This window comes from Rhinolophus ferrumequinum, chromosome 26, assembly GCF_004115265.2.
Source record: "Rhinolophus ferrumequinum isolate MPI-CBG mRhiFer1 chromosome 26, mRhiFer1_v1.p, whole genome shotgun sequence".
Classification (NCBI taxonomy): domain Eukaryota; kingdom Metazoa; phylum Chordata; class Mammalia; order Chiroptera; family Rhinolophidae; genus Rhinolophus; species Rhinolophus ferrumequinum.
Window position 1 is genome coordinate 29251050 of NC_046309.1, and position 144179 is coordinate 29395228.

At 38.6% G+C, this 144179-nt stretch overlaps 1 pseudogene; it reads right to left on the reverse strand.

Annotated features, from left to right (window-relative positions):
* Positions 1–7983: 7983 nt before the first annotated feature.
* LOC117018088 (diacylglycerol kinase delta-like) lies at positions 7984–80643 on the reverse strand (annotated as a pseudogene).
* Between the last annotated feature and the right edge of the window lie 63536 nt (positions 80644–144179).

Here is a 144179-nt window from a genome sequence, read left to right on the forward strand (position 1 = left end):
AATCAGTGAAAGAAAATAAAGCTAAATCATTAAATAATATATCTCTTTCTCACAGATAAGGCCTATTTTAAAATCAACATTCTGATGAAATAATAATAATAATAACAACGACAATAACCACCTCCATTTAGCAAATATGACGAAATGGAAAAATACATGTTTAAAGTTTTATTTTTTTTTCCATCTTAAGATGCTACATAATTAAACAGGATTGGTTCTGTCTTTTTAGCATAAAAATGTTTGTAGTCAAATTCTCAATCACTACTCCTAACATTGCCCTTCTCTTCCCCAACCCAAAGCTGGTTTCTCTCTCTCCTAATCATTCTACAGCCTGATTCACTCTTCATGATTCCAAAGTAAGGCCAAAAGGTCAGAGCTAACTAAACCTGGGGTTTAAGTACTTTGGAAGTATGAGTGATGGTGAGGCGTTCTTGAAAAATGATATGTGCTTTCTGTTACATCAGCCTTTCCCTGATTCTTCTCCATCTCCATTAAAAGAATAATCTACAGTTGATTGTTGCTACTGAGAATGTTCCTGTCTATGATAGATGTAATTTATTTACACAGAAAAACCTTTCCTTATCACTGTTCTCCAACATTTGAATAAAGCATGCCTTCCACTATATTGTAGAATTAAGGGGCCAGCACAACTCTCATCATCAATCAGCATTGATTACCACATGTTAATTTAAGGTACAAATTCATTGTAATCTGTGACAATAAGAAAATGTGATATGAAATACATTAAATACATTAAACATTCATTAAATATCTCTGAATCACAGTTCAGTTTCACTAAGTGAACCAATAGTAATTAGCTTGGTCCCCTTTAAGAAAGCAAAGCAGCGACTGATTTCAACATGCTGGTAAGTCAGCCCCTATGTGCCTTTTACTCATGACTAGCACATCTCATGTCACCACAGTAAAATTCGTTTTGGTGTGTAAGGCTGTCCATGAAACTGACGGCTTGATCCAAGTTGAAGACATGGGAAAGAAACCTCTGACGTTAATGAAAGGTGTGTTGGATTCCTCTGTGGAAGTGGTCACACTGCCCTTCACGACGGACTTTATTTCCCAAAGGCCATCAACAACAACAAAAGGAAGAATACCCTGGTAATCCAGTAACATGTACCAAGGCTTTCAAATGGTTAAATTGTCTTTACAATATTCCATTGTGGTATTATTCACAGTTCCCTTTGTCGTTTAATAAAGATCATTCACCACCCCCTGATCAAATAATTTATTGCACATTTTAAACTGTCTCAAAGATTATGGTGTGTGTGTGTGTGTGTGTCAATATCTGAGGGATAATTTTAAGGCAAGACCTGTGAGATGTCATCAAACATTGTCTTTTTAAATATGGTTAAGGTAAATTTAAATCTCAAGATATGATATAATAGATTCATTAATCCAATGTTCCATTCTTTGTATGCAGCTTCTGTAAAGCAATTTTCTTTATGATTACCTCAGACTAAGGAGCTGTGCCCAAAGCAGAAGCTGAGTTATTACTGTGCACTGTCTTCTTCATATGAAGCTGTTATGGACTGAATTATAAAAAGAGGAAGAGACACCAGAGATTGATCTCTCTCGCTCCACGTGAACACAAAGGACAAGCCGTGTGAGCACACAGCAAGGAGGTGGCCATCTACAGGCTAGGAAGACAGCCCTCAGCAGAGAAATTTGCTGGCACCTTGACCTTGGACTTCCAGCCTCCAGAACTGTTAGAAAATAAATGTCTGCTGTTTAAGCTGCTCAGTTTGTGGAATTTTGTTATGGCAGCGTTGGCTTATCTTCTTTTAATTGTTCTCCTCATAGCCTCTAAATTTCACATTCAACCTCACTTTCATCCATGTCTTAACTTCAGTGTCCTCCCAGGTTGAAAGATTCAGATTTAGACATTGTTGGTCTTTCTGTTTTTCATGCAGTTGTAGAAGTTTTTATGGATTTCTACAAAATAGGATTTATTAGTTTCTGCTAACCATTCAAACACATCTAGTTTCTGGATTCACGTCTTTTGGTTTTGCCTCTATTCATGCTGCTTCCATCGTTATTAGAAGTGTCAGTGGGAGCAGACATAGATTGGACCCTAAATGTGTTACTTTTCTTATTGGAATCTTAGTTGGAAGGCTGTACTATCACAGGTGTATCAACCTCCGCCTCCCGCCCTTCTGTGTTAATATGGTGCTAAATTTTCACTTTGAAATTTGCATTTGATCTGTCAGATTGCCAAGTTTTAGGGTGATGATGACACATTTGATGAAGGGACCTAGGAATTTGAGCTTGTGCTGCGGTTTGATGCTCAGGATACATGCCATCTTCACCGTGTTCATCAAAAGCAGAGGCATCACTGAAGGGAGATTCCTAGAGGTCACCTTTAGTAATAATAATAATAAAAAAATAATAAATTACATTATTTTTATTATTATTATTACATTATATTTATAATGACTATTATTATTATTATAAAAAGCCTATCTTGATGGGTCATTTATGAGGAAGGAGCTTCATATTCATCTTGCATCAGTATATTTGATTTTAATTTCTTATTAATTTCTATAAATTTTCAGTTCATTTTTTTCTGTGTTTCTTGGTATATAATTATACCATTTGCAAATAAGGATAATTTTGTATTTCCTTTCTAATAATTATACCTCTTATTTCAGTGTCATATTTATGGCTTTCATTAGTGCTTTCAGAACAATTAGATAACAATAATAGGAATTTTTGTTTTCCACTTGATTTTAACTGGATACTATTAAGAATGAAGTCAGCCATTTATTTGAGATGAATATTATTACAGAAACAACATACAAAGTGTGACAATTACGTTCATGAACTTGTTGCAATGATGTTGCTAACCCTTTTTGATATCAGAGGGATTGATTAGTCATTATGAATTTGTGCCAACTAGACAAACAGTTAACCAAGTTTACTATTTGGAAGTGCTGAAAAGGCTGCATGAAAAAGTTAGACGACCTGAACTTTTCATTGACAATTCATGGCTCTTGCAATGACAATGCACCAGCTCACATGGCACTGTCTGTGAGGGAGGTTTTAGCCAGTAAACAAATAACTGTATTAGAACACCCTCCCTACTCACCTGACCTGGCCCCCAATGACTTCTTTCTTTACCTGAAGATAAAGGAAATATTGAAAGGAAGACATTTTGATGACATGCAGGACATCAATGGTAATCATCTGACAGCTCTGATGGCCATTCCAGAAAGAGTTCCAAAATTGCTTTGAAGGGTGGACTAAGCACTGGCATCAGTGCATAGCTTCCCAAGGGGAGTACTTTGAAGGTGATCGCAGTGATATTCAGCAAAGAGGTATGTAGCACTTTTTCTAGGATTAGTTCGTAAACTTAATTGTCAGACCTGTATGAATTAAATTTTATATGAGTTCAAAAAGATACTTTTTAAATGAGTGTAAATTTTTTCTGGAAAATAAATGTCAATTTATTGAAATTACCAAATTGTTTTTTCTTTACTGACTTATGGCTAGGAAGTTATATACTAATTGTTTTCCTGATATTGAACAAATTTTGTATAATGCACATGGATTTTGACTACAAAAATGGGTAAACCAGACCACCCTCGGAGAAATGTTAAATCACTAAACATGTTGTACACATATCTGTCCTATAAAAGATTCATATTCAACTATGGTTCAGCAGGTTTCTATTTCGACTGAAGAGAACAAATCCTAACTCTTCCCACTGCTACAGTGAACAGCAAACAGACTGATAATGATACAGAAAAAAGGAAACATAGACATAGGACAGAGCACGCAGATTAGCAAAGGCATTTGGCAAAGTGCATTAAGGAGGGGCTTTAGAAACCAATTGATAAAAACTTGTCAACTGGAAGCAAACTTTGAGCAACTGTGTTAACAAGTCATTAAAATACTCTGAAAATAGTGGTAAGGACTCTGCAACAAAGAAACACATTGATCTGTGTCCCTTCCTTTTGTGCCCATAGCATTCTTGGTTTGTCGCCATTTATTATTCAGTTGTGCTTCTAGTATTGGAAAGGAAATAACAGAACAATAGAACTTTATGAGCTGCTGTTACAAGAAGTAATTCAATGGCATTAAACAAGTGCCCTGATACAGTGCGGCGGGAGAAAACTTGTCTCCAGCCAAAACTCCAGCAAGTAAATGACTATTCTTGCCCAGAAGAGATCCATTTAACATTCTCTGTATTAAAAACATAACAGATATACTCATAGACAGAAATAACTGCTATTATGGCCAAAATGAAACAGGCAGAGACGTTCAATGGAAGGTGACTTACCATACGGTTATCGGAGGTTCCCATACGGAGCTGGCACCCTGTAGAATGTAGTGAAGGCCAATCCCGTAAGAAAAATTGATAAAGGTTTGGAAAGGGGTATACTGTAGTAAAAAAAGAAAAAAAAATTGCTGGGAATTAACATCAGGGAACTGAATCTTGGTCAAGATATTTCTATGTACCCATGAGCAGTTACACAAAATCTGAGACTATTTTTCTTCATCTGTAAAATGAAGATAATAATATACACCTTGATAAGATATCAGAACTAGATGAAATGTTTACATGTAGCACAGAGCCATACATGGTAAGTATACGATAAACGATGGCTTATTACTTTATTATTGAAGCAAACCTTGAGAAATATAACAGAGACTTAAAAATACACTTAGAAATGAAGACCCTGACACAGAGAAGTGAGTTTTTAGGACTGAACACTGTGGGGCAAAAACAATGTTGGAACACAGAAAAATATGAATAAAACTTGGGGGAAAAGGATCTCAGTATGTGTGGTGGTAGGGAGGGAAGGCTCTCCCCAAAGCTCTATAAGCAATTTGTTTGTGTTTTATTAAATTTATTGGTGTGACATTTGTTAATATTACATAAGTTTCAAGTGTACAATTCTGTAATACATCATCTGTATATTGCATTGTGTGTTCACCACCCAAAGTCTAGTCTCCCTCCATCACCATATATTTGACCCTCTTTACCCTCTTCAACCTGTTTCATCCTCCTCCCCTTCTGGTAACCACCTTTCTTTTTGTTGTCTGTGTCTATAGTTTGTGTGTTTATTTGTTTTGTTTGTCCATTTGTTGCTTTCTGTTTTATGAGTGAAATAATATGTTTTTTTCCTTTTCTGTCATACTTATGTTGTTTAGTATGATACTCTCAAGATCTATCATGTTGTCACAAATGGCAGTATTTCATCTTTTCTTATGGCTGAGTAATATTTCATTGTATGTATGAACCATAACTTCTTTATCCAATCATCTATCGAAGGAAACTTAGATTGTTTGCATGAATTGGCTACTGTGTATAATGCTGTGATATACATAGGGATACATACATCTTTACGGATAAACGTTTTCAAATTTTGGGGGTAGATAGCCAGAAAAGGGATTGCTAGGTTATATGGTAATTCTACTCTTAATTTTTTGAGGAACCTCCATACTGTTTTCCATAGTGGTGGAACCAATTATACTCCCACCAGCAGTGTATAAGGGTTCCTTTTTTCCCACAACCTCTTCAACAGTTGTTATTATGTCTTGTTGGTAATAGCCATTCTAAAATGTGTGCGGGGATATCTCATTGTGGTTTTGATTTGCATTTCCCCTATAGCTAGTGAAGTTGAACATCTTTTCACGTATCTGTTGGTCATATTTATGTTTTCTTGGGAGAAGTATCTGTTCAGGTACTCTGCTCATTATTTAATATGCTTGTTTGATTTTTGTTGTTGTTGAGTCGTCAGAGTTCTTTATATATTTTGGAAATTAGCCCCTTATCAGAGGTATTATTTATAAACATATTTTCCCATTCAGTTTGTTGCCTTTTTGTCTTGTTGATGGTTTCTTTTGCTGTGCAGGAGCTTTTTAGTTTGATATAGTCCCATTCATTTATTTTTGCTTTTACCCCCCTCCCTTGCCTTTGGGGGTCAAGTTCATAAAATCTTCTTTGAACCCAATATCCGTAAGTTTAGTACCTATGTTTTCAACTATGTATTTTATTGTTTCAGGTCTTATATTAAGTCTTTAATCTATATTGAGTTAATTTTAGTGTATGGTGTCAAATAGCAATCTATTTTTTGCATGTGGTTTTCCAAGTTTCTTGGCATCATTTAATGAAGAGGCTTTTTTTCTCTATTGCATGTGTTTCGCTCCTTTGTCAAAAGTTAGTTGTCCTTATACATGTAGGTTTATTTCTGGGCTCTCAAGTCTGTTCATTGGTCTGTGTGAATGTTTGTCTGTCAATACCATACTATTTTGATTATTGTAGCTTGGTGGTATATTTTGAAGTCAGGGAGTATGATACCTCCACTTTGTTCTTTTTCTTCAGGATTCCTTTGGCTATTTGGGGTCTTTTATGGTTACATACAAATCTGATGATTTTTTTGTTCTATTTCTTTAAAACATTCCATTGGGATTTTGATGGGGATTGTATTAAATCTGTATATTGCTTTTGGTAATATGGCCATTTTAACTATGTTGATTCTTCCAATCCATGAACATGGAATATTTTTCCATTTCTTTGTGTCTTCTTCAATTTCTTTTAATAATGTCTTGTAGTTTTTAGTGTATAGGTCCTTCACTTCGTTTGTTAAGTTTGTTCTTAGGTATTCTATTCTTTTTGTTGAAATTGCAGATGGGATTTTTTTCCTTCATTTCTCTTTCTGAAATTTCATTGTTAGTATACAGGAATGCAACAGATTTTTGTTCATTGATTTAGCCTCCTGAAACTTACTGTATTTGTTTGTTTCTAATAGTTTTTTTTGGTGGAATCTTTAGGGTTCTCTCTATATAGAAGAACCATATCATCTGCAGAGTGAGAATTTTAATTCTTCATTACCAGTTTGGATGCCTCTTTTTTCTTTCTCTTACCTAGTTGCTCTGTCTAGGACTTCCATTGCTATGTTGAATAACAGGGGTAAGAGTGGGCATTCTTGTCTTGTTACTGAACTTAAAGGAAAAAATTTCAGTTTTTTACTTCCCTTGCACCTCTAAAATGAACCCCACCTGAGTGTGATGTATTATATTTTTAGTGTATTGTTGTATTTGGCTTGCCAGTATTTTGTTGAGGATTTTTGCATCATCTTCACTTAGAGGTATTTGTTTGTAATTCCCTTTTTGTGTATGTATTGTCCTTGCCAGGATTTTTGTTTTGTTTTGATTTTTGATTAAAAAAAAAATAAAAAATAAGAAAGCAGGCTTGTTTTACTTCTACACAGAACAACTTGTTTACAACCCCAGATATGGACTATGTACAGAGCAATACAGGAGGCATTTGCTTCCATGGTGGGCACTGTATAAATTAAGATCATAAATATGAGGGTAAGACCCACCTGAGGACACAAAACCATTTTCTCCAAAACTCTCCAGGGTGGCTTCCTTTCTCCCTGCACAGCGACAGGACAGTAAGACCCCTGTGACCCCAGATAAACAGCACCAGTCACACAGCAGGGGTCCTGGGCCAGCAGAGGAGTAGCCCCACGTGCAGCAACAAAGATTCACAACAAATGAGGACCTGGCCCTTCACCGACAGTTTCATGTGACACTCAGGTTTACTCATTTCACTTGTAACTTATTGGGATTAGAAAAATGGCTTTTATGTAAACAGTGTTGCTTTAATCGCTGACAACATATTAATTTTAAACACCACGCTTGACCCAAACCTAAGCTTTCCCAAGGGGAGGGTGCTGAGGGTATGAAGTGCCCTCCTCCTTCACCCTAGTTCTAGCTTGCCCTGTCCAGGAGCCCCTGAGAGCCCCAGGTGTCCCCTGCATCAATCAACAAGGCAGGCCCTGTTCTGAAACCGCTGGCATGGGTCCCCATGATCTCTACTTTGAATTCGAGTGACTTCTGGTACTAGATTCCCTCTCCACCTTCACGGGCAGAAAAGGTGACCAGAGCTGCCTGGTGTCACCTCCCATGGGGACGCTGAGGGCACTGACAGAACACGGGGCTCTTCCCCCGCAAACCCTAACACCACCATGCCACACGCAGGCACAGGAGTGGGCTCAGCCCTCCGCTTCGGGGTGTGGGTCCCCGGTACATGCAGGAACTGGTCATAGAAACCAGTTCATAGAAACCCCTTTCCAGGGTGGACGGTAGCCCTGTGAGGTGCGGCTGACTCTGGAGGGGAGAAGCGGGCAGAGTCGGGGACAGTGAGTCCAAGGCAGTGAGGAAGAAGGGGCCATTGATACCTCCAGAGACCTGGAACCTGGCAGTGCCAGGCGACAAGCCACCCGCAGTGTCAGAGGCTCTCAGGACGGCCCGACTGCCCATCCAGGGCTGCTCTGCCGGGTGGCAGCTTGTTCTCCCACAGAAATACCAAACTCGCCTTTCCCGGGGAGGCCACCAGCCATCCGGCGCTCCTCGCCCCAGGCAGCGCTCCAACGCCTGCGGTGTCCAGGGACAGATGGGACTGTGACCCCACGCCCGCACCTTGGAAGAGACCTGAGGCACATGGGGAGGGAGCTCGTCAGCCCAAGAACGTGACTACCTGTTCATAGGCTTAAGGAGGAATGAGGTTTTCTTTCTCTTCATGTCAAATTAAAATGAACAGAACTGAAAATGCTCCCGTGCCGCTTTCAAACCAGAAAAGGTGGACCTTTTTGAAAGAACTTATTAATAAACGGGACATCAGCAGTGGGGCCTCGGGCTGCTGTAAAGAAGCACCTAGTGACAGGTGGGCACAGAACTTTCCAGTGTGGGCCACCGTGTGCCCGGCCCGACCTCGCTCCTGTGAGCCTGCCCAGCAGGCATCTGAACGTCCGGGAGATGGTGTCACACAGACAGGACCCCACAGGACAATAATGTGTGGCCCAGATATGCCGCTTCTGCTGCGATGCCCCGTGCGCAAGAGGCCAGCGAAAGCTGAGAGGTGGTGGCACGGTTTGCCCCACGCGATGCCAGGTTGGAAAGGTGCGTTTCCAAAGGTAGCTGTGTTGGTGTGTTCATGACCCCGAGGAGGCCCGGATGTGTGTCTGAGAGGATTTCTGTTGCGTACAAAGGGAGTAGAACCATGAGAAGGAACACAAGCTGCACCGCGTGTCTCCCCACCCCCACCCAGCCTCAGTCGTGGGAGCAGAGGACACAGGCCCAGAGGGTGGAGGCTCAGCCCCCTGATGTCACACAGGATCCTTGCCATGTGGCCCACCTTGGTCACTCCAAAGTCCTTGAGGTCCCTCCACTCCAGGTACAGGAGCTCAAAGCCCCGGATGTCGTGCCCTGTGAAGATGTCACAGGGACTGAGGTGCTCCCGCCAGGTTGCAATCACCTCTGTCCCTCCAGAGGTGAACCGGGGCTCCCAGGCTACTGTGAGCTTCTCTGTTCATGTTGCTTCTCTCCTTCTTAAACTTGGTCACCAGGCGGAATTTCCCGCTGAGGCTGCATTTGGAAAGATCCAACATTACATTCTCTTCATCACTGTGCCATGAGCTGGCACAGCCAGGGGGAGTCCGCAGCTTCCTAAGCTGTTGGCCCATCTCAGCAAGAGCAGCTGCGCGAGCTGCTCCCTCTGACGGATCCAACTGCCCGGCCATCTTCCCGGCCGGCAGCAGCTCCGCTGGCTGGCCCGGGCTTGATGTTACTCACCATTTCCTGGAAAAAGCTGCAGTTCAGCCCCACTGTGCTGTGCACTCAGTCTGTGGACTTGGAGCAGACGTGAACAGGCGTGGGCGAATTCCTGCTCCACGTCTCGTGGCACTCCCAGACGCCGTGGGCGTGAGCTCCCGCTGCCTGTGCAAACTGGTCTCCTTCTGGGACAGGTCTCCGGGTGCAGAGAGAAAGACGGCGAGAGACGAGTGCACACTTCTGTGTGTCTTCCCAGGACGTCAGGGTGTCCTCACATGCCCGGTCCCTCGTGAGCATCTGTGCCCGGCTCTTGTGGATAATCTGATGGGACCCTGGCTGGATCCACGCCTCTCCGTCCAGATGCGCCCTCCTCCCCCAGGATGGAAATCTTCACTGAGTGACACTGGGCAATGCTGTGATGCTGCAGCTTAATGGCCTGAGAGACAGCCGTCTGCATAGTGCCAAACACAGTGACCTGGACTAAGAGCTCATAATCGAACGCCGGCACTGCGAAAATGTCATTTTCCTTGGTGCCCTCCCATGCAAGTGGGTCCCTCTGGCCTAGCTGGGGATGTTGAGGACAGCAGTTCCCTGGAGACTGGGCAGTGGGATTGGCTGCTCATCACACCCAGCAGGACGTTTTGCTCCAGGTCTTTGTAGGTTCTATGCAGCAACTGGTTCTGAAAACCAGAGACCACATCATGTTCTTGGTTCCATCCGGCACTTACTTCTCTGGGTGCTCATCAGCTAGTTGTTGAAGCCCAGGGATGTCTTCGCATCCAGGCGAAACAGCTGTTCATGACACACTCCTCTGTGTAATACCCTAGGTTTTCTAGTTCCGAGTTAAAGGGATCAGCCCTAATTAATAGGCCACTGATGGCTGAACCCCAGGCAAGGAACAAGATACCCAGCCCAAACATTCGTGAACAAGATCTTGTGTTCAGCGATGGCAGACCAACCCAGTTTCCTGACGGGGGAGGAAAAGAGGCACAACTGTCCAGTGACAAACTTCCTTTGCTTATCAGCTTTTCGTATGGGGATTTGGACACTTCACAGAGGCTTCTGCACTTGGCAACCCTACAGCTGTCGCTGTGGCACGTTCTGTCGTCCAACTTCAGGTCTGTGGGGACAGAGCCCCAGAAAGCAGTTTCCAGGCTCTCGGCCTCACATAGAAAGGTGCTGGCTCAGATCGTAGATGGTCATCAGCTGTGACTAGTTGGCCATCGGCTGTTACCAGTTAGCCATTAGCCACTGATATAACTGCTGTGGCAAAGCTAGCAAGGTGTGTGGCATGGTAGTGTGGCGTCCTGGCGTGGCGTGGCGTGGCGTGGCGTGGCGGAGTGACATCCTGGCATCCTGGCGTGGCGTGGTGTGGCGTGGCGGAGTGTGGATTATGGATTGCAGAGAGGCGGATTGCAGCTGGCAAGTGAGGTTGGTTGGCAGAGACAAGTGGACTACGAGTTACGGATGGTGTGGCTCCTGCCTCCTGTGTCTCCAACCCAGCTGCCAGTGAAATTCTAGTGGTATGACTCCCCTATCTGTGTCTCTGTGGGTGTTCCTTTTTGGCCTTACCATATCCTGCGTTCCTATGTGGGAAGCGGGACCAGAGACCCTACATGACATCCCTCATGACAGGTCTTTTTTCTGCTCCAACTCATAGAGACCTAGGACAATCTTCTGTTCGTGGGTCAGAGCATTCTGGTTACCGACATCTTTTTCTGTATTTTCTATGATCTGACAAATTGCCTTCTTCCAGCTCTTGGCTCTTGGCATGAGTTGTTCCCAAGACTGGAATATCTGCAGCTGGGCTGGACACACTGACCCCGCTGTGAGGTCCACCATGGAGCCACAGTAGCTGCCCGCTTGGTCTCTACCTTCTACCTCCTTGGCACTAGTGGACGGTGGGGTTGACAGAGAGGACGAGACCTGGGGCTCATCATCCAAGGTCCTGAGGAAAGAATCCAGCTTCTCTTTCAGGACAGCTCTGGTTGGGAAACAAATGGCAGGGAATTGGAGTGCCTCTGCACCCTGACACCCTCCACCTAGGTGCCCAGGGAACAGACCTTCTTGGCCATGACCTCTGACTTCCCGAGCTCTGTCATCTCCTCGTAGTTCGTCCTCATTCCAGCCATGAAGTCCTTCACCATCATGTGGTGCACTTTCACCAATGAGATCACCCCCGAGCGCTGGTCGGAAGTCAGTATTTGAGGAAGATGGGCTGCGCCTGAGTCTTCCTGGCAGGGAAATTGCTGTACCTCGGAATCCTCGTTGAAGTCCTCAGTGAGGACAGTGCAAGAGGACGCCTGCCGGGGGAGTTTGGGCTTATAGACGATGACGCTCCACCTGTCCAGCATCTTGGTTCTGGCTCTTTCCAGCCTCTCCAGGATCTGCAGGAGCTGGGTGTCGATGTCACAGGCTGAGCCCCAGCCTCACACGTGAGCCAGGTTGTTCCCTGTGCCGAGGGGCGACACTCCCAGCTGACACTGTTTGTGAAGACTGAGGGTGTCAATTCCAGGCCCAGCCAACACTGCCATCACCGCCACAGAGCAGAATCCAGAATGTGTCAAACTGCTAGAACAAGTGTCAGCCGAGGGGCAGGTCCTCGGCTTGTGGGGTCAAAGGCTTGGGCAGGGCTCTGCAGCTGTTAGAAACTTCTGAGGAGTTTCACGCCCTGGTTGTCACCACTCTTTGAATTGACAAAGACCAACTAGGGTCTTGTGCAGGGTGGAGGACATGTGACCTTCCAGAAGCCATCGGAATCGAAGCTGTTGAAGCCCATGCTGCAGGCGCAGCCCGCTGCCCCCAGGCTTGTCACACACAGTGCACTATGCGCTCACCAGCAGGCTTCCTTCCAGCCACTAGTGAGGCATAGCGATCCAGTCCTCTGCCTTGATGCTGTCCTTCTGGACCGAGGTCAGTGTGGTCTACCTGCAGTTATTGGTTGTGCGCACAGCGCACCACTTGTGGGCCTTAACTCGGACAGTCAGTGGGACGTGACCCCAGACAGAGCCTCCCAACACACGTTGCAGTAGGTCGCCTCCTGTGGGAACCGGCTATCCATGGTGCATCCCTGGGAAGTGGTCCGTGCTGCACTGGCTGGGCACAAAATGCTCCCTGTTCTGGACAGTCGTCCGAGCTTCAATCCAATCTTCCATTCCTTTTCTGTTATCAGACATAAAATGAGTTTCTTACACGAGCGTAGGAACTGTGGTGGACGTGTTTGGTGCTGTATCAGCCAGGATGGTATCTGTCAGTTGCACCTCATCAAATATGATGAACCTTGCAGTCTCTGCATTGTGTAGCGTTAGTCATTGAAGCTTGAAATATCTTCTCTTGGATCATGGAATGAATTGTTTTGTTTGGTCAGCATCCCCTCTTTGATGATGGTCTTCTGGCAGATCTGGCCTGACATGGACACCTGCGGATAAGCTTCTACCAGGAGCCAGGGAGCTGGACTCGGCCTGAGCGCCCTGTCTGCAGACTCCTCTGAGGAGGGGGCGGAGGTCGCTGTGGTAGACACCGCAGAGGGGCGCCCGCTACCGCTGCTGCCACCACCACTGTGCTGCTGGGCCAGCAGCCCTTGTCAGGTTTTGGTATCAGGGTAATGTTGGCTTCATAAAATGAGTTAGTAAGTATAGCCTCTTCTTCAACTTTTTAGAAGAGTTTGAGAAGGATAGGTATTAACTCATCTTACAATGTTTGGCAGAATTCACTAGAGAAACCATCTGGTCTTGGACTTTTACTGTTTTGGGAGATTTTGATGACTTTCAATTTCTTTACTGTTGATAGGCCTATTTAGATTTTCCAATTATTCATGATTAAGTCTAGGAAGGTTATATATTTCTAACAATTTGTCCATTTCTTCTAGGTTAGTGAATTCGGTGGCATATAGCCTTTCATAGTATTCTTGTCTAGTCCTTTGTATTTTTGTGGTGTTCATTTCTGATTTTGTTCATTTGGGCTTTTTTTCTTTTTTTTTTTCCTTAGTGAGTATAACTAGAGGTTTGTCAATTTTATTAATCTTTTCAAAGAATCAGTTCTTTGTTGCATTAATTTTTTTCTCTTGTCTTTTTTTCTCTATTTCGTTTAATTCTACTCTGATTTTTATTGTTTCCTCCCTTCTACTGACTTTGGGCTTTACTTTTTTTTTTCCCCCTAGTTCTTTAAGGTGAAATATTAGGTTGTTTATTTGAGATTTTTCTGGAGGTAGGCCTGTAATGCTATACACTTTCCTCTTATTATCGCTTTTGCTGCATCCCCAAAATTTTGATGTATCATATTGTTATTTTCATTTGTCTCTATGTATCTTCTTTGCAACGTTTTAAATTAAAAACTTTTTTTTCAGTTTTGGGTGTACAAAACAACATTTACACCCCTCACAAAGTGATAACCCAACCAAGTCTACTACCCATCTGATATTGTACACTTATTACAATACCATTAACTATATTCCCTATACATCATCCTATGACTATACACAAATACACACACAAATATATATATATATATATATATATATATATATATATATATATATATATATATATATATATATATATAAAATGTTTCAGGTGTACAACACAGTGGTTAGGCATTTATATAATCTATGAAGTGATCCCTCCATTAGACTAACACCCTAAATAGTCTTTAAAATATTATTGACTATACTCCCCATACTGTATTTCACATCCCCATGACTATTTTGTGACTACCAATTTGTATTTCCTAATCCCTTTACCTTTCTCATTCTGCCCCCACAACCCCACTCCTATCTAGCAACCATCAGTTTGTTCTCTGTATCTCTGTGTCTATTTCTGTTTTGTTTGTTCATTTAATCTGCTCTTTAGATTCCACATGTAAGTGAGATCATATGGTATTTATCTTTTTTAGTCTGCCTTATTTCACTTAGCATAATATCCTCTAGGTCCATCCATGTTGTTGCAAATGGTAAGATTTCACTCTTTTTTATGGCAGAGTTACACTCCATTGTATATATGTACCACAATTTCTTTATCCAATCATCCATTGATGGCATTTTTGTTGTTTCCATATCTTGGCTATTGTGAATGGTGCTGCAATAAACATAGCGGTGCATATATTTTTTCAAATTAGTGTTTTGGTTTTATTTTGATAATTAACCAGGAGTGGAATTGCTGGGTCATAAGTTAGTTCTAGTTTTAATTTTTTGAGGAATGTCCATACTGTTTTCCATAGTGGCTGTACCAATTTGCAATCCCACCAACATAGCACCAGGGTTCCCTTTTCTCTACATCCTTGCCAACACTTGTGTTTTACTGATTTATTCATGATAGCCATTCCCACACGTGTGAGGTGATATCTCATTGTTATTTTCATTTGCATTTCTCTGATGATTAGTGATTTTGAGCATCTTTTCATATGTCCATTGGCCATCTGTGTCCTCTTTGAAGAAATATCTATTCAAGTCCTCTACCCACTTTTTAAATTGGATTGTTTGGTTTTTTGGTGTTGAGTTGTAAGAGTTTTTTAAAAATAAATTTTGGATATTAAACCCTTGTCAGATGTACCATTGGCAAATATCTTTCCTTTCAGTAGGATGTCTTTTTGTTTTGTTTATTGTTTCCTTTGTTATGAAAAAACCATTTTAGTTTAATGTGGTCCCATTTTATTTTTTCTTTTGTTTCCTTTGACCAAGTAGATACCCTTAATACTAAGGGTAATGTCTGAGAGTTTACTTCCTATATTTTCTTCTAGGAGTTTTATAGTTTCAGGTCTTACCTTTGTATTTAAGTCTTTAATCCATTTTCAGTTTATTCTTGTATATAGCATAAGTAGGTGGTCCAGTTTCATATTTTTGCATGTATCTGTCCAGTTTTCCCAGCACTATTTATTAAATAGACTGTCTTTACCCAATTTAAATTCTTGCTTCCTTTGTCATAAATGACCATATGTGGACCATAAATGACCATAGATTAAATGACCATATATGCGTGGATTTATTTCTGGGTTTTCTATTCTGTTTCATTGATCTATGTTTCTTTTTTTATGCCAATATCATGCTGTTTTTATTACTATAGCCTTGTAGCATAATTTGATATCAGGTAGCATGATACCTCCAGCTTTGTTCTTCTTTCTCAAGATTGCAATGACTATTGGGGTCTTTTATGGTTTCATATAAATTACAGGCTTATTTATTCTAGTTCTCTGAAAAATGCCATTGGTATTTCGATAGGGATTGCTTTGAATCTATAGATTGTTTTGGGTAGTATGGACATTTTAAATATATAAATTCTTCCTATCCATGAGCATGTTATATGTTTCTATTTATTTATATCTTATTTAATTTCTGTCTTCAATGTCATATAATTTTCTGAGTATAGGTTTTTACTTTCTTGGTTAAATTTATTTCTAAGTATTTTAATTTTTTTGACGCAATTATAAATGTGGTTGTTTTCTTAATTTCTCTTTCTGATAGACTGTTATTTGTGTATAAAATGCAACCAATTTCTGAACATAAATGTTGTATCCTGTTACTTTACTAAATTCATTTATCAGTTCTAATAGTTGTTTGCTGGAATCTTTGGGGTTCTCTCTGTATAGTATCATGTCATCTGTCAATAATAACAATTTTACTTCTTCCTTTTCCATTTGGATGACTTTTATTTCTTTTTCTTCTCTGATTGCCATGGCTAGCGCTTCCAGTACTATGCTGAATAAAAGTGGTGAAAGTGGGCAAACTTGTCTTGCCTGGGATGCAGTAGGCATAGCGTTTACCTAACCTGCTATCTTGAACCATCTCTCTATGTGTCTTTTGATCTCTTATTTCCTTTTTCACCCAGTCATTGTTTAGTAGCATTTGTTTAATCTCCACATATTGTGTTTTTTCCCATGCTTTCTTTTTGCAGTTGATTTCCAACACCCTTTTCTGGTATCTCTATGTCTCCATTTTTTCTTTTCCCTTTGTGTTTCTGTCTGTTATTTTTAGTTTTGTGGTATTCTATGACTTTCTTCCTATGTTTTCTTTCTTTTTTATGTTATGTGTCTCTGTTCTAGATTTTTGTTTAGTGGTTAGTATTAGGTTTGTGAAATTTTAAAATCCGTATGTACAATAGTCCTTTTTCTTCTGGTTGCATCTTATCTCCATTCACCTGTGCAAGTGCAGACCTTTCCGCTCTCCCTTTTTATGTTTTTGTTGTCACAAATTATCCCATTTTGTGCTGTGAATTCATTTCCGAAATTGCAGTAGCTATTGTCTTTTTTCTTTAAATGGCTTTACCTCCTTTCACCTTTGTGTTATATTTAACTGTTTAATATCCTATTCCTAAGCAAGACTTACGATTTCTTGCTTCTTTCTGTCTGTTAGTTATCTTACTCACAGTTTTTAAAATAATCTTATGTCTTTGTTTCACATAGAAAAACACCCTTCATGTCTTGTGGTGGGGAATTCTCTCAGCATGTGTATGTCCTGAGAAACCTTTATTTATCCTTCATATCTAAAAGATAACATTGCTGGATATGTTATTTTTGACTGGTGGTTTCTCCCTTTGAATGGTTTGAATATTTGATTCCACTCTCTCCTAGTTTTGGCCCTTCTGCTGAATAATTTGATGACAATCTAGTAAGATTTCCTTTGTAGGTTATTGTGTGCCTTTCCCTGGCTTCCTTGAGAATTTGCTCTTTGTCATTAATTTTTGACAGCTTTAATATAAAGTGCTTTGGAGAAGGTCTTTTTGGATTGAGATAATTAGGTGTTCTGTTAGCTTCTTGGGGCAAGGATCCAGTTTTTCCCTAGTTTTGGGAAGTTTTTGTTGATTATTTGTTTGAATAGGCTCTCTGTTCCTTTCTCCCTGTCTTCTTCTCTAGTATATCCAATATTCTTATATTGCTCTTACTAATGGACTCAGATTGTTCTTGTAGGGTTCTTTAATACTTTTTTACTCTTAATTCTCTCTCTTCTTCTACCTGAGTTATTTCTAGATTTCCATGCTTAAAGCCACTAATTATTTTCTCTATCTGATCTGCTCTATCTCCTTACCTCTCTAGTTCATTCTTCATCTCCTTTATTGAGTTTTTCAGCTCCAGAATTTCTGTTTGGTTCTTTGTAGTTTAAATCTCTTTGGTGCAGTACTTCTTTTGTTTGTTGATTTTATTTTTGAGCTTGTTCAACTTCTTTTTTGAGCTTTCTTGTATCTCATTAAGTTTTTTAAGAACTGCAGTCTTGAATTCTCTGACATTTAAATCAGTCTTACATGTCTTTAAGTTTACTTTCTGAAAATTTTCCATTTTCTTTCTGTGCTCCCTCATTGTGCTTGATGGATTATTTCTATGCCTGGGCATTTGTGGGAATAAAATTATTTTTAAAAGTATTTGACTCTTCACTATTTAGCAGATTGAAAAGTAGAGGTCTTTCTTTTGTTTTCTAGTTGGTGGTGATGAAGTGCAAGTTTTTATTTTCTCTTACTTGCTGTGGGGACAGAGCCCCAGAGAGCAGTTTCCAAGCTCTCAGCCTCATATAGAAAAGTGCTGGCCCAGGTAGTAGATGGTCATCAGCTGTGACTAGTTGGCCATCAACCGTTGTGGTTAGCCATTAGCCACTGATATAACTGCCATGACTAAGCTAGCAAGGTAGTGTGGTGGTGTAGTTGTGGTATGGTGGAGTGTAGATTATGGATTGCAGAGAGAATTGCAGTTAGCAAGTGAGATTGGTTGGCAGAGAGAAGTGGATGGCGGTTTGCGGATTGTGAGGCTCCTGCCTCCTATGTCTCCAACCCAGCCACCAGTGAGACTACAGTGGCATGACTCTCTGGGTGTTCCATTTTGGCTTCACCATATCCTGCATTCTTATCTGGGGAGTGGGACTAGAGACGCCACCTGACAACCCGTGTGACACTTGCACTACTGATTCTTCCAGGATCTCTGTGGGGTCGTATCATCTGGACCATATTCCCCAAGGGGGTGGGCATCCCCTTTATGACCAAATCACCTTGGTCTAGGGCATCACCTCTGCAGTGGGTTGTGGCTGGCTCTGGGTTTCCTGGGCTGTGTGTTCCCAGCACAGCCTTCTAGTATCCAGAAGCTGCTGGCAGAACCACTCTGAGTTAATCCAGCTATTTCAAACAGTCTCCACTGCCATGGGTAGGGGAGGGGTGATGGGGATTAGGTTTGCATGTCTGCAGCTCTGTTCTTTCTAGTGGGTTTAGCCAGAATATGTATAAACCACTCAGGCTAGGAAATTTTTAAAACTCTTTTGTGATCTGCTGAGTGAGGATTTTACTGATGAATGGGCCACAGTAGGATGGGGTGGGTGGGTTCCCATGTCTGTGGAATCCTTCATCCTGTGATGGTGGGTTGTGGAACACTGCTACTTGTTGCACTGCTTCTCTCCCCCGACCCTAGGCTCAGCCAGTTTGGCCGGCACCGAGACCCAATTGCTGTCACTGCTATTCCAGTTTGCCCAGTGATGGATGCACCCTCACCCTTCACTGCTGTTGCATCTGCTGGAGCCCTTGTAAGTGTCAAGACTGCAGCTGCAGCTATTGTCTCTCTCTTTCCCCATCCAACTCCTCTAATCTCCCCTTTTATATGCCCACCTTCAGATGTCTCAACTGTGCAGATCTTTCAGATGTGTTTGTGTGTTGAACAGGGAATAACTGTTAAATTATAGCTATCCATCTTATTGTAACTTTAACAGTAGAGACCTGGAGGTCCACTCACATCACCATGTTGCTTACATCATCTCTCCTGTATCAGCAGTTAGTTGAAATTTTTTCCTTGAGGAGAATGCAAAATTTATATCCAGGTAACACAGTATATAATTTACAGGTATTTGAATTTATGTTCTAGGTAAGGTATAGCAGTATATGCATTATTTCATTTTGAAATATGAATTCACCATTCTCAATGTTAAGTAACCACTTACAGAGATAAGCTCAAAATAGACCCCGGAAGTTCTGTAGTTCAGCAGGAGCAGTCAGTAGTACCTTTTATAGAAATAGGCTTTAACAACACTTATTTTTGCCTGGCCAGAATATGCATCTTAAACTTTTCACATTGTATTTTACATGTTTGTTTCAGTGCTGGTGACTCTCATTTGACTGTAAGTTCCTTGAAAACAGATAGTTTTGTTCACCTTTATGTTTCTTAGTACTAAACATGACATACAGAGCTGACATATGTATTCTGTAGGACTTTGATATTTTTTAGAGTTAATACTCCATATCATTTGAAACATGTCAAATTTTAGTAGCCACATTATAGCTGATTAAAAAATATTTTTGGCCACCGTGAATAAAGCTCCAATGAACATTGGAGCACATATATTTATACAGATAAATGTTTTCAGATTTCTTGTGTAGATACCCAGGACAGGGATTTCTGGGTCATATGGTAATTCTGTTCTTAATTTTTTGAGGAACCTCCACACTGCCTTCCATAGTGGCTGCTCCAATCTGCATTCCCACCAACAGTGTATGAGGGTTCTTTTTTCTCCACAGCTTCTCCAACTCTTGTTATTATTTGTCTTGTTGATGATAGCCATTCTGACTGGTATGAGGTGATAGCTAATTGTGGTTTTTATTTGCATTTCTCTGATGATTAATGATGTTGAGCCTTTTTTCATGTGTCTGTTGGCCATTTGTATGTCCTCTTTGGAGAAATGTCTATTAAGGTCCTCTGCCCTTTTTTGAAATTGGATTCTTTGTTTTCTTTGTTGTTGACTTGTATGAGTTCCTTATATATTTTGGATATTAGGTCAAGATATGGAAACAACTAAACTGTCCTTTGATAAATGATTGGGTAAAGAAGATGTGGTATATATACACAATGGAATACTATTCTGCCATAAGAAAACATGACAACATTGATGGATCTTGAGATTATTATGTTAGGCAAAATAAGTAAGACAGAAAAAGTCAAGAGCCATATGATTTCACTGATATGTGTTTTTTACAGTGATATGTTTTTTTGAAAACAACAAAAGAACAAGACAAACAAATGAAGAAACAAAAACTCATAGACACAGATAATAGTTTAGTGGTTACCAGAGGATAAGGGGGGAGGGAGGTGATAGATGAGGGTAAAAGAGATCAAGTATATGGTGATGGAAAGAAAACTGACTCTGGGTAGTGAACACACAATATGATATATAGATGATGTATTACAGAATTGTGCACCTGAAATATATGTAACTTTACTAAAAATTGTCACCCCAAAAAACTTTAAAAACTATATTTTTATAATAAAATTTTAAATATATTCATAATACTATTTGTGAAATCTGTCCATGAGGCAAGCAATTTATGATTGGCTCTAATTTCTCCAGAGTCTCAGCCTCATATTGCACATCCAGGAATTCTTGCAAAGTGAAAGAATCTAAATTACACATTCTTTTCAATGGTCAAGAAATTTAAAAAAAAATTTTAATTACAGTTGACATACAATATTATATAGTTTCAGGTGTACAACATAGTGATTAGACACTTATAGAACTTATGAGGTGATCACCCTGTTGAATAAAGTAACTATCTGACATCATACATAGTTATTAGTGTATTATTGACTATATTCCTTATGCTATACCCTACATCCCCAAGACTATTTTGTAACTACCAAATTGTATTTTTTAAATCCCTTTCCCTTTTCACCTGTCCCCTCAACTCACCTCCCAACTGGCAACCCTCAAAATATTCTCTGTATCTATGAGTCTCTTCTACTTTGCTGGTTCATTTATCTTATTCTTTAGATTCCACATATAAGTGGAATCATATAACATTTGTCTTTCTCTGTCTGACTTACACCACTTAGCATAATACCCTCTAGGTCCATTCATGTTGTTGCAGATGGGAACATTTCATTCTTTTTGATGGCTGAGTAATATTCCGTTGTATATATGTACCACCTCTTCTTTATCCATTCATCCATTGATGGACACCCATGTCACCTCCATATCTTCACTGTTGTTAATAATGCTACAATGAACATATAAATGCCCATGTCCTTCTGAAGTAGGGTTTTGGGTTTCTTCAGATAAATTCCCAGAAGTGGGATTACTGGGTCCTTCTTTGTCTCTTCTTGTAACTTTTGTTTTAAAGTCTATTTTGTCTACAAGTATTGCTAACCCAGCTTTTTGTTTTTCTTTGTTTTCATTTTCATGAAATACCTTTTTCCATCCTTTACTTTCAGTTCGTGTGTGTCTTTCAAATTGAGTCTTTTGTTGGGAGTATACATAAGGGTTTTGTTTTCTTATCCATTTAGTCACCCTATCTTTGGATTTACATTTATAGTAATTGTTGATAGATATGTAGTTAGTGCCATTTTATTATTCATATTTTTTATTTATTTATTTATTTTTTCTCTTGAAGAAACCCCTCTAACATTCCTTGTAACATTGGGTTGGTGGTAATGAACTCCTTTAATTTTCTTTTTCTTTTTCTTTTTCTTTTTTTTTTTTTGGTCTGGGAAGCTGTTTATATCTCTTGATTCCAAATGATAGCTTTTCTATGTAGAGTAATCTTGGTTGTAAATTCTAACTTTCCATCACTTTGAATATTTCATGCCAATTCCTTCTGGCCTGCAAATTTTCTCTTGAGAAATCGGCTGACAGTCTTATGGGAGCTCCCTTGTGGGTAACTAATTGCTTTTCTCTTGATGCTTCTAAGATTCTCTCTTTGTCTTTACACTTTGGCATTTTATTTTATTTTTTTTAATATTTTTATTAAAAACGTATAGCTACATACAACATTATATCAGTTTAAGGTGTATACCATAGTTGTCGAAAATTTATATACCTAAAAAAGTGATCACCCTAAGTCTAGCAACAATCTGACACCGTACCACACTATCACAATATTACTGTCTATATATCCTATGCTGTATATTACATCCCCATGACTTATTTGTTTTATATCTGGAAATTTGGACTTCTTATTCCTCTTCAGCTCCCCCATCTTTTTTTAATTTTTCAATTACAGTTAATATCTATATTATTTTGTATTAATTTCAGGTGTACAGCATAGTAGTTAGACATTTGTGTAATTTAAGAAGTGATCCCCCTGATTAGTCTCATACTCACATGGAACTATACATAGCTATCACCATATTATTGACTGTATTTCCTGTGCTTTACATCTCCATGACTATTTTGTAACTACCAATTTGTACTTCTTAATCCCTTCACCTTTTTCAATCTGTCCCTCTATCCCCCTCCCATATATAACCCGATAAATCTAGTACCCATCTGATTCCGTACATAGTTATTATAATATTATTGATTATATTCCTTGTGCTATACCCTACATCCCCATGACTACTTTGCAACAACCAATTTGTACTTCTTAATCCCTTTCCATTTTTTACCCACCCCCTCAAATTCCCTCCCATCTGGCCACCATCAACATGTTCTCTGTATCTATGAGTGTGCTTCTGTTTTGTTTCTTTGTTCTTTGTATTCCACATATAAGTGAAATCACATTGTATTTTTCTCTGACATACTCCACACAGCACAATACCCTCCAGGTCCATCCATGCCACTACAGATAACAAGAACCCATTCCCTTCCTTGGCTGAGCAATATTCCATTGTATATGTGTATCACATCTTCTTTACCCACTCATCCATCAATGGACATCCAGACTGCCTCCACATCTTGGCCATTGTAAACAATGTTACAATGAACATATGGATATACTCATTCCCTCAAAGTAGCATTTTGGGTTTCTTTAGATAAAAACCCAAAAGTGGGGTTACTGAGTCCTTCTTTGTCTCTTTGTTTTAGTGTATTCATTTTAACTGGTATAAGTATTGCTACCACAGATTTTTTTGTTGTTTTTAGTTTCCATTTTTATGAAATATCTTTTTCCATCCTTTTACATTCTATCTGTGTGTGTCTTTCAATATGAAGTGTCTCTTATAGGCAGCATATGTAAAGGTCTTAGTTGCTTATCCATTCAACCCTCCTATGTCTTTTGAGTAGAACATTTAATCCATTTACCTTGAAAGTAATTATTGATAGATATGTAGTTATTGCCTTTTTATTATTCATATTATTTATTTCCTTATTTATTTAGTCTTTAAAAAGTCCCTCTAACATTCCTTGTGTTACTGGTTTGGGGGTGATAAACTCCTTTAGCTTTGCTTGTTTGTTTGTTTTGTCTGTGAAGCTCTTTATCTGTGCTTCAATTCTAAACGATAGCTTTGCTGGGTAGAGTAATCTTGGTTGTAGATTCTTGCTTTTCATCACTTTGAATATTTTGTGTCAATCCCTTCTGGCCTGCAAAATTTCTGTAGAGAAATCAGCTGTAATCTCATGAGACCCCCCTATAAGTTCCTAGTTGCCTTTCTCTTGCTACTTTTCAGATTCTCTCCTTGTCTTTAACCTTTGCCATTTTAATTATGATATGCCTTGGTGTAGGCCTATAATATGTCTTGGTGTAGGCCTCTTTAGGTTCATCTTGTTTGGGACTTTCTGTGCTTTTGGGCTTGTATGTCTATTTCCTTCACCATATTAGAAAAGTTTTCAGTCATTATTTCTTCAAATAGTCCTCAATCCCTTCCTTTCTCTCTTCTCCTTTTGGTATACTTATGATGTGAATGTTGATATACAAGTGGAGTTCACCAGCCATGTCCACAACCTATGTGTTGCTGTGCGAAATGTTTACCCCACAGAGCAAGATTTTCCCAGAGGGCTCTACTGCCTGTTGAGACCACCCTTTGTGTGTGCCACTTGTGGGTCTAATTGGTTGTGCTCTGCTCTGGTCTGAAGCCAACCTTTAAATACATGGGTTCTGGGGCCTCTTGGGAAGTGCTCCAGTGCAGTCCCAGGTCAGCCATGGCCTGTGACCACCCAGGGAGTACCTGGTAGGAGGTACAAAGTGATCCACAGTTGGTCACTTTGGATTCTCTTTAGTTTTTTTCTGTGCCTGTGCTGTATCTGGAGGCACACAGGAGAAGCCTTGTTGAGAACTGAGAATGGCTGTCACCAATACCGTGTCTGGAGTTAGCCCTAGGTTCCTGCCAGCTCTCATAAGGTTCAGCTGATGATAACGCCTTGTGCAGTACAGAGTTCCGTGTGGTGGGGTATCAGTGAATCACCTGGGTGGAGTGATTGGAGCTCACCAGACCAATCAGATACAGATTTGCCCATGGGCATGTGGGAGGGCTCGAAAGATGGCACCTGCCTGCCAGCTGTAGGGCAGGAAAACCCCAGACATGGAAATTGACAACTACCAGTATCTTCCAGCCCTTGCTTCATTGCCACACATGTAGGTCTGTCCCCTGTGTGTCTCTGACACTCCCCCAAGTCACTGTCCCTCTGCCAAGCCCAGGATGAGTGCCTATGAGTGAGTGTGTGGGTCATTTAACAGGATGTCTTAGTTTCCTGCAACCTTCCATCCCATCCAGATGGTTGGAATCCCCACTTTTTTTTTACACAGCCAGATGTCATGGGGGCTTCACTTCCTGTCACCAGAAGTCTGGGCTGAGGAGCCTGGTGTGGACCTGGGGTCCTTTGCTCTTCTGTGAGGAACTTCTGTGCTGAGATATCCCTGCCAACTTTCATTCGCCACATGTAGGTTTGGGGCCGACTGCTTTCATGTCCACCCCTCCTACCAGCCTCAATGTGGCTTCTTCTTTATATCTTTAGTTATAAAACTTCTGTTCAGCTAGACATCAGATGGTTCTCCAGGTTGATTATTCTATAATTCAGTTGTAATTTTAATGTGTTAATGGGATGAGGCAAGCACAGCATTTATTTACTCTGCCATCTTGGATCGTTATCTAAGCTTTTGTATTTTAATTATTATGTGTCTTTGTGTGGACCTGTTTGGGTTTATCTTGTTTGGGACTCTGTGCTTACTGGTCTTGTATATTTATTTCCTTCACCAGATTAGGGAAGTTTTCTGTCATTATTTCCTCAAATAGATTTCAATTCCTTGCTCTCTCTTATCTTTCTGGTACCACTATAATGAGAATGTTGGTACACTTGATGTTGTCCCAGAGGCCCCTTCAACTGTCTTCATGTTTTTGGATTCTCTTTAGTTTTTTTCTATTCTAATTGGGTGTTTTCTTCTACCTTATCTTCTAAATCACTGATTCACTCTTCTGCTTCATCTAATCTACTGCTAAATTCCTCTAATGTATTCTTCATATCAGTTAACCTTTACTGACTGGTTGTTGTTTTTTTCATTTTTTCTATCTCCATTTTTATGTTTCCTGTCTCTTTGTTGAAGTTCTGCCTGACACCATTGAGAATTATTAAAATCAGTGTTTTGAACTGAGCATCTGGTAGGTTGCTTGTCTCCATTTTGTTTAATACTTTTTCTGGGTCTTTGATCTGTTCTTTCATTTTTGACATGTTTCTTTGTCTCCCCATTTTGGCTTCCTCCATGTGTTTGTTTCTATGTTTTAGGTAGAGCTATTATATCTCCCAGTCTTAGCAGAGTGTCCTTGTTATAAGGTGTGCTGTGGGGCCAAGTGGCACAGTCTCCCTGGTCACCTGAGCTACATGCTCCAGATTTGATCCTTGTGTGTGTTCTCTGCTGTTGTAGTTTAGCCTGTGTTGCAGTTTACATATCAGTGGAGAGGGATTACCATCAGTTTGACTGATTATGAGGATGGGCTGTCACTACAGTGAAGGAGCTGTTGTGGAGGGGCTGACCCTACAGAGCAGGATTCGCTTTAGCAGAGCTCTGGTGCCTGCCCAGTCTGCTCTTTGGGTGTGTCATTCCTGGAGGTGACCAGCTTCGTCTGAAGCTGACCACTTGGTGGCCAGCCCCTGGGCCTCCTGGGAGCAGCCCTACCACAGGCCATTTCAGCCAAAGCCTTCACCTTGCCTGGGGCCACCTAGAAAAGACACAAAGCAATCTACAGATTGCTGCCACCTGCTCTCAGCTTGGAAGTGCCTCAAGTGCTTAAGCTGCAAGTGGAGGCTGGGCTTGACGCTGCCCAGCAAGAGGTATGAGGCATGTTGAGGCCAGATGCTGCTTGTTTGGGGTTTCTGAACCTTTGAGAGCTTTTAGGAAAGTCCACAGCATGAGCGAAGACAGGCTGCTTGTATGGAAAAGCTTGGAAGTGGCTTGGATGGGCCGAAAATTTGGGTGGGGCAGGGTCTCAGGGAATCACCAGAGCAGGACAGAGAAAAAGTGTTAGCCAGGTTGATGGAGACTCAGATATGTCGCTGGCCTAATTCTGCATGCTCAGAGAGGAAAGGGCTCAACAAGGAATAATGACTTCTGCCAGCACTTCTCTTTGGAAGGAAGCTGTACCTCCAGACCTCACCCTGCAGCCAGATAATTCAGTTCCTCTTCATATGTCCCTGGTGCCTTTCAAACTGCTGTCCCAGCCCTGGAGCTCAGAGAGAGTGAGTCTGTCCACAAGTAAGTCAATGCATGACCCTTTTAAGAGGAACGTCTGAGACTCCACCATCCTTCCATCTCAGTAATCCACTACCTCCACTTTTTTTCACAGCCAGAAGTAGTAGGGACTTTTCTTCCTGCTGTTGGAAACCTGGGCAGGGGAGCCTGGTGTGGGGCTAGGACCCCTCACTCCTCTTGGGGGACTTCCATACCTGAGATTTCCCTCCCAATTTTTAAATGCCATCTATGGGTGTGGAACCAGCCTGTTCCACATCTCTGCCCCTCCTACTAGTCTTGCCATGGCTTCTTCTGTATGTCCATAGTTATAGTATTTCTGTTCAGCTAAACTTCAGGCAATTGTCAATTATGTTTATTCTGTAGTTTAGCTGTAATTTTGATGTGGGTATGAGAAAAGTCAAGCACAGTCTTTACCTATTCCTCTATGTTGACCAGACATCCCTCAACGTTCATGAAATTTTAATGTGCATGGACCTTAACAATTAATGAGGTTGCAGCAATGTTAATTTTTGTAGATTTTGTTAATTTGGGGGGGGTAATTTTTTCTTTATATTTTAGAACCAAAATGTATATTTTTTCCAGTTCTTAAGACCTTTGAAGAACTAGAAGTCCTAACTAAGCTCTAGGCATATGGCTACACCATGGATTTACCAGTCTTGATGGCACATAGTATATGGTCAATTAATGTTTCTGGATTAGGTTGGTAATTTGAGATCACACATATGTCACTTGGTATGAACCAAAGCAGTAGCATCATTTATGGGCAGCTTTATTTTAATGGTGATGCCACTAAGCCATTTTACACGTAGCAGTGCCTGACTATGTTGGTCATAATGTTGACAAGTTGAAAAAGAGGCATTTCTACAACTGGTGGTGTTAAGTGGCTATCAGAACAGGACAGAAGCTGAAGTCATCCCATAGTTGTCATCAGGGAATAACCCATGTGAAAGCAGACAAGCAGAAGTCAAATACCCTTAAACTTTGAAGAGACACATTTTACCTCACCCACATTGCAATATTAGAGCCAGGCCTTGTTATTGACACTCATGAAGGGAGAGAGCACTGGCAGGTGAACTCACAAACTGTATTCCTCTGATTCCATCTTCTGCAGGGAAGCCTACCTGACAAACTCTGTTCCTTAGACTGACTGTGAGTGATTGCAATGGCCCAATGCTCCTGAGCAGAGTGGGCCATCTTATTTCTTGCATGTATTTTGACAAAAAGAAACAATTTTAAACAGTTAAGAGAGACAATCAAGAAAGCAGTTGGGTGGGACCCTAAGTTGAGATATCTCATGTTTGCTCAGTCACGACCACCCTGGTGACAATTATGTTACTCCTTAAACAGTCTTTCCCTGTTCACAATGGACCTCTAGGTCTCAGCTGAATCACTATCTTCCCAGGATATACTTTCTCCAACACTGCACTGTCATGTCTAGGAAGGCTGGAAACAGAGTTGAGAGTTTTGAAACTTCAGTCTGAATGGATATGCATTCTTACCAACCTCTGAGATTTCCACATCAGATTATTCTTTCAGGACTATTCCAGGTTAAGAACTTGAAATGCTAGACTTAGAACAGAGGCTTTGGTAGAGAGTTATTTACAACTGAAAATTTAATTTGCCTTAATGATTCTTTTTTTTAATTAAAGTGTATTGGGGTGACAATTGTTAGTAAACTTACATAGATGTCAGGTGTATAATTCTGTATTACATCATCTATAAATCTCATTGTGTGTTCACCACCCAGACTCAGTTCTCCTTCCATCACCATATATTTGATCCCCTTTACCCTCATCTACCACTCTCCTCCCCCTTTAGCCTCTGGTAACCACTAAACTATTGTCTGTGTCTATGGGTTTTTGTTTGTCATTTGTCTTGTTCTTTTGTTGTTTTTGGTTTATATACCACATATCAGTGAAATCATATGGTTCTCTGCTTTTTCTGTCTGACTTATTTCACTTAGCATTATAATTTCAAGATCCATCCATGTTGTCACAAATGCTCCTATTTCATCTTTTCTTACCGCCGAATAGCATTCCATTGAGTATATATCCCACAACTTCTTTATCCATTCATCTATCGAAGGACATTTTGGTTGATTCCATGTCTTGGCCACCGTAAACAAACCTTCAATGAACATTGGAGCACACGTGTCTTTATGGATAAATGTTATCAGATTTTTTGGGTAGATACCCAGGAGAGGGATTGCTGGGTCATATGCTAATTCTATTCATAATTTTTTGACGAACCTCCACACTGCCTTCCATAATGACTGCACCAGTCTGCATTCCCACCAAGAGTGTATGAGGGTTCCTTTTTCTCCACAGCCTCTCCAACACTTATTACTATTTGTCTTGTTGATGATAGCCATTCTGACTGGGGTGAGGTGATATCTCATTGTGGTTTTTATTTGCATTTCTCTGATGATTAGTGAGGTTGAGCATTTTTTCACATGTCTATTTGCCATTTGAATGTCCTCTTTGGAGAAATGTCTCTTCAGGTCCTCTGCCCATTTTTCAATTGGGTTGTTTGTTTTTTTGTTGTTGAGTTGCATGTGTTGTTTGTATATTTTGGATATTACCCCTTGTCAGAGGCACTGTTTCCAAAAATCTTCTCCCATTCAGTTGGTTCCCTTTATTTTGTCGATGTTTTTTTTTGCTGTCCAGAAGCTTTTAAGTTTCATATAGTCCCATTGATTTATTTTAGCTTTTACTTCCCTTGCCTTTGGAGTCAAATTCATAAAACGCTCTTTGAAGCCAAGGTACATAAGTTTCGTACCTATGTTTTCTTCTATGTAGTTTATTTTTTCAGGTCTTATGCTTAAGTCTTTGATCCATTTTGAATTAATTTTGGTACATGGTGACAGATAGCAGTCCAGTTTCATTCTTTTGCACGTGGCTTTCCAATTCTCCCAGCACCATTTATTGAAGAGGCTGTCTTTTCTCCATTGTATGTTTTTTGATTTTTTGTCAAAATTATCTGTCCATTTTTATGTGGTTTTATTTCTGCATTCTCAGTTCTATTCCATTGGTCTACGTGTCTGTTTTTCTGCCAATATCATGCTATTTTGATTATTGTAGCCCTGTACTACAAGCTAAAGTCAGGGAGTGTGATACCTCCAGTATTGTTCTTTTTTCTTAAGATTGCTTTGGCTATTTGGGGTCTTTTGTGGTTCCAAACAAATCTGATGATTCTTTTGTTCTATTTCTTTAAAAAATGCCATTGGGATTTTGATGGGGATTGCATTAAATCTGTGTATTGCTTTGGGTAATATGGCCATTTTAACTATGTTGATTCTTCCAATCTATGAGCACGGAATGTCTTTCCATTTCTTTGGGTCTTCTTCAATTTTCTTTAAAAGTGTCTTATAGTTTTCAGCATATAGGTCTTTCACATCATTGGTTAAGTTTATTCCTAGGTGTTTTATTCTTTTTGCTGCAATTGCAAAAGGAATCGTTTTTTCAATTTCTTTTTCTGAGATATCATTGTTAGTATATAGGAATGGAATGGACTTTTGTATGTTGATTTTGTAGCCGGCAACTTTCCTCTATTCGTTGATTGTTTAGCTTTTTGGTGGAGTCTTTAGGGTTTTCCATATATAGCATCATGTCATCTGCAAAGAGTGATAATTTAACTTCTTCATTCCCAATTTGGATGCCTTTTATTTCTTTCTCTAGCCTGATTGCTCTGGCGAGGACTTCCAACTATGTTGAAAAGTAGAGGTGATAGGGGACAGCCCTGTCGTGTTCCTGAACATAGAGCAAAGGGCTTCAGTTTTTCACTGTTAATTATGAGATTAGCTGAGGGTTTGTCATATATGGCCTTTATTATGTTCAGGTATTTTCCTTCTATACCTATTTTATTAAGTGTTTTAATCATAAATGTATGTTGTATCTTGTCAAATGCTTTTTCTGTATCAATTGATATAATCATATGATTTTTGTCCTCTATTTTTTTTTTATGTGATGTATCACGTTGATGGATTTGCATATGTTGAACCATCCTTGTGTCCCTGGGATGCACCCCACTTGGTCGTGATGAATAATCTTTTTAATGTATTGTTGCATTCGATTTGCTAGCATTTTGTTTAGGAGTTTTGCATCTGTATTCATCAGAGATATTGGTCTGTACTTTTCTTTTTCTGTGTTGTCCTTACCAGGTTTTGGTATCAGAGTAATGCTGGCCTCATAAAATGAGTTAGGGAGTACTGTCTCTTTTTCAATTTTTTGGAAGAGTTTGAGCAGGATTGGTATTAGATCCTCTTTGAAGGTTTGGTAGAATTCACTAGTGAAGTCATCTGGTCCCAGACTTTTGCTTTTGGGAAGCTTTTGGATGACTGATTCAATTTCGTTACTGGTGATTGGTCTGTTTAGTTTTTCCTTTCCAGTTCTTCATGGTTCAGCCTAGGAAGGCTATATGTTTCTAAGAACTTGTCCATTTCTTCTAGGTTATTGAATTTGGTGGCATATAGTCCTTCATAGTATTCTTGGATGATCCTTTGTATTTCTGTGGTGTCCGTGATAACTTCCCCTTTTTCATTTCTGATTTTGTTAACTAGTGTCTTCTCTCTTTTTATCTTAGTGAGTCTAGCCAAAAGAATGTCAATTTTGTTAATCTTTTCAAAGAACCAGATCTTTGTCACATTAATTTTTTCTATTGTCTTTTTGTTCTCTATTTCATTTAGTTCTGCTCTGATTTTTGTTATTTCCTTTCTTCTGCTGACCTTGGGTTTCATTTGTTCTTCTTTTTCTAGTTCTTTAAGGTGTAACGTGAGGTTATTTATTTGGGATTTTTCTTGTTTCTTGCGATGGGCCTGTAATGATATAAATTTCCCTCTTAAAACTTCTTTCGCCGCATCCCCAAAATTTTGATAGGATGTATTTTCATTGTCATTTGTTTCTATGTATCTTTTGATCTCTCCTCTAGTTTCTTCGTTGACCCGGTCTTTCTTTAAAAGTATGTTGTTTAATCTCCATGTATTTGTGTTTTTTCCTGCTTTCTTTTTGTCGTTGATATCCAATTTCAAAGCCTTGTGATCAGAGAATATGCTTGGTATGATTTCAATCTTCTTAAATTTGCTGAGGTTAGATTTATGTCCCAATGTATAGTCTATCCTTGAGAATGTTCCATGTACCGTAGAAAAAAATGTATAGTCTGATGGTTTAGGATGAAGTGCTCTATAAATGTCAATTATATCCATTTCATCTAATGTGTCACTTAGGGCTGCTATTTCATTATTTATTTTCTGTTTGGATGATCTATCCATAGCTGTCAAAGATGTATTTAGGTCCCCTAGTATAATTGTATTTTGGTCAATTTCTCCCTTTATTCATTGGTATATTTTGGTGCTCCCTGACTAGGGGCATAAATATTGATGACTGTTATGTTTTCTTGTATAGTCCCCTTTACCATTATGAAATGTCCATCTTTGTCTCTTGTTACCTTCTTCACCCTGAAGTCTGTTTCATCTGATATCAGTATAGCTACACCAGATTTTCTCTGGATACCATTTGCTTGGAGTGTCAATTTCCACCCTTTCACTTTGAGTCTATGCTTGTCCTTGTAGCTGAGATGTGTCTCTTGGAGACAGCATATGGTTAGGTTTAGTTTTTTGATCCAATCTGTTACTCTGTGCCTTTTTATTGGTGAGTTCAGTCCATTTACATTTAGGGTGATTATTGATATGTGAGGATTTCCTGTCATTCTATCTTTAGTTTTCTGGTAAGGCTGTGTCTCCATTGTTTCTTTGCCTTTTTGTTGTTGTCTATTATTTCTGTGTGGTAGTATTCTATGATGTTTCCCTCTGTTTCTTCTTTTATTACAGTATATATTTCAGTTCTGGATTTTTTTTTTTGAGTGGTTACCCTTAAAAGAAAGTTTGATATTTAGAGTATTCCATTTTCTTCAGCATGTCTACTTTCTCCATTCCCATATTCTGGTTCAGGCCTTTTTTCTCCCCCTTTTTATGTTTTGGTTGCCACAAATTGTCCCTGTTGATGGTGATTGAATAGGCTTCTTTAGTATTTCTTGTAGTACAGGTCGTGTATTAGAGAATTCCCTCAGCTTCTGTATGTCTGGAAAGGTCTTTATTCCTCTTTCATATCTAAAGGATATCTTTGCTGGATATATTATTCTTGGCTCATAATTTTTCTCTATCAATAGTTTGAATATTTGGTTCCACTCCCTCCTGGTCTGTAGAGTTTCTGCTGAGAAATCTGATGATAATCTAATGGACTTTCCTTTGTAGGTTACTCTCTACTTTTCCCTGGCTTCCTTGAGGATTCTTTCTTTGATTCTGTCGTTGATTTTTAACAGCTTCAATACAATGTGCCTTGGAGAAGGCCTCTTGGGGTTGAGGTAATTAGGTGTTCTCTTTGCTTCTTGGATTCGAGGATCCAGTTCTTTCCACAAGTTTGGGAAATTCTCATCGACTGTTTGTTTGAATATACTCTCTATTCCCTTCTCTCTTTCTTCTCTATCTGGTATGCCCATTATTCTTATATTGCTCTGTCTGATGGAGTCAAAAAGTTCTTGTAGAGTTCTTTCATTTATTTTAAGTCTCAAGTCTCTTCTTCCATCCATGTCATTTCCAGGTTTCTATCTTCGAAGTCACTGATTCTTTCCTCCACCTGGTCAACTCTGCTACCTAAGCTGGCTATTTCATTCTTCATTTCTTCTATTGAGTTCTGAATTTCCAGAAATTCTATTTGGTTCATTTTAAAATTTCAGTCTCTTTGGTAAAATGTTTATGTTGTTCTTTGATTGTGTTTCTGAGTTCATTAAACTGTCTTTCTGTGTTTTCTTGCATCTCGCTGAGTTTTTTCAGAACTTCAATCTTGAATGCTCTGTCATTTAAGTCACGTATTTCCATATCTTTAACTTCTTTTCTGGAGACTTTTCACTTTCTTTCTTATCTGTCTTGTTGCGTTGGTTATTCGTGGCAATTAATGATTTATTGTTTCTCTTCCTAGACATCTACAGGAGTGGGTTCTGCAACAGGTTGACAGGAAGAGTTCTTTCTTTTGTTTTCCAGTATGTGTTGGTAGAATGTTTTATTTTCTCTCTGACTGCAGCCTTTTTTTCTCTCTCACACTGTAGCGTTATGTTTTCTCTGCACTATTCCAGCTTCTCGCACAATGGGGGGATTACCCGGAAGGCGGGCTTCTCCTCTGTTAACAGTTTGCCTGTGTCATAGGGCACCACATCCCTGTGGGTATGCGGAGAGCTTTTGAAGTTCCAAAGCTCTTCCTGCAACAGATGCAGAGCCCGTGTGTTTCAGCAGTTCTGTTTACTCCTGCAGATATCTGCCCAGATAGGTGGGGACAGGGGTGGAGTGAGTTGCGAGAATTGGCCCAGAGCAATTGCGGCCACCACCACCACCGGTTCTGCTTCCACAGCTCCCTCCCCTTTGCCAGAACTAGTTGGGCTGCAAATCTGTGTCTGCGGGCCACAGTTCTCAGAACTGCAAATATTCTGTTCTTTTCATCAGACACTGCTACTGTTCCGCTTCTAGCACTGGGGAAGTGGGAGTGGAGCAGGCTCTGGGAAGGTAGGGAGGGGGCAGCTAGTCTCAGTGCCTAAGTCTTCCATTTTCTGTGGCAGTGAGGGCTTAAACCACCATTTTCAGCCTTCTTCCCTCAGTCTTTTCTCCGAGGTCTCTGCCATGAGCGTTGGGTTCAGCCATATTATATGCTGTCCCCTCAGCCTTGTGGGCCATAAACGGAGCCCTGGCAGTCCGAGTTGTTCCCTCTCCCGCAGCTGCGGTAGTTCCGGGATGCAGCGAGCTCGGAGCACTGAGCTAGGTCTGTGTCCTGCGCCTGCGCGGCCCTGTCTCCGCACTTCTCCCTTCCCTCCTCACACAATTTGCCCACCTTTATGTGAATTCAGTAGTGAGCCTCTTAGTCTTGCCTGTCTGCTGTGCAGGGAGTCCTTTGTGGAGTTATAGTTTTTCAATTTGTTGTAAATTCCAGGAGAGATTTCCAGAGGCTCACCTCACGCCACCATTTTGATTACGTCTCTAACGATTCTTAAGTGTACTTGAAACTTAATTGAATGTCTAACTCTGAATTATGCTTGTATTTTCATCAATTATTAAATATTTTTAAAAATGTGTTGGGTATAGAAGTACTAGTCATCTTTTGGTATAAAGTTAAGAGTTGTAAAAACACATCTCCCTTAGCAATATTGCTTCTATGAATTTGATGACCATATTCATGCTTCGTGGGTTTTGTTAGCTGGACAAATGGCAATATATTATGTTACAGCTGTTTTACTTTAGAGAAAATCACCATGTGTTGGAGCAAAAGTAACTACCACAAAGGTGCCAAAGCCTTAGAGAGGAGGGTTGGATGCTAACATGTGTTGAACACTTATCATGTATTAAGGACGCCATATATATGTGCTTCTTTGACTAAACATTGCTTCCCAGTTGTGTCACTCAGATTCATAGCTGACCATTTTCAAAGCAAAATCTGGTACCATGAATAACTCAAAGAGGGCTTTAGATGACCCTAGAGCATTCTTTTACTTGCTTAACAACCTTCAGTGACTCCTTATCTCCCTCTTGATCAAGTGTGAATAATCTTTTCTGTTTTTCTAGGTCCTCTGGTCTCCCTTCCCAGCCCGCTTTATTTCTTCTTCCTTTCCCCATATTTTCTCTGTGCCATGTGGATCACTACTTTCAGGGACTTGTAAACATACGATGCTCATTACCACCTCCAAGCTTCTTTCTTTCTTCTTCTGCCGCCTAAGCAAATGTCACCAATTCTTCAAGGATCTCTTCAGAGTTCATTATTTAGCAGAGTTCAGTGTCCAGAAATGCTACAAAGACTGTGTTACTATATGGTCTTACCTATAACATAATAGCCCACAAACATGGATTTAAAACACTAATATTACAATGAAGTCAGTGGACATTTACAGTGGACATTTAAAGAAAGTTCTAAGGTTTTATCCCTTTCAAATAAGGCCAAATGTATAGCTGATGTTTGACTGTAACTTCAAATTCTTGGAACATAAGATGTGGCATTTTTCATAGGACCTTAGGTCAGCAATGTGGTTTTTACTCCACTATGAAACTGCTTGAACATAAACTTGACAAATTCCATTTTTAAAGTTATCAAATTCTAAAGTACAGTCCACAGTATTTTGATCAGCAGTGTTACCACCTTCATAATAAAGTACTAGACTTGACAGATAAATAAAATATCTACTTTTTTTTTGTTTTCATAAAAGGAGACTGTGCTTCAAAAATGTTCCATAATTCAGAATGAAACTTTGGGAGACTAACCGTAATAGTTCACATTTTCTTTATAGGCAGTAAAAATAAGCATAATTATCAAAGTTATACAACATTCTAGTGTTGAATGATATTCACTGTTCAGCAGAGATTTTCAAAAAATGAGTTTATGAAAATAGACAGTTGTCAGAATGCTTCATGGACACCTTATATTTAAGGGATGTTTGTTTGTTTGTTTTTTAAAGAACACAATTTTTTTTCAATATCATTTTTTGAAGTCCAAAAATAATGGATACAAGATGAAATGTCCAATTCTTAGGGTAAATATAAAGAGACAGTGCAATCACACATGTAAGATGGTCAGGTTAGAATCTGTTACTTTACAATAATCAAAATAGCATGGTATTGGCAGAAAAACAGACATACAGACCAATGGAATAGAATTGGAAACCCAGAAATAAACTTACATAAATATGGACAGATCATTTTCAACAAAAGAGCTAAAAATATACAATGGAGAACAGAAAAGCTTTTCAATAAATGGTGGTGGGAAAATTGGAAAGCCACATACAAAACAATGAAACTAGACTGCTATCTGTCACCATGTACCAAAATTAACTCAAAATGGATCGAAGACATAAACATAAGATCTGAAACAATAAACTGCAAAGAAGAAGGTACAGGTACTAAACTTACGAATTTGGGGTTCAAAGAGAATTTTATGAATTTGATCTAAAAGGCAAGGGAAGTAGAAGCTAAAATAAATGAATGGGACTATATCAAACTAAAGAGCTTCTGTAAAACAAAAGAAACCATCAACAAGACAAAGAGGCAACCAATCAAATGGGAGAAGTTATTTGCAAACAACACCTCCGATAAGGACCTAATATTCAAAATATATAAGGAACTCATACAACTAAACAATAAAAAGACAAACAATCCAATTAAAAAATGGGCAGAAGATATGAACAGAAAATTCTCCCAACAAGACATACAAATAGTCAACAGATATATATGAAAAAATGTTCAACTTCACTAGCTATTAGGGAAATGCAAATCAAAACCAAAATGAGATATTACTTCACACATATTAGAATGGCTATCATCAACAAGACAAATAATAACAAGAGTTAGAGAGGCTGTGTAGAAAAAGGAACCCTCATACACTGTTGGTGGGAATGCAGATTGGTGCAGCCATCATGGAACACAGTGTGGAGGTTCCTCAAAAAATTAAAAATAGAATTATCATATAACCCAGCAATCCGTCTCCTGAGTATCTACCCAAAAAACCTGAAAACATGTACCCATAAAGATACATGTACCCCGATGTTTACTGCAGCATTACTTAAGGTGGCCAAGACATGGAAACAATCAAAGTATCCTTCAGTAGATGATTGGATAAAGAAGATGTGGTATATATACACAACAGAATACTACTCTGCCATAAGAAAAGTTGAAATACTGCTATTTGCAACAGCATGGATGGATCTTGAGATTATTATGCTAAGTGAAATAAGTCACACAGAAAAAGTCGAGAACTGTATGATTTCACTCATATGTGGGATATAAAACCAAAAACAACAAAGGAACAAGACAAACAAAGAAAGAAACAAAAACTCATAGACACGGACAACAGTTTAGTGGTTACCAGAGGGTAAAGAGGGAGGAGGTGGTAGATGAGGATAAAGGGGGTCAAATATATGGTGATGGAAGGAGAACTGACTCTGTATGGTGAACACATAATGCAATATATAGATGATGTATTATAAGAATGTACACCTGAAATCTATGTAGTTTTGTTGATCATTGTCACCCCAATAAATTTTAATTAAAAAAGAAGAATTTGGAACACACACACACATACACAAAAGAATCTGTTGCTTTTGATCTAAGGCTATTGATCTGATAAGAATTTTCTTCTATGTGATGTAAGTAACTTTTCTGTAAATAGAATCCCACAAGTACTGAGCATTTATTATACACAGGCCTATGCTAGGCACTGAGTACCCTAGTTTCCTGTCCTCATGGTGCCTTCAGGCTTGTGGAAGTGACAGACATGACTGACATGGTTACACTAAGGACTGTATAATTACAAACAGAGGTAAGTACTCTGAAAGAAAGGAACTGTCCCAGGAAACTCACCTGTGAGATTCCAGGTTTTCCTCCAGGACCAGGAATGTCACAGCAAAAACATACACATTTCTGCCTCAAGGAATTAGGTTCCTCAAGGGAATGGATGACATTACGTAAGTAAACAAACAAGTATGTCATTCCAAATCATAGCTGGTCTTACAGAAAACACATAGTGTAAGGTGATGAAGAGCAAGTAGAGCAGCTGATTTAGAAGGAAAATAAGAGATGCTTTTTTTAAGGGAGACAGGTGTGCTGAGGACTGAGGGTGAGGAGGACCCATCCTCTGCAAGTGGTATCAGGAGCAAACAAAGCAGGTGCTGGAGCAAACAAACAAACAAAGAGATGTTTGTTTAAAGAGCAGAGTATGCCACAGCAGCTGTAACAGAGGTGGGAACATAAGAAACGTGAAGTAAGGTTATTAAAAAAAAATACCAGTCAGATCATCAAAACCATACATGGGGTTTGGATTAGATTCTAAATGCAATGAAAGAGCATAAAGGGAAATTAAAATGATTTAAAGTTTTAAATGTTCCCTTTGGCAAGAAAATATACTGTGAAAGAAGGAAGTCCAGATGAACACTACTGCTGTCCTTCAAGGAAGAAGTGAGGGTATCTTGTAGCAGAGTGGCAGGGGAGATAGAGAAATAGAGATTTGAGGTACTTATGAAGGTAGATTCAAAGAATTTGTTGACAGATTGGCTGGGGGACTGCAGGAGGATTAGCAAAAGTCACATAAGGATGACTCCCGAGTTTCTGGCTTAAGCAACTGAGTGGATCCTGTTCACATCCACCGAGTTGGGAAGTTTGAAGGCAGAAAAAGTCTGCCCTGAGGTGAGTGGAGTGAAGAGGAATTCAGTTGTAGCCATGCAGATCTGAGATACCTGTGAGACATTCTATTTGAAATGGTGGGTGAGCAGTTAAACATGTGTATGAGGAGACTTTTGCAATGGGCATAATTGAAGGTTCTCAGTCTGTAGACAGATAAATTATCACCAAAAGAGAGAGTGTAAAGAGAGAAGAGGATTCAAGACCTAGTTTCAGGGAAAAGGGTAAAACTAGCTAAAGAGGCTGAGAAGGAGTGGCCAGTGAAATCTGGGACACAAGACACCATGAAAATTAAAAGAAGAGAGTATTTAAGGAAATTCATTACTAAGAAGTCAAATACTCTTTTGGTTTTTACTTATTTATTGATTAATACCTGGGAATTTATTTTAAAAGGTAAATGATGTATCAAAATACCATCATGTAACAATAATATTTCATAGACACAGTTGGTAAACTACTTCCACGTAGTACATTATCTCACTTGATCCCAACAATAAATATATTTTATTATTGATTATATTATGCACTTAAAGACACTGGGGCTCATGGGAGCAACTGATACTAACAAATTTAATGTTTATTCGACAAGTACTACGAAATATTATGAGACGCACATTATAGACTCTGTACATAGCTGTGAACAAAAGAAATCACATCCCTGAACTAACAGAGACAATATCCAATGGATATTGGACCACGCTTCTTATACTGTGCTGGTGAATGTATTTTAAAAAAAATATCTTAATTACTCACTTTTTTTTTAATAGTTCAGTAGTGTTAAGTACACTCACAATGTTATACAAGAGTGTGGGGACGGAGCCCGGAGGAGTGCAGTTTCCAGGCTCTCGGCCTCACATAGAAAGGTGCTGGCTCAGGTAGTAAACGGCCATCGACTGTGATCAAATGGCCATCAGCTGTGGCTCGTTGGCCGTCAGCTGTAACCAATGACCCATTGGCCACTAATATAACTGCCGTGGCTACGCTAGCAGCACATCGGGGCTAGCAAGAAGATGGTGGCTGAGCTAGCAAGCGCGAATTGCAGTTAGCAAGTGGGATTGGTTGGTTGGCAGAGAAGCGGATGGCAGGTTGCAGATCGTGTGGCTCCTGCTTCCCATGTCTCCAACCCAGCCGCCAGCGAGAATATAGTGGTATGACTCCCCTATCTATTGCTCCGTGGGTGTTCCTTTTTGGGCTCACAATGTCCTGCGTTCTTATGTGGGGAGCAGGAGCTAAGACCCCACCTTACATCTTGCATGACAAAGAAGTTCACTGTTTTGAATTCTTACCAATGTGATGAATCCAAAACAACAAAAGTTTTATGAACTTGAGGATATACCACATTTACTAAACCAGATATACAGGGTTGCTCTATGTTTCCATAGAGCAACCATAGGACATATTGAGGAGTCTGTATCTTAAAACTTTCAAAAATCTAAGTACAGTATAGGGAATATAGTCGATGGTAGTGCAATAGCTCTGTACAGTGTCAGATGGGTGGTAGACCTGTTGGGGCTATCACTTTGTGAGAGGCGAAAATGTCTAATCATTATGTTGTTTTGTACACCTGAAACTAATTTAAAAATGCTTAAAAGAATTCTAAGTTGAAAAAAAAATTCAAAAATCTTACCTATACTCAGAGATTTCTTAATAATAGCAACACTTGCGAGGACATTAAAAAGCATGAAAATCTGTGCTGTTTGTGTGTAACCAAGTCTTTATCCATCTGGGCGTTGTCTTGATATATTATCAATGCAGTTATTTGAGCGTATGGGCTTCTGGTATCCCATACATATTCTTTATTTTGGTTTCATGGGTAAAGTACGTTTTAAAACTCCTTTCACAAAACAAAATGTTGCTAAATTTGTGTTTTTTCAAATTATAAAGAAAAAATAAATCTCTATGTATTTAATAACATATACCTTTTTTTTTCTTATCGTCTTTTCCTCTAGGAATTTATTCCTGTCTAAAGTAATCTATGATACCAGAGAAAATGTGGCATCTTATCTGTGAATGAGTCAGATAATATTAGTGCTTGTTGGATTTATCAATATGTCTGGCACTTAAGAGATTTATGTGTAGGTCATTCTGACAGGACATATGTTGCACTGATTTTTGTGGCTGGATTCATGCTAACTGGATTTGACTGTATAATTTTGTGTAAGAGCCACTGACCCTCTTAAAAACCGTTTTGCATTTGTGCTTGAGTTTTGTATAAAATGACCATGATGGTTTCTGTGACTTTTTTTCCCTTTTTCTCTCTGGAATTTACATTGGCTGGAGAACACTTTCTTTTCAAGAACTAACTTTCACTGTTGCTGTAGCTGAATCATTCTTAGAGTAACTTCAGTTTTGGGGAGACTTTTAATATCTTCTTGGGCATTTCATAAGGTTAAAGAAGAGCTTAACAATACCCTTCATGTATAGTATATACAGTTTGCAGCCATGGGTACACGAGTGCAGATAAATAACTATGTTATTTCCACTAAAGGAAAAAGCAAAAAATGCAAAAAACCAAAAAGAATTCTGTTGAAGCAAGTGTGAGCCAGACCAGTGGTTCTCAGTGTGGCAGTACCACCCGCAAGAGGGTATTTTGGAGAAGCGTGGGTTGTCGCAATGAGGATGGGCACCACCTGCTTTTCATGAGTGAGCCAGAGGCGCTGCATGTCCCACAGTGCTCAGAGCTGTCCACCGACCAAGCATTGTACCATAGCTCACATGATTTTCAAATGCCCTGCTGGTCACTTCACAGATGAAAAAAAAATCTGTGTATAATCTGAATCTAGAATCTAACTACATTTTACAATAAGCACAGTATATTTTTGCATGGTTTTCCTTCCCTAAGGTAATTTTTCCAGGAATGCCAGTACTAAGCAAATTTTGGGAACATTTTATTTTGCTTTGTCTGGATTTTAACCAACAGTTGTTTATAATTTTGTAAAATCATGTTCCAGACAGCAATGTCACTTGTGAGGTTGTAGTCACCAGTACAATCAATTCACCATGCCTGTGTCAATCTGTATTTGCAACAGTCACATTTCCGGAATTCTATGTATAAAACAAGCATCTTACCACTTCATTTTATTTGCTTGTGCAGTCATGACTATTTTATTATTAAAATGCATGTTATTTCATTCAAATTTATTTCATTTATTTTTCTATTATAATAAAACCAGATCATTATATTGATTTTTAAAATATTATATATAGGATATCGTATCTAAAATTTTATCTTAGGATAAAAAAGAAGTGTTACAAGGGATATTGGCTGAACACTAGACAGAACAATTAACTTTGACTTCTGAAACTTATGAGAGAAGGGGCACTGTATCCTCTCCTCTCTGGAGGATTGTAGATGATGTTAATCTGCACAGATTTCAGCAGCTTCCAGGTCAGCCATTTTGAAAGCACTGACTACTTATATTGGAGGGATGTAAACCAGGAATACCCTTTAGCATCACTGCATACACAATGGTCTAATTCATGAAGGTCCTTAGCATGAGAACCCCTACCCCATCTCTTGGCCTGGATCACAGCCTGGAGGAAAAGTCATCCCAATATAGTGAGCAAACAATCAGAAGCATAACACTGCCCCACTTCTTCTGTCTGTGTTCCTCCTTACATTGCACCTATCCCCTTTGTAGCCTGAGGGCCCTGCTGCCTCAGACAAGACAACAGTGCAGACTTTTCCCTTAGATACACATCAAACTTCCTTTCCCCAGGGAAGTTTATCATTGATTTGTGAAGCTTGCAGTTTGATTGACACTCTTGTGGTACTAGAGCCCAGGGAAATTTAGGTAGACTGTGTTTTCAGCTCCTCTCTGCCTGCCCCCTGCCTCCAGAGAATTCCAGGACCATACGCAAATGTGCCCTCTGATGGCTGTGATCATCTCTTATTATTTTTTGACACAGGTTTGGATTTTCACTGTAATCATTGAACTATTAATGATCTGAAATGCACATAACAAAAAGAAACTAACTTTATAAAGTTGTGATAGAATCCTAGCCAGAGGCAAGAAAGATTTTTTAAAATAAAGGTATCAGGTACTCCAGTATGATGGTTTTGTGCACAGAACCTGGACCCAGCATTCCCAGGTTCAAATGCCATCTTTACCGTTTCCCAGCTCTGTGGCCTTGGTCTAGTTATTTAGTTCTTCTGCACAATGATGATAATAATGGTACATATCTACCACATGGAATTGTGATAAGGATTAAATTAGTTAACTTATGCAAAGTGCTGAAAGCAGCACTTTTCATAGTAAGCACTCAACAAATAATTGTTATTTTAGGATTGTGTTTCTGTGTTTAAGGATATTCACTTATACTTAGCAAAGACATTTACTTTCCCAGGTGTTCAAATGAAAAAAGAGATCCAAATTCTCATATGTTCATCCTTGATTTCATCTTGTGCTTCAGAAAAAGCACGAGTCCTTTCTTTCTCCAAGTCACAAGTATGTGAAAATTAAAATAATTTCCCATGACCTCATGCACTTAAAAATGTGTACTATGTCTTCTTTATTGTAAAATGTGAGCCAAGAGGTGCTTTGGGCGTGGCCAGTAAAGGCAGTTCCATTTAGGGCTAGATTTAATTCTGATCCAAGTGTGTCCTGGTTTCATTTATAAATCCAGTGACGCTACATAGAATTTGCAACCTTACAGCATTGTCCTTTATAGTTCCTTGAATATGGTTCTTCCCTGTTGGGAAATAAGATTTCATCAGACCTCCCAATCACATTGTTACTCGACACGTCTAACACCTCTTTGCTTCTATTCACAACCCCAGTGATTACCATGGCTCCCAAATGTCAGCTAATGCTTGATAATGATTGAGATTTGACGTACCAAAGCACAGGATCCCTTGATTATTCTCTGTCTTTGTGTCAGGTCTTCAGGGTATTTCTAAATAGGCACTCCTAGGTCATCCATTTGGACTGTATTGCCCAATAATCAGTAAAACTCACATTCCCCCTTGAATTTACTGAATCTTTTTGTCTCACCTGGTGGGCAGAGTCTACAGGTTATGAAGACTACAGACTTCTCTCCTATGTGTAAATTAAGTACTAGAATCAGCCCCCTTCTATGTATTTATATTAAAATACCTGACATGAGAATTTAGAAAATTGAGCCAGATTTAATCCTCCCTCTCAATAGTTTACATTTATTTATATTAACTTTTTCTGTTCTGCCTTTTCTACCTTTTACAGCAACCACTTTGTGGTTTTTATTTCTAGATTGTTTTAATGTCTGGATTCAAGTTGATTGGTCTGTACAGGGGGGTTGATGGCAAGTAAATATGAGATCTGCAGGGCATGAAATCCTGTCCTTAGCGGTTTTCCCCTTATCTCCTGGGATCCATCATAAGACAGCACCATTTCACAAAATGTCGTGCAACTATTAAATAACACTAGAAATGCACACTTAAATTTTCAAAGCGGTAGAATAAATTTTTCATCCATATGGACATAATTATTAGATTGGTGCAAACGTACTTCCGGTTTTTGCAATCATTTTTAACATTTTAAACCGCAATTACTTTTGCACCAAACCTAATAGACTGATCTTACAACTACCCATTCCTTTAGATGCACTTCCCAATAGAAAAGGAAAAAAACCCTATGAAATCTGCCAGAGGGGTCCCCAAAGGACATTCTGCTGCTTCCTTGAAAAGCCCCACGTCAGCAAGGCTGGTAGCTGTCCGTAACTTGAGGACAGCTCAAGTTTCTTGATGTCCTGCTCAAGGACGTCGCCATTGCTGTGCCCATTGCTGTGATTTTTCCTCACAAAAGGGGATTCACAGGCATTAGAGTTCTCAGCAAATTAGCATTCTTCTATGATCAATTTTAATTAATCAGTTGAGTAAGGCATGTGCCACTCCATATATCATGTGGAAGAATTTATGTGTCACTTCCTTGTAATAAAAAGTAACTCTTATTATCATAAAAGCTCTTTATGATGGAGGAAGGAAAGAAATAAAAGGAGGCAGGATGGAGAAAAGAAAGGAAGAGAAATGGATAGAAAGAAAATAGATGATAAAGGCAGAGAGGCATTGTAATATTTAAATGCTAACAGTGTGTTTATCTTTGTTTGCTTTCTATGCTTGACAGTGCAAATGAACAACAGAGGGGGGAAAGACATGGTCTGTTCAATTATGGGTACATCAGATAAGCAATCGGTCTGATGTTTCCGTCTTAAAACCATATGACCTATTCTTCAGAGAGTCAAAGAAAAACTCCACCTGTTGTGTAATTCCCCCAACTCTGGTAGAGGTAAATATATTCATATTTTCTTCCCAGTTAATCTGCCTTGTGGGATGATAACATAAGGCTGCATCCATATAACATACAGAGATTCAAGATCTCTAGGGAAGCATCCAACCATCTGGAATACTGTCTGTCCACTGGATTAGCTTTGTTATCAGGGCTCTTTAAACAAGTTTGCTGCAAGTTAATGCAAAAATGAGTCCCAAACCCGGGTCCCCTACAGCAGTGGTATCAGTCCTTTGTTGCACCAAAGAATTGTATGGGAAAGTACTGTTTTAAATGCTGATGTCCAGGCACTATTAAAGACAAATTAAATAGGTCTTTCTGGGTTTGGCATGTGAGCATCAGTATTTTTTTTTTAAGCTTCCCAAGTGATTCTGGAAGTGCAACCAGATTTGAAAACTGCTGTAATATCTTTTGAAAATGTTAAGTGTGCTCAAATCTTGTCAGATTTCAAACAAATACCAATTCCGAAAATTGAAAAGAAGACAGGGCATTCTGAGTGGCTCAGAAATTGAGACGAAAATTTATGTGCTAAATATTAAGATGTTAAAACCAAAAGCAAAAGTAAAGGGATTGTGGAAGAAGCAACTGTGAAGATGTGAAATTGAACTCAATTCAGCAAATGATTATTTCAGCACCTACTAAGTGCAGCAGGTTCTATTTTGGTAGAATGATAAACAGAGGTAAATAAATGATCTCATTAGATAGGATTACTTTACCAAAGATAGTAGCTGAAGTTGACATGACCCTCCTGAACATAGGATGAATGAGCAGAGTATATGTCACAGGGAATGTAGGCACATATTCAGGAAAACATTTTGGGAATAAGAATCTTCAGCTCTGAAATAAAAAATGCTGAAAACTGTGACTCTCTTGCACTGCAATGTTTAAAAATCAAGTAGAGCCACATCTGTCTGAAGTAGTTACATTGTGTCACAGCTTCACCATTCTATGATTTTGGTGTGTTGTTTGCTCCTGAGCTTCTCCAAATTGCCCAATTATCTACGGCTATCTCTTCATAATTAAGAAAAGGGGAAATTCTACTGGTTAAGTCTAAATCAGGATTCTGGGTTATATCCTTTTCTCTGCACATCAGTACATTTAGGCTTGAAATAGAGCTATTGGGTTTTGTTGTTCTTTTTCATGGTTACCTAGAAGAATGTATGGAAATATAATGAAATAATATTTTAAAATTTGCTTGAGGAACTTAACCTATAGTTTATTTCACGTATGAATTAAAGTAGCTTTCATAAGATATGTTGGTAAAATCTTCATTGTAGTTGAGGTATTTTAGTCTTTTCTCTTTAAAGAGTTCAAAATATTTTGTAGATGAATCAGTCCTTATGATGTCCCCTAGAAAAGAGAGTGTAGGTGTTTCATTTGACTTATTGTGTGCTTTCTTATCTTTATTCATTCATGCAAAAAAAGTTTGAATTACTAATATGTGCCAGAAACTGTGCTAAATGCTGAAAATGGCAGCATGAAAAAATATTCTAATGAGAAGAGACAGACTATAAACCCTTAAATAAATAACGTCATTTGGACACTAAGTAAGTCCAATGGTTAAAATTAGAAAGGAGAGGTAGAGAGTCAAGAGTTGTGATTTTAATTGAGATGAACAAAGAAGGCCTCAATGAAAATGTGACTTTGGTTATAGTCCTGAAGAAGTGACGAAGCAAACAAAACACTTTTCTACCAGATGTTTTAGAGAACCATCTAAAGGAAACAGCAAGTATGAAGACCTGAGACCAGAGAATGCTTGGTGTATTGGAAGTGAGAAGGCTGGAGAGATGTAAGCAAGGAGGTGTGCATGGTGGATGGAGCAGAACGATTCTCTTTTTAAACATACCTGTGATGAAATCAGCCGTCTCTCTTTCTGTACTCTGTACCTTGACCTCTGTCCTTATAAGTAGATATCTGAGAAAGACTTAGAGTCTCTAATTTTAGTTTGACAGATCTAAATAGAAGGAGAATTCATTGATTAGTCAGGGGCCTGGGGAGAAACAAGGCATACTCAAGTAGAATTGCTAAGCATATTTAAGTAAAGGAATAGTTATAGAGGAGTGGGTACAGCAGTTAGCAACAGCAGGAAACCTGAATAGAAAGGGAAAAAAGTGGTGTTACATGAGTCTTGTAGGTGCTGGAGCCATGGAAGAGGGGCTGCTCACCAGGAACTGTAGTGATGCCCAATCTCTCTTTTCCCACCCTCCTACCTTCTGCCAATGCCTCCCATTGGCCCAATTCACCTGGAACCCAGAGGGTAAGGAGCCCTGGTAACCTACTCTACAGGATTCAACCTCCTCAGGCACAGAGAAGAATAGAAAGTGCATTGAGTGTATGGGGAACAATGCAAATAGAGAAAAAAATAACACAGATTATAATACTGTGTATATCATTCATATTTTATTGGGCTTTTAGTCCATAAGCAATTGTAACAGTAATAGTTAACATGAATCACATATGTAATTATGTTATGAACCAATACAAGGAACCAATACAATATTCTTCTACTCATTAAAAATTGAAATGCCTATGAAGCTTCAAATTTAGATATTTTTACTCTACTACCCCAAAGAGAGGTGTGTGTATGTATGACCATGTATTTTTTAAGTCATATATGTATCTGTGTCTATTATATTGTCTTGAGTGAAGAAATTGCTATTTTGTTCAAGTGAGTCAACTCAGACATTATTTGTTGATCTGTATTCCTGACCTCAAGCACTCTTTGGAGAGCCAGATGCATACACCTATGCCTCAGTCTTGTATCTAACCAGATGCCATATATCTGATTACCCTGTGCCAGACAGAGATCTCTACAGATTTCCCACTGGGCTTCTAGGTTGCTGTGTTGCCAAATTGTTCTTGGAGCTGTCACAATCCCACTCTCAAAACACTTATTTGGAGGCAATTGAAAGTCAGAGATGATGTCAATTGACATACGAGTATGTTCACAATATTCACTAGAGAGGGTTCCAGTTGACAAGGATTTGAACTGACAAAATTTTTCACTGTGATTTTAACTAAACAGCATAGAACTTGCCTTAGCGAGAAAGATCCAGAAGGTTATCTCTTCTCCTAATTCTAAGAATATTCTTTGAATATTTTATAAGCCTCTATGTGCATACTAATTTAGATGATTTGGGTCACTGGTCACCATCCTTGTGCTCTATGTGGGGTGGCGGATGCATAAAGTTACCACTGCCACGGCCACCCTGGGGGATGTTGACAGCTGGCAGCAGGGGAAGTTAGGAGGCAAGGTCTTCGAAATCCCAGCCAGGAAGCCTAAATCAGAAGCACGCGGGTGAACCAGAGGGTCCCAAAAGGTGACGCGCATGCAGATGTGGTATGATCTCATAGCGGTGGGGGTGGATCAGGAAAAAACAGACCAACAACCAAACATGGTCTTGTTGGAACTCTGGAAACAGTTGTAACCAGAATAGCAATTCTAGCAAAACCCTAAGGGGAAGTCCGGGAAGGTGCGACCTGGGTCCCTCCAAGATTTCATGCATCTGCCTAAGGCTGGCTCCTTCCAGTTTGACTAGGGGAGGGGCCAAGGTACCCGGTTGGAGGGGATGAGTGGGGTCCAGAGGCCCCACATAGAACTGTCTGTACATTTGTCCCCTTCGAACGTGCAGAGGATGCTGGCACTAGTTGATACTGGCGTGGACTGCAGCCTTATTTGCATGAACCCAGAACTGTTCCCTGGACCAGTAATCTACATTGACAGCTGGGGTGGGGGGGTGGGGGGGCTGTTAAGGTGAAGCTGTCTCCTTACCACTAGGTATAGGTAGACTACCCGCCCCCCGCCATACCTACTCAGTGTATGTCTCCTCTGTACCAGAATATATTGTAGGGGTGGACGTGTTACATGGCCTCAGCTTACAAACTTGTGTCAGAGAGTTTCACCTCCTGGTCCGGGTGGTGAAGGCGGTGATACTCAGGTATGCTCACCACCTCCTTCAAGTATTGCCAGGGCCCCAGTGCGTGGTTACAGTGCGACAGTACTGCCTGCCATGGGGGACATGAGAAGATTGGCCAAACAATAGTAGAACTGGAGAAGGCACACATTGTGAGGCCAACACACAGCCCCTTTGTTTCCCCGGTATGGCCAGTGAAGAAGATTGATGGGACCTGGCGAATGACTGTGGATTATAGGGGATTGAACAAGGTGAAACCACCTTTGCATGCCGTAGTGTCTTCAATCTATGATTTGATGGATCATCTGACTGTTCACCTGGGAACCTAACATTATGTAGTAGATCTGGTGAATGCCTTTTTCTCCATTGACATTGCACCCTAAAGTCCAGAGCAGTTTGCTTTCACTTGGGACAGGCGTCAATGGACCTTCCAAGTCCTTCCACAAGGATACTTGCACAGCCCCACTATCTGCCATGGGCTCACAGCCCAGGACTTGGCACAGTGGGATCACCCGTCCTCTGTAGTCCTTTTCATTAAGTTGATGACGTCTTAATAATGTTTGATTCTCTTTCAGATCTAGAGCAAGCAGCTCCCTCTCTCCTCTGTCACCTGAACTCACGTGGCTGGTCAGTGAACAAGGAAAAATTCCAGGGTCCTGGCTTATCTGTCAAGTTTTTAGGTGTTGTGTGGTTGGGTAAGACAAAGGTTATACCAGAAACTGTTATTGATAAAATACAGGCATTTCCCCGGCCGACCAAGGTCTCCCAACTACAAATGTGGGTCTGCTGGAGTATTGGTGGGTATTTATACCCCATTTAGCACAGATGGCAAGGCCCTTGTATTCCATGGTTGAAAAGGGTGCCCCATGGGATTGGACAGAGGCTATAGAACATGGATTTGTTGCTACAAAATGGATGATACAGCAGGCACAGGCTCTACAAGTGGTAGACCCTGGTGGCCTGTTTGAACTTGACGTTCACGTAACCCAGGAGGGGTACGGTTGGGGTCTCTGGCAACAGCAGGAACGTCTCTGGTCGCCAGTGGGTTTTTAGTCCCAATTGTGGAAAGGAGCAGAAGCCCGCTACTCTCTAATAGAGAAACAGCTGGCTGCTGTGTACGCAGCCCTAGTGGCCACAGAAGCCATCACAGGAATGGCGAGCATGTTGGTTCACACAACTTATCCTGTCCAAGGTTGGGTACATACTTGGACCCAAGGACCTAAAATGGGGATGGCACAAACCACCACCCTAGGTAGCCCAAGTGGGAAGCCTACTTGGAAAAACGTAGCACCCCCAGTTCCAGCCCATTGAGCACAGAGCTACAACAGGTCCTGGGGCCTGTGGAGCTTGTAACCCAGGCCACGCCAAGTGCTCTACCTAGTGGGGAAAACTTGGAGTCCTTGGCCTACAGAGAAGAGCAGCCCCCAGTACCTGTAGATGCTTGGTGTACTGATGGTTCTAGCCGGGGAGCTGCTGCTGTTTCGACGGCTATAGGAGTTCAGTCCAAGACTGACACCTTTTGGTTTGATATTGGGATGGACCAGAGCAGCCAGTGGGCTGAGCTATGCGCTGTGTGGATGATAATCAGCCACGAGCCTGGGCCCCTGTACTGACAGCTTGGTGGTGTTTCGGGGCCTGATTTTGTGGCTCCCCACATGGAAGCACCAAAACTGCTGAACAGTTGGTAGGACACCGTTCGTTGTGGGGTCAGGCCATATGGCAAGATCTCTGAGATCTAGGACAGGGAAAGGAGGTGACCCTGATGTACATCATGGGTCACTCCCCCTTAACGTCCCAGGTAATGATGAAGCAGATGCCCTAGCACAAGTCCGATGGTTAGAACGGGCTCCTGCCACTGATGTGGCCCATTGGCTGCATAGGAAATTGCAGCATGCTGGAAGCCGAACCAGGTGGCAGGTGAGCAGACACTGGGGTCTGCCCTTGAAATGGCAGGAGATAGCAGATGCCTGCTATGATTTTGCCATCTGTGGCCAGGACAGCCCCCAAAGGCGGAGGCTCCCCTGGGAGACACAGCAGATTACGTGAGGGAGGGTGCCCCTCACTCGCTGGCAAGTGGATTATATAGAACCCCTGCCCAAAGCCCAGGATGCTACTTACACATTCACAGCAGTGGACACTGCTAGAGGGTTATTGTTTACTTGGCCTTGTCCAGCTGCAGATCAGTGGCAAACGGTGGCTGCTCTTACACAACTGTGTGCTCTCTACTGGCACCCCCAAGTCACTGAAAGTGACAGTGGCACTCATTTTATGGGGCAAGAAGTGCAGCTCTGGGCTGCCAGGATGGATGTACAATGATTGTTCCATACCCCGTATAATCCACAAGCAACTGGCGTGTTTGAACGCTACGGCTTTTTGAAGGAAGGCCTCTGGGTATCGAAACACCCTCCCATGATGCATGACTGGGCCTCGCATCTGTAGGGTATTTTGAGAATCTTGAGTGAGAGGCCATGGAAGGAAGAGCTCTGCTACATCGAACGGCCGCTCCCATTCAGTTACAGGTCAATACAAGCAAGACCCTGTTAAAGCCGGGATACAACAGAAATGGGAACATCTTGTTACCAGCACCTACATGCCTGAAACCAGGAGAACTACTACAATGGACTTGGCCCTGGCAGGTCAAAAGCCCCCACTGTCATTGGTTGGGCCTGATAGCCATATTGGATGCTGTTTTAACCCATGATTTGTAAGTGACGCCAGGGGTGGTGGCCAAGTGGCCACTGCAAGTGACAGTAGTATTCAGAGGTCCTGATGCAGGGACAATTTTGTGGGGGACCTTTGTGCTCTCACTGTAGCCCATCATGGGGTCCCCTGTTCTACTACACATTGAAACCATGCAAGGGACCCTAAATACTGCTATAAAAGTCTGGTACCGCAAACTGGGAAAGGTGCCTATAGCAGCAGCCCTTCTCTCCCAGGACAAAGAGCTAGCTTGAATCCTCCCAGATGGGAGGGATTTGCCATTGCAGGTTCCTATGACTACTGTTTCTTTCCACCCGTAGGTGCCTATGGGCTAATACGGTAGTGGACTGGGATCACACCTATGCCAGAGTAGCCAACGTCTCTAGCTGCTAGATTTGTAATGACTTACAGGTTTGCTTTGCAGAAAAGAATGAGAGCCAGAGCACCCCTGAACACATTTGGCCATCTGATGGTGTCTCCAAATCTGCACGTTGAGCTCTAATTAAGGAACTGGAAACCACAGAAATTTACCCAAGGTCTCCTCCCATTCCCCTTTTGATGCTTAAAAATCTGTAACTCCGTCCACAAAGCAGGGTGGATCTTAAGCATTTCTAAGTCTCCCATCTTCTCAACTGGTGCCTTCTCAATCAATAAACCTTTCTTTACTCCAAACTGACTTTTCAGATTTTGTCTGAAAAATGTGCAAGGCACACAAACCAGAGTTTGGTAACAACTTCAATCTTGACTTAGTACCTTTCTCTCCTTACCAGGTTTATTTTGGGACCTACCTCTGATACTTTTTGAAGGAAGCATGTAAAAGTTACCAATGCTCTGAAGCACAGACAATCAGAAAGAGAAAGAGAGAGAGAGAGAGAGAAGGGAGGGATAAAGGGAGGGAGGGAAAGAATCAAAAACAGCTCCCTTCTTTCCAAGAACCAGAAATTTAGGGACTTAAGGTAAGTAAAATACTTTATCGCCAGCTTCTGTTGTGCCCTCTCATGTTCCTACCTGTTGACAAATCTATTAAAATTGGGCTCACAGTTTGAGACTTTGCTTTATTAATTTAAAGTCTGAAATTTTTAAATTAAATTTATTAGGGTGACAGTGGTTAATAAAATTATATAGCTTTCAGTGTTTTATAATACATCATCTATATATTTGCATTGTGTGTTCACCACTCAAAGTCAAATCTCCTTTTGTCACCATGTATTTGACTCCCTTTACCTTCTTCTACTTCCCCCACCCTCTCTTACTCTCTGGTAACCACTAAACTATTGTCTGTGTCTAGAGTTTTTGTTTGTTTGTCTTGCTCGTTTGTTGCTTTCAGTTTTATATCCCACATATGAGTGAAGTCATATGGTTCTGTACTTTTTCTGTCTGACTTATTTCACTTAGCATGATAATCTCAAGATCCATCCATGTTGTCACAAATGGCAGTATTTCATCTTTTCTTATTGCACAGTAGTATTCCACTGTGTATATATACCACATTTTCTTTATCCAATCATCTATCAAAGGACACTGGTTGTTTCCATGTCTTGGTCGCTGAATAATGCTGCTACGAAGGTCTAGAAATATTTAAAGTCCCTTGGAAAGGAAGGATCTCTGGTGTTCTCTGAAAGGCACAGGACTTATCTAAAAAAGGAAAAAGATAAGCAATGAACCAGTTGGAGGTGAGAACAGCATCTGCACTTGGATCCCAGCCTAATCAACTGGTGTTTTATTGAAATGATATTACATTTGAGAATTTAAAAAGAACTGCTTTACTAAGATCACAGTAAGATAGAGAAACACAAGGCAGTAACCTTACTTGTCAATTATATCCTGAAGGTTTACTTCAAGATGGGAGAAAGGGACTGTTAGAGGACAGATGACAGATGTCTGAAAAGGAAGCTATCCTTACCTATATTTGGAATTGAGAGACAATAGACCAGAAAGAGGAGCCCAGGCAAAAATCAAGCCATTGGTTCTAGCCTCAAGATCCTCTGGAAGGCAGGGTCTAAGCATTAGAGGATGAAAATATTTCTTGTCTGATAGTTGCTGAGAACAAAGGTGCGACATGACTTCCACAATTATTTAGAAGGAATTTGAGAGTCCTGGAGTTTTTTATCATGCAAATAGGAGCTGAACTAGAGAAATATTACTTTTGCCAATGTTATTGTGACCTATTTTATTGTCCCATGGCCTAGGCAATCAAAGGGTATAAGATGTTTAATTTATGTGCAATATTGAATACTTTATTTGTATTCGTGAAAAATGCATATCCTATTTTACCTATTTGTGTAGGTAGTTAGAGATTGAAATTCAATTCACAAAGATACATGACATAATATCTAAATCCAGACTTTAATATATAGATGATGTATTATAGAATTGTACAGTTGAAACTTGTATAATTTTACTAACTAATGTCCCTACTAACCAACAAATTTAAAAAATAAAAGTGAAGAAATAATTTCAGGCTTTATGTACTTAGAGGAAAGAAAACAACAGTAGTACCCTTGAAGGGATTTGTGAGTTTTAAAATTATAGGTATAAATTTATATGACCAAGATTTCCTCCTCTTCCACAAATCGGAATTAGTTTTTTGTAAATGAGTTTCAGTTGTATGGCAAGAAGGTAGCAAGGAAGGAAGGTAAGAAAGAAAGAAAAAAGGAAGGAAGGAAAGAAGGAAGGAAAGAAACGACAGAGGGAGGGAAGAATTGAGGAAGGGAGTGAGCGAGGGAGGAAGACCAAGTCAGCTGTTTGGGTTGATTCACTTAGCTTTGGATCACCTCGAATAATTTTTAACAGACTTGACAGGTAAGTTAAAGGAGTCAACTATTTTGTTAGGCAAATGGCCCCCAAATGGTCGAGTTTGAACATATAGGAGTGGGAGAGTGGTTAGGAAAGCATGTACAGAGAGTAGTATAGGAGAAAGAAAATTCTGAAACTTGAAACCATCCACTAGTTCTTCCATGCTGCTGAGGAATTAGAACCAGGGCAGGACACTTACTTTAGCAGGATTTGCAGACATTTAGTTCCTGGTCTTGGACTGAGTAGGTAATGGTAAGCTAAATTGCTGTATATAATAAATGGGGGTGGGGGACTGAAAGGGGAGAGCCTTTTTGGAGAGAGGAAGCTGAGCAGTATTTAATTGTCTATATTAAAATGTTAAAATGCCAAATTAAGTAAATCAAAGTATCCAGGTACTCCAGACCATTGCTTCTAAATGTGGTAACCTTGAGTGAGCAGGTTAGGAGAAGTCAGAGAAAAGATCTGGACTCCATGTCTGGGTCTTCACAGAGGAAAAGGAAGAGAATGGCTATGGAATAAAAGTCATAGAATCCACAGGAAACTGAAGACATTTGGAGCCAGAGTGGCCATGAAAATTAGGCCCCAGAAATTCTCATTAAAGTAAGAAAAACATTCATTTAACTTTGAATTTATTTAAACTTCAAAGGACAGGGTGACCTCAGCTACCATTTTGGTTTTTCAAGCAGCGCATCATATCAGCAGTAGTGAAACCAGGCAGACGGCCAGTGGCCCAGTGAAAGGGTGGCCATAACCCTGCTGGTAATCATTGAACTGCCGATGACAACAGGAATCCAGCTAGGGGCTGCAGCCTGAGTCATTCTCTGTCTGCATATCACTCAGTATTTTCACCTAGAAGTGTTTGGTCCCAAAGGAGAGAAGGAGCATGCCCCCAGTGACCACTGAGGGAAAACTAGGGTGATTGGTCTCACATGACACTTATTTCTCTTTGTAAAGGATCAGTGAGTTATACATTGGTTATGAAGATAAGTGAGACCAGCCACCATGTATCATTTATATCTTGTTACTTTTTTTTTTTTTTTTTTTTTTAGAAAAAGCAACATAGACCTGTTAAAGCTGGAATTTATACACCACTGTAGGGAAATAATTATCTTAAGGTGAATTGCTTAAGAGGGAAAATGCAGGGGCGGCAGGGTGGTTTATGAGTCTAGCGCCACAGAAGGATTCTGCCCTGAACAAATGAAGCATTTAGCTGCCAGTTCTATTAGGGACTTAATGTTACCGATGCTAGAAAAGTTAAGGATAAAAACTGAGCGTTTATACACAACAATTTGGAGGAAAAGGCCTCTAAATAACCTTTCAGACTGTGAATTTAATTGAACCTCTCCCATTTATTTCAGTCTAATCAGCAGGTTTGCTGGCTGGTGTTACCATTCTTTGAGAGCTGCTTTATTCTAATAGTTCAGTGCCTGTATCCTCCATCTGTGGAAAGCATCCCCAAAATAAGTAAAGCTTACTTATAAACTGGATGGACCAGAGTACTAGCTGAAGACAAGCAGGAAGGGAACAGTGTATGTTTGATGCTTGTACAGCCTCTTGAGAAAATGGACTCTATGCAATCACGTTATGATTGTGGTTATGCTTGTTTATTTGTCAAGTGCTAAGGAATACACTTGACAAAGCAAAAAAAAAAAAAGGAAGATCAAGACTCTGCCAGTCTCATAGATGATGTTGCTATAAGAAAATAAAACGTCTGTGAATCCTCAAAGCAGATATATGCCATTTTTCAATCAGCTGAGTATTATGTGAAGTTGTTTTCATATTTTTTGGCATATAAACCTTTTCCCCATTGAAATCATTTATTGTTTTTATCAGTTTAATATAAAATATGGTAGTTGTTTGCTCTTTTGACAGGATGCTTCCTATAAAAACTCTCAGAATCACAAAACACTTGTTTAACCATTCCTTGCTTTCTTGAAAATTATATTTTCATCAAGGTACACATGTCTCCTATGCAAATTATCTTTCCAAATGTTGCTAAGACTTTCTCTATCACTTGAGCTATCTTTTTCCTAGATGAAATGTGCCCTGAAACAGTCATATTAATTCCATCTAAATTTATTTAAACAAATCCTGATACAGTACTATTGTAAGCCCTTCATAAATATTAACTAATTTCAACATTCATAATAACAATTCAAGAGATACATTATCATTACCCTTGTTTCACAGGTGAGAAAATTGAGGCAGGTGCTGCTGGGAATTTACCAGAAATCAGTTTGATTACAACTCAAGGAGTACGGTTCCAAAGTCCATGTGCTTAGCTATCATTCCATGCTCTTCTGTATGGAAGATAAATTGAGTTTCTGATTCAATGATATGCCATTCTTTAATTTCAGAATTATGCCTTATTGCAAAGATCTGTTTCTTTGACCTTGCTTTACTTCTTTCACCAGTTCTAAAAGCTTGCTTTTGGTTTGTAAGGAAGATGGTGTGTAAGCACGATGGCACTTGTCCAATGGCTGTCACACCCACACCACCCTGCCGCTACCCAGCTGCCCTTACAAAACCCCATCCTTTCAAAAACCTATAATTCATATTGTGCCCCATCAAAATTACAGACCACTGCATGGCAGGGACCTGGGTCACTCTACAACAGTGAAAACCATGAATGTTAAATCTGAAGTGCCAAGATTTTATTACAGTTGGTGCATAGGGCTAGTGGAGTGTTTCATTTTCTTAAATGTTTTCTGATCTCCCCCACTCCACATGCACACAATACTATTTTCCTTCTTGTAATTCCACTATGGAAACATTTTTCAAGAGGACTGTTTTATCCTTGGAAAATATTACTCTGCAATCTCTTATGGGTAAATGTGATGTTCACGTTTCCAAGAAAACTTACTCATCCACTTTCATCTCTATCTCTGTCTCCTACTCTCTCTTTCTACCTCACTCTGCTTTGTTTTTCCATTTGTGCACAGTATTTAAATTGACCTTAACTCAGGCTAAAGTATTCTTGTTGTCTTAATCTAAGATGTAATCTGGTGAATTTCCCAAGTAATAGTTAATTTTTTTCACAGACAGGATTTTACCTTAAAAATTCAGGGGGAAATAACACCTTAAAAACACATGATGTTTAAGACGTGTTAATTATGTGGACTCATGATCTACACAGAGCAAAACCTATTATAGAAAACCATGTAGGCAAAATGATCTCTGTTACATGTGATCAATGATCATTGCCTTTTTTTCTTTACTAACTTTTCTATTCCCAATTTTTTATTTACTTCTCACCAAGATATCTTAAACCAGGAGGGACATGTTTTTAAAATATTTTATAGAAAGGGCTGCCTTACTTTCTATTTGCCAGACAGTTAGATTATTTAGGCTATAGCAACACTGAACACTGCTCATCTAGTGCTTTTGGAAATAGCTTCAATGGTTTCTTTTCCTCTAATCTTTTCTCTTTTTCACTCTAAGACAGATGAATTAGAGTTATAAATTAGCTTCCAGCAAATCAGTAGCTTCCTAGCATGTGAATCACTTAGGAGCCTTTGAAAAATGTAGGTCATTGGGTTCCAGCCTTGGAAATTCTGATTCAGGTTTAGTCTGGCACCTAGAAATTGCTGCTTTGATGGCTATTTCAGTGATACTGATTCTGATTCTTTGCAAAACACTGTTTCAGTGTTCAATGCTCAGTCTCCTCCACAATAGCATCTCCTAAAGAGGTTCTAATACACGATATGTAAGTTGACATACACACTAAGTGCCATGGAAGTAAGAAAAGAACATGTTGGCTTAATTTAAAATTACCTTTTGCCGATGATCAATAAATGACTGCATCCATACCCTATTTGTCTCGTCCTGATTTCTGAATGTAGAGGGGACAGGGTGGATTAGTTAGGAAAAGTGTCCCTACGTTTATTTGAGTGTTGGTATTAATATTCCCCCTCTGAATATTCTATGTGATTCTTTTGATTAGTTCATTCACTTATTTTCTTTAGATTCTGCAAATAAGTGAGATCATATGGTACTTATCTTTCTCTGTCTGACTTATTTCACTTAACATAATGTTCTCTAGGCAGAAACAGTTTTGGAGACAAAGAGGAAAAACTGAGGGTTGCTAGATGGGCAGGAGGGATGGGGGTGGGGGGGAGGGTGAGGGGATTGGAGGGCAGTCGGTGACCACAGGATGGCCACGGAGTTTGAAAATTAATCTGGGGAACGTAATTTAGCGGTTACCAGAGGGTAAGGGGGTTGGGGGGTGGGAGATGAGGGTAAGGGGGATCAAATATATGGTGATGGAAGGAGAACTGACTCTGGGTGGTGAACACACAATGTAATTTATAGATGATGTGATACAGAATTGCACACCTGAAATCTATGTAATTTTACTAACAATTGTCACCCCAATAAATTAAAAAAAACAACAACAAAAAAAACTGCTTTTGTGAAGGTGATTGGCCAGCGTCTCCCGTAGGTGTTCTCTTCTCTGTTGTTATGGAGATGGAGCTCCTGTGATTCTTTGCTGCTTGTTTCGTCATGCTTCATATCTGCCAGCACAGCAAACAACCCATGAGGTGATCTCCTTAGGTCTGCCAGCATGAATTCCCAGACTTCTATTTTAGGTGTGTCATAGCTTGAGTCTTCCTGTGGCTTTTTATTTCCATTATCCTTACATTTTCAGTGTGTGTGTTTTTAAGTGGATATGTTTGATCTAAATACTTTGATCAATGCCTTCGGTTAAGAAAGAAGTAGAAGACTGGGTAACCAGGGGTCTGAGTGAATGGTGACCCCGGTCTAAGGTGTCCGACTCTGGGAGCTGGAAGAAAATATGTGGAGCTGAAGGCAGAGTAGACATACTTTATTCACTGCTTCTCTGGGCACAGCCAGCCTCGTTTCTGGGCTTGGCCAGCCTCATATGATGGTTGGGACTTTTATACCATACAGAGACAATAGTGGCGCACAGCCAAGGTGTTTACCTAAGAGTATACACAAACAGCGACGTGTGATGTCTTCAGGATGGATGGCGCCTGCACAGCATTCCATCTCACATGACCGGCGGGCTGCCAAATCAGTTCCTCTGGGTGGCCTGGCTGACTGACTCTATCTTTCCTACGCTCCACCCCTTTGGGGTTCCTCACCATCCTGTTTGCCTGTTCAGGCTGGGGCCTGCATCCTAGGCCTCTTTGATATCAGGGCAGAGCCCTGCAACCAGAGCCTGCAACAGCAATACAAGGAACAGCAGGCCACAAGGAGACAAGCCCACCCTCCCAAAAGGGCGAGGGCCCACCTCCAGGAAGAAGAGAGTTGAGCCCACCATTCCTGCAGGGAATTTCCTGTCAGGCGTTAAATGCCATGAATCTCTTTGGCTAGGGCAGATAGCACCTGGCTTTCATTTTTCTTATTATCTGCAATACACGCACAGCATTCAGTACGCATGATGGGCGTACTGGGCAGCAGTTAAAATGTCCAAAGCCATTTGGTTTTGGAGGACTACTTTCCTCATTTGGTCTACTTCCTCCGTCAGGAAGTCCAAGGCCTGCTGGGTTTGGAATTCGCTTGAGGGTCTAAGATAGCCAGGGGATAAAACCACGAGGGTGTCCTTTTGATGCGGTGGTGCTTGGCTTTGAACAACTCTGTTTTGAGGTTGACTTCCTAGTGTGTGTCGTACGCTAGCTGGGAGATAAGGCCACCCAACGTACAATGCCCTGTTCACTTGGGCATTGCCCTGTTCACTTGGGAGGTTGGGCTAGCCATACAAGCCACAAATCCACAGGCTCCCTTCTGGGACAAAAATGGTGGGGACCAACTCCTGTTGCCTTTGGCCATTCCACCATATATGACCCTCAGGGACTCAGGTTACATTCTGGCATAAGGCCACAGGCACCCAGCCCACGTCTCTGGTGCCAGTCTGTCATTCCAAACAGAGAGGAACGATCTGGGCAAGCTCTATACCTTCACTAATGAGCCATCCCCATCCATTTCACACCACATGATTCAGCCATGGCTTGGTGTGGGACACGGTTACAAAAACTCTATAACCAAGGGTCTTCACAAACAACTTTGCTGTGGTTTCAGTTCATGGTTTACAGCCTCGTGGTTTAAAGAGAGCCATCCAATAAAAAATCTGTATGTTTAAAACCACTACAGCTAATTACTATTTTTTTTTATGTTCACATTAGTACTGGTAGCTCATAAGAATGTAGGTCAAGGTGAGAGAATAAACCAAAATAAAGTATCATTTGTGCAAAAGGCTTTTAACCCCTCAAAAAGACTACAGAATTCCAAGGCAGCATTTGACTTACACTAGTCCTAGGATCTTGCATGACACAATCTCTGCTGGTTTTCACAGCCAGAAGTTATGGGGACTTCTCTCCCCAGCACTGAAACCCTGGGCTGAGGAGCCTAGTATGGAGCTGGGACCCTTCACTCTTCCTAGGGGTTTCTCCATAGCCAAGATATCCCTCCTGATTTTTATCGGTCATACTCACATGTGGGACCAGTCGGTTCCATGTCTCTACACCTCCTACCAGGTGGCCTCTTCTGGGTGTTTTTATAGCTAGGACTTCAATCTGGCTAGATTTCAAATGATTCTCTATGATGGTTGTTCTGTAGTTCAGTTGTAAATTTGATGTGGTCGTGAGAGAAGGGGTGCAGAATGTTTACTTACTCTGCCATCTTGACCGGAAATTGCTTCTTTTTATTCTGTTTCACTTTTCCTTAATCATATTTCCTTTTGATCCATTTTGAGGATGATTTTTCTTCCAAATTATCTTCATCAACTGTTAACAAATCCCCCCAAATAAGCCCACAGATCAAGTCTTGATTCTCTTTAGCACTAGCATCACAAGCATTGATAAAATGGTGGGAAGAGGAAATTTCCTAATCTCAAAGATTTCAAAATGTTTTACATTACCCCACCATCATTGTAGAACTGTTTAAACCATGGAAGTTAAAAAGAAAGTTACCCATGTTTCGCTGTAATGTATCTGTGTTTCTTCTTTATTGTCAAAGTGCATTGCAAATGCTTTAAAATAACTAAATGTTTGAATTATAGAAATGCTTATACTTTTTTCTTTTTTTGTTTTTAATTTGGCAATTTGACTGCTGTCACCTCTGTGTATTTACATCATCCTTGTTTTTCTTTTTAGAGTTTCAATAGACTATAATAGAGTCTGCATCTACACATACCAAAAAAAAAGTGATAGATTAAAAGATTAAAAATGTTATCGGTTGTTTGGAGAGTTTGTTTACCTGGACCAAAATAAACTGTTTAAATAGCTGTGTGTTTAAAAAAGAACCAAAGTTAAAAATGTTAAAAGAGTAATAGAGAAAGGATTAATTCTCTACTTGCTGATATTGCTATGTACACAAGGTGTGATCAAAAACTATGGTGAATGTTTAAATTAAAAAAAAAAATGATTACAGTAAAAAACAGATTGCCTTTAATGCCCCTGAAAATACTCCCCGTCACTTCTAACACACTTATCCCACCATTCTTGCCACTTTCTGAAGAATTCTGGCAGTCATCTTTCATGAATGTCTTTAATTGCACTGTCATGGCTGTCTCAATGTCCTGAGGCAATTCAAAACGTTTTCTTTTCATATTCTTTTTGACTTTGGGAAAGAGCCAGAAGTACCATGGGGCCAGATCCGGTGAATAAAGTGGATAAGGACACACCATAATGTTTTTATTTGACAGAAATTGCCCTACCTGAAGCGATGTGTGACACGGAGCCATTCCATTGTGATCACAAAATACGATGAATGCTGCTACCAAGTGCCATCCAACGGAAAGGCAGGATCTTCAACACAGGAAGCAGCATCTCAAACCTTAGTAATAATGTGAGGCAAGTTTCAACTTGTTTGGTGCAGTCAGTTGGTGTAAGCTACAATTAAGAGACATTGTGTTTTAAAGTGTGCCATAAATCATCCTCCATCATCACAATGTTCCGTGTCACACATCACTTCTGGTATACAGCAATCTTGAATTTGTCCAGAAGATTATTTCTATGTAACATTTGAAAAATGTTAATATAGGGTTTATCTGCATATTCTATTATTTGTAAGTTTGGGAAGCAAAGGATTTTTTTTTATGTTATGTACTTTTGTCAATGTCATTAAATTAATGTCTTCCCACTCACCTAAGATGACTAATAATTTAAAGTAGCTCAATAATTACAGTAGCCTATATGTAAAGTCCGCATAAAAGACACAGAGATTTTAAAGCAGATGGATAATAGTACTTATTCAGTGGAAATGCCTGACAGATATCAACTTAACCAAGTCATACAAGTTATAACAATTAAGTTCATGAACTCATCCTAGAAAAGATGCTACATACTTCATTGCTGAATATCACTACAGTCACCTTCAAAGTACTCCCTGTGGGAAGCTATGCACTGATGCCAGCACCTAGTCCACCCTTCAAAGAAATTTTGGAACTCTTTTTCTGGAATGGCCATCAGAACTGTCGTTGTATTACCCTTGATGTCCTGAATGTCATCAAAATATATTCCTTTCAATATTTCCTTTATCCTCATGTAAAGAAAGAAGTCTTTGGGGATCAGATCAGGTGAATAGGGAGGGTGTTCCAATACAGTTATTTATTTACTGGCTAAAACTCCCTCACAGACAGTGCTGTGTGAGCTGGTTCACTTGTGATGCAAGAGCCATGAATTGTTGGTGAAAAGTTCAGGTCATTTTCATCTAACTTTTCCATGCAGCCTTTTCAGCATTTCCAAATAGTAAACTTGGTTAACTGTTTGTCCAGTTGGTACAAATTCATAATGAAAAATCCCTTTGATATCAAAAAAGTTTAGCAACATCATTTTGACTCTTGATTTGGACTGGTGGACCTTTTTTGGTCGTGGAGAATTGGCTGACTTCCATTGTGCACTTTGATGCTTTGTTTCAGGGTCAATTGGTACACTTATGTTTCATCACCAGTGACAACACAACCCAAAATGTTCTCTTGCCTCTGCAAAAGGTCTTGGCAAACATTGACTCTCCTTTGCTTTTGTTCATGGGTGAGCTTCTTCAGGACCATTTTTGCACACACCTTTCTCATGCGAAGATTTTCAGTTAAGATTTTTCATGTTTCTCTATCAATGTTTATTTGCTCTGTTATGCTTCTCAGTCAGCTGATGATTTTGATTTACAATTGGATGAATTTTTGCAATTTTTCATCATTTCTTACTGGCTGCACTGACCACTCTTCATCAGTTACACATTCCTTCCCCTCAGAAAAACGTTTAATCCATTTGTACACTGCAATTTTCTTCTTGGCATTATCCTCATAAACTTGGACTAACATGTCTCTGATTTCACTTCCACTATTGCCAAGTTTAACAAGAAATTTAATGCTTGTTTGTTGCTCTAATTCAAACTCAGACATTCTTATGATGGCACACAAAAGCACGCAACAACAGTAATGAATGCCACTCAGCAACACACCGCGACATCGATATGAACACAGCTGTGCGACACTGATATGCCAAGTTATGAAATTTTCCTGAGCTGTTTGTACAGCGCTGCCAATTGTAAGCACATGGTGGCAAGTTTGTAAACTTAACTGTCAGACCTCATAAGCCATTTTAATATCACATGACCCCAACATGGTGTGACCACAAGAGCACATTACCACTGTAGTATTCTTTCCCAAACTCTACAACTTCAATCTATTTATGAGAAAAAAAAAATCCGGAAAATGCAAACTGAGGGGTGTTCTATAATATATTTGCCTGGTACTCTTCAAAAGTATCAAGTCATGAATGACAAGGAAAAATCCAGAAACATCAATGGTCAGAAGAGAATAACAAGACATGATTCTTAAATGTAATGTGTTAACCTGAGTATCCAGAAAAAGAACATTAGTAGAAAAACAAATTTGAACAATAGTTATATTTGGTCACTAGCATCATATCAACATTAATTTTTTTAGATTTGATAAATATATTGAAGCCATGATTAGAGGAAGCTGGGTGAAGTGTATACAGAAAGACTGTGCTATCTTTACAAGTCTTCTATAAAGAAAAATTATTTTGAAATAAAAAGTTTATTTAAAAATGAACTTGTAACTCTAAGAACTTATTTGTAAGTTTGTTAATTCAAGATAAATATCTAGAGAGAGTAAGAAGTGCAGTTCTGATATATATCTCTATATATAGAGATAAATACACAAAATCATTTCACACATACACATTAGCTTTCTTAGTTAGCATGAGATGCAGGGATGCAAGAGCGTTCTGCTTTAGTGTAGACAATGAGAAGCACAGAAATTGAAAAGTTCTGATGAAATCTGAGATTCCTGTTTAACGTTCGTATTTCTTTCTTTTCCTAAGCCCATTAGCTCACTTCTCCACAATGCATGGGTTCACAGTGACATTTATAAAAGAGTTTCTTACCAGTTTGTTCCCTCTAGAATTCTTACTCCTTATTCCATCTGGCTTTGCAAATACATAAAATATCTGTGTCGCATCACATTATTTAAAGGAGCTTCCAATAGCATTCGCTGACTTCAAGCATGGCTTAACCATTCCAGCATATGATGCAAATGGACTCTTTAATTCTCTTCAGATCACGCCACCCATCTTTGGGTCTAACTGCTGCTTATCATCATCTATGTAGCAGACTGCTCTACTTTTTGTCCATCTGTTCAGGCATAGGCAAGCTTACTGGTGAGCAATTGCAGTCCTTATTATTGCCAAAACAGGTTTTCTTTTATGCAATTTATATAGATGAACTCCCCTGACAGTAGCCATCTCACTAGATCCAAGCTCATCAAGTTCACGGGTAATAGCAGTGGAGGAAATATAGCCAATAATTTTTTAAGTGCTGTCAGGAAACAAAGAAGCAAATCCTCAGGGTACATGTCTCTGCTTATTTACCATCCAGGACTGGAAGACCAATTCAAAAAGTGGAAGTATCCTCTAATCTTCTATGATATTTATTCAGTAAAATTTTAAATGCCATTAGAAAAGTGATTTTAACCATAAGTGCCATAAGTAAGCTTTGGGACTATGAAATTATAATATTTTCCAAGAAGATATACAAATCTCTTGGCAAATATCAAGTTATGATGAGTTTGTATTTTTTGTTTGTTTGTTTTTTGTTTTTGGACAGTAGATGAAAGTGACTGCTCACATTTTGCATTACATTTTGCAGTTTTCAAAATGATTTGGTAGTATGTATGCACCCAAAGAATTTAGGGATAAAACATTTAGGAATTTAGTAAATGCCTATTGACTTTGAAAAAACCTATTGACTTATGGATATTTTGTTGTACTGATGATATTTAAAGGAAGAAGGATGAAGCCATCTCATTCTCTTCACTGAGACTGGGAAAGAGACTCTACCTCATTCTTTTTTTTTCTTTTAATAACATGAGGCAAAAATCTGAGACCAGATTAAAATATGATGTTGTCATTTGTGACATATTATTCTTTCTCTTTGTCTACATCACATCTGAAAATAATAATGCTGCAAATGTCAATTGTTTTATATTTTGTCTTAAGTTTTATACTTAAATTCTCATATAAAATCATGAGATTTTATACTTAAAATCTCATATTTTGATGCAATAAAAATATAATTCAGAAAATAAATCAGTGTTAATATACATTTCATCAAAATGAATATGTGATACTTTATACGATTCAATAACTTTCTGGGAGACCACAGAAAGCCATAATATTTCCATGGGCACAGATTTACATTCTAAGGGTAAATGTTCATGTAACTTGAAGGCAGCACAAAGAAACACATCAGAGATGTTCTTGTGTAAGAGACTGTCCCAGCAGTGTGTGGTCTTGCCCAGTTGGTCTATTTTACACAGAGGAGGTGAGCTAAAATGGTCTGATGTACCCAACTCATTATTACTGAGAGTATATATATACTGAGTACAGTACAGATATACTGAGAGTATATCTGAGGTGAGTAGAACTTTTGGGGTGTCCAACCTAAGACATAATTGGATCTATGTGAACACTCAGAGATAGCACATATAAAAAGAATTCAATACCTTTTGGTGTGCTTCGTGTACCTTTGTTGAATGAGGACGAGAATCCTGACCTCTCTGCCAGTGCCCACGGGCAGGTGGCTGCCTTACACACCACCTGCTGCACCCCATCCTGCTCTACTCTTTCTGTGTCAGTCGCCTACATTGGTTTCCACAGTGTCTGCTGCCTAACTTCCCAGGTATTCCATCTTTTCAGCTCAATTTCCTCATGCCATCCTAAGGAGACCCTGCAGAACAAGCATCTCTATGCCCTAATGCCAGAATGCCTATCTTTCATATTTTATCTGTTTTGCCAATGGCATTTTTTAATTATTATTATTCTGATAAGAAAATAAAAAAATACATATATGTCCAGATGGTTCCCAAAACTTAGGGAGATCATGAGATCCACTAGCAAGTATGTATAAAGAAAGAAAAAAAAGAATAAATAGTCTAGAAAACCAGGTCATTGGTATATGTTTGGATATACACAAATGTATAGGAGGAAAATCATTACAGGTCAAAACATGTAACATACCTCAAAAAATTCTGTATATTTTCTATAAGGAGTAAGTCTCTTTATATATTCTTAAACAATTATGTGACTCATTTTTTAAATGAAAAATTTTGATATCATAAAGTTTGTGTTCCACTTCCCAATCAAACATAGTGTATGTTTAAGGGAAAAAGTATGATGCATGAGTGTTATTTCACTTAAAAAGTATGATGCATGTATGTTTAAGGGAAAAAAGTACGATGCATAAGAGTCATTTCACAATGTCAGTTATTTACTGGCATTATACTTATTGTTAAAAACTTCACTGTAAGTGATCTGAATTTTTAAACAGGTTTACCTCATCACCATAAAATCATGATATTTTAAAGGCAATTGAGTGTACAATTAACCTTAAGAAAAAAGGATGTCATCATTTTCTGATTATCTCAGCTTTCAAGAGCCAATCATCCAGAACCAGTGTTTCTAATAAAATAAAATTTTCAGAAATTGGATCTGATCTTTGTTTTCTTGGCTCTCTGAATACAAAACAGACTTGTGGGATGCATGACTAATGAGTCATCCTTGTTTTTCATGAAAAATGATTTCCCAGTAATGGAGCATTTTGCTTTTTACTGATTCATTTGCATGAAATGAATATATTGCAGCCTGGATGTTGTGATTTAGCTAATTATGACAGTCAAACGGATGCCCTGGTGATTGCATGAATTTGAAATAATCCTGAGTTTTTAGTGGTCTTACTTCTGACATTTTTTAAAAATCCTTATAAAGTGAAACTTTCTTAATTGCATTTGCTTTTGTTAATATTCTCTGATCCTTGGACTAGGTACATGTTTACCATGAATAACAAAAAAAAAAAAAAAAAAAAAAAAAGGACAAGGTCTGACTTTAGCAGTGCTGCTGCCATGGAAGAATATGGAGCAGCACACAGAGGAAAGACAGGAAATAATTAAATGTCCTGCTGTGTTCCTCTTCCCATTGATGTAGCTTAGTACTTATTGACTGTTTTTTATTGAAGCAAGCTTCAATTTAGCAGTCATCAATTCCCAATTTCAGTGTTTTTATACTATGTACATACACAGGCACTTACAGAGTAAGAAGTCCAGGTACTGAGCCAATTGTTAATTCATCAATATGCTCAGAGTATCTTCACAAGACCCCACTCACTTCTGTGTAAACACCCTTTCACTTATTCATTTGGTTAACATTTCCAGTACCTACTATGTTTTAGGCACTGTCCTAGGGATTTAGGATGTAACAGAGTGCCTGCTCTCATGCCTCTTTAGTGCAGCAGACAGAAAAAGGATTCCATAAACTACTTAACTACTTTTCCCACTTTTTAACTACTTATCTACTTTTATAAATGCTAGAAAGGAAATAACTGATTGCTGTGACAGAGCATAATAATGACCTTATTGCCTTAACCTTCCCCTCAGCTTAACCAAGCTTTTCATTCCAACTACAGCCCCTGAATTTCTTTTTCTTAGAGAATTTACTTTAGAAAACTTGGCAATTGCAAATACTTTCTCTGCTCCTTTGAGATGTAAATATTCTCCCAGCCTCTGACCAGTTTTATACCCAGGAATGTCTTTCTCAAGGACCTGGGCCATCCCTTTGAAATGTAATCACCAAGAAAGATAGGGCCCCATCTTCTAGTCTTTGTGAAAGGGTAGGAGCCTAGCTTCAACAACTAGCAAACACAGTGCAGGCCAGCTGCACAGACAACCTCCCCCCTAAGATCCTCCAGTACTTTTCCACTAGCTTAAAGCATCCCTCCTGCTTTTCATTTCAGTGGAGTTGAGTTCATTCTCGCTTCTCTATTGCAATTGTCTTGAATACATCTTCCTTGCCTGTTTAACTTGTCCAGTGCAATTTTTCTCTAACAATAGGTAGAGGGAAACTGCCATCTACTTTAGGTTGGGTGAAGTAAAGGCATCCATAAAGATGTGGCATTTAAGTCCTGGCCTGAGTAGTGAAAGGAGCAGTCACGTATAGGATCAGGGAAGAGCTCTTCATAAAGCATCAAAGCCCTGAAGCTGGTGACATGGGAGTGAGGAGAGAAAGGTGTGAGACCGACGGGCAGGTAGGCTGAGGTTGAGAGTTTAGATTTTATTGCAAGGACATTGGGAAACTGTTGAAAATTTTTAAGCAAAAGAAAAATATGATGTGTTTGGTTCAAAGAAAAAACAAAACAAAACAAAAAACTCCAGCAGCTTTAGAGAAGATAAATTGCATGGGGTTGAGAGTGGTTCAATCATGGAGTCAGCCTTTCATTCTTCACTTTGGAAAACATGTGTTTTCAGAGTCCAGATCAAGTGATAGGATGGGTAGATAGATAGAAATGAGCAGGAAAAGGAGAGACTTAGCCCTGATTAGAAAGCCCCTTGCTGCAGCTCCCACCTGGGTCAAGACACCCGGCAGCTGCCCAGCAGGACTCCAGGCTCACACATACCTCTAAATCAAAGAGATGAGTTGTTAGAAGTCAGAGAAGGGGGGACATATCCTGTTTGTCAGGGTCATCAATATCTCATGAGCCCAACAGGATTCCAGGTTTACACATACACCTAAGAGGTGTGTTTACTTATCCCCCAAAACCAAGATGCGTTTACACATGCCCCTAAATCAAAGAAATGCATTGCTAAATGCCAGAGGACTAGGCACCTCAGGGGAAGAAAGAGAGGTGAGAGGAGGAGAGGGGGAGGCAATTCTACCCCTAGAAATAAAAGTCTTCATTCAAGGGAAGGAGAGGCTGCTTCCCTCTCTAGGGTCAGCCCGCTCCATGTCTCGGAGTGTACTTGCTTTTACTAATACATTTCTGGCTGTTTTATTATACACAAAATTCTGTCCCTTGATTGAAGTCTTTCCTTCAAGAAGACAAGAACTGAGGTTTCAACATCATTTCCTGGTAACATAAGAAGTTTAGAATAGGTGACTGGGAGTTTAGAGAATTGGGAATAAATGTAAGATTGGAATTTTTCCATAAAGAAAATATGCTTTGCATTTGGTCTTCTAAGATAAAAGTATAGACAATTTAATTAAATTAAAAGTTTCTTTGACTATATCAAATCAAATGCTACGGTAAAGTACTCCAGTTACATCCAGGGGCACAATGCACGTGTTAACTGATTCTCTGTGTGGACAGGGTTCTGTCAGAGCATTTACAAACCTGACTGACTCACAAAATGGTGCCCCAACAGAGACTGACATCCCTCGTTGTCTTCAATTTCCACTTAACTCTACCACTGATCTAGCCAATGAAAAATGAAGGCGCTGGCCTTGTGAGCACAACAAATCTATAATGTTTCATGCATTTAGGAACTGTAGAGAGCCAACCATCTAAACCCTAAAACAAACTGAGTCAAACCTGTGTTCCATCCTGCCGAATGCTGTCTTTTACAGCCCCACTCAGAACAATTTGCAAAGGGCACATTTCCCTCTATGACACTAACTTCCAAAATTTAAGCCTGAATTTGACCATTCTAATTTCTCTAGTTTGGACAACAGCCATAATTGCATGTAATAAGCAGAGAACAAATATGGAATGATTAAATGAATGAATGAGTAAAGTAAATATTACTCTCCAGATACTGTAAATAAAAATTTCCAACCCCTGTAATTAAAAATTGTGAGCCGATATCTAAATGAGGTTAGCCATTTGCAAGACTAGCCTACTCCAAAAGATGTTTTAATGTATTAAATAAATATTAATTATCTACTGCAAGGTCAGCAAACTTTTTCTGTAAAGGGCAAGATAGTAAATATTTAGGCTTTGCAAACCATAATGTCTCTGTTGCAACTACTCAACTCTGCCATAAATTACTATTCCAATAAAACTTTACTTGTGGACACAGAAATTTAAACTCATATAATTTTCACATGACATAAAATATTTTTCTTTTGATTTTTTCCAACCATTTAAAAGTATAAAAGTCATTCTTGGCCTATCAGCTGTACAAAGCAGGCCAGTCATAGTTTGAGAGGTCAGTCATAGTTTGCTGACCTCTGCTTTCCTGCGTGTCAGGTATTGGAGAGACCATGGTGAGGAAGATAGTTTCATAAAGGTGTTGATGATGACTCTAATGGATCCACTGAATCCAGTTTACATGGCTAAAGATTAAATTTAGATAGACCAGAAGGATGTAACCTTGAAACTTTTACAGAAAGCTCATTCATGTCTAGCATGAGGTCACAACATTCTTGATGACCACCGACAAGAAGTTGTAATACTATTCATTTCAATGTATTCCAGGATATCTTAAGGGGGAAACACCTTTACAAAAGGAATCCTTTTTTTTTTTTTTCAAAGAAAGAAATGATATAGAGTGAAGCAAAAGCAAGTGTCCAGGCAGTTCCACTTATGAATGAAACACCCCACAATCTATTCCACTCCTTTGGCTCTAGCATCGTGTTCATTAGGAAATGTTCTGATTGCCAGTTCAGTTTCCCAGGTGCTCTGATATTGCAAAGATAATGTTCTGAATAACAGGGATAATTATTTCTACCACTGGAAATGAAGTTCCTCACAATGAATCAGTAAAATGGTCATAAACTGCAGTTTCAGTCAATTTCCCAGATTCTCAGAAATAAAATAACTTCTTGAGCATGGAATACGGAGAACCAGACCAGGGCCTTGCTGAGCTCACCAGGGAGTGGTTCCTGCAAGGCCCTGCCTACACAGCAGGCTCTTAGCTCTGAGCTGCCAACTTCTCAGCCAAGCATTCTGTTTCCCTCCCACAAAACTTTCTCTTAAACAATTTATGAATCTGTTTATATTTGCTTTTCATCTTATCTGTGAATATTTCAGTATGTATCTCTATAAGAACTCTTTTTAATCATAACCACACCACCATTACTATACTTAACATTAATTCCGTAATATCAGTGAATATGACATTAGTATTTAATTTTCACTCTCATGAATATTTTTTCATTTGTACTTTTCTCTTATTTACATTAATGTATACATTTCTTTTCATCATTCTATGCCTGTATACATTTACCAAGAAGCAAATGATTACTCCCTATGATAGAAAATATAACTTGAAAATTTGACCCAAATTCCTCTTTCCAGCCTCAACAACAGCCTTTCTCTGTAGTAAAGAAAGTGCTAGACTGAGAACCAAGAGATCAGGTTTCCAGTTTTTCTTTGTCACCTAATATATGAGATTAAGAAATCACAGAACCTTTTGGGGACATATTTCTTCACTTCACAAAATGAGGAAGGTGAGTAAGTAGATGCTCCTGAAAGAACCTTAAAATCTTTCCTGATTTACTAATGTTTCCCTTTGTTAGACAGCATAGAAAGAACTACTCTAACCAAAACCTCAATGTTAATGGTTAAAATAATTGGATCTTTTCCTTAAAACTAAAGAATCTTTCAGCATGAGAAAACCAAAACAAAATCAGTGTCAGAAAATATCCATGTTTAAGGCGTTTCCTTTCTCTGAACTTTAGTAAGCAAAATAAATAGCAGCCAATTGTTTAAAACAAGAGTGAGGTAGATAGCATTGAATTAGGATCTTGATGTCTGGGCAGCTACTCCTGGCTGGCTCACCAAAATGAATTAGGATCCTGATGTATTTTTCCTGGGAACGTGACCCCGCCATTACCGAAGAATGGAAACCGATCTGGAGAGGCAAGCAAGGTTTAAGCAGAAGCAGTTTTATTGAAAAAGCATAAGAGAACAGGCACAAGAGAAAGGCTCCTAGAAGTGTAAGCTAGAAAACTGGATTTAGAGGTGTCTACGTGAGCGTGGCACCGCTCGCGGAGGCCTGGCGGAGGCTGTGGTGGCCAGCCTGGCTGCAGAAAGCACTGGCTGCAGCCATGCTTTTGCAGCCTTTCCCCTCCGCTGCTGCTGCAGCACAAAGCTGGGGTGGGGGTGGGAGGTTTGGGGGGTTCAGGGGGTGGGGGCCGAGTTAGGCAGCATGTTGCAACATAGCAGCCTACTCCTCTGCCTCCATGTACCTGCCCCCAAAGAAAGGAGAGTCTGTGAGACGGATCCTTTCAGGGACCTTGCTTCAGCTTTGTGCTTGCACCTTATGTCTCCCTGTTTGGTCCCAGCAAGATGGCTGGTCAGCCAATGACAAGTAAGATTCCCCATGGGGGGGTGGGGGGTGGGGACAACTCAAGCCAGGCGTTGTTGAGTGGGGACCAACAGGAGAACCCCTGGGGTTCATAGAGATGGGCACAGCCCCCCACCTCCCGTAGGCTAAGGAAAGCCTCAGCCTCTGTGGCTGCATTCCTTCCCACAACCCGCAAGGGAAGTGATTCAATGATGTGCTCTCCATCTATTCATATGCATAAAGGTTTTGTCCCTTGGGGAAGTACAGACATCCTGAGACTCATGGTTCAGCTGCCTGCAGGCAAGGGTGGTTGGCTTGAATCAGTTTCCTGTTATGATGTATAGGATTCACAGATCTTGAGATTGACAAGCTTTATCTCCTTTACTTCCTCACCGAACTAATAAAAGCTGATGCGTAGGCTGATTAGGCATCCAGCCCAGTCCTCGAGGCTGCAGGACCCTTGGCCCCGCTTAAACTCTATTCACGACCACCGTCTTTTCTTAACCCTGCGCCACCCTCCTCGCTCCCCACAACCCTTGTCGCGCAGGATGCCACAGCAGCAGAGAAGCGGAGGGCTGCTCCTGACTGAAATATGTTCCCTGAGAGTAGGCCCACCTCAGCTCAATATCCAGGTTCTTGGCATCTCGAGCAAAGAATAGAATGAGGTACCGAGGTAAAGTAGTGAAAAAGCAGTTTATTAGAAAAAAAGTACACTTCAAAGAGCTAAAAGTGGGCCTAAGAAGAAAACAGTGGCTCAAGGCCATTATTAGAAGAGAAAGTACACTCCAAAGGGTTTGGAGAGACAGAAAGATGGACTGTTCTTCTCCAAGCGTGGGACTACTAGATTGACACCTGTGATTGACAAGAGGCTGCTACCTTATCTCTTTAGACTGTGGCATGTTCTCTGCAGTTTGAAATTGTTAGCAAGCTGATTGGCTCTTCCCCTGTACCTGGGCAGTCAATCTTGGGGGGCTCTGCAAGCTGATTGGTTTTCTTCCTTGTACCTGGGCTTTGATGGGTTTTTTAGCTTGGTTTTATTACAAGCTGAATGGACCTCCCTCTACTCCTGAATTTTACTCTGAGGGTCCTGCAGCTTGAATAAAGTTATTTCCTCTGGCTTTGTTATGCTTTCCTCTTTAATCCTATCTACCACAGCCATTTTCCTGATTGCCTATAATTTTTCTGTCTCAGCATCACAACTAACTTCATACTTTCTGTATGTGCATTTAATACAGAAACTTCAAATTGAAGCTTCTCTTTTGCAATTTAATATATTCATCTCTATCACCTTCTTTTTAGAAATTTCTCTTTTTAAATGTAAAGATCAATTATAGCCCAAAGGCTTCAAGAAATCAATACTACAGTAATAATTAAAGGTTGCAATTTAGAGGAGGACTCACAATATAATAGGTTAAAATCCAAAAATGAAGGCATAAGAAGTGGTCTAATCTAACATTTACAAATGTAACTAATGAAAAAAAACTCACTCTGGGCAGTTAATTTTTGACAAAGAAGTCAAAAACACACTGGAGAAACGACAGCCTCTTCAATAAATGATGCTGGGAAAACTGGAAAGCCATCTGCAAAAAAATGATACTAGACTGCTATCTGTCACCATACACAAAAATTAACTCAAAGTGGATCAAAGATCTAAACATAAGACCTGAAACAATAAAGTGCATAGAAGAAAGCATAGGTACTAAACTTATGGACCTTGGGTTCAAAGAGGATTTTATGAATTTGACCTCAAAGGCAAGGGAAGTAAAAGCCAAAATAAATGAATGGGATTATATCAAACTAAAAAACTTCTGCACAGCAAAAGAAACCATCAACAAAACAAAGAGGCAACCAACTGAATGGGAGAAGATATTTGCAAACAGCGCTTCTGATAAGGGGCTAATATCCAAAAAATATAAAGAACTCATACAGCTCAACAACAAAAACACAAGCAATCCAATTAAAAAATGGGCAGAGGACCTGAACACACACTTCTCCCAAGAAGACATGCAAATGGCCAACACATATATTAAAAAATGCTCAATTTCACTAGCTATTACAGAAATGCACAATGAGATATTACCTCACATCGGTTAGAATGGCCATCATCAAATAAGAGTTGGAGAGGCTGTGGAGAAAAAGGAACCCTCATACACTCTTGGTGGGAATGTAAATTGGTACAGCCGCTATGGAAGTTTACTCAAAAAGGAACCTATGGAGGTTCCTCAAAAAAAAAAGAAGAAGAATAGAATTACCACATGACCAAGCAATCTCTCTGCTGGGTACCTACCTAAAAAAAATCTAAAAACATTTATCTGAAAGATGTATATACTACAATGTTCATTGCAGCATTATTTATGGTGGCCAAGACATGGAAAGAACTCAACTATCCTTCTATAGATGATTGGATAAAAAAGATGTGGCATATATATATATATATATATATATATATATATGATGGAATACTACTGTGCCATAAGAAAAGATGAAATACTGCCATTTGCCACAACTTGGATGGCTCTTGAGATTATTATGCTACGTGAAGTCAGACAGAAAAAGTCGAGAATCATATGACATCACTCATGTGGGATATAAAACTGAAAGCAACAAAGGAACAAGACAAACAAATAAGAAACAAAAACTCATCGACACACACACTAGTTTAGTGGTTACCAGAGGATAAGAGGGGAAGAGGGATGTTAGATGAGGGTAAACAGGGTCAAATATATGGTGATGGAAGGAGAACTGACTCTGGGTAGTGAACACATAATGTGATATATAAATGATGTGTTACAGAATTGTACACTTGAAACCTATGTAATTTTACTAACCTTTGTCACCCCAATAAATTTAATAATAATAATAAAAAGTCTCTGGTAATGCCAGAACAAAGGAGTCACACACAAAAAAAAGTACAGAAAGAAAGAACTCTTTCTAAATAGCTTCTTAAAGCATTAGAATTTTATTATAATTTAACATAAGCTATAAAGCCTTTAAGTCTGTTCCAATCACTAACTGAATCACACAATTATTTAAAAGTTATTTCAGCCAATTGTCCATGCCTATCTCTGTGTTTTAACTAGAGTTAAGGAATTAGGCATCTGATCTTACGTTCTGTGCAAGTCATGTATGTATTTTGCTCCGTCTTTTAAGAAAGTCCTTAAATTTGAAGATAAGTGCTACAAAAACTTGATGAAAAATTAATTTGGTCAATTTGGTACAACACAAGCAAAACTAAAGAAACATTCATTATTTTCCTGTATTGAAGAGGCCTGAATAGTGGTAGACCTGCCATACTTTCCATCAGTCTAGATAAAGACATCATCTTCAATGACTTGCTACAAATACATCTGGAAAATTCTCTAGGATACAAAAATGTGGTAACCAAAGACAATTTAATATTATACGGGTAGGGCTAAATGGGGTCCATCAACAAATGAATACCAAGCTTATAATTCCAGAGTCTTAATGGCAAGAATTAAGAGTAATTTTATTTCATCCAACAGCTCGGGTCACAAGCAAATAAAATATTAACAGAATGATGAAATTTAAAAATGGCACTGGATTTTCCGTAAGCCTTTCAGAGGATGTCATAGTGCCAGCCTCATGCACACCTTCTGCCTATTTCCATATTCCTATCATGTGGTTCCAGCTTTCATCACTCCAACTGACCACATGGAGATGGAAATCTAAACGAAAGGAAGTCACTCTATAGGCCAGTTGTGACTTATGTTTTAAGATCTATACCCTGGTATGAAGTTAACTGAAAATTCAAGTTCGTCTCTCAGGAATCAAACATCTGGGCTACTGAGGCAATTAGCGGTACGGACATAAACCAAAAGATTGCATCCAGTGATGCTATGCAGTAGATTCTGCTCCAAATAAACTGTGTCAATCCACAGCCATAAGAAAGATGGAGTTCTCTGAGGCTCATGTGGAATCCAGCTCCCAGAGCTGCTCCTACTCCTGATAATTTTATTTAAGTAGCTACGAGTGGATTGTGTTCTCAGCAACTACGTAAAACTGACAGACACCAATCAAAACTAGTCCTCTGTTAAGTTTACCACCTGGTTTGGAAAATCCAATGGCTGCTCTCCTTATTTTACTTGACTGATAAGGTTGAGCACTCCTTCCTTCTGCAAAGATTTCCTTCACTTGTCTTCTAAGATACCACATTCTCTTAGCTGTCCTCCTCCCTCACAGGTGGTTGCTTCTTAGTCTCTGTTGCCAGTCTCTCTGGCTTTTGAACAAGGAATGCTTTTAAATAAGGAATGCTCTGGCTTTTGAATAAGGAATGCCTTGGACCTTCTCTGTGTCTAAACTCACACTTGGTGATCTCATCATAAGGCATGGATTTAAATAACATCTATTGGCTCACAATTCCCCAAATGCTATCTTCTGCCCAGACATGTCCCCTGCATCCAGGATTTTATTTCTAAGTGCTTACTTGGTACTTTCACGTGTATGTATCTTTTTAGCATCACATGCTGTTCACAATCAAACTTCTACGTATGCACCCACAACATGCTGCACTGGTAAATGGTAATTTTATTCTTCCAATTGTTCATACCAAAAATGATGGCATCATTTTTGACTCTTCTCTTTTTCTTGTACCTCATATTCAGTCCATCAGCAAAATTTTGACTTTACCTTCAAAATGCTTCCCAAATCTTATGACATCTCACTACGTCCAAATGATCTCATTGGTCCAAGTCATCAGCATCTCAGTGCATTTGCTTCTAAATTGATTACGTTTCCACCATTGCCTGCAGCACAGCAGCCATGCTGTTCTTTTAAACAAAGTTTGGTCATGTCACTTCTCCACTCAAAACCATCTAATGAGCTCCCATCTCACTCAAGGTCAAAGCCAGTCCTTACAACTACCTCCAAGGCTCTATACCTTCTGGTCCTTGCATCATTTCTTATCTCCCTGGCTTTCTATACTTCAGCTATACTGCCTGTTTGTTCGTCCTTGAAGACACTCAGGCCTTTGCACGTGCACTTGTGGTTCCTTCTATAGGAAATGCTTTCCCCCTGTACAGCTACATAGCTTATACTCTCTTGCATTCTTCAAGTCTTTGCTTAACGTCACCTTATTAATAAGTTCTTCTAAAAACAAACCATTTAAAAATATACCCCCTACCATCCTACAGTCCCTTATCCTTCTTCTCTGATCTATTGTTATTCTTAGTAATTATCACTTATCTATTTAGTTGTATTTGTCTATCTCCCCTCACTATAATATGAGGTCCAGAGGGCAGATTATTTTTTCTCTCTTGCTCAAGCCATAATTTTGTACCAAGAACATGCCTAACACATAGTAGGCACTTTATAAAAAAATATTCGAATAGGCTTATTCAGAACTTTGAAGGACATGGATACATCCATTTTAATCTCTCATACCCTTCCTTGGAAATAGATTTATTCATTCTTAGTTGCAAGGGGCTAAAACATAAAAATATTCACATGCTTTTCTGTCTACCAAGCAACATGCTCCATTCCTAAGGGTATTAACAAACGATACACTGGATAGGCCTTTGGCTCCAAATCTCTACTTTGGCGTTCTGCAGAAAAGAGTTCACACATCAGGCCTGAGAGATTGTTGTCTTTAGAAAGACCTGTTTGCAAGGTTGATCCTCAACTGGCATCTGGGAATTTAGATTTGGGGAGAATTCTCACTACCCTAACTGATAAGAGTGGTTCACTGAGCCTAAACTGATTGTACAAACCATATGGTCTATGCTAAACACCTGCTTTCCTTCTGGCAGTTTGGAATGCCAGGCAAAAGCTGTCTAAGTGACTAATTCCCAATAAAACAACAACAACAAAAAACCCTAGAAACTGAGTTTCTAAGGAGCTTCCCTGGCAGACAACATTTCACATGTGTCATCGGAACTCATTCCTGGGAAAACTAAACACATCCCGTGTGACTCCCCTGGGAGAGCACTATGAAACCTTGTGCCTCATTTTCTCCACACTTCCCCTCATGCACCTTTTCCCTTTGCTAATTTTGTTTAGTATTCTTTCACTGTAAAAAAAAAAAAAAAAAGCCACAAGTGTAACTATATGCTGAGTCCTATGAGTCCTAGAAAGTCGTCCAGCTTCGGTGGGAGGTCTCTTGGGAGCCCCGGTCCTGATCACCCATTGAACTCTTACTGAAGGACTCTTATGAGCTTCAACCCTACTGAGCTGAGCTGGACCACAAATGAGCTTGTGGACTTTACTTGTTTTGCCCCACTCCTTGAAGACGTAGGGTTTCTGCAAACTGAAGCAGCCTGCATTCTGCTTCTGAGCTCTTTCCAGAGGTTTCCCCTTCTTGGGAAGCACATTCACGCACGACAGAAATGACAGAGAGAATCCACAGAACCAAAAGCACCCAGGCTTGGGCACCAGCTCCACAGTAATTCCTGCACAGCTTTCTAAAGTGAACAAATGCAGGTTCTTGATACAGATTAGACCTCTCTGCTTTTTTTTTGAGATATAGAGTAAGGAGATGTCTCCTCAAGTTTTCAATGCTAGTTTTTAGAGTTGGCCATTAACACTAGTCTTTGCATTTGAACTATTCACTCCACAGTCTGATGGAGAAAGCCTTCACAGACAGATACTTCCTACCCAAAGCACAACAGTAAGTATAAAGCATATATGTACTATGTACAAAACATGTTTTATAGTAAATGTGATTTTGACAGGAACTGGGCTACCACTTATTTTATATATAATCGCCTAAACCTCCATTTCTTTCTTTACTTTAGAAGGACAACACTGCCTTTATACAAAGTCCTGATTTGTCTACCACATGTGTTCCTATACAGATCTAATCACTGCTCTTCAGGAAAAAATACTTTCAAAAGACTAGCTAAAATAATTAAGGAGATGGATGCACTGCTGTATGCAAACAGAAGTGATTAGGATTCTTGGGCTTGGAAAATACAAAGGTTTAACAAATATATTCAGTGCTATGAATAATTCATTTCCTAAGTCATCAGTACTAATCACATGAATTGAAAATAAGAGCTAGTTTTGGATAGTAAATAGCCAACATTAGTTTCTATAGTGTGAAATAAACTTTTAAAAATCATCACAATAAGTAGCACAAACGGATTTTTAAAAAACCTGTATTAGTTTTCTATTGTTGTGTAACAAATTACCACAAACCTGGCAGCTTAAAACAATACCCATTGATTTTTTCCTCGTCCCGTGGGTCAGATGTCCAGGAGCAACCTGGTTGGGCTTGCCATTCAGGACTCACTCTCAAGGTGTCAGCCAGGCTGTGGTTTTTATCAGACCCAGGAGAAGAATCTGCTGCCACACTCATTCCAGTCCTTGCAGCTGTAGGACTGCGGTCCCCAACTTCTTGCTGGCTACAATCTGGCAGTCCCTGTCAGCTCCAGAAGATGACCCATCTTTCCCGGCCACATAGCACCCTCCATCCTCAGAGCCAGCAGGAGAACCTCCCTTGCATCCACTCCCTCTGACACTTCCAATTTCTCTCCAAGAAGAGCCAAGTGCCTTTTAAGGACTCACATGATTACACCCACTAATGATAAGCTCCCAATCTTAAGAACATTTAAAGATTTGAGACATTACTTCTGCAAAATCCCTTCACTACTTTACCTATATTCATGTTTAATTGAATAACTGGAAGGTGTGTGTATACCAGGGTACAAACAGTCTTGGGGGGGGTTGTCTTAGAATTCTGCTTACTACAAAATCCTAATGTACAAATCTCACAAAGTTGGGGTTTTGTAAATGTTTCTAATCTTTCAAATTAATAAAAAACAAGAATCCTCTTTTTTTAATCATAGTGTGGCCCTTTGTGCCTGTGTTAAAAACAGAACTAGAGCTGGATAAAGTGTAAGTCTGATCCATAATGGGAATCATTTTTATGTTTTAAATTTCCAACTTTAATAACTTTTCTTCACATTTTTCCTATCTACTTCATCATCTTCACCAATAATTGATCTCTTTTCATTTTTTAAATCCTTCTTTCCCAGGTTTAATTAGTAATCAAAGTTAATGAACCAAATCCATATGCTTAGCCCTCTCTCACATATGAGCACTGGGAAGAGATACTACCAACCAAAATAAATGTGTGATGTTCTCAAGAAATTCACTCTTGAATAGAGGAAGCAGAACATAATGTAAGAAAGAAATCTAGAGAAATACACAGAAAACACACTATCAAATGCCATGCGCTGAGCAGAGCAATTTCTCCACTGACTATGGGACTATAGGGCCCTGCCCTGAGCCAGCTCTATCTGTGCGGTGACAGACCTGCATCCTCTTCTGCTTATTTCACACTTACTTCACTCACTCACAACATAACTTTGGGAAACTGTTCTGACTACAAAGGGGAGATGAAAATAATTTCTAACCTCTAGTTTTGTGAGATTTAAATGAAAGAATGCATGTAAGTCACTTTGAAGAGTATCTTTACCTGGTACCTTTAGACATAGTAGATGAGCAATAAATGTTTACTATTATTGTCATTTGTATACAGTAAACCATTGGAAAGCATGTTTTCTCTGTCACCCATAAAACATGTGAATGGGCCTGGATGGGCTCCTCTCTACTTGTTGTAATTTCCTTTACTCTGTTCCTCCTAACAAACTGTCCTTCTAAAAGACAGAATCTGTGTATTTCCTCTTTCTGTCACCAGTACAGAGTATGTACTTAATAAATATAAATATACATATACATTTTGAATAAAGGATTGGCATAACAACTGATCAGTTCTTATCAGTGTTTGTAAAAAATAGAAATCATTAACCTTGGCAGGAGAAAGGGCAGCTGTGGAAAGCACTAAGGGAAATACATCCAGAGATCAAAGAGGACAAATAGTTTACTTGTGGGGAATGTCAAGTCATCGGAATAACTCATGTATTCCTCTCACTTTCAGAGTGGAGTTTTAGATGCCAAGTTTTCACAAAATTATAGAGTAAATAATATTAGGGAAATAATCAAATGCTGATTTTCTCAAATCTAATTATTTTGACTAGCATTTTAAAAAAATAAGACAGTTTAATTTTAATACTTCAAATTGGTCATGACATGTATATTTCCTGTTTCTACCTGTGTCAGATGAATTTGTCCCCTTCACTATAAAGCATTATGAAGGGCAAATCAAGATTTCAATTCTTTACTCTGTTCAATCCCATCACCTTTAAATCTTCAATAAAAACTGAAATGTTCAGCACAATCAGACCCACTGGGGAACATATTCTTTTACCAAACTTCAAATTGGTCAGTCAAAAACTAAATTGAGTAGTTTGCCAATGGTTTAACATCTTCCCTGCTATATCAGATACATAAAACTATGACCTTGATACATTTTGACATAACTTCAATGATAGAAATCAAACAAATTGTTTTATTAGTTAATTTTTGAATATTTACCCTGTAGATATATTTTCATGTGCCATGATAAGGCTTAAAGCAAAATTTTGCTGCCTAATTTTAAGCTCTTGAAGGTAGCTTCCTTTGGTAGAATCTAGGTCACACAGTATCATTTTGTTCAACGTCTTCCTTTTTAATTCATTGTCCTCAGCACAAACTTCAAAAAGGACACTTATTCCTAGAATAGGTCATGTTCTGCAAAGCAAAGCAAAGCAAAAATTAAGTGTGAGTGATTTTTTATGCCCAAGTGCAGATATGCCAAACCAGCACTGTAGTTGACCCAATTATTATAAATGTTAAGAGAGGCTTGATGCTACTAATCTATCTTCCCAGTGCTTTCAGAGAGGAATAACGTAGACCTTAGGATCATATATCCCTATCATCTCTGTGACAGGGGCCAGTTTACCTAAATTTTATCTGTAAAATGGGGATAATATCTCGTATATTGACATTGTAGAATGAAAAGAAATAATACATGCAAAGTTTTTATCACAGTGTGTGAACTCTGTCTCTAGTAGGTTGCCTCCATTTGTTTAGTGCTTTTTCTGAAGTATTATCCTGTTCTTTTATTTGGGACATATTTCTTTGTTTCCTCATTTTGGCTGCCTCTCTGTGTTTGTTTCTATGCATTAGGTAGAACGGCTATGTCTCCCAGTCTTGCCCAGGTAGATTTATGTAGTACGTGCCATTTCGGGCCAAGTGGCACAGTCTCCCTGGTCACCTGCACTGGGTGCTCCAGGAGTGTTCCTTATGTGGGTTGTGTGTGCCCTCCTGCTATAGTTGAGCCTTGAGTGCTATTGGCATGTTAGTGGGTGGGATTGACCCTCAGGCTGACTAACTGTGGGGTGTGGCCATGTCCACAGTTTACAAGCTGCTGTGTGGGTGGCTTACCCCATTGAGTGGGATTCATCCCAGCAGGCTCTGGTGCCTGTTGAGACTGCCCTTTGTGGGGCTAACTGGGTGGTGCTCTGCTGTGGTATGAAGACAACCTCCAAGTATGTTGGTTCTTGGGCCTTATGGGAGGGGCTTCAGTGCAGGCCCAGGTCACCTACTGCTTGTGACCAGTTGGGGGGGGTACCTAATAGAAGCTACAAAGCAATCCATGGTTGGTCACTGCCTGTGCTGGACCTGAGGCATGTGGGAGAGGCCACTCTGTGAACTGAGGACATCTGCTTCCAGTACTGGGTCTGGGGTAGCTCCACAAAAAGCCAAGACACTAGGGATCTGCTGACAGCTTCCAGCCCCTCTAAGGTTCAGCTACTGATGAAACCTCCTGTGGTATGGAAGTTGGGTAAGGCGGGGTCTCAGTGAAAGACAAGGGTGGAGCAAACAGACCTCACTGGACCAATCAGATTCAGATTTCGCCATGGATGTGGGGTGAGGGCTCAACACAGGAAAGATGGTGCCTGCCTGCCACCTCCATGGGAGAAAACCCCACACATGGGGAAATGGCAAATATACCTCCAGTCCTCACCCTGAAGTCACACAACTCAGTCTCTTCCTTTGCATCTCTGACATCCCCCAAGTCAATTTCCCTCCATTGGAGCCCAGGGTGAGTACCTGCAAGTGAATGAGTCTGTTCATGGGCCCTTTAAGAGGACATCTGGTTTCCCTCTGCTTCCCATCCCACCCAGACAGTCAGAATCTCCACTATTTTTCACAGCCAGATGCTATGGGGCCTCCTCCCAGCACTGGTACTCTGGGCTGGGGTGCCTGGTATGGGGCTGAGGTCCCTCGCTCCTTTTGGGGGGAACCTCCAGAGCTGAGATATCCATGCCACTGTTTATCTGGCATACAGAGGTTTGGGGCCAGCTTGTTTTGCATCTCCGCCCTTCTGACCAGTCTCAATGTGACTACTTCTTTATATCCTTAGCTATAACTTCTGTTCAGTTAGACTTCAGATACTTCTTCAGGTTGATTGTTCTATAATTTAGTTGTAAATTTAATGTGCTCATAGGATGAGGCAAATACAGCGTTTATCTACTCTGCCATCTTGTCTCTCTCTCCCCTTTTCTACTCTTCTTTTCCTTCCCTTAAAAGGGGTGTTTTGCTACTCAACTCTTCTCACTCTACATATTCTCATTGAGATGCTCATCTATTCTGCTATCTTTAATTATTGTCTACATGTTGATATTGTCAGATCCACAACTAATGTCATGAGTTCCAGGCTTATATATCCCACTACATATTGAACCATTTGATATCCCATAGTCACCTCAAAATCAGCATGTCCAAAACCGAATTCCTTATCTCCCTCCCACCAATACTATATTTCTTCCTATTATGCCTAACTCACTGAATAGTATTACATCTCCTCAGTCACTCAAACTAGAAACCTGGATGTCCTGTGGAGGTCTACATGTGGCCTGCTGGTCTATGTGAAGAGCAATCGCTCCAGATGCACAGCACATAATGTTGCCTACCATTATCATAACTCTTCAGACTGTCTCACTGATTGTGACCCCACGTATCTTCTCTTTCCCTTTCATCTCACTACCACTCGTCTAAGATTCTGGCTGTATCACAATGAATCCTGTTTAACTATTGTCCATCTTTCCTACATCCCACTAACGATTTTCACCCACTGAAGTTAGTTTCAGTTTTCTAAAATATAAATATGATTATGTTCTCTTCTTAATGCTATTCTCCTTTAATGCTTCCTTATGTCCATGGAAATATGGTTTGAAATCTGTCAAGACTTACCCTGTTTGTCCCCAACTCCCATAGCTAACCATGATGCACCATTATGAGTTAACCATACTTTCTCTTCTTTGGGCCCTGGCATATTCCATTCCCTCTACCTGCAAAACTTTCTCTCTCCTTTGTTTAGGTATTACTGCCTTCAAATAACCTAAAAGACATTCCCTGTGATTAATACTACTTTACTCCTCTCCGACTCTGAGAGCAGGCAGCATGTCTGTGCTTTGCAACATCGTGTCTCCAGTGTTTAGAATAGCTCCTAAAATTTCATATACATTCAGTGTGTGTGTGTGTGTGTAAATGAATTGATAAATAAGAACCCCAAAAGTGAAAAATTGAAAGTTTATGTTAGACAAGTATACATTAGCTTCGTATAAGAGATTCTGTTTCTCTTGGACAATTCAGTTGTCCAAAGTGGGTGGGAATAAATAAATTAATAAATGAATTAATAAATAGGACATAATAAGTTCAAAATTGTAACTGTGGCTGCACACCTGATGACCATCTAACGGCACTGAGATTGCAAAGAGAACTTTCTCTCCTATTAATCAACTTTTCTTAGTTAAAAAACATATTCTCATGTATTATGAGTCTTACAAAATAAAATGTGTGCTATATGTTAAAATATATTTTAATATTTTACAGTCTGCCTTTAATTATAAATTATATATTTATGTAATTATAAATATCCAGAGGATAACAGAATATCTTTAAGTGGTCCTGTGTAGTCATGGAATTATGATAAGTTCAGTAGGCACATTAATGCAGAAAATATGTTTACTGCATTTTAAAACAGGTTCCTAAAAACATAGTCAAGTATAAATGAAGTTGTCTGAGTTCTGAGTTCTAAAGGAAGAGAATAAAATATTTTTTCAAAATTTTTGCAAGGTGAAAAGAAACGTTGGAGTAATCTTTGTCTTGTTGTGATTATCAAAATGGCTGTTTCTATTTCTTTCTAATATTTATATCAATAACTCAGATATTTTCATAAAGAAAACAGCTAGATGAATAGGAATCAGACCTGGAGGCAACAGGAAGGCCATGCTCTAAGGTAATCCAGAAGAACAAGCTTTTATGCATGTTTAGCAGCAGCTATTTTAATCTATAGTGTATGATTTTAAAAGCACCTTTGCAAATTTTCCTATATACTTTGGTAATTATTTATGTTCATATATTCAGAAGGTAACACAAGGTAACAATTAACTGTCAAGGGTCAAAGAAATGGAGAACTAAGGAAAATAATTTTTTCAAGCAGAAAACATTATGTTTTCTTCTCATTATCAAGAAAACAGAGTAGATCATCCTACCATCACTATGCAAAATTAATACATTGACTTAATTCTTCTCCAGCACAGAATGTCTTGTATCTTACAAGTGACTTGAACATTTTTATTCTAAAGAGTCAAAGCAACATGCCTTTAGATATTTCAGATTTAAAAATATGTAATCTTTACAAAGATGAAGAGAATTTTTACTAGCCTCAATTTTTGTTCAATGAAAATAAGTGAATTTTGTTTTCAGAAAGGCAGTATCTTTGGGGGAGTCAGACAGATGTGGGTTTAAATTGTAGACATAAGAAATGTCCAAACTTGTAGAAAATTTTAATGAATGTATTTGAGCCAAACTGAGACAATTGCCAGGAGGCAAAATCTCAACAGATTAAGAAAATGCTCCAGAGAATGGCAATTTTGCAGCTTATTTTGTACAGTAGAATCAAAAGAGAAGATGAAAGTAGGGTTACATGAAGTCCAATGGTGGTAGATTAAGGGGGCAGGAGAAAGTAAAGCGGGGATACCTCTGGGATTGGATAAAAAGTAAAATGAAGAGATACCTACTTCTTTAATCGGTGGATACAGGACAGACAATAATTAACATTTATAGTACATAGGATGGTATTTGGGGAACAATAAAACATCGAGGGGATCTGTGTCTTTTGCTCTGGTGCCCTGAGGGATCTGGAAAAACGGACAACTCTGACATTCCAAGGGTCTGTTATCTTAGATGCAAAAAGACAACAGACAGGCTCACTTAAGATAAAGACTAGCCTTTGTCAAGTGAGCTACAGGCCAAGGATGTGACTTCCCGTCATGACCCGCTTTTAGTTAGGAATTTTCATGGTCAGACCATCCTGTGTGGTTATTTCCAGTGCCTGCGTTTGTAGGGCCTGCCATGCTGGCTTCCCCTGAGCTCGTCAGGTTTAGTGTGTGGCCCCTTTTTCATCCACAGAATCACAGCAGCATCACCTCTCACCAGTGCTGCATGCAGAAACTTAAGTCAGACAATGGCAGAGGGCTGCCTAGAGGTCCCTGCAAAGGGTGCTGGCATTTACTTCCTCTGGGTGTTGATGGCTACAGAAGCAAGAGAGAGTGTGAAGAGTGGCTCTGAAGGGCCTGTAGAGGACAAAGTCAGCAATCAAGAAAAGTGAATGAATCAGCCAGCCAGCCAAAATATTAGAAGATTTCTTGGAAGAGTCATAGGAAACTTCTAAATTTTACCTACGGCAATGTAGACAGAGAGAGGGCTGGCGAAGGCTGTTGCTGAGGGTGAAGTGTGCAGAGAGTGAAGAGAAGACCTGGTGCTGAGAGTCATGACTAACTCACCAGAAGCGAGTGCGTGAGACGCTCCTGAGGGTGCTGGCTAAACCAGAGTATAGGTTGTGAGGTCACAATGGGAGAGGGAAAAATGGGAGAGAGGCAAACGGGGCAAAGGAAAGAAATGAGCTTAGCTTAAGTTCAGTAATGTCTGTGCATCTTCTAAGACATGCAGGTGAATTCCTAGGGGAAAATAACGTTTTAGGGACACTAGGAGGAATGACAGATACAAAAATTACTGACAGAGGTAAGATAGACATACTAGATCTCAACAAAGAAGCCATGTAAAAAGCTTTTTGCTCATAGAAACAGAGAGTAGAGTGGTCTTTACCAGAGGCCGGGGGGGAGGGGAATTGGGAGATGTTCCAGAGACCAACTTCCAACTAGCAGGTGAATAAGTTCTGGGATCTGATGTACAGCAGTGATTACAGTTAGCAGTACCGCATTATATACTTCAAAGTACTGAGAGGCTAGATCTTAAATGTTCACACCACAAAAAAGAAATCCTAATTACATGATATAACACAGGTGTTAGTTAACATTGTGGTAGTAATCATATTGCAATATATGAATGCACCAAATCATCACATTGTACAGCTTAATGTTACATAATGTTATATGTCAATTATATCTCAATTAAAAAAAAAGTTTGTCCAATGCAGCAGAGAGAATGAGTAGATTCCAGATTATAAGAGGCCATCTAATTGTCATAGGCTGCTCTGTGGTGACTCACGAAAGCAGTTACAACAGTGATGGGAAATCAATCACAGTGTGGTAAGGAGCAAAGGAGAAGTGAGAATGGAGGCAAAGGCTGTAGAATGCCCATTAGATTTGTCATGCGGGGTCTCAGCTCCCGCTCCCCACATAAGAACACAGCATATGGCTAGGCCAAAAAGGAACACCCACGGAGCCATAGGTAGGGGAGTCATACCACTATAGTCTCACTGGAGGCTGGATTCACATGATGTGTGACCTGTTGTCCGCTTTTCTGCCAACCGACGGACTCTTCTCGACTCCCTCTCAAGTCCACTCCCCAGCGCAGCCACGGCAGTTATATTAGTGCCCAATGGCTCAAGAGTTACAGCTGACGGCCAACTAGCCACAGCTGATGGCCATTTGATCACAGTCGATGGCCATTTACTACCCGAGTCAGCACCTTTCCATGTGAGGCCGAGAGCCTGGACACTGCTCCCTGGGGCTCTGTCCCCACACTCCACCCCTACAGGGTCTCGACTCACAAGTTACATGACAAGCGTCTTCCACGAGGGACCCTGTGCGAGGAGCCTGGAGGTGAATGCAATATCCTGGACACAGCCAGGCTTTCTGGGCACAGCCAGGGTTTCTCAGGACCACCAGTACTTCTGGGCACAGCCAGACTTCCTGGGCTTCTTAGGGTACACCAGACTCCTGGGCATAGCCAGAGCCTCTCAGGGCACTGCCACTCTCTCTGGGCACAGCCAGAGTCCCTGGACTCAGCCAGGGCTCTCAGTGTACCACCAGTCTTTCTCACATATTCTCCACGGCGGCTGGTCGAGACGCAAAAGCAAACATCCACCAGTTCCACTACATGGTGGTACGCTCCCAAGCAAACAGTCAAGCAGTCCATAGCCATTCGCCAGATCCCATCTGGCTTCCTGATGGGCCATACTGGGGAGTTAAAGGGACTGTGCGTTGGCCTCACAATATGTGCCTTCTCCAATTCCAATATTGTACGACCAATCTCCTCCTGCCCTCCTGGCAGGTGGTACTGTCGCACTGTAACCACGCGCCAGGGCTGTGGCAACACTTGAGGAGGGTGGTGAGAATGCCCACGTGTCACCGCTTTCACCACCCAGATCCGGAGACAGAACTCTCCTACCGACATCTGTAAGCTGAGGCCATGTATCACGTCCACCCCTAGAATATACTCTGGAATGGGGGAGACATACACCTTGTAGGTACGAGGGGAAAGCCTTCCTGTACCCAGTGGTAAGGAGACGGCTTTCACAGTCACAGTCTTTCCCCCGTAGCCATCAATGCAGATTGCTGGTCAGGGAACAGTTCTGGGTTCCCATAAACAAGACTGCAGTCTGCGCCAGTGTCAATTAGGGCCAAAACCCTCTGCACATTAGAAGGGGACCAATGTATGGACAGTTCCACGTGGGGCCTCCGGTCCCTGCTCGTCCCCTCTGACCGGGTACCTTCACCCCACCCCTAATCAAGCTGAAAGGAGTTGTCCTCAAGCAGCCACATGAAGTCTTGGAGGGACTCAGGTCGCGCTTTCCCAGACTTCTCCTTTAGGCTTCTCTGGAATTGCTGTTCCTGACGCAACTGTTTCCAAAGTTCCAGCAGGAGTGCATTGGGTTGTCGGTCTATTTTCTCCCGATCGACCCCTGCTGCCACGAGATCACACCACATCTGTGCGCGTGTTACTCTCTGAGGCCCGCGACCTCGCCCCTTTACTTTTGATTTGGGCTTGCAGATCTCAACTACATGGACCTCCTGTCTTAACTTCCTTCGCCTCCGGCTTTCAACATCCTCTAGGGTGGCCATGGCAGTTGTAACTTCATGGATCTGCTGCCCCACATAGGGCATAAGAATGGCAACCAAGGATCCAAAAGCACTCGCAGGTGCAGTATCCAAAACCAGATCTCTCACGCTGGCTATGAAAAGCTCGTCTTCCAGCCCCTGCCTATTAGGGTTGAACATAGCATGTCTCATACCCATTTCACGGATGATTTGAGTAAGTTCCGTATATGACTGCCATTGACTCACAGTGTCTGGCAGCTCGCCAGCCTGTCCCCACACTGTGCCTACCGCAGCAGTGAGCCACTCCATTAGAGTGTGGTTGCCCTGGTCGTGGGCCAATCTATGGCAGTTCTGTAACCTTTATCGCAAGGACGGATGCACTGTCACAAAGGCTAGCTTTTCCATCTCGCCTGGGGAGCAGAGAATATTGTCTGCCTCCTCATCCCATAAACGTAGTAGCCAAGCCGAGACTGGCTGTCCAGGGTGCTGTCGGTACCGTCTCCCCAGCTCCTGCAACTCAGTGGAAGTGTATGGGGTGTAGGTTGTGAACTCAGTCACAGCTGGGTTGCGGGCAGCAACTCCCCCGGGGCCCAAAGGTTACTCACGTTTTACTCTTTGCTTCAAGCTTGGCCGGGCTTGGGGGTTGGGAGCTACATTGTCTCCACTCGCTTCCTCTGCCTCTGCCTCTGCCTCAGAGTCTCCACTGTGGGGCCCCGCTTCCAACAAGCGGATGCGAGCTTCCAGCGCTTCCAACCGGGACACCTGGTCCGGCACCTGGGCCATTTCATTAAGCGCATTTTCCGTGTTGAGACTCAAGGTCGTGAGGAACAGCCAGCCCACGTGGCCGGCTGTAGCCTTCTCCTCCTCCGGCAACCGCTCAGCCAGAGCCTGCAGGGCCCTCTCCATGCTGGCCGGAGAGCCGTCCATGTCCTCCCACCCCTCCTTGGGCATCCAACTCCTGAGAACAGTGGCCACCGGACACCACACACTGTGTGGGGACCACACGTCCTCCTGCCCAGAGTCAGACTCCATTCCTACCTGGTCGGAATCTTGCTCACTGTGCCAGGTGTCTGAGTGGGTGGAGGCCTCCGTGTAAGATGTCCACAACCATCGGATCCTAAGGCCGTAGCAGATCACCAAAAGGAAGGCAACGCCGTCCATAGCCAGGTGTGCCAGCTGGAGGCTTGAGTCTCCCAGGCGGACCGTGCCTCCCGTTCCCGGTGTCGCTCCTCACGGGCCTCCCGAAGCTGAACTTTTGTATGCATAAACTGCCACCATGCTTCGGTGAGTTTCGGCCAGCACCATACCCTGCTCGCTGTGCCATTTGTCACGCGGGGTGTCCTGCGGGGTCTCAGCTCCTGCTCCCCACATAAGAACACAGGACATGGTGAGGCCAAAAAAGAACACCCACGGAGCCATAGGTAGGGGAGTCATACCACTATAGTCTCACTGGAGACTGGATTCGCACGACGTGAGACCTGCTGTCCGCTTTTTCTGCCAACCGACCAACTCAACTCTCCTCGACTCCACTCCCCAGCGCAGCCACGGCAGTCAGTTATATTAGTGACCAATGGCTCAAGGGTTACAGTTGATGGCCACCTAGCCACAGCCAACGGCCATCTACTACCCGAGCCAGCACCTTTCCACGTGAGGCCGAGAGCCTGGAAACTGCTCTCTGGGGATCTGTCCCCACAAGATTGTTGTCAGGAAAGAAAAGGAAGGAGTTGCTTTGGTAGTTTGAGGTTTAGACAAACTTAGAAACATGTTTCTGAAGATTTCCAAAAAGTCTTGAGCAGTTTTTAAAGATGAAAAATAATAGCTAGAAAAAAAGAAATTTAAGATGTAAGAATATGATGAGAAAGTCTCAGAGAAGTGTAGACATTGGTAGCGAGAATCTAGTAGGTGAGGTCAAAACAAAATAGAAATAGAAGCTCCTACCCTCAAACAAAGACAAGATAAAAAAGGATAAGGAAGTTATGAGAGGCTCAGCCTCTCATTCTGTAGAATGAGTCAGTAATGATGAAGAACACCTACATGTTTCATCAATTTAACTGTCCCATTTGCACTTCCATTAACTAAATTCATTAAAAACATACTATGTTTTATTTCAATTTAAACAGTAAAAATATTAGTAAATTTGAAATTTTATAATGGTTATCACAGGGTTAATTTTCCAAGATCAATAACTTTCCTGGAAACTTTGTAGTCATTTTTATCTCAACAGTTCAAAGCTCTTATAAGTATTTACCAAATATCCTTTAAATATAGCTGTTTTTCCTGTTAATGTAATAAGACTTTAAAAGTAAAGAGAAAAAAAGATAGTTTCTCTTCCACGAATTGCAAAACCAATTTCCTCATTACTTATTGCCATTCATTTTTTTTCATTCTCCCATTTCTTAAATTAATATTTTTCCAAATAAAAACACAGATTATGAGCAACTCTTCCTTACACAGTATAAATATCAGGAAAGCAACCCTAGAGTCTGAACTCTACTCACTGCTTTGTGAATTTATTTAGCTGTGGATAATTAACAGATTTTGTATATTCAATGTTTATTATACTATAATGATTGCTAAAATGAATAAGTATTTTACATGCTATTCCAACTAGAAATATAACCAAAGGGTAAAAATTCACTCAATTTATAATCTAATTAAAATTCCATATTAACACTGTCTTATTTTTTAAAGAAAATGAGCATTTTGAAATCTAAATGGTTTAAGATTAGCACGTTTTCCATACATTCTGCACATCATTGTTTCACAGATAAAATATCATATAAACAGATTACAGAAAATATTTTAAAGCTCCTATTTGCCAGACAATTTATTTATTAATTCATTTTTCCTCACAACAACCATCTGAAGAACCCTGTTATTATCGCCATTTTACAGATGAAAAAGTGAAGTAAGATGTTAAGGAATTTTCCCCAAATCACACAGCTAATGGTTGACAGAGGGAGGATTTGGACCCAGGCTGTCTTGCTCCCACGTCTGGTGTTGTGACCACTATGCTATTCTTTTTTCACCAGTTTTGTCTATGGGTTAAATTTCAGGTGAAATTTCAGTGACAACAAAACAATGCAATGAAAAATAAATATTCAAATAATTCAATAATCTTGTATACCTAATTTCAAACAGGCTGTTTAAATCGAGTCAAAGTACTTCATATTCTGAAATTGTGCAGACAAGACTTTTCCTAGGCCACAAATCGACAATCACTTGAGAAAAGCTTCTTGTTTTAGTAAGCCACTATTTGGATTTGAATTTGTTTCCCTGTGAAAATTGCATTAGCTCCTTCAAGACTAAGGACTATCATTTAATATGTAAATATACAGCAGAAGTAATTTACCTTACCTCTCCTTAGGAATTTTGAACAGATAATCTAATACCTGATTTACTATGTATCATACCACATTCACCCCTTCCTGGAGAGAAGCTTGTGAAATTCACAACTACTATCAACTGTCACTGGCAGATTTTTTTATGTACCCAAAGAATGGTCCCAGCTCCTTGTTGTCTTGGTAACCATGGACCCCAAAGCAATGTATTAGTGAGCAGAAAGCCAAGTCTCTGTGATATTTCTTTTACTAGCCAGGATAGAGAGCTGAGCTCTCTGTACCAGGCGACCCTCCTGTATACATGGCAGGAGGAACATGAGTGAGCAACCAAGTTCTAAGAGCTCCCAGCCCAACAGCCTTAACTTCTGTCTTTATTAGGCTTGTATGTGTATTCTATTATTCAATTTTCCAAGTGTTCTGAACAATATGATTGTCACGCAGGGGGTCATGGGGGTCTCTGGTCCCGCTCCCCACATAAGAACACAGGACATGGTGAGGCCAAAAAGGAACACCCACGGAGCCATAGATAGGGGAGTCATACCACTATATTCTCGCTGGCGGCTGGGGTGGAGACACAGGAAGCAGGAGCCACACGATCCGCAACCTGCCGTCCACTTTTCTGCCAACCAACCAACCAATGCAGTCACGGCAGTTATATCTGTGGCTAATTGGCTAACTGGTTACAGCAGATGGCCAACCAGTCACAGCTGATGGCCATCTATTACCCTAGCGAGCACCTTTCTGCTTGAGGCCGAGAGCCTGCTCTCTGGGGCTCTGTCCCCACAATTATTTTTACCTAATCTTTATTCTCATTAAAGAACATGGAAAGAGCTGTCTTGTGTTGTCACAAGCCCTGAACCAGTTGAATTTCCCAGGCTTTTTCTCTTATCATTACTGGTTATAACCTAACATTGACGGCAGTATCATAACTTAAACCAATACTATTTAATACAGATGGAAATCTAATTTTAATCCATAAACTGCCTGTTGTGACTCTGTTTTTTGTGGGGGGAAAGCAAAATTATATCAGTGGGAAAACAAACCTCTATATACTCCTTTCTCTTTGTAGAGACAAGTGGGAAAGAGAAAAAAGGCGAGTTCAGAAATGAAGGACCATTGTTTAATAAAGCATTTCACCAAATCTTTTGATATAAAAAAATATGCCCCAAACTGAGCTTGGGGACAGGACTAGAGGGCTTTGAGATGCTTCGATAAGAATTCATGAGGCTAGAGACTAAGTTGGCAGAAACTACTAAAAACCCCCCCACTTCTTTTTAAAGAAGTGTCTTGTATACGATTACAATTTTCCCACTCTGTGGTTTAAAACCCTTTTCATCACTCCAAAACATCCAGTTTACCTTTGTATGCCTGAGAACTTGATCTTATGAGAGTGTGTGTGTGTGTGTGTGTGTGTGTGATTTAAGGAAAGGGGTGGAGATCTTTCTTGGCATGTGATGGAACAAAAAAGGGAAAACATATGAAACGTTTTAAAGTGATCCAGAAACAAACTAATTTGCTAGGGGAAAAAAATCTGCAGCCAAAGATGTCTAAGAAAAATGTAAACAGCCCCCTTGCTATTCAGGCACATTTTGCTTGGACTTTAAGGCCCAGAGCCCTGGGCAGTCATCTGAGTGACCTCAGAAAGCTCAGTGTCTATAGCATTATGTCTCACCTGCTACAAATTTGAACTTTACAAACATTTGTGTAGCCAAAATCAGGATGACAAGCAGATATATTTCATTTATATTTATCAGTTCTGATCAATTATATTTTTAGACAAATATCCAGTAATATTATTTAATAAGAAACAAAAGGTCACATTAAATTTATTTTTAAATTTGTCCTTTGTTTTCTAGCCTTTATTATTACTTCTCTCTTATATAGAGAGGTTTAGAAATCAGAAACAAATGGTTGGTACTAAGTTACATAATTTTAGCAATTTAATTATTTTCAGACAAATTAAACATGTTCATTCTGAGGCTTTAGCTTAATGCACTTATATTTATGAACCATTAATTCAAAAATAAAGCTGAAAGTGATCTAAGAGCCAGTAATTTCACCCCCTAATTTTATATTCCTTCTTTTATTTTCAGAAATATTTATTAATGGCATATCATGTGTCAAGAACATTATACACCAATGGAAAATAGATCCAGAGGGGGTGTCACTGCATATAATCAGGAGAGGGCTCACCCCACTCCGACTGTCTGGACCCTGACTGGCTCCAGCACATGGACCACACACTCTGCACATCAATATCGTGTGGTTTTCACTGCATGTGGCTTGTCCTAGGTCTCTACAAAATCTCTCTCAAAAAAGGACTTCAAGTATCTGAAATTCCTTTTCTGTCTTCTGCTCAAAAATTGTGATGAAGATCTATCGGTATGTTTATAGTCTTTTAGAATGAGTGCCCTTCTTATGACATTAACTTTACAAAACTGTGATCAATGCTCAGATCAATGCTCGCTTCTCAAAATCATGTAGTTGTTTTAACGTATTCCTGACAATAGCATTTCAAAACTGAAGAGTGACAATAGAATAACCACTCTACATGCTTAAGTGAAAGAGCCATTTAAATCTTCGGACTCTATTCTTTTCAGACAAAGGAAAAGAGTAAAACTCATTAATCATGTTCTGCAGAACGTTATTATTAAAGGTGGTGCAATGCATTGCCATAGTGGCAGAGAAACACTCAGGAGGTTTTGAAAATAGCAGTTACAAGATATAGGTGAATCACCTTAAAAACACCTTCTGGGATATTTTCAGAGAAGTGACTGTGTTTTCTTGTTTACATAATTACTTGAGGCAAGTGCTTCCTTAGTCACGTGAACCCAATAATGTCATGTGAACAGGATGGTTTTTCAGGGTTCTCCATTAAGTCAGAAAAAAAGCAATCTTTTTCAAAGCCCCAATCACACACATTTTCCTTCCATCTGGAAATTCGATATCCTGTACAAATGCCCTTGCCTCTAGTCGTTGTTAGAAGAAGTGATAAATCATTCCCTTTACGATTTACAAGGCCTGAAATAAGCCATGATTATGTCTCTTCTTCCCTAGTTTAACTCATCAAGGTTGATTTCAGTAAATCGACTTTGCCTAAACGGATTACCACAGTGATCTCACAAAAAGACCAAAAAAAAAAAAAAAGTTTTTGAATCTTGACTATTGTTTTTGACATAAAATAACAGTGGCAATAATTTAAGAGAGATTTGCTTCTTAGATTTAGTATTTTTATCTTTTATAAACACGTATTTTTAGAGTACCACTGTGGCAGACAAAATAATGGCCCCCGAAGATGTACACATACGAATCCCCCGAACCTGCAAATATGTTAACTTATATGGCAAAAGCAACTTGCAGATGTAATTAAATTAAATTAAAACCTTGATATGGGGAGATTATCCTGGATCATCCCAATGTAATCACAGTGTTCTTACAAGAGGGAAAAAGGAGGAAAGATCAGAGGAGAGGGGACAGTAGCAACCAAGTGACATGGCCAAGTGAAGGGATGCAGGCAGCTCCTGGCGGCTGCAAGACGCCAGGACGTGGGCTTGCCCTTCGCGCCTCCAAAAGGAACGCAGCAGCCCGGCCAATCCTCTCTAGATTTCTGACCTCTGGAAATGTAAGAGAATAAATGTGCTCTCTCTCCTTTAAGTGACTAAATTTATAGTTATTTTTACAGCAGCCGTTGGAAGTTTACACAACCCTTTATTTGGCTTTTTGAAATAAAAAAGTGAATTCTGCTCTCACATCTCTAGAAAAATACTATAGTGTAATATTTGCGACAACATAATAGAAAAATTGGCTTTACCTAGCTTAATTTAATAAATGCTCAGATCGTCTGTATCAGTCATATAAATGAAAGTCCAATATGTACCATTTCCCCCATTTTAAAGAAGAAATAATATCAAACTAAGACACTGTCCAGCCTCCAAAAGGGAGACTTTCCAATCGCCTATTCCACTCTCTTCCTCTAACAGTAATAAAAGATTTCTTTTAAAATGGGGATAAAATTTCTTGATCCATTTGACAAAAAATATAAGCATTTATGTACGACCACTTACTTCTTTAGAATGGGTGTGACAGCCTCTCAGAAGCAGAGTAAATGTGTAAAAATGTATTGACAAAAGAAGCTGAGATCTGTATTGCTCCAAAGAAGCTGGCGTTCATTGCAGTGACAGTAAAATACTACATGTCCTCTTACAGGCTGAGATAATAATATTTCAAATATATATTTTGCCCTTTGAACAAGCATAGCATGAAAGAGATCACAGCATTCCATCCTGAAGTGCTCGGAGTTTAGTCCATAAAAAGAGAAGAAATTTTAAAACTTTGAATGCATGGGGGTATTTTTCAGGGCAGCATTGGAAAATATTAGTGTATTGATACAAATGAACAAAGATGAGCTAATTTGTTGCCATTGGTAAAGAGAATAAAAGATACCCCATGAAGAGAAGCAAATTGTTTCTCAAATGAGTAATGACTCTAAACCTACATGCTCAGGTTGGTAGTCATGACCAGAAGTCAGCACAAGGAGTAGATAGAAACTTAATAATATTGTGAAAGGCAACTACCTTTTTCTGGTTGTTTTTTCTCATTATTTTATGTATTTAAGTATACTAAATTTTATAACTTAATTTCTTTGTAGCATATTTACTGTTGTCCCACAGATGCTCTTAGTTTCTGCACGAGAAGAATAAACTCTGTCTTCTATAACTAAAAGAATAGTTAATCTTTAAGGTCTTTTCTGGGATTGACATTTTAAGGTACCAGTTAGCAAAGAGCTTCTCGATTGTACTACATTACCCTGGTCAAAATATACAGTTTGGGAGAATAAGCTCAGGACAGGCTTAGCCATGCGCAATTTTTTGCAAGTATTTCCCCTAGAAAATGACCCCTTTTTGTCTGTAGTCCTTACGAGAAGGAAATATAGAGATAATCAGGACACTTAAAATAAATGTGGAATTCACATGGGAACCAATTTTGAGAGAGAAGGTGAAAAAATCCAAAATTTTTTAAAAATTAAATTTATTGGGGTGACATCGGTAAATAAAATTACATTCTACAATACATCATCTATATACTGCATTGGGTGATCACCTCAGTATATCATCATTTAGAACAACTGTTTGTAACCCTGACATGAGTGTAAGTCATTATTGGGCATTCTCTCAATTTACCTTAGAAAAGCATATGCATGTGTAGTGCAGGAGAGCCAACCAAGCTGCTGAAGAGAATTCCTCACAAAATACTTCTACATTATTTCAGCTGGTTCTCATAACCCGCTTCTTGAATGTATATTATGAAATCTAAATAAACTGACGCCCAAAGAACTTCATACAAAGTCAGAAATCCAGGAATTGTAAGAATCCAAAGGAAAACCCATGTCTTTGGACTTCAGGATAAGTCCATTTTACTAGTAGGGTTTGATCATTTTACTAGTAGGGTTTGATCTTGTGAGATATAGCCAGTGCTGCTAAACTAAAAAGCCAAGAACAACCATAGAATCCCAATGTTGCTGTTACAGAAATACCTATTGTGAAGAAAATTAAACAAAAAAGACAAAAGTGCTTTGAATGTTACCGAGCCTAACATAGTAGCCCAAGTGTTAGGTGGACTCAAGATCGGAAACAGAAAATTAGATAGACTATTAAAGACAGGTTGCCTTTTCCTCGGTGAGCTGAGAGTGCTATCCTCTGATATAACAAATAGCTCTGCAGCATAGCTGTAAGCCTCAGCCATGTGTTGATGATAACATTGAAATGTGATAAACAACAAAAAAGTTATTTAATGGAAGGACATGTTCCACTGAGTTGGCTTTATGCTCTGCTATTAATATTCATTGGAAGGTGGGATGGATCGATTGTGGAAAGTTTTCTGGAGGCCAGTGCCAAGGTTGTCAGGCAATAGTGATCCGGGAGCTTCCCAGAGATGGAAACCATGACCAGCGTCGGGGGAGGACCAGATCCTTTAGAAATACAGTCCCGTCATTCTTTTTATCTCCTTTCATTGTCAGGATCAATAAAAATGAGCGTCACACCAGTTTGACTCAACAAGTTGTAAAACAAGCACTCAATTCTAAAAATACAGGAGATTGTTGATTATTTAAAAAGAAAAATTAAAAGGATAATTTGATAGGAAAGCATTGCAATAATTATCACAATGTATATAATCATCTCTTTTCATTACTGATCACTTAACTGTCTATTTTCAATCTCTACATTTTTTTTCAAATTAAATTTAACTGAATATAGTGATGGCAATTATAAGCAGTGAATCAGGGAGAAAACGAATGATTATAGATAATGCAATTGTCTGGGGTAGTTACTCTTGGAGAATGTGCTAAAGCTTCATGAAGAGGAAAGCATGAAGGCAAAAGGCAACGAGTAGGAGTATAGTAATATTTCTCTTTCAAGTGTTGTATTTTGACATTAAGTACCCAGTGTACCAGCAGCTGATGAGAACATGTAAAATTGTACTTTCACCAGTAAGGACATTAAATAAAGGCCATGAAGTACCTGAGTCACAAATAACTATTGGTCCTAAACTTCTATTTCTAAAAGTAAAAGTAGTTAAAAATGTCTATTATGTCTGACAGTATGCTAATCACCAGTAGCATATGGGCAAAGTTACTGTTAGCATAATGGGGTTACATTAGTTACCATTAGTATAAGATATTACCAGTTAACAAGGGGATCTGATACACTATTATGCTGAATTTTTCTGGTTAAAAAAACATTCAGTTACTGATGTTAATCACCATAAAGATTCTCTATTGTTCCACTTGCCTCCAGTCTCAAGGTAGTTATTTGATAAATGGGGGAATCCCTGCTCCTTGGTGCTCCCTTAACATTTACCAGGCTGAGAGGCCTCTGTGAGTCCAGCTCATGTGTATATGTTGTTCTAAATAAAGGATTCTCAGTTTAGGTCATTAAGAACCTTGTGACTTTTATAAACACAGCTGCACTTCTGATTATTTATGCGTCTATCAGCAGTGCACGCTCTCAAAATTGATTTTCTAATAGCGGCAATACATTTGTATTAACCCCAACTGTACTTTCTCTCCCAAGCAAGACAGTTGACCAAGGTTGGAAATACAATTTGTGGTTCATTCTAGCCAGCAAATATGTTTTGACTTAAGTGCCAAGTGAAATATCTCATTGTTCAAACCCAGTTGGAAAATGCTCCATAACTGAAAATCATTTTTTGCCAGGACCTCAGGAAGGGAGAAAAATTGGTAATGCACAGCACACCTTGTTTATCATGCCTGCTAAGAACCCAGTCATTATACTGATCTTATTGTTATACTGTTTTGACCTGCTGAACCTACCAGTAACTTCATAAAATAACAAAGTTACCAGCAAAAGACAAGAAAAACATTGAAAACTAACCATGGGATTTTTGAGATGTTGATTTAACATTTTTTAAAAAATTCTCAGGATTATATAGCCTTAATTTTCTCTTATACATACTAGGGAAGAACAAAAATTAATTTTAATTAAATTGAAAGGACAATCAAATTTAGTTCTTCAGGTTACCCTTCATTTATGCTAACATTAGTAAATCTGTATTACTGTGTGTGGTGTGTGTGTGGACACATGTGTGTGCAGGCACGTGTGTACAGGCATGTGTGTGTGAGGGCAAGTGTGTGCTTTATTAAAGTTCAGATCCTCACAAGGAACACACATCATATTCAAATGAAGTATTATAATTCCACTCGGAATAAAGACTTTGAATTCTCAGGAATAAAAAAAGTGAGTAGCCTTGCAATATCATACAGTCTAAAATGGAAGAATACATCAGCCCCCTAAGGATAGTTTTCCAAATACAGAATTATTCCTGTAACAAAATATATTTAATAAAAATAATTTTATGTGCCTATTTTAATTTTAATTTGGAAAGGGGAATAGAATATGGTATTTTGTTTAAAAATAAATTTGTCTATTGAGAATTTAAAGCCTCCTCTGCCGTCTAATTTTGCTGCAACCTATATGAGGAGTTGTTCTGCATTTTACTTTCTAGTCATGAATTTTTTTCAACCTCCACAGTCCCACAAAGTTATTCAAGGTATACAAGATCTTTGTACATCTAAACAGATCTCATTTTCAGATTTCACTCCTAAGGCTATCATACTTAAAATCTATCGTCAGAAGACCTAAAGAATTTACCTGTTTATTTATATGAATGATTACACAAAAAATATAACCTAAACTTGTGTATCTTGTCTCTGATGACAAGAAAGCAATAAAAGCATATTCAGTAGAAAATACACAAATAGTGCTAGTCGCATTAGGGTTCCTTTTTTCTTTTTTCTATTTTCAATAGAGATATACTGTTTACAATGAAAATGTTATATCAGTGTTTCTAAAAATTAGTCTTAAAAATATAAATTGTGTATATGGTTTTACTCTTTTTCCATCATCTCTCAAGAAGATAAACCAGTCCTAGCCTGCTACGCTCAAAGTGAGGTACCTAGAACACTTTAAAAGGATTTCAGGGAGGAGGAAGCATGTCAAAATCCATGGGGTGAACCAGAAATGTTCACTAGACATAAAAGACTAGTTCCTTCTTAAAGGCCACCCTTCTTGCAATGTTTTGTTAAATGTATCTTATAATTTAATAACAAGAAATTTATATATTAAGCTTGAATTATGACAATTTTTTTTTTTTTGGTCAATCCTATGATGAATAACATGAATTGAACATTCCTGGAATTTGTTTGCGCGTAGATTCACTCAGCTCTCCCATGGTCATCCACACATCCTGGGCAATGTGGCAACATTTTCAGTTGGAATAAATTTTTTTAATTGGACTCTGGAAATTGATGACTTCCTAAGTGATGTCAGCTATGATGAGCTTAGGAACTGGAGGCCAGGAGTTCATCACCAATATTCTCAACAACTCAAATCAATACATAGTTATAAATAACTCCTGTAAGCAGACATTTCCAAGGTTTGGGGGACATAAAGGAGTATGAGACACAGACTCCATTCTACTTGCTGTCTATTGGGAATTGTATCAATTAGCTGTTTTCTTTTACAAAAATCAGAAAACTCAAAATGGCTTAAAAATCAAAATAATGTATTGATTAATATCAATGGAGAGTATAAGGATAGATTTCAGTTTTGATCAGGGATCTAGGTTGGCCTCTCAAGTGGCCTTTCCTCATGGAGTAAAATGGCTGCATTGGCTCCGGGTTCATACCTGACACCACAAGACAGAAGTCTTCTATGTATTCATCTATCAAACAAAGTCCTATGAGGACATGACTTGACTAAACTAAAACAACCGCTATGGTTATGACAAAATCATGTACTGATCTTCTTAGGTTTCAATTACTGTCCATCCTTGAACCAATCAATAAGATTATACTCTATACACAATAGCTAAGACATGGAAACAACCGAAATGCCCATCGGTAGATGACTGGATTAAGAAACTGTGGTACATTTATACGATAGAGTATTACGCAGCCATAAAGAAGAAAGAAATCTTACCATTTGCAACAACATGGATGGACCTAGAGAACATTATGTTAAGTGAAATAAGTCAGACAGAGAAAGATAAATACCATATGATCTCACTTATATGCGGAATCTAAAGAAAAGAATAAGTGAATGAACTAATCAGAAACAGTTTTGGAGACAAAGAGGAAAAACTGAGGGTTGCTAGATGGGTGGGGGGTGGGGGTAAGGGGGAAGGTGAGGGGATTAGAAAACAATCAGTAACCACAAGATGGCCACGGGGTTTGAAAATTAATCTGGGGAACGTAATTTAGTGGTTACCAGAGGGTAAGGGGGTTGGGGGTGGGAGATGAAGGTAAGGGGGATCAAATATATGGTGATGGAAGGAGAACTGACTCTGGATGGTGAACACATAATGTAATTTATAGATGATGTGATACAGAATTGCACACCTGAAATCTATGTAATTTTACTAACAATTGTCACCCCAATAAATTTAATAAAAAAATAAAAAAGATTATACTGACTAGCAAATATCAATGAGGGTCAACCAACTGAGATGAAGACGGAGTTAATATCATTTATGTCCCATAAATGCCATACAAACAGCACAGGCTGGAATGTATGCTGAGGAGGCAACTATGAGTTTTACTAGAATGGCAAATACAGTAGTAATGAAAAGTAGCAATAGAGGTCAATAGAATGATGACACAAAAATATTGTGAACAGTTTGGGAGTGTAAAGTTTTATATATGCTTTGGTTTTGGTAATTACCATGCATTGAATTTAATTCACAGTTAATTGCTAAAATAATGGTAAATAAAATAAATATTTTGTAGTTCAGAGAAATTTAACAACAACCATGGCTTATGTTATTTGGGAAAGATATCTGAAAAGGCCTTGACGGGATGAAGGGTGAAGGCATTTTGCTCTGGGTGACTGAGGAACAAGGCACTGCAGTGGGAGAAATGGATCAAGCATGGAGAATCGTGAAACACAGAACATGTTTTCTAGACTACTTTAACCTTAGATAATAAGTGCAGTGCCTTACTTATGTCTTATCTTTTTAAAGCACCTATCTACACAGACTACTAAACTTGCAAGACTCTGCACTAACCATTAACAGAGGCTTTTCCTGAAATTATACTTTTCTAACAAGATTGAATTAAATTTAAAAATTATATACTAACGCACATTTCTGTTTTTACAATAGCTTCAAAAGAGATTTGGCAACATAGTCACATAGTCCATCCCAAGTAACAATTTTAACTAAACGACATAGTAGAGATACTGAACGTTATTTTATTTAAACTCTGTTATTCAAGAAAACTTGGGACATTAGACCAATGACTTCCATACAGATTAGACCACCATAGTTTACTTTGGCTATTTTTCTAAAGCAATTTGGCTACTAGCATTGCAAGACTATGTGACCCAAAACATCTTAAATTGTAAAGTACATTTTAGATGACAATATCTTAGAAAATGGTATCAAGTTGAGCCTGTTTATCTTTTCCTATTTATTGACACATCCAAAGGAAATGGCAAAATGTATAGCTGCTTCTCTCTGACCTCACCATTTAATATTGCTCATTTCTAGACAAAATAATGTTGAAAAAGTCACCAGCTCTCAACTAGAAAATAATTGAGTCAATTCACTCTCTTCTTCTGAAAAATTAGGATGAATCTGTAAGTCCTCAATTAACTACACTCTAATTGTAAGTACTCCTTGACCAGAGGATCCCCATTTGTTAGAGCTCATTGAGAGGACTGAGAATTATAATGAAAAAAGTTTTCATAGCTGGTCAAGAAAACTGTATCACTTTCAGAGTAATATATGAGAGAAGTTTTGTTTTTTTTCACTCCTCCACTCATTTATTCAACAAATACTTTTTGAAAGCTTACTATGTGCCAGGCATCATGCAGAAGTATTGGGTGAATGACAAAACTAAGACTGATACAGTTTCTGCTCTAACACAGGCGAGACTAGTTGAGAGAGAAAAACAGGCAATAATACCAGAAGATGCGTTCAATAATGGGATCACACAATATGGGCATTTAACTTGGAATTGTAAAGTTAAAGAATCTATCCTAGAATTTTTTAAATGCTTAAGCTGAGAATTAAATGATGATTAGAGTTAGCCAATCAAGGAAAAAAGATAATTATATCAGAAAGAAGAAACAGAATATGCAAAGGCCTAAAGACTAAAGAGCATGGTACAATCAAGAAACTTCCAAAACCTAGAAGACCTCACAAAAGAGAGACAGCCAGCTTTTGTTTTTATAATATTGGGGGTTTTATAGCCTGATATATGTTGTGCCACTGGAATTAACCCTTGGTCATTCGCAAAAGGTGAAAAGAATTCACAGACTCAGCCTGAACTAAGGAGAGCAAGGAAGTAAATTTATTCAAGATACCAGCATAGAGGTTGCCGGGGGCAGACGGCTGCCCCTAACTTTAGGTTAGCTTTTTCTTATATAGAACAGGGTAGGTAAATTTCCTTACAGCAAGAGATGTGACATATAGACTGAGGTCATTTGATTGACATATGTTGGTTATATAACTATTTTCTTTCTGTGCATGCTCTTACCCAGAATGCATACAGAAAAACCCATGGGGGGGCAAGTCTTAATGTTCATTCCATTCTAATTGCATTATAATTAGGCTAAAGTTCAACTAACGGGCAGGTTTCCACAGTTTGCACATGTGTGAAGGACAAGTTAATACCAGTTGGGTCTTATCTACTCTTTTATGGGGATTTAGACATCTTAGATTTATTTCTAGGGGATGAGCCTGGGTGGTTCTTGGGGAGGGGATGCAGGCCCGGGCAGTCCCGCTTCAGGTTCACTTTTATTAACCCTTTTCTGCCTCATCAATATATATATACAAATAAATAACTAGGCAAACAGACGAGGGATTCAGAGAGAACACTAAATATAGAGAAGACCAAATTCCCTTCCCTGTCACACTGGCTAGCACAGCTTGAGCTCTTGGCTGCTGAAGCAAGTCTTTACTGGTTAAAGACACAAAGGGAAAAAGCCTGGAATTGTCTAAGAATTGACCAAAGCTCCAACAAGTACCAAAGACTGACAACAGCACCACATCTACAATCACCCACTAACCAAAGGAATCCTACTGATGTTCTTTTAATTCTGCTGCAGAAATTTGAGAGGTACAGACTAACCATGAACATGCCTAAAAACAATATGCTGATTCAGTCATTTAAAATACTAGAATCCTTAGAGAATCACTGAGCCAGCACACTACCGAACAGCTCGATTAGTCAGGAAACTCTTGTTCCAAACCTTGTTAGCTCTCAAAGAAGAAAGATGAGTCCTCTTTTCTTCTCTAATATTTTTAATCACAAAATGATAGAGAAGCTATAAAATGACTTTTAAAGATTAAGTATCTGCCAATACCATATTATTTTGATTATTTTTGCTCTGTAATACAAGCTGAAGTCAGGGAGTGCGATACCTCCAGCATTGTTCTTTTTTCTTAGGATCACTTTGGCTATTTGGGGTCTTTCGTTGTTCCATACAAATCTGATGATTTTTTGCTCTATTTCTTTTAAAAATGGCTTACAATTGTTGACAGTAAAAAACAATGTTGGCAGGATTCCTTGCATGCATGACAACATTGTTCATAAAACAGAAAAATTGGAATCAGCTTAGTTATCCATCAGAGGAGAGTGGTTAGGAAAATTACGGTCTATTCGTAAAATAGAAGACTCTGCAGAAGTTAAAATGAATGGATGAGAGCTGTATGTATGTTCATGTACGAGTCTCAAAAGCACTTTGATCTTAGTTTGCCAGTCACACAACTTTTAAAATCTGTAAAAATTATTATGTTATTTTTAGATAATAGTTTATGTAATAACTTTATTTTTAAAAAGAAAATAATCTTGCATGGGAATATTAAATACTGAATTCTTGGTAGGTTTTCCTTCTAGGAAGTGAGGGAATTAGGATGAGGAAGGATTCCCAGAAGGTCTTAACTGTAAATGGAATTGTTTCTTTATCTTCAATGATATAAAACAAATATACCGTGTTTCACTGAAAGTAAGACCTAGCCAGACCATCAGCTCTAATGCGTCCTTTGGAGCAAAAATTAATATAAGACGTGGTATTTATTATATTATATTATATTATATTATATTATATTATATTATATTATATTATATTATATTATATTATATTATATAAGACCCGGCATTATATTATATTATACCTGGTCTTATATTATAGTAAAATAAGTCGGAACTTATATTAATTTTTGCTCCAAAAGACGCATTAGAGCTTATTGTCCAGCTAGGTCTTAGTTTTGGGGAAACACGGTAGTACAACATTAAATTTTCTTAAGCCTGGGGATGGGAGTGATTGTTAAAATATTCTATAGTTTTGTTTATGCATTTGAAACATTTTATCTTAGGAATGATTAAAGCTGTGCTCATCTTGGCAAGCTAATTATTATTCCTGCATACTATCTTTAGTCTTTTGGCCCACAAAGAGAGTATAGCTTCATGATCGAGAATCTATACTCCAAACTAAAAAGGCTTAGTTCAAATCTCAGACCTCTACCTAACAATTTGTGTGACATTAAGCAAGTTGACTAATATTTTTAAGCCTCAGTCTCTATGGAATTCTGGGAAAATTCCATATAGAATTTTGTAAGGTGTATTACCTTACATTCTAGGGTTGTTAAAGTGCTACAGAGGCAATAGATAAAAATGCCCTCTCTTACTTGAAGAAAGCAGATAAAAATGTTGACCGATATATGATATTAGGAACAATTTAATGTATATTTCATATTTCCTCTTTTATCTTTGGCTATAGCAATCTAATGGATCTTTATAATCTCATTATAAAAAGATCTCTTTAATGGAGTTATGGTATATGTTTTCTCACTTCTTTCAACACATTCTTCATACCAGCTGACCACTCATCTCGCTATTCCCCAATCTTTTCATTTTAGCTTATGAAGCTGTGATCACCCTGTTTCCTCTACCTTTAATATCTTCCCATTCTCCATGGCTTATGTAACTGTTATTTTCCTTTGAAGCCAATATCAAGACCCATTTCCAGAATATGACTTTCCTAAATCTTACCACTAAATACACTTTACTCCAAATAGCCTTCTCTGAGAGAAAACATACTACTGTGAAGGACCAACAAGTTCAGTGTTTTACGTTTAGGGCACACTACAGTTTTAAATCGCTGACACATAGGGTACTCATATGACATTCTTGTGAAGATGAGCTCCTGTGCAGAACTAATTTTATATCTGCTGACTCTGAGTTTAATACTTCGCATTACCTCATGTGTTAAGACAGAAGATATTTTCAAAAAGTTTACCTTTAAAGGTATACCTCACTACTGCCTTTATAAATTATTTCCCTCTATAAGGCTTTTCTAAAAACTGAAAACCAAAAGACGTTTCAGTAGCAAACATAAACTCATCAGTGATAATGAAAACGAACCATCAAGTATCTTGTAATGTCTTGCTCAAGTGTGTTTGGAGGCCCTGTTCTGTCCAGATACAAAACATTCAGTTGCCTAATAGTGGCTAAATATGTAACAGATGGATCCACAGAAAAACTAGGAGAAGGTAAAAGATCAGCAATTTGCAAATATACCTATGTTACGTAGTCCTTCTGACATAAATAAATGAGCACTCAAACAGAAAGTCCTCCTGTAAGCTGACGGGCGGATCCTCCATGGAAGAACCCTATATAGAAGGATCCTATACAGAAGACTCTGACTCTCCAAGGAGAGAGACATTCCAAGGAGAGTAAGTGTAAGTTCACACTTACATCAACTCATAGCGCATATCAGTCCTAGAAGAAGTAAAACTCTCCCTACAGACATGTTGGATTCACATGACAAAAAACCCTAATTCTGAGGAGTCCTATTGGCCTAGGATCAAGGAGTGGGGGTGATATAGGACAGGGGAAGGTAAGGAGAGCAGAGTCACACTCTTTCCTTTTCACTGCTGATATTCAATAGAGAGGCTTTGGTTTTTAAAACCCAAATATTAAGCCTGCTTAATCTAATCAATTCAATGCAGGTAAACACAGGCATTAGAAATTTCACAAAAAGAACTAAAAATTTCCATTATCAGCAAGTACCTACCCATGTACCATTACTTAATATTCTGTCCTTATTCAGCTTTATGTTGCTCTTTGTCTAAATCAATGTGCTTGCTTCATTATATTTCTGGTTAGTTTGCAAATTACTCAATGATAAATCATTCACTTGATTTTTCTTTAACATCTCTGATCTTGCTAATGTAAAATTAGTTTAAAATGTTAGTTTTAATTAGTTTAAGTCTTTACTTTCTTATAACTATAACTTTGGCTGTAGGAAAAGCATGATAATTTTTAATGTCAAAACCTGTTTCTAATCGCTGATTTGTGATAATCAAGAGGATGATTGGGGAAAACAGAAAATAAGTGGATACCAGATTGACTCCATGTCCCAGTGAAGGGGATAAACAATAGAAAAAAATGAAAACAGATAAATCAGGAGAAAGGAAAGAATAAAGAGCAGTTCAGTCAACCAGACCTTACTACAAAAGTAGATGCAGCCAGGTTAGATGTAAATACTGACTGGAACGCTGAGAAATACTGTGTAGGTAAATTCTTTATCTGGAAACAGGTAAAATGGATCCACTTATGTCCAACATACACATAGATAGTTGAACTCTCCCAATAAGTTAATAAAGCTTTATAAATTATAGATCTCTGTAAGAAACAACAGAGATTGTAATGGAGATGAAGACATTAAGTGTTTAAAAGAAACGCATTATTGGTAGGACTACTTGGGAGGCAAACACCAAGCAGAAGCTTTCCTTGACATTCATGGGTTAAACCCAAGGCAAAGACAAGAAAATAAATTGTACTTTTGTGGATCCACAAAAATTCTGGACTGAGATTGCTTACTGTTACGAGACTAAACAGAACCATCCAGAACTAAGTATGTGTGTATAAATTTACTTTAAAATTTATACAAAGTTGAATTACATAAGTGTGACATTATTCAGTCCGTTTCATGCATTTTTAGTTTTTAACTTATGACTCTTCTTTCTATGTGATTCAGGATGTGATGATATTTACAACTGTGCAATGGAAGAAGCAGAGAGAAGTGGCAAATGGTTCTAGTTCTGAGTTCTCGAAGAAACTTTGCGCATCTCCTTCCTAATCTTGTTTTAAGACTCTGGTTTAAGGCATAAGAATGATGAAAAACCATTATAAATTAGCATGGTGCTGGGAAAAAAACTAATTTAAAAAAATTGGGACTTAAATCCTAATGTATGTCCACACTTATTTCCTGGAGTCAGTGGGGTCCAAAACCTCAGAGAAGATAGACCTCTACGAACGGAAGCTCAGGACACCAGGGAACAGACCCACGTCCTTCTCAGGACTGTTAACATTATCTGCATCCAGTGACAATGACCATAGCACACCTGAGAGTCGCAGGGATCAATCGATGGCAGGACTTCAAGAAGAAAGGTATCAAGGCTGATTCTGTATCAAAGGAGGCCCATAACTTCAACAATATGAAAGTACCCATACTGCTGAATTTCCTGTCCCTACACCTGGTTCACCAGGGATGGTGAATTGGAGAACTAGGAATGAACAGTCTGAATGTTCAGAAGTTAACAAATAAACAAATATAACTTCTTGTGTGAATTTATATAGGAGCATGGTCAAAGTTTATATAGAAAAGACAATTTGGAGCATATGGTAAAACAAATTCCTTCAATGCAGTAATTTTCTGTAGAATATTGGGGGTTAGCAAAGTTTTTCTGAGCAGAGCATGATGAAATGCATTACTTTAAGAATTTTGATTTATGTTGGTATATATTACAAATTGTGGCAATTATGTTTTAAATCACAGAATCCATAAGAACATAACCTACTTTCATTATGACCTTTGTACTTTTAAGTCTTTGTCCCTAATGAGTCAGTAATAACCTAAAAGAATCATAAATGCTGAAATTTAAATATAATGCTTTTCAGTAGTCTCCATGCAGCAGATTTATTGTAAATTGAACCTTCTATGGAATTCATTCACAAATGTTAAATTTCCAAATGATTCATTTTAATCATTTTCTCACCTATGAGTTCCCAGATTATATATGACCAAATATGCTTGTACTAAAGGTATAGAAATTATTCACATTGGTTATATGGGATTATTACAAAGTCCTCAAGACTGTAATAACTGACATAAAGATAAATGAGGGTAAAGAAATATAAATGTATATAAAGAATATTCCTTATAAATGAAAGACATAAACTATCTGTTTATTTTTACCTTTGCTTATCAAAATTTGCATAAAAATCAAGATACTTTTGGTAATGCTAAGATACAACAATGATGAATATCTCTTTCTCTAAAAAATGTCCTGTTTGTCATCTAAGGACAATTTTTCCTTAGCTTTGGAATATTTTATAATTAGGTCTTTGGGGGAAATTGTCCATTTGAAGAAAATTTCCTTTTCTTATTTAAAATTGAATACTAAGTCAACCAATCCAGGCACTGTAGGAATGATGTGATATCCTTATTTTCTTTTTCCATATAATGATACATATATATGGTAGGAAATTCATTTTTGCTAAATTTTAAGTTTTATTTCAGGAGATAAATGTCTGATTTGGGCAATGTTCTCAGAGTTCCTTTGCGGAAAATGGCACATTTCAAAACTGCAGAGTTTCAGTTGTATTGGGTTAAAATAATCATTTTGAAATGGTGGTTTTCTGTGTCTGTGTTTAAAGAACTGTTCTGTGTATTTGAGAGCTCAGATTTGCGAGATGGCAAATTATGTGGACTCAAGTCTGTATAAAGTCACAGCTAATAATAAGCCTAAGTGTTGAGTTGTGACATCAACCAAATGTACTCACATGTCCTTATTTGAGCTTATGAAAGCAAGACACTGAGGTAGCACTGCTGAATTTATAACAAATATGCCACCAGATAGAAAATATCTATATCTATCCTGAAGCAGGAAATAATGTCTTCTTAAAAATAAAATTCTCTTTTGGCAACAATATGTACAATTATATTATGGTCTCAGTTGCTCTATCCACTTCTACAAGTGAGTTAAGAGAGACAGAAATGATCCCAGAAGAAATATGAGGACTGAGTCTGGCGAGGCTGAAAGATGTAATTATCTTTTTACATGGCACTAACATTTTTCACAGAAAAAAACAATATTGAAATATGTGTCAGTGATAAACAATGTTAGTTTAAATTCAGCATTTGCCCTAATATTGTTTTCCTTAAAGTTGCATATACAGTCAAGCAATTCCTAGAGAAAAAGTTGAAGTAGGATGTGAAGAACACCCTTAATAGCCTTTACTCTTCTGATGTAAAAGCCACTTAGATGTGTTATGAAACTCTGAATACTTTTTTTTTTTTAATTTATTGGGGTGACAATTGTTAGTAAAATTACATACATATCAGGTGTACAATTCTGTACCACATCATCTATAAATCCCACCGTGCGTTCACCACCCAGAATCAGTTCTCCTTCCATCACCATATACCCGATCCCCCCCACCCTCATCTCCCACCCCCCAACCCCCTTACCCTCTGGCAACCACTAAATTACGTTCCCCAGATTAATTTTCAAACCCCGTGGCCATCCTGTGGTCACCGACTGCCCTCCAATCCCCTCACCCTCCCCCCACCCCCACCCCACCGCCCATCTAGCAACCCTCAGTTTCTCCTCTTTGTCTCCAAAACTGTTTCTGATTAGTTCATTCACTTATTCTTTTCTTTAGATTCCGCAAATAAGTGAGATCATATGGTACTTATCTTTCTCTGTCTGACTTATTTCACTTAACATAATGTTCTCTAGGTCCATCCATGTTGTTGCAAATGGTAAGATTTCTTTCTTCTTTATGGCTGCGTAATACTCCATTGTATAAATGTACCACAGTTTCTTAATCCAGTCATCTACCGATGGGCATTTTGGTTGTTTCCATGTCTTAGCTATTGTGTATAGTGCTGCAATAAACATAGGAGTGCATAAAGATTTTTGAATTGGAGTTTTGGATTTCTCCGGATAAATACCTAGGAGTGGAATTACTGGATCATAGGGTAGTTCCATTTTCAGATTTTTGAGATACCTCCATACTGTTTTCCATAGTGGCTGCACCAATCTGCAATCCCACCAACAGTGCACAAGCGTTCCCTTTTCTCCACATCCGCGCCAGCACTTGTTGTTTGTTGATTTATTGATGATAGCCATTTTGAGTGGGGTGAGGTGGTATCTCATTGTGGTTTTTATTTGCATTTCTCTGATGGTTAGTGAGGTTGAGCATTTCTTCATATGTCTGTTTGCCATCTGTATGTCCTTTTTAGAAAAATGTCTCTTCAAGTCCTCTGTCCATTTTTTAATTGGGTCGTTTGTTTTTTTGGAGTTGAGTTGAGTGAGTTTTTCATAGATTTGTGATATTAATCCCTTATCAGATATATCATTGGCAAATATCTTTTCCCACTCAGTAGGATCCCTTTTTGTTTTATTGATGGTTTCCTTTGCTGTGAAAAAACTTTTTAGTTTGATATAATCCCACATGTTTATTTTTTCTCTTACTTCCCTCGAGCGAGGGTATATATTAGTAAAAATCTTACTCCGGGTAATGTCTGAGAAGTTTCTTCCTATATTTTCTTCTAGGTATTTTATGGTTTCAGATCTTACATTTAAGTCTTTAAGCCATTTTGAATTTATTTTTGTATATGGTGTAAGGAGGTGGTCCAGCTTCATTTTTTTGCATGTGTCTGTCCAGGTTTCCCAGCACCATTTATTGAATAGACTGTCTTTACTCCATTCTTCCTTCCATTGTCGTAGATTAAATGGCCATATAGTCGTGGATTTATTTCTGGACTCTCTATTCTGTTCCATTGATCTATGTGTCTGTTTTTATGCCAGTACCATGCTGTTTTGATTACTGTAGCCTTGTAGTATAATTTGAAGACAGGTATTGTTATACCTCCCACTTTGTTCTTATTTCTCAAGATTGCCTTTGCTATTCGGGGTCTTTTATGGTCCCATATAAATTTTAGGATTATATGTTCTATTTCTGTGAAAAACGACGTTGGTAGTTTGATAGGAATTGCGTTGAATATGTATATTGCCTTAGGCAGTATGGACATTTTAACTATATTAATTCTTCCTATCCATGAACATGATATGTGTTTCCATCTATTTATATCTTCCTTCATTCCTTTCTTCAGTGTCTTATAATTTTCTGAGTACAGATCTTTTACTTCTTTGGTTAAATTTATTCCCAGGTATTTTATAGTCTTTGGAGCGATTGTAAATGGGATTGTTTTTTTTAATTTCTCCTTCTGATGTTTTATTATTGGTATATACAAATGCAACTGATTTCTGAATATTAATTTTGTATCCTGCTACTTTACTAAATTAATCTATCAGCTCTAATAGCTTCTTGGTGGAGTCTTTAGGGTTCTCTACATATAGTATCATATCATTGTATGCATACAATGATAATTTTACTTCCTCCTTACCAATTTGGATGCCTTTTATTTCTTTTTCTTGTCTGATTGCTGTGGCTAGAACTTCCAGCACTATGTTGAATAGAAGCGGAAATAGTGGGCAACCTTGCCTTGTTCCTGATCTTAGGGGGAATGGTTTTAGCTTTTCCCCATTGAGTATGATGTTACCTGTGGGTTTGTCATATATGGCCTTTATTATGTTGAGATATGATTCCTCTATTCCCACTTTCTTAAGGGTTTTTATCATAAATGGCTGTTGGATTTTATCAAATGCTTTTTCTGCATCTATTGATATGATCATGTGATTTTTATTTTTCATTTTGTTAATGTGGTGTATCACATTAATTGATTTGAGGATGTTGAACCACCCTTGCATACCAGGGATGAATCCCACTTGCTCATGGTGTATGATATTTTAATGTATTGCTGAATTCTGTTAGCTAATATTTTGTTGAGGATTTTTGCATCTATGTTCATTAGAGATATCGGCCTGTAGTTTTCTTTTTTTGTGGTGTCTTTGTCTGATTTTAGGATCAGGGTGATAGTGGCTTCGTAAAAAGTGTTTGGGAGTCTTCCTTCCTTCTGGATTTTTTGGAAGAGCTTGAGGAGAATAGGTGATAATTCTTTTATGAACGTTTTGTAAAATTCACCTGTAAAGCCATCTGGTCCAGGGCTTTTGTTTGTTGGGAGACTGTTGATTACTGATTCAATTTCCGTGGTGGTAATCAGTCTATTCAGGTTTTCTGTTTCTTCTTGAGTTAGCCTTGGAAGGTTGTGCGCCTCAAGAAAATTGTCCATTTCTTCCAAATTGTCAAATTTGTTGGCATATAGTTGTTCATAGTAACTTCTTAAAACTTTTTGTATTTCTGCAGTGTCCGTTGTCACTTCTCCTCTTTCATTTCTGATTTTATTAATTTGGGTCCTCTCTCTCTTTTTTTTCATGAGTCTGGCTAAAGGTTTGTCGATTTTGTTTATCTTCTCTAAGAATCAACTCTTGGATTCATTGATCTTTTGTATTGTTTTTCTGGTTTCTATTTCATTTATTTCTGCTCTGATCTTTATTATCTCCTTCCTTGTGCTCCCTTTGGGCTTATTTTGCTGTTCTTTTTCCAAATCCCTTAAGTGTGAAGATAAACTGTTGATTAGTGATGTTTCTTGTTTCTTTAGGTAGGCCTGCAAAGCTATGAATTTCCCCCTTAGGACTGCTTTCGCGGCATCCCATAGATTTTGGGTCGTCGTGTTTTCATTTTCATTTGTCTCGAGATATCTTTTGATTTCTTCCTTGATCTCCTGCTTGACCCATTCATTATTTAGTAATAAGTTATTCAGCCTCCATGAATTGCTGTGTCTTCCAGTTTTTTCCTGTAGTTCATTTCTAATTTCATAGCATTGTGATCAGAGAAGACAATTGGTATGATTTCAATTTTCTTAAATTTATCAAGACTTGTTTTGTGGCCTAACATATGGTCTATCTTGGAAAATGTTCCATGTGCGCTTGAGAAAAACGTGTATTTTGCAGCATTGGGGTGAAATGTTCTGAAAATATCGATTAAATCCAAGTGGTCCAATGTATCATTTAAGGCTGTTGTTTCCATATTGATTTTCTGTCTGGAAGACCTGTCCCTTGTTGTCAGAGGTGTGTTGAAGTCCCCTACTATGATAGTGTTACTGTTGATCTCTGTCTTTATGTCAGTCAGTACCTGTTTTATATATTTAGGTGCTCCTATGTTGGGTGCATAGATGTTTACTAGGGTTATGTCCTCTTGTCGGATTGATCCCTTTATTATTATATAGTGCCCATCTTTATCTTTTAATATGTTCTTCATTTTAAAGTCTATTTTGTCAGATATAAGGATTGCAACTCCAGCTTTTTTCTGATTTCCATTTGCATGAAATATGTTACTCCAACCCATCACTTTCAGCCTGTGTGCGTCTTTTGTTCTGAGGTGAGTCTCTTGTATACAGCATATACAAGGATCTTGCTTTCTTATCCAGTCAGCGACCCTATGTCTCTTGATTGGAGCATTTAATCCATTTACATTTAAAGTGATTATTGATAGGTACATAGTTATTGCCATTTTTAAATTTGTAGTTAGGTTCTTTTGATCTTTCTTCTATTTACAGAAGTCCTTTTAGTATTTCTTGCAATGCTGGCTTGGTGGTAATAAATTCCTTTACCTTATTTTTTTCTGGAAAGCTCTTTATCTCTCCATCAACTTATATGATAACCTTGCTGGATAAAGCAATCTAGGTTGTAGGCCTTTGTTTTCCATCACTTTGAGTATCTCCTGCCACTCCCTCCTGGCCTTCAATGTTTCTCTAGAAAAATCATTTGATAATCTTATGGGAGTTCCCTTGTATGTAACCCTCTGTCTTTCTCTTGCTGCTTTTAGGATTCTCTCTTTGTCTTTAACCTTTGCCATTTTAACTATAATGTGTCTTGGTGTGGACCTGTTTGGGTTTATCCTGGTTGGAACTCTCTGCACTTCCTGGGCTTGTATGTTGGTTTCCTTCATCAGGTTGGGGAAGTTTTCAGACATTATTACTTCAAATATGTTCTCAAACCCTTGCTTCCTCTCTTCACCTTCTGATATTCCTATGATGTGCATGTTGTTGCGCTTGATGTTATCCCAGAGGTCTCTTAAGCCATCCTCATTGTTTTTTATTCTTTTTTCTTTCTGTTGTTCCGTTTGGGTGATCTCTGCTACCTTGTCTTCTAAGTTGCTGATTCGATCCTCTGCTTCATCTAACCTGCTGGTAATTCCTTCAAGTGAGTTCTTAATTTCGGTAATTGTGTTTTTTAGTTCTAACTGGTTGTTCGTTATGATTTCTACATCCTTCTTTATGTCTTCTCTAAGCTCCTTAAACATTCTTATCACCAGTGTTCTGAACTCTGTCTCTGAAAGGTTGGTTACGTCTGCTTCATTTGGTTCCAGTTGTGGAGGCTTCTTCTGTTCTTTTATTTGGGACGTGTATCTTTGTTTCCCCATTCTGGCTGACTCTCTGTGTTTATTTTGATATATTAGGTAGATCCCCTAGAGTTCTTAGTTCTTGCTAGGTTATCTTATGTAGTATGTGTCCTTTATATTTGACTCGCACCACGTCGTCCTTCTCCTCTGCGTGTGCTCCAAAGGTGACTCTTGTGTTGTGTATATTGTCCTGTTCAAGAAGATCTTTAATTGCTTTTTGCTTGTGAGTAGGTGGGGTTAACTCCTGGGCTGACCCATTGTGAGACTTGGCTCTGCCCCCCGCAGGGCGCTCTGCTGCGTGAGGGTTGACCACCCAAATATGGTTTGGCCTCTATGGGCTCCAGTGCCTGCAGAGAACCCCCTCTGGGTGTGTGACCTGCAGGTCAAACCCGGCAGCACTCCGGTTTGGTCTGGAGTTGGCCCCTGGATATGCTGAATCCTGTGCCTCTCAAGCTGGTCCCCGGCAGGGCAGTTTCAGAACAAAGCAAATCACCAAGCACAACAGCAACAACAACAGCAAAGAAAAAAATCAAATACATTCACATGCAAAAACACCTGATAACCCCCACTCGACACAGGCAAAGATGTCAAAGATATAAAGACAAAGCAAAACAAAACAAAACAAAGCAAAACAAAAAGCAGCGACAGTCTCGGCCTAAGCCCACCAAGCAATGTCCAGGTTGTCCTCTGCTGTACCAAAGAGCCCCCTGCTTATTGCGCAGGCAGAGCCGGTCACCTGGTGCCCAGAGTGACTTGGGACTGCAGACTTAAATGCGTGGGCCTGAGGGGTCTGGATGATAGTTTTTACAAATTCAGTGCAGTTTCTGTCCTTGCCTGCACATATGCACACTGAGAGTAGCACCACCAGCCCCGTGTCCAGTACTTCTGAGTCTTAGGGCACTTCTTCAGCGTGTGTGTATGGGGGGGTGCGGGCGGGAGATTTCTGATCTGCTGAAAGCCCAGAGCTGCGCCTGCCTTACTGCTGATCTCTGGGTGTGTCTCTGCAGTTGCACTTGCCCCGCCCTAGGCAGGCCAGAAAGGGTGGGGGCTGGGGATGGAGGGGTCTTCACTCTCCCAGCCCAGCCGTGCGTCACCCTCTTCCCGCTGGCCAGAAAAGGTGGTGGCTGGGGTGGAGGAGTCTCTTCTCTCCTAGCCCAGCCAAAATCACACTCTTCCCAGTCTCCCTGGGTCAGGGCTGCCCGTCAGGCTTCCCAGAGCCTGAGCACTACCACGGCTCCTCTGCAATCTGACACCACTCCTCAGTTCAGGGGCCAGTTCAAGTCTCTGGAAGGGCGGGGTAGGTTTGGAAGAGCGGGGGGAGGAGCCGAGGTATGGAGTCTGTGTTCTTTGTCCGCCCTAGGGCCCATTGGCCACCCTCCCGGAGGGAGAAATCAGCCGTGGGACGCAGGGAAAGAGCCCACCTCCTGGTCTCTGTGCTCTCCGTTCCGTCCTGGGATCCCGTGCGTGCCCGGAACTGCGGGTGCCACCATGGTTTTCGCCGCCGCCGGCTGAGACTCCGCTGCGGGCTGGGATTTCCCGCCGCCGCCGGCCGGGCGTTTTCACTCCGCTCCCTTCCTTCCTTCCCCTGCTCGCCCAATTAGCTCACCTTCAAGTAATCCTTAGCTTCAAGTAATCCACGAGTCTCTTAGCTGGTCTGTGTGATGAGCAAAGAGTTCTTTGATGGGTTATAAGTCTTGTTTGTAATAAGATCCGGAGGAGAACTCAGAAAGTGCACCCTGCTGCCGCCATTCCTATGACGTCCTCCTGAATTCTTAACAGGTTCCAAATAAAACAAAACTGGTAAGGCATTAGATTCATTTCTACACCCACTTAATCAAAATTCAGTTAAAATTCTATTCTCCATTGAAAAACGTTGAAAAAAAGAGTGCATAAGTCATGATGTCTTAATGGACTGTTACCTCCTGGAAAATAGTTAAAAAGGGGGAAAAAAAAAGATAGCTCAGAGGAAGAAAGGGTTGGACCAAACGTCATAGTACGAACAGTACTTAGCCTTTCTTGTTAGGGATTTGATTCCAACATTAATGATGCTGTTTTCAACTACAAAATAAAAGTATTATTAAAACTGAAAGAGAAAAAGAACTTTCAGAGAGTTTAACTTCTATGTTTGAAATAATGGTCAAAATAACTATATTCAATGTATTTTCTTTAGGGTACACAAGTAATAAAATCAAAATGTGAATTGTGGACCCTCATTCAAAAGCTTTTTTTCTCCCTAAACACAACCTCAGCACCAATTCTCACTAAAAATATAAACTACACATGAAGGTTAAGTTTTTAAATGTATATTTGTTCAATTTTTTTACTTTAATAATAAAACATATAACTTGATTCAAATGAAATTTGGCTTTCATTATTTTATAGCTGTCAAAAATTAACTTGTGTTGTTTATTTTCCTTTCCATTCTGTACTACAGATATTTGAAATATATTTTTTCAACTTTTCTAATAGCTAGTATATCTGCAAAAAAGTTAATAAATATCAATTTAGAAACCAGCTAAAAGTATTCTATACTTTCATCTTCCTAGTAACCCCTAATAGTGACAGAAAAATCTATTTCTTAGTGAAATTCCAATTGGAGATAATGTGGTTACCATTTACATTAGAACCCAATTAGGACACATTCTATTTAGAGTAAAACTTGGTGTAAGTGAAATTTGTCATGAATATTAGGGTGACTGAACAAACTTTTATGTGTCTTCCCTGAAGAAAATACAAAATGAAGAAGATATAGTCACTGCTCTCATGGTGTTTAAAATATTCTAAAGACATAAGAGAAATACAAATAATTTAAAAATAATAATGTTAAATTCATTACAGAGTATTTTTACCTATAATATCCAAACCTGTTAGACATGGCAAAAGTAAGATTTCTTTGTGTCTCTATGAATAGTTAGATATATTTCAAACATCCCTAGGCATAGAATAAGATAGTGGTCATCATTTTTGTGTTTTGACATACTTTTTAAATTATTGGAAAAACCAAGAAAAAATTTTTTTCACCTTTATTCTTTTTTCTGCATTACTCCTCTCCCTGAATAAGACATTAATTTTAATAGGAACACTTCACCAAACAACAATTCCTTTATTATATTATTGCTTATCCTCTTTTATTACTATTTTAGTTTATAAAAGCAAGCTTTGATTTTTTTTTTTTTTAACATTTCTTGAACTTTCTTAATTGAAAACATGCTAAGAGATTTTTGGTCTTCAACCAAGATATTCATGATTGCCCAAATGAGAATGCTAATTAAAAACTCCCAATGTGTCTATTAGATAAACCTATTAAAAATGAGTATCATATCAATACTATGTTATCTATACATGTACATTGTGGAACCTGGATCATATAAAGCTCCTTGAACTAGATCAAGTTTTTTTTGTTTTATTTTGTTTTTTATCTTCCTTTACATTGTGAGATAACCTTGTAATTGTACACAGATGTGTGTGTTACTTTATTCAGAGCAAAATAAGCCCATTTTTTACTACTTCACTTTTGATTTTACTCAATAATTTTTTTTCAGGGAAGACTGTGTGCATATATTTTTCCTAAATAATCAGAAGTTAAAACATCAAGCAATTAATCTGTGGCAGAGACTGTGGATTATTTTGTTGAACTCTTAGAACCAGCCTAGGGATAGGTAGCATTTCTCTCCCTATTCTAAATGTGAAGAAACTGAGACTGAGCAAGATTAGGTAACTCACCTAAAGTTCAAGCTAAGAGATCGCAGATGCAGGATGGAAACCCAGGCCATCTGAGACCTGCGTCAGCTCTCTTATTCGCTATAATATGACACTTCCCCAAAGACATAAACATCTCTTTAATTTAACAAGCATCAACTGCTTGCCAAAACTAACAGGAGTAGGCCTTGCTCATAATATCATTAGATAAGAGATGTTGCTTATCTCATATACGCAATTGCCATAGGATCTAACCAAACCAAGTAAACTGGTAAAAAGTTACTTGAAATATTATTTTAAAATTTTTAATGGAGAAGAACAGAGCCTACATTATAAAGTCTATATGTTATAGTTTTATAAAATATAACTGAAATATATATGCAAACACACAAATAGTAATAAATAAAAATCAATAGGCTATGGTTCTGTTCTGCTCACAAACCCCATCACCGGCCCAAGAAGCTTATAAAATGTCTTCCATGTTCCCTGATGGAGACTTCTTTGTGATAGCCATTTGCACACAATGCCCTGACCCACTTTACTATATCACACAGTCATAATCTCAGCCAGTTCACACAGATCTGGCTATTCTGTTATCAGGCCTGAATGCTAACTGCTATGCATTATCTTTCTACAGCTTTGTAAATGCTCAAAATTAAATATTTAAATACAGACTTTAAGTATTTCTATTCCTATTCATACAAATGCAAAAACTTCCAGAAGTGTGGCTATTGTTCAACTCAAGTCTTCAAAAATACTCAAAACAAAACTGCTTTTTCTGTATACAGCTACAGTGAAAAAGTTTTATATGTCTTCCTGAATTGGGGATGTAAAAGAACAAATTCCAGATTGAGTATTACCTGAGAGTTCCTCAGTGCTCTCAGCTAAAATGCTGTGACTACTGGTTGCAGAATCAGTAATAAGGTTTGCCACAAATACTATGCGTTTATAGTAACAAAAGTTCTCAGAAAGCCCTTCCCTGACTGTTCTAGCTAAAGCGCTTTACTACCTTCAGTTTGTAATTTCTAAAGAATACATATTTGCTTGATTTCTTTGCATCTCCTCCACTGTAATCTCCACTGGCTATTATTATTACACTCTCAGTGTTCAACCTAGCACCCATTCTCTAACACTCTTTGGGGAATAAAGAAAGAATAAATAAATCTTGTTGCTTCGGTTTTATCTTCCACAGAGAAGTCACAGTTGTATTTCTGAAATGCAAATCAAATCCTTCAATTGATCTTAAAACTTCCCAATGGCCACCTACTTTCTAAGATAGATAACTAAAATACTTAGCAAAACGTGCAAAACCTTTGACTACTAAGCCTGTCCCTATCTCCAAGCTCCTTTTCTTCCATATCTGCATGCAATCTCTGTTCCATGAGTCCAGAAGTACTGGACGTTCCCCAAATGTTTGAAGCCTCTATATTTTTCCCAGATTTTGGACATGCTATTTCTTTTTTTAAATTAAATTTATTTGGATGACAATGATTAGTAAAGTTACATAGCTCTCAAGTGTACAATTCTGTAATATATTATCTATATATCACATTGTGTATTCACCACCGACAGTCAGTTCTTCCATTATCATATATTTGAACCCCTTTACCCTCTTTTACTAACCCCCACTCCCCTTACCCTCTGGTAACCACTAAAATATTCTGTGTCTATGAGTTTTTGTTTCTTTGTTTGTCTTGTTCATTTGTTGCTTTCAGTTTCATATCCCACATATGAGTGAAGTCATATGGTTCTCGACTTTTTCTGTCTGACTTAGTTTGCTTAGCAAAATAATCTCAAGATACATCCACTTTGTTGCAAATGTCAGTATTTCATCTTTTCTTATGGCAAAATAGTATTCCATTGTGTATATATACAAAATCTTATTTATCCAATCATCTATTGAAGGACATTTTGGTTGTTTCCATGTCTTGGCCACCGTAAATAAAGCTGCAATGAACATTGGAGCACATATGTCATTACGGATAAATGTTTTCAGATTTCTTGGGTAGATAACCCAAAAGAGGGATTGCTGGGTCATATGGTAATTCTATTCTTAATTTTTTGAGGAACCTCCACACTGCTTTCCATAGGGGCTGCACCAGTCTGCATTCCCACCAACAGTGTATGAGGGTTCCTTTTTCTCCACAGCCTCTCCAACACTCGTTACTATTTGTCTTATTGATGATAGCCATTCTAACTGGGGTGAGATGATATCTCATTGTGGTTTTTATTTGTGTTTCTCTGATGATTAGTGATGTTGAGCATCTTTTCATATGTCTATTAGACATCTGATGGCTAACAGATGAGTTCATCAAACTTCCTATCTGTGTTTTCTGACCTTCCTATCTGTCTATTTGCCAATAGACATGAGCAAATGTCTATTCAGGTCCTTTGCCCATTTCTTAATTGGGTTGTTTGTTTTTTTGTTGTTGAGTTGTAGGAGTTCCTTATGTATTTTGGATATTAGCCCCTTATCGGAGGCATTGTTTGCAAAAATCTTCTCCCATTCTGTTGGTTACCTCTTTGTTTTGTCGATGGTTTCTTTTGCTGTGCACAAGCTTTTTAGTTTGATATAGTCCCATTCATTTATTTTGGCTTTTACTTCCCTTGCCTTTGGAGTCAAATTCATAAAATGCTCTTTGAAACCAAGGTCCATAAGTTTAGTACTTATGTTTTCTTCTACGCAGTTTATTGTTTCAGGTCTTATTGCTAGGTCTTTGATTCATTTTGAATTAATTTTGGTACATGGTGACAGACAGCAGTCTAGTTTAATTCTTTTGCACGTGGCTTTCCAATTCTCCCAGCACCATTTTTGAAGAGGCTTTCTTTTCTCCATTGTATATTTTTGGATCATTTGTAGAAATTGTCTGTCCATATTCATGTGGATTTACTTCTCGGTTTTCAATTTTATTCCATTGGTCTGTGTGTCTTTTTCTCTACTAATACCATACTGTTTTAATTATTGTTGCTCTGTAGTACAAGCTGAAGTCAGGGAGTGTGATAGCTGCAGTCTTGTTCTTTTTTCTTAGGATTGCTTTTGCTATTCGGGGTCTTTTGTGATTCCATACAAATCGGATGGTTTTTTTTGTTCTTTATCTTTAAAAAATGTTATTGGGATTTTGATGACATTTTTATACTGTGAGTTGATTTCTGAGTTGCAGTAGCAAGTTGTCTTTTTTTCTCTCTTTTTCCTTTTTTTAAATGTTTCTATCTTCTTTACCCTTTATGTTAAGTGTATAGTGCCCTATTTGTGTAGGGGTTGCCATTTCCTGCTTCTGTCTGTCTGTTTGTAATGTTGCTCATAGTTTTATATTTTTTTGGTTTTTTTGTTAGGTGTAAAAACCTCCTTCAGTATTTCCTCTAATAGAGGTCATGTGTTAGAAAATTACTTCAGCTTTTGTATGTCTGGAAAGGTTTTTATTCCTCCTTCATATCTAAAGAATATATTTGCTGGATATATTATTCTTGGCTCATAATTTCTCTTTTGATAGTTTGAATATTTAATTTCACTCCCTCCTGGCTTGTAGAGTTTCTGCCAAAAAGTCTGATGACAGTCCCTTTTAGGTTTCAGTTTTTATTCCTTGGCTGCCTTGAGAGTTCTTTCTTTGTCATTAATTTTTGTTAGCTTCAGCACAGTGTACCTTAGAGAAGACCTGTTGGGACTGAAGTAATTAGGTGTTCTGTTTGTTTCTTCGATTCAAGGATCCAGTTCTTTCCACAAGTTTGGGAAGTTGTCATCAACTATTTTTGTGAATATACTCTCTGTTCCCTTCTCCCTTTCTTCTCCTTCTGGTATGCCCATTATTCTTATGTTGCTCTTTCTAATGGAGTCAGAAATTTCTTGTAGAGTTCTTTAATTTCTTCTAACTTTCAAGTCTCTCTCTTCTTCCTTCTGTGTCATTTCCGGATTTCTTTCTTTGATATCACTAATTCTTTCCTCCATCTGGTCTGCTCTACTACCTAAGCTGGCTATTTCATTCTTCACCTCTTTTATTGAGTTCTTCATCTCCAGAATTTCCATTTGGTTCTTTTTTAAAGTTTCAATCTCTTTGGTAAAATATTCATTTTGTGCTGTGATTGTGTTTCTGAGTTCATTAAACTTCCTATCTGTGTTTTCTTGCATCTCATTGAGATTTTTCAGACCAGCAAACTTGAATTCTCTATCATTTAAGTCACATATTTCCATGTCTTTAGGTTCCTTTTCTGGAGTTCTCATTTTTCTTTCTGAGCTGCCTTGTTACCTTGGTTATTCATGGCAATTAATGAATTATTTCTCTTCCTGGCATCTGTAGGAGAGGGTTCTGCAGCAGGTTGATATGAAGCGGTCTTTCTTTTGCTTTCCAGTACGTGTTGCTGGAATGTTTTATTTTCTCTCCTGCTGCAGCCTTTTATTCTCTGCCATGCAGTAGTGTTACATTTTCTCTTGCACTGTTCCAGTTTCTCACATGATGGGGTGTTTGTGAAGGTGGGCTTCTCCTCTGTGAGCAGGTCCCCTGAGTCTTAGGGCACCACCTCTATGGAAACATGTGTAGGGCAATAGAGTTCTGAGCTTCTGAAATCCCAATGCTGTCCCTGCAGCCCAGTGTGGATGTTGGGACTTTTTTTCCTGCAATCACAGCAGTTAGAGGCTTTCCCGTCAAAACAGAGTTGAGCGATCACAGCTGTTAGGGACGGACCTCCCCGGCACCCCGGACAGATTTAACCAATCCTTAGCGCTGCAATAGCAATGGTGCGAACCACCCCCCAACCCGGAGGCCTAACCCTATAAAACAAAGCGCTCGAGCCCAGTAAGTGCTCAATCTTTGGGAACAATCCCACTGAGCCCGCCAGCGTAATAAAGCTGTGTTCTCCCTGATCTCTGCGTGCCGCTTGAGTCTCTCGGTCCTCGCCGCTTTTCACAATACAGAGGCTGTGTTTCTCTGTGGCTCTGGTTGCCCCCACAGGGTTTCGCCCAGAAAGGTGGGTTGGGCATGGGGTGGGCTGTGAAATGTGGCTGGTGCATTTGTGACTCATAGTAATGGTGACTACCAGCGCCACTGCTGTCTCACCCCTACAGATCTACCCTTGTCACTGGAATTAGGTCAGCAGCTGCACCACTGTCTCTCCAGTTCTCAGGGCTGTAGATATTCTGTTCTTTAATCTGACACTGCTACTGTTTCTTCTGAAGCCCGCTTCTAACACTGCAAGAGTCGGGGGCAGGCAGCTAGGTTTCATTTCTTTCTTTTCTGCCTGGAAGTGAGGGCTTCTACCACAGTTCTCAACTTCCTGTATTTAGTCTTTGCTCTGAAATCTCTGCTGTGAGCGCTTGGTTCAGCCACATTATATGCTGATCCTTCAGGCAGGTCTGTGTGCCACACCTGCAGCCTGGATGCTTCCCTCTCTCAGGGAGCTCCAGTCTGCGTCCTGTGGCCCACAGCCCCCATCTCTACAGTTCTCCCTCCCCTCCTCCCCAGCTCACCTGCTTTTCTCATCTTCAGATGATTCAATGCATGGGTCTCTCAGGCATGCTTGTGCGTTGCTTAAGTTATCCTTTGTTGAATTATAGTTGTTCAATTTGTTGTAACTTCCAGGGCAATTTTCAAGAAGCACTCCTCATACCACCATTTCTGTGACATATGACTCAACGTGCTATTTCATACACCTTAAAAGCTCTGCTTTCCACCCAATCCTTAGCCCCTCACATGTGACTAGCATATGTCTCCTCCTTTTTTAATGGGTTATTCAAGGGTTATGTGTAATTTTTCAGTGATTTCTTTCTTAATACTCCCTAATACAATTATATTATCCTTTGCTTATGATTTTACTGCATTTTTTTGTCCATAGTGTCATTATAGCAATTATTATATTGTACTCATTATTTACTTTAGTGTCTACTTTCCTACTAGACTAAGATTATGACTGCAGAATCATTTTCTGGTCAGGAATTCTAGGTTTCATCTATGTGTCATCAGTATTTAACAGCGTGCCTCTGTTAAAGGTGATCCTCTATAAAGATGTGGTAAATGAGTGATTGAGTGAAGGTCTTTGTCAATTAATGTTTATGCTTGGATAGCTGAAAATTCTATTTTTTTCTTTGTAGGATGGAAATAAACTCAACCTAACTCAGAGTATTATTCTAAGAAATGGATTTTAAACACACCCTCTAAATTCAATGTTCTACAAATGCCTCCTCAAGACATTTGCATATTAAAGGAAATTTAAAGGCATAAATTCAGTTTGCAATTCTAAATCAGAGAATTTTCAAAAGCATGACTTTAAATTGTTTATCACACTGCACAATAGAGAGATGATTCTTTTTTTTTTCCATAGGAAGTATGCTACAAAACACAGTGAAGCGTTATCATATCTCACTATTCTTGATTCTATGTGGGAGAACTGCCGTATACTGACACTTCAGTTAAAATATCTCCTGGGATGGAGTCTAAGACAGATTCACCATATACTAACTTCTTTAGTAACTAATACTAGAAAGTCATTGAATTTTAGAGCTGGAGGGGTGCTATGAGAAAATTTTAAGTTTCCAGTATATATATATATGCTGGAATTTTTTTTTCCTGCATAATTTAAAGAAAAAGATTGTGCAAGAGTGATGAATGTAAATATCCTGGAAGTAAACTGTGAAAATAAACTAAGTATTTCAAGATCTTTATCACCATTACTAGTTCATCCATACAAAGATGAGTTTGGTACTATAGTAACACATTTCTCCATTATTTCTATAACAAAATGACCTCAAAGAGGAAAATGATGCTGTGTAGCACAAACATGAAAGTGCGATAGATTTTCATAGCACTTAAAAAACATTTCTGTTAATGCTAAAAGCAAAGGTTTGAAAATATATTTTTCTAGGAAAACCAAGTACTGAAAATCCCACCATTCAGTAGAATATTCTGTCCTTAAAACTGGATTTTTATTTTTAATAAATATTCTTAGATGATGTATTACAGAATTGTACACTTGAAACCTATGTAACTTTACTAACCATTGTCACCCCAATAAACTTAAATTTAAATAAATAAATATTCTTGAAGGGCTAATGAATAACAACACTAATAGTGAATAGCCTAATAAAAATGCAAGCTCATTTCTCCAGTGTAGATATTAATAGATATGAAAAATTCCCATTTGTTTCTTCAGAGAAGACAACCTTATATTGTTTTCTATAAAATATGATTTTAGAAAAAAATAATATGTGCAGAATGCTTCCTATTCAAGAGGTTTCTGTGAAATAACACATGAAGGACTTTTTCCTTATTAATTTGATGAAAAGTAGTGTCATTACATACACTGCCTTTAGTTAAATTAGTCAAAAGAAATTTTTTTTTGCTTTAATGTGTTGGAAGTCATATGTGCTAATTATAAAGCTTTAGTAATTATCTTTAAACATTTAGCAATAAATAGCAATGACATTTAAAGTTTTACTTTCAATTTAAAGACTTAATCAATATTGGTCCAGTGTCATAGAAAACTAAACACTTTAAAGACCTTTACATTGAAAATAATTAAAATTCTAGATAAAATAAGAAGAAAATATGTAATGTTTCATTAAGATGGCATGAAAATAAGAATCTGCCACAATGGATTTGGTTCCACTTAGAATGAAAATGTAGGAGGCCACAAGAGAATGCTGCTTTCACACAAATAATGAGAGAAAGACAGATAATCTACAAAATCATAACTTTTATAGAGCCTATCAATGAATTGAGGTCTCCAGGCCACCAAGGAAACTGAATTATAAAGAGTGACAAGTCTGTAAGAGTAGACACAAGACACACAAACTGTTTCACTTATGCCAGAGCACAGGAGAAAAAGGTGGCAATTAAACAAGCAGATAAAAATAAATAAGCTATGTCATGCAGGGTGTCAGCTCCCACTTCCCACATAAGAACGCAGGATATGGTGAAGCCAAAAAGGAACACCCATGGAGCCATAGATAGGGGAGTCATACCACTATAATCTCGCTGGTGGCTGGATTGGAGACACAGGAAGCAGGAGCCACATGATCCACAACCTGCCATCCACTTCTCTGCAATCTGCAACCCGTACTCCACTGTGCTAACTGCAATCCACTCTTGCTAGCTCAGCCACCATCTTCTTGCTAGCCCCTATTTGCTGCTAGCGTAGCCATAGCATTTATATTAGCGGCCAATGGCTCACTGGTTACAGCTGATGGCCATCCAATCACAGTTGATGGCCATTTATTACCTGAGCCAGTACCTTTCCACATGAGGGCGAGAGCCTGGAAACTGCACTCCTGGCTCTGTCCCCACAAGCTAAAATTTAAACAAAATTTTAAAGGACAAGTATGAGAAACATGTCAGTTGTATTATTTGGGAAACCCAGAAACAAAGGAAAGTTGCACTCATTTGCAAACTCTCTTTTCCATGGCTTTCCCCCAAGTTCTCCTGAGAAAGACTGGTACAGGGAGGGAAACTGGAGAGAGCCCTATTCACTTGGCACAGGTGTTCAGAACATAATAAGCTAATGCACAAAGTCTATAATGTTCCCTTATACCCTTCTTTCTATGAAGCAAAATCTTTAAGCCACTTGGAGAAGAGCAGCAAACTCTCTCATCGCCTGGGATGTAGGTAAAAATCCATTATTTTGGTGCAGGAGTAGAATCAAAACCCACTGCCTCCAAGGTTAACATGGAAATACTCCCCAGTCACAGGACAGAGGCAAAAATTCTTTGCAGCTGGAAGAAGTATCTGAGCAAAAAAAAATTATTCCCGTAGAGTACAGGCAGAAAAGGCTCTTGACCTCAGGATTTAACACTAATAGCAAGCAGAGATCAGCTAGCACTTGGTAAAGGGCAAGAAATTATCCCTGCCCTAGACCATCCACAAACACAATGCAGAGTTTGTTATCAGGGAAAGTAAACGGAAGGAATGAACACAAAGGTGCACCTTTGAGACCCAGGAACACAGAACCTGACAAACACTGAAGATGTACACACACAGAAAAAGAGAATTAAAAGAAGAAACTCCTTCTGACCCTTAATATGAGACTAATACCAAGTAACAAACAACAGCAGTCTACCCCTGGAGAAAAGGCAAGAGTATAGACAAGGGCTCCACCCTGTGCTCAGGTGTACACAAACTTCTGAAGCTGAGAGTAGAGCAAGAACACTGAGAAAAACACAAGGTAACTCCCGCCAACCACTGGATAAATTTGAAGCCTGTCTTGTACTGAAGATAATCTTAACAACAACGAAATCTAAACCCTGCTCAACTAGATTGATTCATACTAATGATATGACTGAAAAAGAGGCATTTCTCAAATAAATACTATTGCCCTCAGTCTGTATCATGTTATGTATTATGATAGCATTCAAGAAAAAAAAAATGAGACAAAGAAACAAACAAACAACAAAAAAGCAAGAACAATGACCCATTGTGAAGAGATAAAGCAATCAACAGAATCATACTTAGAGTTGACCCATAAGGTAGAATTATCAGACAGGACTTAAAAATAATCATAAGAGATATGTTAAATGATCTAGAGGAAAAGATTGACAATATATACAAATGGAATGGGGGTTTCATCAGACAGATAGAAACTACAAGAGTCTAATGGAAATGCTGAAAATAATAACAAAAAAATAAAAATGGTAACAAAGATTCTTTTGATGTACCCATTACCAGAATGGAAACAGCTAAGGAAAGAATCAGTAAACTTGAAGATAGATCAAAATAAATAACCCAAACTTAAATTAAAAAAAAAAAAAAGAAAATAACTGGTAAACACAGAATAAAGAATTCAAGAAATCCTTGATGTGGGAAAACATCAATCTAATATACATTCAAAAAAAGAAAACAAAATAAAACTGTACATATCATAGTCAAATTGCTGAAACATAAAAGTCAGGCTGAGAAAAATGAAACATTTCATAGAGGAAAACAAGGATAAAATTTATCACAGACTTCTTATCAATAGCTTAAGCAAGTTAGAATACAACAGCATGATATATTTAAAGCACTGAGAGAGAAAAAAAGTCTACTGATTTTGATTCCATCCCCAGTAAAAGTATTCAAAAATGGTAGCAAAATAGTCTTTTTTTTTTTCCAGATAAACTGAAGATGAATTCATTGTCAGTACACATATACAATAAGAAATGTTAAAGTTCTTCAAGCAGAAAAATTGTGATGCCAGGTTCAAATTTGGATGTACACAAAGGAGTGAGGAATACTGGAAATGGTAAAATGAAGGTAATCATGAAAGTCTTTTTTCTTATTTTGAATCATTTAAAAGATAATTGACTGTCTAAAGCAAAAATACTACATGATTGTAAATTTATAAGATATGCAAAAGTAAAATGTGTGACAACTATAGCAAAACATGAGAGAGAGCAAATGTAACTGTAGCATTGCAAGGTGCTAAAACTATGCATGAAGTGATATAATAATATTTGGAGGTTGATTGTGATAAGTTACAGATGTACACTGCAAATGCCAGAACATTCACTAAAAAATGTTTTAAGTGTATTACTAATAATCCAATAGTGAATATAAAAAGAATCATAAAATACTCGATAAAAATAAAGAAATAAAAGCAGAGAACAAATGGGACAAAAAGATAAGTAGATGGTGGATATAAATCTTTTAAAAGACATAAGTTACAATAACTACATTACATTTAAATAATCTGAAAATCCCAATTAAAAGGCAGATATTGTCAGACTGGATGATAGGATAAGAAACAATTATAGAAATTGGAAAACACTTTAAATATAAAGGCATACATAGATTAAAAGTAAAAGGATGAAAAATATATGTTATGCAAGCACTATGCAAAAGAAAGCTGAAGTGGCTATATTAATATCAGATAAAAATAGATATCACAACAAAAGACATAATCAGGATTTAGATAATGACAAGGAAAGCAAGAATTGATTAATGATATAGATTTATCACCATTATATAGATCATACCATCTTAAATGTTTATACAGCTAAAAACAAAACTACACAATACCTCGGTTTTTGAACATTATCCATTCTGGAAGACCATTCGATTTCTGAAATGTTTGAAAACCGAGGCACTGTTTCCGTAGAAAGTAATGGAAAATGGATTAATCCATTCCAGACCTTTAAATATAAAACAGCAATTTAGCATGAATTTTACTATCTAATGAGACCATAGATCCATAAAATGATATACTATGAAATCAATAAACACAATATACTGTACTGTAAAAGCAATAATAAATAAACACAATGTAAAAACAGTACTATAGATGATAAAAATGAAAATGTAAGTTTTTCTTTCCTGAACTGATGATAGTCATGGTTTGGATGGGGGGTCCCCTTCAATAATCACAATAGGTGAGTGTTGTCCAGGTGTTCTATAGCCCTCCTCCATAATCACTGTAGGTGACTTCTCTCCTGCCATTCTTTCCCTTTACTTTTTTGCACCACTGACACCTGGTTTAGACTCACTGGACTTTTCCTCACTAAAAATGTTTCAATTGACATTTACTTTTTCCGACATTTTAAAATTTGTCTAAAGCGAGACATAGCATCATCATTGAAAGTGTTAGTGTCATGACTTACAGCAGCTTTATCAGGGTGATACTTTTCAACAAAAATGTGCACTTCCACCCATTTTGCACACATTTCTTTGATCAGTGCAGTAGAAACACTTGCTCTTCCCTCCTCCTCCACAGACGATTCCTCAGTTGCCGCCTGTTGCTACTCCGTCAGAATGTTCTGAAGTTCTTCTGTGGTGAGTTCAGTCTTGTGATCCTCAATAACTCCTCCATCATAACTGCTCACTTCCAAGCCCATGGACTTTCCCAGAGACACAATGTCCTCAACAATAGGAGCATCCTCTTCAACATCCTCAAATACACGTTCAGGGACAGCATCTGGCCACAATTTCTCCCATGCTGACTTCATTGTTCTGTGAGACACATCCCTCCATGCTTTGTCTGTGAGATGTAAGCAATGTAGGGTATTGAAATGATTCTTCCAGAACTTTCTGAGGGTTAGCTCTGTGTCCGAGATCACCTCAAAGCACCTTTGGAACAGTGATTTTGTGTAAAGCTTCTTAAAATTAAATATTATCTGCTGGTCCACGGGCTGGATGAGAGGAGTTATGTTGGGGGGCCAAAACTACATTGATAAAACTTAACTCTTCCATCAACTCGTCCTCCAAGCCTGGGGGCTGAGCTGGAGCATTTTCCATAACAAGAAGGCACTTCATTGGAAGATTTTTGTCTTGGAGGTATTGTTTTACACTTGGCCTGAACACTTCATGAGCCCACTCAATAAAAAATTGCCTGGTTACCCACGCTTTGCTGTTTGCCCTCTACATCACATGCAATTTGCTTTTTATGACATTGTTTGTCTTAAATACCCTGGGGTTCTCAGAATGGTAAACTAGCAAAGGTTTCAACTTAAAATCCACACTTGCATTCCCACAAAATAAAAGGGTTAGCCTGTCTTTCATGGGCTTGTGTCCTGGCAATGATTTCTCCTCCTTTGTTATGTAGGTCCTCTTTGGCATTTTCTTCCAAAAGAGGCCTGTCTCATCACAGTTGAAAACTTGTTGGGGAAGGAAACCCTCTGCCTTTACATAATCTTTAAATTCCAAAACAAATTGGTCGGCATCTTCTTTGTTGGCACTGGCAGCTTCTCCATGTCTCACCACATCGTGTATGCCACTTCTCCTCTTAAACTTTTCAAACCACCCTCTGCTTGCCTTGAAAATATCACTCTCAGCACTTGTTCCAGGGGCGTTTTTGATGAGGTTAGTATGCAAATGTAAAGCTTTTTCACAAATTATGCTCTCAGAAATTCTGTCATCGGCCAACCGTTTTTCATTTATCCATATGAAAAGCAATTTTTCCACTTCTTCAATTGTCTATGTTCTTTGTCTTGTAAGTGTTTTAACACCTCTTGCAACATTGGCTCCTTTAATGGCTTCTTTATTTTTTAAGATGGTACAAATTGTAGATTTGCAATACCAAACTGTGTTGCCAGATCACATACACGGACACCACGTCTATGCTTGGAAATAATTTCCTTTTTCACCTCTATTGTTATTCTGTTAATGATTCTCTTGGCTTTGCAGCTTTTATCCATTTCTCACAGCAAGGGGTGATTAGCAGAGGGCTCCTGAGATGACATGAACACAGACTGATTGCACACAGTCACAAAAACAAATTGGTTGCAAGAGGGCTACTTAGATTAGATGAACACAGATTGATGCACTGGGTTCCACACAGTCACAAAAACCAATTGGGTGCAAGAGTGCTCCTGAGATGAGATGAGCACAGACTGATTGTACACAGTCACCAAATAAGCCCAAATGTCACCTCCATGTTGCGTGGGTGCTCAGGACTCAACAGCCAACAGCTAGGCTTCAGAATCTTGCACTCCGTGGAAGCAGTGTGACATGTTCGACTTCCAAGTCGTGTTAGAAAACAGAAAAATTTACTTCCGGGTTTACAGTGTTCGTAAACCGAAATGTTCGTCAACAGAGACGTTCAAAAACCGAGGTACTGAATAAATAACTAGTGGAAATGAAGAAAAATAGACAAACCCATAGTTATAACTGGAAAACTTCAACATACCTCTCTTAATAACTGGCAGAAAAAGTAGAGGGAGGTTCATGAAGATATAGGAAATCTGAAGAACACTATTAACCAAGTTAACCTAGTTGTTATTTCTAGAACACTCTCCAAATCAGAGCAGAATGCACATTATTTTCAAATACAGTGGAATGTTCACCAAGACAGACTATATTCTGGGACTTGAAACAAATCTCAAAAAATTAAAAAATAATTAAAATCACCCAAAATTCAACTTTATATCTTTCTGACTCTAACCAGAATTCAGTCTTTCAAATTCTTACCCATAATTACATATTCAAATTAGTGTATCTACACTTTCTTGTTTTTAATCCAGAATTATTTTCTATATCCTTTGAATTCCAAAACTATATTATTTATATCAGTCTAACAATATCTACCACATTCTTCCTTATAGCGTAATCATGTTTCAAAATGGTTTATATGAGGTTGACAATTAAGTTCGTGAACTCATCCTGGAAGAAGTGCTACATACCTCATCACTAAATATCACTACAGTCACCTTCGAAGTACTCCCCTTGGGAAGCTATGCACTGATGCCAGCACCTAGTCCACCCTTCAAAGCAATTTTGGAACTCTTTTTCTGGAATGACCATCAGAGCTGTCATTGTATTACCCTTGATGTCCTGAATGTCATCCAAATGTCTTCCTTTCAATATTTCCTTTATCTTAGGGTAAAGAAAGAAGTCATCGGGGGCCAGATCAGGTGAGTAGGGAGGTTGTTCCAATACAGTCATCTGTTTACTGGCTGAAAACTCCCTCACAGACAGTACCGTGTGAGCTGGTACATTGTCATGATGAAAGAGCCACAAATTGTTGGCAAAAGTTTAGGTCATTTTTGTCTAACTTTTTCCCGTGGCCTTTTCAGCACTTCCAAATAGTAAACTTGGTTAACTATTTGTCCAGCTGATACAAATTCATAATGAATAATCCCTCTGATATCAAAACATTGTTGCAGCAAGTGCGTGAACTGAATTGTCAGACCTCATATTTCCTTTGTAGAAATATTATCCCTATCTACATTCAGTAATATAATCTCTGAATGGACCTCCCAGCTAAATGGCAGAAAAATAACTGGCAGAATTCTCATCCTCCCTTGAATGTAGATGTGGTCATATGACAAAAATTTCATCAAGGGGATGCAAGTAGAAATGATATGAGCAATTTCCATATCATGACCTTAAAGAGAGTAATGTATTCTTCTTCCAGTCCTTCTTCCAGCATTCTATCACCCAGAATGTGGTGGTGTTAGTGACACATTTTAGTCCTAGGAATGGTGAAGCAACTAGATAGACAGCTAGAAGATGCCTGAATCCTTGACATCGTGGATCTATCACATCAACCTTAAACCAGTTATACTAGATTATAACCTGAAAGATAAATATTACTTTATTTTATTTAAGCCACTATTTTGGTCTTTGTTAAAGCATCTAAGTTTTCATCAAATTTAATATGTCCTGCAAGTTCCTTGGGGGGAGGAATTACATCTTCTTTATCTTTGTATCTTTTGTATACTCATTATTTTGCTTAGCAGGAATGCTTTATACATAATAAGTACTCAATAAATATTTGTTGCATTGAACATACTTCCCAAAATGTTCATTGGATAACATCTTCATACAAATGAACTAACTACCAAATGGATAAAATTGTATCAAGTAATAGAGGAATTACGATAAGCCTACCTCCCAAAGACTTACACAAATTGCAAGTTCGTGATTAAAAAAAAAAAAAAAAAGGAAAAAGAAAAGAAAGAGAAATGATTGCTCTTTTACATAATTGAGTTGTGGGTGGTTTTTTAAACACAGAAATATAAGAACAATCATAATCATACTCTTCCTCTTTATATTCTTATTAAAGTAACTTAAACAAATACAAATAAATAAGATGACTATTCAAAGCCTTGTGCTCTGCAGTTCAAAGTCATGAGTTTGTATCAAATGGTTGCCATGTATGTGGAGAAAGGTTTTGGGGATTTTTAGCTATTTTGTGTGATACAACTGTGGTGGATACCTGACAATATCCCTTTGTCAAAACACATGAAACTTTGTAACACTTAATGTGTGCTCATTAGAGAAAAACATGCAGGAGGTCGAGGGTCTCAGGATGGAGGTAGAATGTGACAAAAGTATATCATTGTTTTACAAATGCATAACACACCATCACTGCAAAGGACGAGGACAAAGGTGCTGACATAAGGAACTTTAGAAATGTGTGATTGGAGGCATAGGTGTAATATACACACACTGTACTTTAATAACAAAGTTGTATCTCACGTTGGTACAGGTTATTACTTCTACTACCATTATACATGTATCCAGTAATTGAACCATTTTGTAATGGACAGCAGATGGTGTAAGCCAGGTTTCCCATTATTGGAGTAGGAAATTACCAAAGAGCAACAGGAAATGGCTAGAATAATCCACACGGTAAATGGTAATGGATTAGAGGTGGAGATATTAGTATGGACCCATGCTTAGCTTAATATAGATACAGATAGCTACATATAGAAATATTTAGAGATTTGTATATATACACAGATTGGTATGCACACATGTATTTCCTTTGCTCTGTCATCTGCGAGTACCTAGAAGCAATGATACCCTTATTAGCAATAAGTACACTTCGCACCCTGATTTGGTTTCAAATATTAATACATTCTCCAATAAAGGGAAGCAGAGTTCATTGGGAAAATGGATGATTCTAGAACTGGAGCAGAAACTATAAAAGATAAGCCTAAAGCATCTTATAGAGCCAAAAACTAAGAAAGTGTTATATATATGGTGGAATGTGAAAGAGACGTAGGACTCAGCTGAGAGTTTTCAACAGCTAAACCTGAAATGATTTGAGCAACGAAATAGAGTAGTATGGGATTGTCACCTAAAGTAAAAAAAAAAAAAAAATCTGTAAGTCCATACTGATATAAATAAATGATCAAATAAATAAGGAAAAGAGACAAATACCCAATGGAGAAAAATTCAAAATAATTTGTGTAAGTACACTGCCCATAAGGAAGGGGGGCATACTCCTCCTTCCTGAAATGTGAACTGCACTGTTGCTTTCTTCTGAGGAGTGTAGTATGAAAAGGGGAAAAAGAGCAACTTTACAGCAGAGAAATTTCAGACAACTACCCTACTAGCCAAGTAGTAAACTTAACACCAACTGTCACAAGTTATATTCCTTGTATGCACCTTGATATGTAATGAAAATTGCACTGTACCTCTGGTGTTCCTCCCCAAAACACATAACTCCAGTCTAATCACGAGAAAATCACCAGAGCAATCCAAATTAAGTGACATTCTTCAAATGACCAGTACTCTTTAAAATTGCCAGTCATCAAAAACAAGGAAAGTCTGAGAAACAGTCACATCCAAGAAGAGTCTAAGAAATGACAACTAGATGTAACATATCCTGGATGGGATTCTAACACAGAAAAAGGACATTAGGCAAAAACTTAAAAAATCTGAATAAATATTGACTTTAGTAATAATAGCATATTGATAATTAACTGGTCCATTAATTATAACAAATGTACCAACAAATGGAAAGATAATACTGGGTGTGGGATATATGGGAACTCTGTATTATCTTTGTAATTTTTCTGTAATACCAATACTATTCTAAAATTAAAAGTTTATCTTAAAAATATTATAGAAATCATTCTGGTTTCCTTTCTCACTTTCATACCTCAGATCTAATTCATCAGCAAAATCCTGTTCATTTTATCTTCAAAATATAATCAAAATACAACCAGTTCTCCTGACTTTCACTGCTCCTACCCTGACCAAACCACCTTGTTGTCACTTATTATTGCAATACCTTTCTACTGATCTCTCTAGTTCTGTCCTTGTTACCCTTTGGTCTATTCAAAACATAGCAATAGTGGTGATTCCCTAAAACTACAGTCAGATAATGTTACTGGACTACTCAAAACCCCCTAATGGCTCCCTATCTGCTGGAGCAACAGCCACAACCTTACAAAGGTCTATAAAGCCCCATGAGATCTGGCCCAGTTTCTTCCCAGATCTCATTTCCTATTGTTTTTCTTCTTCACTTTCCTCCTAGTTATGCCCCTAACATTCCTAGTAAGCTCCTATCTCAAGATTTTAGCACTTAGGTTTTTACTCAAATATTAACCGTTTAGGTAATATTTGAAAGGTAAGTTCTTTCCTTGTGACCCTGTCTAAATTTCAACCCCCTAAACACACTTGCTATTCATGACCCTTTCTTACTTTATTTGTTTCCTTAGCCCTTTTCACCATCTAACATACTATTTTCAATTATCAATCTTACTTATTATCTTTCTCTTCCCATCAAACAGATGGGAATGCAAGTTCAGTGTAAATTTCATGACAGTAGAGAGTTTGTTTTATGCTCTCTTGTATCATCTTTACTCAGAATAATGTCTGACACCAGTGGAATATTATTAATATTTGTTGAATGAATATAAATATAAATAATATAAATATAAACTTGGAAGGAAAGGTGTTCTTAAGTCCACATGGCTGGCATATCTAACTCTCAAGTCTATCTCCGACAGGACAGTTGATAACAATAACATTATGCCAAAATATATATTTTTAGAAATCTATGCTTCATCAATTTTTGTAGAAATAGATTGTTTTCATTTAAAAAGTATTCATTTTTAAGTATAGTCAAATTTAATTTGGACTACACTAATTTGAGATTTATGATAATTAAATGTGGGGTGTATATTATGAAAAAGTGATTGTTAATCAAATTAATAGTGTAGACAAAATTATAGAGGGTTATAATGAATTTCTAAATAATGTAAGAAGCATTTTTATAGATTTTTAACAATAATTTACATAAATGGATGTTTTTAATTACAAGTCAGTCTGATTAATTCTTTAAATGAAGACCCATAGGAGCTCTGCTTGGAATGGTTTGTGAACAACTTGTTTAAATAACTGTATGTACTTAAGGAAAACAAGACTATAAATCTTCAAGAACAGAATATTATTCAGACATTCGATGAATACCAAGTAGTCTTTCCTTCTATTGGTCCAAAATGTTGAGTCTTAAAACATTTGTCTGGTTTGACTTTCTCTGTTATATATTTTTTTCAGTTTGCTTGGGTTGTAAAACAAACCACCTTATATTGTTTTTATGACTTAAGACTTTAACACCTCTCAAGATATTGGAACAGTCTAGTATTGAGGAAGAAAAAATTACATTTAACATAACAACTCTTTTTTCTTCACGTGCTCTAAATTGCCATTTATTTCATATCTCCGTGGAACAAAATTTGAAAACAATTACTATCATTTATGAATTTAAAATTATTTTCTGTTATCTTTAAATTATTTTGGTTGATTGTTAGTCCAATTTCTAATCTATTAAATGAATCATAGATTGTAAACATCCCCCCAAAAAAGACACAATTTGCTTGAATTTAATGGCATATCTCCTTAGTATGTACACTATTTTTAAACAGATTTCATGTTCTATAATTCAAAATTGTTTTAGAAAATAAACTACTTACTATGGAAACCATGACCCACTACCATAAAGGGTGATAGGTTTACCCTTTGTGTAGGCATCTTCCCTCAGTTTTTATAAATGGATTTTAATGGTATACTCTTCATGGTTGATTACAAATAAATCTTCTCTTTAATTGACAATATAGCATCTGGGTTGCAGTGTACCAGTAATTAAATATCCATTGGTTATGGCCAGCATCCATTCTGATTGTGCCATCTATCCTGATTGGTATGTGGCATTTAAATCCTTGTTGTTAAATATTTTCTAATGTCATGGTTACATGGAATATGTTAATTCCCAAGTCTTGCCAAAAGATACAATCTCCAATTGTCTTACCAGAAAACCCTAACCAAAAGCCTACTTTAGAGAAACAATATTTATAAGGAACTCCCCTAAATCAGGAGTTCTTGGCATTTTGGAACAGAGATCCTTTGAAAATCTAATAATAGATTTGGACCATCTCCCTAGAAAACATTACATAGGCCCATAGGCTGAAAGCCTAAATTAAATTTCAGAAGTTTTGAAGGGCCTTTGAAATCCATATAGTACCCAGGTCCAGAAACCCTATTAAAATTGACCCCTAGATCAAGCCTCAGAGAGTTGCATACTTAGATGTCATTATTCTTATCACTTATAGAATTTCTTATATTATTTAATATCATGCCATTCTCTTCTTTGGACTTCTACCCATCTTCACCACCTCTCCAGTTCAAGTTACTATTGTATCTTGCCTAGATTCCTGCAACTTCCCAACTGTTTTCTTTATATGTTTGTTTCCTTCAAATCTGATCAAAGTGATCAAAGTGATTATTTTATAAGGGCATATCACCACTTATGTAAAATCCTTCAAATGTTTTCCATTGCACTCGGAACAAAAACCGACATTTCTTACAAGGTCAGCAAGGCCTTGCATGACCTGACTCCCAATCTTTCCTAGTTTCACCTCTGAGAAGTCTCCCCTTTCCCATTATATGCCAATGACACTGGCCTTATTTCAGTTCTTCAGCGGTATCAAGTTTTCTCTTACCTTAACATACATTGTTCTTTCTACCTGAAATGTTCTTTCTTCCCCTTTAAGCTGGTGAGTTCCTTATCATCAGCTTAAATATCGCTTTCTGAGAGAACACTTTCTTGTAAATCTTTCCAGTATAAAAGTGGTCCCTCAAAACATTATGCAATTCTGGGGTGGCCGGATGGTTCAGTTGGTTAGAGCATGAGCTGTGAACAACAGGATTACTGGTTCGATTCCCACATGGGCCAGTGAGCTGCACCCTCCACAACTAGATTGAAGACAAGGAGCTTCCAGAGGGGCAGCCAGATGACTCAGTTGGTTAGAACATGAGCTCACAACAAGGTTGCCAGGTCAATTCCCACATGGGATGGTGGGCTGTACTCCCCACAACTAAAGATTGAAAATGGCAACTGGACTTGGAGCTGAGTTGCTCCTTCCACAACTAGATTGAAGGACAATGATTTGAAGCTGCCAGGCCCTGGAGAAACACACTGTTCCCCAATATTCCCCAATAAAATTTTAAAAACAAACAGACAAAAAAGGAAAACAAATTATGCAATTGTCATTGATGTGTATGAATATTTATTTTTTTTATTTCTCTCCAGCTAGAAAGTAAGCTCTATGAAAGTGAGGATAATTCAAGTAAAATGGACGCATAACATAAGTGACTTCTTGACAATTTTATAAGCGTAGAAAGTAGTTAATTAAATAATGATATATTTTAAGAACAAGAAATATAAAATGCATTATCATATACATTATAGGGACGGAATGTTAACCACAGCAACACATTTTCCTATATATGAAGAGTTTTGGATATGACATACTATCAATATTTGACCTGCCATATCCCAAATATATAAAAGTGTTAGCTAAAATATATTCAAAGTATTTTAATATATTGTGAAATTTGAATGAAAGAAAGAAAAAAACAAAGGAAGAAAGAGAAAATGCTATGTTCCAGAAACAAAAAGTATTCAAAGCAGTAATTTGGAGCAAAAGTTAAATAGTTCATTAGGATCTCAGTATAGTATATAGATCTTAATAGCGGAGGTTGAGAATTTAATGCTTGCATATGAATGCAGCAGAGATCTCAAGACAGTGCAAAGTAGACTGTTGAACTTTAAGCCCATGTAAAGCCAAAATCCATGAAGAGAAACACTGACCATAAACAGGAACTGGAGAATTCTGTCCTCTGGTTCTTTGGGCATCACTGAAATTTGTTATCTGTTCCCAACTTGAGTGAAAACAGTTTCTCCAAGAAACTGAAACTCTAAGTTATACACAAAAAAGGTGAAAATTTTAATGCTTGTCTGCTGCTGAAAACCAAAGATAAGATGTAAATATTTTCTTTAAAGTTCCAGGAGCAGAGAACTTAATGAAACACCAAAAGACTCATACTTCTACAGACCAGGATACAACAGGTCCTCCACTAAAATTAACCACTGCTAAATATGAGCTCAAAGTATACTGTATTTTGCTGTGTATAATGTGCTCCCATGTATAATGAGCACCCACATTTTTGGCCCAAAATGTCAGGGAAAAAAATCTTTTGTTTTAATTTTTTAATTCAATTTTTTATTTGTTTATATTTAGGTACTTGCTTTTTGTATTATAAAGTAATTCTAGCATTTATTTTGTAACATATTATGGTACAAGAAATTTTATGTAACAAATAATTACAAAACACAAGAACAGATACAAAGTACAAGAACTTTATGTAGTGGTAACAAATTTACGATATTTACACATCATAGAAGGCCAAGAGCTCCTTGTCATTTCAAGTTCATTGTAAGTGCAATAAAACCGATTATCGTATTCCAGATTATTATTTTGCATATTGATATCATTGTTGATTTCTAGAGTTACACTTTTAACTCATATGCATAAATAAAAGAATTAAAAACATTTATATAGATATGGAATTAGTACTACCCATGTATAATGTGCATCCTTATTTTTCCCTCAAAAATTTGGGCAAAAAAGTGTGCATTATACATGACAAAATACAGTAAGTTATATGAATATTACCATGAGGAAGAGATGGAAAACAATACAAATTTAAAAATTTTAACTTCAAGAACTGAATAAAATAATGTAACCTTAAAGGTTAATTTTAATTAGAACATAAATTTCAAAAACATGAAGGAAAGAACAAAAACTGTAAAGCAATTACAATTATGAGAGAATGACAGACTAATTTGGGAAAGAATCAGACATTTCAAAAATTGCATACTTATATACAGTTACTTAAATTTTTAAAAAAGGGAAATGAATTCAATGGTCAGGTTAGTGACTAAAATAGAAAACTAAAGAGAAAATAAGGTAAGTGAAAGATAATTGTATCTGAAGAAATTATCCATAATGCCACACAATCAGTTAAAGAGATAGAAAATATATGAGAAATAGGCTAATAGTCATGGAGGATGAATTGAGAGAAAAAAAATTGATGTCTAATAGGAATTCTGAAATGAGAGAATAGAGAATTGAGGAGAATCACTATTTAGAGGGATACTAGATTTAGACTTTCCAAAATTAAATTTAGGA